General features: G+C 38.0%; 1 protein-coding gene across 1 annotated transcript; it reads right to left on the bottom strand.

The window, feature by feature from the left end:
* Positions 1 to 17,164: 17,164 nt before the first annotated feature.
* On the bottom strand, positions 17,165 to 83,986 carry LOC100666108 (putative serine protease K12H4.7). Its single transcript, XM_064287392.1, has 9 exons — positions 83,773 to 83,986; positions 78,538 to 78,722; positions 59,596 to 59,828; positions 50,653 to 50,788; positions 36,047 to 36,161; positions 28,388 to 28,586; positions 27,009 to 27,099; positions 25,295 to 25,503; positions 17,165 to 17,423 (listed from the first exon to the last, which is right to left on the bottom strand). The coding sequence occupies exons 1-9, from the start codon at positions 83,953 to 83,955 to the stop codon at positions 17,314 to 17,316; spliced, it is 1,461 nt and encodes a 486-aa protein (XP_064143462.1). The 5' UTR covers positions 83,956 to 83,986; the 3' UTR covers positions 17,165 to 17,313.
* Positions 83,987 to 144,179: the final 60,193 nt, after the last annotated feature.

A 144,179-nucleotide genomic window follows, 5' to 3' on the forward strand; every position in this document is an offset into this window, starting at 1 on the left:
AATTTATGGAAAAGGCACACAAACTCATGGAAAATACAACAAAGAAATGGAACAATTGAGAAAAATAATACAGAAAAAAATGCTAAAATAAATTCGCAACTAGAAGTATACAAAAACAATTAGAAATCCAAAAGATAAACAAATTTTCTGAAATGGACAGTGTCACAAAAGGGCTGAGGAGCAGGCTTGAAATGATAGAAGACAAGGTCAGAGAAATTGAAGACAATTGGATACAAAAAAAAAAAAAAAGAGGGAATAAATGGTGTAGGTATAGAATTTTCTAATGGAGAAAAAGGAAAGGTGATACCAAGTTTAAATCTATGAAGATGAGGCTAAATTTCAAAGTAACCACAAAGAAATTTAACGAATGTACCCTTCAAAATAAAGAAGAAAAACAAAAAGTCTCAGTAAAAAGAAAATCTCGAAAAACAAAAGAAATGAAAAAAAATCACAAACAAAAGGAATTCAGCTCAGGAGAGTAGGATGAACAAAAAAATGTCAGCACCACAAAAAAAAAAAAAAAAAAGCATTGCAAACAACAGCAGTAAACTGACTCCTATTAATAATTACATTGAATGTAAATAGCCTGTATGCACTCATAAAGAGACAGAGAATGATAAATGGATAAAAAAGAGAGGATCCCTCAATATGCTGTCTACAAGAGACACACCTCAGAAACAAACACAAAAATTTATAAAAATCAAAGATCAGAAAAAAACATATCAAGGAAAGTGCAATCAGGAAAGAGCAGGAGTGGCAATACCAATCTCAGATAGAATAGCCTTTAAAACAAAATCCACCATAAAAGACAGAGAGGCACTATATAATGATTAAAAGGATGATCTGCCATGATCACACTACCATAACAAACATCTATGTACGCAATGACAAGGCTCCAAAGTACATAAACTCTAACAGCACTGAAAAGAGAAACTGACAGTTCCACAATAATAGTAGGCGACTTCAACACGCCTCTCTTGGTTAAAGACAGAACATCTAGAAAGAAACTCAACAAAGATACAGAAGAACTAAAGGGCACAATCAGTCAACTTGACTCATAGACATATATAGAACATTGCACCTAACAGCTACAAACTACACATTCTTTTCCAATGCACACAGAGTGTTCTCCAGAATAGACTACATCTTAGGCCACAGAGCAACACTCAGCAAAATACAAAACATAGAGATAATACAAAGTATCTTCTCTGACCACAATACCATCAAGGTAGAAATTAACGACAAGAAGAGCAAGGAAAAAAAAAATATCAATTACAGGGAAACTGAATAACACCCTGCTTAAAAACCGCTGGCTAGTAGAAGAAATCACAGATGGAATCAAACAATTCCTTGAATGAAATGAGAATGAAAACTCATACCAAAACCTTTGGGACATAGCAAAGGCAGTCTTCAGCAGTTGATTTATAGCAATAGATGCATAAATCAAAAAAAGAAGAAAGAAACAAAATAAAACATTAGCTACACAACTCAAACTAATAGAGAACAACAACAACAAAAAAAGCCCACAGCCACCAGAAAATGGAAATAATAAAGATCAGAGCAGAAATAAATGAAATAGAGAATAGAAAAACAATAGAAAGAATTAAAAAGAAAAAAAAAGCTGGCTATTTGAAAGGGTCAACAAAATCAACAAACCACTGGCCAAACTGAAAAAAATAAAAACAGGACAGGACACAAAAACACCAAAAAAAGAAAGTGACAGACCAATATCGCTTATGAACATTAAAAAAAAAAAAATTTTTTTTTCATAGATGCAAAAAATTCTCAACAAAATTCTAGCCAATAGAATTCATCATCACATCAAAAAAATAATACACGACAACCAAGTAGGTCTCAGACCAGATATGCAAGCAATAAAATATGAATAGAAGGGAAATTCCTCAACATAGTAAATGGCGTCTATGCAAAACCATTGGGCAACATCATTGTTAATGGAGAGACACTGAAGACATTCCCCTTGAGAGCAGAAACAAGAAAAGTGTTTCTTTAATACTACTCACTGTATTTAACATTGTGCTGGAAGACCCAGCTTGAGCAATAAGGGAAAAAAAGAAAAGAAAAGAAATAAAGGGCATCCGAATTGGTAATGAAGAAGTTAAACTGTCCGTATTTGCAGATGAGATGATACCATACACAGACTGCCTAAAAAACTGTATGAGACAACTACTGGAACTAATCTAATAGAAAGATTCAGGAAAATAGCAAGATATAACACAAGTGTACAAAAATCAACTTTATTCCTATTCACGAATAAAGAGAACAATGAAAAAGGAAATTAGAAAAACAATACCACTTACAATAGACCTTAGAAAAAATTTTTTAGGAGTAAATCTAACCAGGGATGCAAAAGACTTACACAAAGAAAACTACTAACACTACTGCAAGAAACCGAAAAAGATCTACATAAATGGAAAAACATACCATACTCATGGATAGGTAGACTCAACATTGTGAAAATGACAATTCTACTTAAAGTACTTTGCAAATACAAGGCAGTCTCCATCCATATACCAACAACATTCTTTACAGAGATGGAAAAACTAATCATTAACTTTATATGGAAAGGAAGACACCCCATATAAGTAAAGTACTTTTGACGAAAAAGAAAGTAGGAGGATTCACACTATCTTACCTCACAACCTACTATATAGCTACAGTAGTCAAGGCAGCCTGGTACCGATAGAAGGCCAGCTACTTTGACAAATGGAACAGAATTGAGAATCCAGATGTAAATTCATCCACCTATGGTTACCTGATTTTTCACAAGGGGCCAAAGTCCATCGAATGGGGGGAAAAAAGGAGTAATTTTAACAAATGGTGCTGGCAAACCAGAATGTACATCTGCAAAAAAATGAAACAGGACTGATACCTAATACCTTACAAAAAAACTAATTCTAAATGGATCAAAGGGCTAAATATAAAGCCAAAAAGTATAAAGTTAATAGGAGAAAAAATAGAATCAATGCTAGAGGCCCTAATACATGGCATTAACAGGATACCAATCATAATCAACAACACACAAACTCCAGAAGATAAGCTAGATAATTGGGATCTTCTTAACATTAAACACTTATGCTTATCAAAAGACTTCACCAAAAGAGTAAAAAGAGAACCTACAAACTGAAAAAAAATCTGGGGCTATTACAAATCGGACAAAGGTCTAATTTCTAAAATTTGTAAGAAATCCCAGCACCTCTACAACAAAAAGACTAATAATCCTATTAAAAAATGGGCGAAGGAAATGATCAGACACTTCAACAAAGAAGACATTCTAGTGGCCAACAAGCACATGAAGAAATGCTGGTTATCACAAGCCATTAAATCCATTGCCATCCAGTCAATTCTAACTCACAGTGATCCTACAGGACAGAGTAGAACTGCCCCATAGGGTTTCCAACGAGCACCTGGTGAACTTGAATGGGTGACCTTTTAGTTAGCAGCTGTAGCTCTTAACCATAAGGAACAAGGGTTTCCCAGTAGCCATTAGTGAAATGCAAATCAAAACCACAAAGTGATAACATCTATCCCTGCATAACTGGCACAGATAAGAAAATTAAAAAAAAGAAAAACAACAAGAAATAACAAATATTGGAGAGTCTGTGGGGAGATTGGAACGCTTATGCACTTCTGGAGGGAATATGAAATGATACAACAATTTTGGGAAATAATATGGTGGTTCCTTAGAAAGCTAGAAATAGTAATACCATACGATCCAGCAACACCACTCCTAGGAATATATCCTAGAGAAAAGAGTCATCACAATAATAGAAATATGCACACCCACATTAATTGCAGAATTGTTGGCAATAGCAAAAAGATGGAAACAACCTAGATGCCCATCAACGGAGGAATGGATAAACAAAGTATGATACATACACACAGGGGGGTACTAGGCAAGGATAGAGAACAAAGATGAATCTGTGAAGCATTTCATGACATGGATGAATCTGGAGGACATTATGCTGAATGAAATAAGTCTATCAGCAAAGGACAAATATTGCATAAGTCCATTACCGTAAAAACACATGAAAATGTTTACACACAAAAAGAAACAATCTTTGATGGTTATGAGGGAAAGGAGGAGTGGGGATGGAAAAACACTAAATAGACAATATATAAGTGTTAACTTTGATGAAGGGTAACCCAGTACTCAGTTCTGGGGAAGCCGGAACAATTTGCATAAGGCAAGGTTTTAGCAACTCCATAAGACATCTAAACTCCCTGAGGGACCAAATTACTGGGCTGAGGGCTGTGGGGACCATGGTCTCAGGGAACACCTAGCTCAATCAGCATAACATAGTTTTTAAAGGAAATGTTCTACATTTTACTTTGGTGAGTAGCGTCTAGCGTCTTAAAAGTCTGTGAGTGGCCCTCTAAGATGCTCCACTGGTCTCACCCCTTCGGGAGCAAGGGAGAGTGAAGGAAGCTAAAGATACAAGGGTAAGATTAGTCCAAAAGACTAATGGACCACATCTACCACAGCCTATACCATACTGAATCTAGTGCAACTAGATGGTGCCAGGCAACCACCACTGACTTGTTCTGACAGGGATCACAACAGAGGTTCCCAGACAGACCTTGAGAAAAATGTAGAACAAAATTCTAACTGGCAAAAAAGACCAGACTTACTGGCCTGAATGAGACTTGTGAAACCCTGAGAGTATTGCCTCCTGACACCATGTTAGCTCAGTAATGAAGTCGCTCCTGAGGTTTACCCTTCAGCCAAAGATTAGACAGGCCCATAAAACAAAACAAGACTAAAGGGGAATAACACACTATGGGCAAGGACTGAAAGGCAGGAATGGACAGGAACGCTGTTAATAAGATACCCAAGGTTGAAAAGGGAGAGTTTTACCATGTTATGGGGTTTTTAACCAATGTCATAAGATGATATGTATACTAGTTGCTTAATAAGAAACTAGTTTGTTCTGTAAACCTTCATCTAAAGTACGATTTAAAAAAGAAAAGAAAAAGCTGGAGACACCCTAAGCCCCCATCAATGGATGAATGGATAAAACTTATGTGCTGTGTACTTACAGTTGAATATATACAGGAATAAAGAAAAATGAGTCCAAAACATCTTATAACATGGATGTATCAAAAGGACATTATGCTAAGTTAAATAAGTCAAGCACAAAAGGACAAATATTGTATGATGTTACTTGCATAAAATGATAAAAATAGATACACATAGAAATATGTATTCTTTGGTGGTTACTAGGGATGGGAGGATGAGGAAAGGGAATCACTCTCTAGATAGCACTTTTTTATAGTGATTTAGTTGAGATTATCCAAAGATGTTCAACTGTGTGGATCACAGCACATTATGGATAACATTGCAAAGAATAGGAATTCTTGAAGAATTGATTATGCTTATGAGTATCCTGTAAATAGATTAAGAAGCAGTGACTCCAACAGAACAAGAGGATACATTGCGGTTCAAAGTCAGGAAAGGTGTATATCAGAGTTGTATCCTTTCATCATACATATTTAATTTGTTTGCTGAACAAATAATCTAAGAAGCTGGAGTACATGGGGCATCAGGTTTGGAGGAAGACTCATTAATAACCTTCAATATGCACATGACACAAACTTGTTTGCTGAAATTGAAGAGGACTTGAAGGACTTACTGATGAAAATCAAAGAGCATGGCCTTCAGTATTGATTATTCCTCAACATAAAAAAAAAAAAATCTGCACAACTGGACTAATAAGTAAAAGCCTGATAAATGGGGAAAAGATTGAAGTTGTCAAGGATTTCATTTCACATGTATCCATAATTAGTAGTTCCCATGGAAGCAGCAGTCAAAAAACCAAAACAGGTTTAACATTCTGCAAATCTGCTGCAAAAGGCTTCTTTAATGGTTGAAATGCAATGATGACATCCTGAAGACTAAGGTACTCCTGACTCAGGTCATGGTATTTTCAATCTGCTCATGTGCATGGGAAGGCTGGATGATGGATAAGGAATACCGCAGAAAAACTGACACCTTTGAATTGTGTTTGTGAAGAATTTTGAATATACAATGGACTACCAAAAGAAGGGTCAAACCTGTCTTGGAGAAAGTACAACTAGAATGATCCTTAGAAACACAGGTGGCGAGACTAAGTCTAATGTACTTTGGGCATGTTATAGGAAGGATCAGTTCCTGGAGAAAGATATGTTGCTTGGTAAAGTAGAAGGCCAGCGAAAAAGAGGAAAACCCTCAACAAGATGAATTGACACAATGGGTGCAGCAAGGAGCTCAAGCATAAAAATGATTGTGAGGATGGTGCATGACTGGGCAGTGTTTCCTTCTGTTTTACAAAGGGTTGTTATTAGTCGGAACTGACTCAACAGCACCTAACAACAACAACATACAGAACAAATTAGTTTCTCATTAAACAATTAATACATAAATTGTTTTGTGACACTGGTTGCCAACTCTGCGATATGCCAACACTCTCCCCTTCTCCACCCTGGATTCCCAGTATTCATTCCTTCAGTTTTCCTGTCCTTTCATGCCTTCTTGTCTTTGGTTTTTGGCTGACCTGCCCATTAGTCTTATACATGTTTGAACTATGAAACATATCCCTCATATGTGTTACTGTTGGCCCTATAGTCATGTCTTATTTTTCTGTGAAAATGAACCACTAGAGTGACTTCAGTACTGAGTTAAAAGGGTGACCTGGGGCTAGATCAGTTGGCATAAAATAGTTTATAAGGAAAATGTTCTACATCTGACTGTGGTCAGTAGTGACTGATGTCTTAAAGCCTGTGAGCAGCATCTAATGGACATCTACTGGTCTCATCCCAGCTAGAGCAAGGGACTATGAAGAAGACCAAAGACACAAGGGAAAGGTTAGTCTAAAAGACAAACAGACCACAACTACCACAACCTCCACCAGAATGAGCCCAGAAAAACTAGACAGTGCTAGGCTATCACTACCAACTGCTCTGAAATGGATCACAATAGAGGATCCTGGATAGAGCTAGAGAAAAATGTTGAACAAAATTCAAAGACAGCTGTTATTTTTGGTGATGGGAAAGGCAATTCAGAATGTGTGTGATGTGTGCACAGCTTAATCAAGGTAACTGATGAGAATCGGAAATACACAAAATTAAGGAAACTTATTAATAAATGGTTTCACATATACGATTTGGCAACGACAGCTTTAACAACCAAATATATATATATATATATATATATACATATGTAAGTGGTTACATCAAACCAAAAACAAAAAAACAAAAACAAAAATTAAACCCATTGTTGTCAAGTCGATTCTGAATCACAGCAACCCTGTAGGACAGAGTAGAGCTGCCCCACAGGGTTTCCAAGGAGTGGCTGGGGGACCTTTTGGTTAGCAGCCATAGCACTGGGCCACAACTGGTTACATAGGTAGATATATATCCATGTTTTTTTATGCATATAGCAAGATATATGTCTGTATATACATGTACATATTTAGCTGTATCTGTAGGCATCCAGGGAACTCTGGTGGCACATTGGTTAAGCATTTGGCTGCTAACGAAAAATCTGCAGTTTGAATGCACCAGTTGCTCCTTGAAACCCTTTGGGGCAGTTCTACTCCATCCTATATGGTTGTTGTGAATTAGAATTCACTCAATGATGACGGGTTTGGTTTTCTTGGTAATGGTAGACATAGATATAAATATGTTTGTGTGTGCTGCACATACATTAACATATATAATAGAGCACATAGGGGGCACAGCCGCAGATACCTCCCATACATAACCAAAGACCTCGCAGGATTGATTTACTGGGGTTTGAAATTTTAGGGCTATACTCTCCTGGGACAACTTGATCCATGAGCGCAACATGGTTCATGAAGTTTATGGCCTACATACCAGTATGGTAAATAGTGTCTGGCATCTTAAAAGCTTGTGAGTGTCCATCTAAGATACAACTATTGGTCTGTATTTATCTGGAGTAAAAGGGAAAGATGGCAACTAAAGACTTAAAGAAGAAACTAGTCTACAGCATTAATTGCCTACACAGGCCAGGGCCTCATCTCTCAGAGAACAGAAGACCTAAATGGTTCCCAGCTACCACCACTGGCCATTCTGACCAAGGATACAACAGATGTTTCCAAATAAAAAAAAAATAAATAAATAAATAACTATTTTTTTTCCAAATAGAAGGTGAGAAAGTTGTGGAAGACATTTCTAATTCCTAAAAAAAAAATTAAAAAAAGGCCAGATTTACCGAACTAGTAGAAATTAGACGAACCTCTGAGATATTCACCCGGAGATAATATTTAAATGATGAAATGAAACAACTCAGTCACCTTTCAGCAAAACAGATCAGGTCATAAAATAATCAATGTCACTGGTGATAACTGTTCTTCTTTAAAAATAAAATAAAAACTCGATGAGACCAAACTGTCAACTGTCACCCTACAGCAAAGATGAGAAAGTCAGAGGGAGAGGAAAGCTGGAATAATGGAAGTGTAATAACCTGAACAAAAATATTGAAAAAGTTGATACAATGTGAAAAATGTTACCAATGTCACTGAACAAAGTGTATACAAATTGTTAAATGGGAATCTAATATGACATGAAAACGTTCACCCAAAAATATATATATGCATATATATATACACACACATGGTTTTCCTCTTAATTTCAATTCAGAGTTATGCTCTTCGATTGTCTCAATGTGAGTTTTCTGCCTCCTAAGCTAGTAAAGAATGAATATTCTTAGACTGGCATTGTCCAGTACAGTAGCCACTATCTATGAAACTTGAGACCTGGTTAATTTGAATTGAGATGTACTTTAAGTGTAAAACCCATATGGTATCAAAGTCTTACTATTAAAAAAAAAAAGTAAAATATCTCAATAATTTTGTATTAATTATATGTTGAAATGGAAGTTTTACATCTGTTTGTTGTTGTTATTAGGTTCCATGGAAACAGTTCTGACTCATATAAAAAAAAGTAATAATAATCAATATAGACCCTATAAATAAGAGAACGAAAACACTGCCTGGTCCTCAGCCATTCCCAAAATCTCTGCTATGTTTGAGCCCCACTGTTGCAGCCACTGTGTCAATGCACCTCCTTGAGTTTTTTCATTTTTTTCACTAACCTTTTACTTTACCAAACATGGTGTCTTTCTGCAGGGACTGGTCACTCCTGGTAACAAGCGCAAGGTACATTAGATGAAGTCTCACCATCCTCCCTTTTAAGAAGCATTCTTGCTGCACTTCTTCCAAGGTGGATTTGTTTGTTCTTCTGCCAGTCCACAGTACATACAATCTTCTTCATCAACACCATAATTCAAAGACATTAATTCTTCTTCTGTCTTCCTTATTCATTGTCCAGCTCTTGCATGCACATGAGATGATTTCAGATACCATGGCTTGGTCAGGCACACCTTAGTTCTCAAAGTGACATCTTCGCTTTTCAATATTTTAATGTTGTCTTTTGTAGCAGATTTCCCCAGAGCAATATATCATTTGGTTTCTTGACTGCTGCTTCCATGGGTGTTGATTGTGGATCTAAGTAAACCTTGACAACTTCTGTCTTCAGCTGGGTTCTCTAGAGACGCAAAACCAGTAAAGTGTATAACTATATACAGAGATTTATATTAAGGAAACAGCTCACGTGATTGTAGAGGCTTGAACACTCCATGTATCAGGATGGAGGCCTCTACCAATTCACAAAGTTGCGGAAGCTGGCTGACCCAGGATCAAAAGGTAGGAGACCAGGGCTCTTGCTCACAGGCTGTGAAGGTCGTCAAATCCCAAGGTGGGCAGGAAAGACCACAAGGTTTCTCCTGATTTGCTAAGCTGGAGGGGCTGGCAAATCCAAGATCAGCAGATAGGGGAGCTGGACTCTTGCTCACAGGCTGCGAAGATCCACGAGTCCCAAGATTGACAGGTGAGCTGCTAGCTCAAGTCCCAAGGACTAGAGATCAGAGGACAAAAGGCAGCTGCTGAATCCAGAATAAGCCAAAATCCTTGGCAAGGAAAGCAGGAAGTAATTAGGTGATGGAGGATGGAGAGATGAAGGCTGAGGGGGCAGTGAACCACCGCAGGCCCTGCCCCTGCTGGTACCACTCAGCAGGTTCTATCACTGGGTGATCACATATCAGATTTCAACAAGGAAGTGAGTACAATGTTATACAACTGCCAAAACACTGAAAACCAAGGTCACACAATCTCAACTGTCACAACTTCATTATTTTTTCCATTTAACATGATGTTATCAGTCCAGTTTCAGATATATTAGGCTAAATAAAATAAATAACATAAAATAAAGCCTTTGGTAAATTAATATGCATACATATATATGTATATGTATGTTTATTTGCCATCAGTTCAATTCAGATTCATAGCAAACCTAGCTACAACAGAAATAAACTGCTTGGTCCTCTGCTATCTTTGGAATCGTTGCTATGGTTGAGCTCATTGTTGCAGCCTGTGCATCGGTCCACCTAATTGAGGGTCTTACTCTTTTTTACTGACCCTTTATTGTACCAAGCATAATGCCCTTCTGCAGGGACAGTTCCCTCCTGATAAAACATCCAAAATATCTGAGACAAAGCCTCGCCGTACTTGCTTCTAAGGAGCATTTTGGCTATACTTCTTTCAAGGCAGATTTTTTGGTTTTTCCGCCAATGTTGTATTCAATATTCTTTGCCAACACCACAATTTAAAGTCATCAATTCTTCAGTCTTCCTTATTAATTGTCCAACTTTCACCTGACTATGAGCCAACTGAAAATACCATGGCTTGTGCCAGGTACACCATAGTCCTTAAAGTGACATCTATGTTTTTATCACTTTAAAGAGAACTTTTGCAGCAGATTTGCCCAATGCAATGTGTCCTCTGATGCTTTGATTGCTGCTTCCTTTGGCGTTGACTGTGTAAATAGTCAAATGAAAAATTCAGTCTTTTCTGTTTATCAGGTATTGGTTAGTGGACCAGTTGTGAGAATTATTATTTTCTTTATTTGAGGTGTAATCCATACCAAAGTATGAGGTTCAAGCCTTGTTAACTTTCAGAAAGCAAGGTTTTGTCATCCTCATATCACAGGTTTTTAATGAGTCTTCCTTCAATCTTGAAGCCTAATTCTTCTTAATATCATCCAGCTTTTGGAATTATTTGTTCAGCATACAAAGTATGGTGAAATGATACAACCCTGACCCAAAACCTTCCTGATATCAAACCATACGGTATTTCCATGTTCTGTTCAAATGATTGCGTCTTGCTCTGAGTAGAGGTTCCTCATGAGCACAAGTAAGTGTTCTGGAATTCCCATTCTTGGAAGGATTATCCCTGAGTTGTTATGATCTACACAGTCAAATGCATTTGCACAGTCAATAAAACAAAGATAAACATCTTTGTGGTACTCTCTGCTTTTAGCCAAGATCGATCTGACATCAACAATGATATTGGTCATTCCACTTCATCTTCCGAAGCCAGCTTGAATTTCTGGCAGTTCTGGGCTGAGGTACTGTTGTTTTTGTTTTTAGGTGCCATCAAGTCAGTTCTAACTCATAGCGATCCCATGCACAACAGAATGAAACACTGCCCGGTCCTGCGCCATTCTTACAATGGTTGTTATGCTTGAGCTCATTGTTGCAGCCACTGGGTCAATCCACCTCATTGAGGGTCTACCTCTTTTCCACTGACCCTTTACTCTGCCAAGCACTGATGTCCTTCTACGGACCGATCCCTCCTAACAACATGTCCAAAGTATGTAAGATGCAGTCTGGCCATCCTTGCTTCTAAGGAGCATTCTGGTTGTACATCTTCCAAGACAGATTTGTCCTTTCTTTTTGCAGTCCATGGTATATTCAATGTTCTTCACTCACACCACAATTCAAAGGTGTCAACTCTTCTTCAGTCCTCCTTATTCATTCTCCAGCTTTCACATATATATGATGTGATTGAAAACATCATGTCTTGGTCAGGCGCACTTTAGTCTTCAAGGTGACATCTTTGCTCTTCAAAACTTTAAAGAGGTCCTTTGCAGAAGATTTACCCAATGCAATGGGACTTTTGATTTCTTGACTGCTGCTTCCATTGCTGTTGATTGTGGATCCTAGTAAAATGAAATCCTTGACAACTTCAATCTTTTATCCGTTTATCATGATGTTGCTCGTTGGTCCAGTGGTGAAGATTTTTGTTTTCTTTAAGTTGGGGTGCAATCCATACTGAAGGCTGTGGACTTTGATCTTAATTAGTAAGTGCTTCAAGTCCTCTTCACTTTCAGCAAGCAAGTTTGTGTAGTCTGCATAACACAGATTGTTAATGAGTCTTCCTCCAATCCTGATGCCCAGTTCCTCATAAAGTCCAGCTTCTTGGATTACTTGCCCAGCATACAGATTGAATAGGCATGGTGAAAGAATACAACCCTGGCACACAACTTTCCTGACTTTAAACCAATCAGTATCCCCTTGTTCTGTCTGAACAACTGCCTCTTGATCTATGTAAAGCTTCCTCATGAGCACAATTAAGTGTTTCAGAGTTCCCATTCTTCGCAATGTTATCCATAATTTGTTATGATCCACACAGTCGAATGCCTTTGCATAGTCAATAAAACACAGGTAAACACCCTTCTGATATTCTCTGCCTTCAGCCAGGATCCTTTTGACATCAGCAGTGATATCCCTGGTTTCTCGTTCTCTGCTAAAACTGGCCTGAATTTCTGGCAGTTCTCGGTCAATATACTATTGCAGTCGGTTTTGAATGATCTTCAGCAAAGTTTTGCTTGCATGTGATATTAATGATATTGTTCTATAATTCCCACACTCAGTTGGATCACCTTTCTTGGCAATAGGGATAAATATGGATCTCTCCCACTCAGTTGAACAGAAAGCTGTCTTCCATATTTCTTGGCATAGACAAGTGAGGACCTCCAGTGCTGTATTTGTTTGTTGAAACATCTCAATTGATATTCCATCAGTTCCTGGAGCCTTGTTTTTCGCCAGTGCCTTCAGAGCAGCTTACACTTCTTCCTTCAGTATCATCGGTTCCTGATCATATGCCACCTCTTGAAATGTTTGAGCATCGACTGATACTTTTTGGTATAATGACTCTGTGTACTCCTTCCATCTTCTTTGGATGCTTCCTGTGTCGTTTAATATTTTCCCCATAGAATCCTTCACTATTGCAACTTGACGCTTGAATTTTTTTTTTCGGTTCTTTCAGCTTGCAAACACCAAGCGTGTTCTTCCCTTTTGGTTTTCTATCTCCAGTTCTTTTCACATGTCATTGTAATACTTTGCTTTCTCTTCTCGAGATGCCCTTTGAAATATTCTGTTCAGTACTTTTACTTCATCATTTTGTCCTTTTGCTTTAGCTGCTGGATGTTCAAGAGAAAGTTTCAGAGTCTCCTCTGACATCCATCTTGGTGTTTTATTACTTTTCTACCTTTTTAATGACCTCTTGCTTTCTTCATGTATGATGTCCTTGATGTCATTCCACGACTCATCTGGTCTTCAGTCACCAGTGTTCAATGCATTAAATCTATTCTTCAGATGGTCTCTAAATTCAGGTACTACCATAAGTGATTTCCTGTGACTGTCAGCAAAATTTTACTTGTGTGTGACATTATTAATATCTTTCAGTAACTTCCACATTCTGTTGGATCCACTTTCTTTGGAATGGGTACAAATATGCATATTTTCAAGTTAGTCGGCAAGGTAGCAGTATTTCAGATTTCTTGGCATAGAAAAGTGAGCACATCCAGTGTTGTATTGTTTTGTTGAAATATCTCAGTTGTTATTCTCTCAATTCCTGGAACCTTATTTTTCACCAATGCTTTCACTACAGCTTGGATATCTTCCTTTATTAGTTCTTGATCACATACTATCCCCTGAAATGGATGAAGTTAGACCAGTTATTTTTGGTACAGTGACCCTGTGTATTCTTTCCGTCTTCTTTTGACACTTTCTGCATTATTTAACATTTCCCCGTAGAATCCTTCAGTATTGCAACTCAAGGCTAGAATTTTTCTTCAGTTTTCTCAGCTGAGAAATGCTGAATGTATTTTTCCCTTTGCTTTTCTAGCTCCAGGTCTTTTTACATTTTGTTATAATACTTTTTTTTCTTGAGATGCCCTTTGAAATCTTCTGTTCAGCTTTTACTGCATTGTTAGTTCCTTTAGCTTTAGCTACTTGAAGTTCAAAAGAATCTTTCAGGGTCTTTTCTGACATCCGTTTTGGTCTTTTCTTTCTTTATTGTGTTTTTAATGACCTCTTGCTTTTTTAGTATATGATATCCTTCATATCATTTCACAACTCATGTGGTCATTGGTCATCAGTGCTCAGTGTATCAAATCTGCTTTTGAAAGAGTCTCTAAATTCAAGTGAGATACACTCAAGGTCATACTTTGACTCCTGTGGACTTGTGCTAATTTTATTCATGTACAACTTGTCCTTTTGTGTGACCAATTGGTAATTTGTTCCACAGGTGGTCCCTGGCCTTGATCTGACTGATGAAATTGAGCTTTTCCATCATATCTTTCCCCTGATGTGGTCAATTTGATTCCTGTGTATTCTACCTGGGAAGGTCCATATGTGTAGTCACTGCTTTTGTTGTTAAAAAAAAAAGGTATTTGCAATGAAAATGTCATTAGTCCTGCAAAATTAAATCATGCAATCTCCAGCATAATTTCCTTCACCATGGCCGTGTTTTTGAACAACCCATACTTTTTCTGCATTCTGATCCTCCTTCTTTGTGTCCAACTTTTGCATTCCAATCATGAGTAATTATCAAGGCATTCTGATTGCATGTTCCATCAATTTCAGACTGTAGAAGTTTGGGCGAAATCTTTAGTTTCTTCTTATTTGGTCTTAGTGTTTGGTGTGTAAATTTGAATTATAGTTGCATTAAATGGACTTCCTGGTAGGCATATGGATATTATCCTATCACTGACATCATTTTCCTTCAGGATAGATTTTGAAATTTTCTTTCTAATGATGGATGCAATACCGTTCTTCAAGTTGTCATTCCCAGCACAGTAAACTCTATGATAGTCCAATTCGAAATGGCCAATACCAGTCCATTTCAGTTCACTAATGCCTAGAATATTGATGTTTATGCTTTCCATTTCATTTCAACAATTTCAAATTTTCCTAAATTCATACTTTGTACATTCCATGTTCTGATTTTTGATGGATATTTGCAGCTGTTTCTTCTCATTTCAGTCATGCTACATTAGCAAAGGAAGGTCTCTAAAACTTTACTCCATCCACATCACTAAGGTTGACTCTATTTTGAGGAGGCAGCTCTTCCCCACTCGTCTTTTGAGTGCCTTCCAACCTGGGGTGTCATCTTTCGTTACTACATCAGACAATGTTTAACTGATATTCATAAGGATTTCCCTAGCTAATTCTTTTCAGAAGTAAACTGCCAGGTCCTTCTTCCTAGTCTGTCTCAGCTGAAATCTGTCCTCTATGGGTGAACATCCTGGTATCCGAATACTAGTGGCATAGCTTCCAACATCACAGCAACACACAAACCTCCACAGGAGGAGAAACTGACAACCATGCTGGAGACTAGGTCCCCCTAATATTAATAACTGATGACACATTCACCAAACCAAGAAACCAATATTAGCACATTAATATTACTAATAACTAAACTTCAACTGTATGGAGTAACTAAAGAGCTACTCAAATAATGAGATCAAAAACATCTCACTAAATAGACAATGGATAAGTGGTAACCTTGATGAAGTGTAAGACAATACACAATACTGGGGAAGACAGAACAACTTGACCAACACAAGGTCATGGAAGGTCCATAGACACATCCAAACTCCCTGAGTGACTGAATTACTGGGCTGAGGGCTGGGGATCATGGTCTCAGGGAACATCTACCTCAATTGGCATAAAATAGTGTATAAAGACGTTTTCTACATTCTACTTTGGTGAGTAGTATTTGAGATCTTAAAAATTGTGAGCGGCCATCTAGGATACTCCACTGGTCTCACCCCTTCTGGAGCAAAGGAGAATGAAAAAAATCAATGGCACCAGGGAAAGATTAGTCCAAATGACTAGTGGACCTCAAGGAACACAACCTCCACCAGACTGAGTCCAGCAGAACTAGGTGGTGCCCTGCTACCACCAGGATCACGATAGAGGATCCTGAACAGAGCTGTAGAAAAATGTAGAAGAAAGTTCTAACTCACAAACAGACTTATTAGTATGACTGAGACAGGAGAAACCTCAAGAGTATGGCCCCTGCGCACCCTTTTACCTCAGTACTGAAGCCATTGCTGAGGTTCATCATTCAGTCAAAGATTAGACAGACCCAGAAAACAAAATGAGACTACATGGGCACAGCACCCCAGTGGCAAAGACGTGAAGTCTGGAGAGGACAGGAAAGCTGGTATTGGAGAACCCAAGGTTGAGAAGGGGACAGTGTTGACAGCTCGAGGCGTTCACAACCAATGTTACAAAACAATATGTATATTATTTGATTAACGGGAAACTGATTTTCTCTGTAAACCTCCATCTAAAGCACATTAACAAATAATATTAAAAAAAAAGAACATCTCATGTCCTTTTTTAAGATAAAGAAAAGATACCATCTTTACTAAATAATCATACCTCTGAAATAAGTTTTAGACGTGTATTGCTATTTTGAGTTCTCTTCAGATGAATTAAAAATAAGCTAATTTGTACAAAAGTTATAATGAAATCTCAGATGAGAGCTATAGTAATTTCCATGTTGAGATTAACTTTAGTCTATTAGGCACAGCAGTACCATTTTTTTAAGAGCTATGGGACTCCAGGAAAGATTGGTTGGTGGAGCCAGTTTCTCCAAAGAGATTTTCATCTGCCTCAAGATTTTTTTTTTTTTTTTAATTTCCAAATTCACTCAAGTTGTGTCTATCCCTAAATTTTCTTAACAAAGATAAGAATTTGTTATTTGGCAAAGTATTTTGTCTTGTTTATGTATTAATGGGTATCTAAAATTAATCAAAACATTTATATTTGCGTGTTATGAATAGCCTTTATTGAAAAGAATAAGAGTTGATGAAATAGAGATTGTTCTGGAAAACATAGATTGTACAGCTTCCATCCCCATGGCAATCAACTGAGATTTTGACCCTGGTACTCCAGGGTAATCATTTCTTGTGTGCTGGATGATCTGCTCCTTCTCAAGGCCACCAAGAAAGGAGGAACAAGATGACTCCATGAAATCAAAACCGACTGTAAACATACAGAGAGGGGCTGGTCTAATTTCACCCTTGTAGGACATTTTACATTTGAACAATAAAATGGGAGTCCAGATTTCAGGTTCTGTTGTATTTGTTTTTCAGAGAGATCTATTCCTTTAGCCATTGTTGTAGAATCTGGAAGATTTTTTCTCGTGCTTGAATTAGTTCAGCTGAATCAGTATCTTTTTGTTGGTACATATCTGCACAATGTACTGCACCTAAAAAAAGAAGGATAAATGTCAGAATACTTACATCCCAAGTGTCCAAAGATCAAATGTCCTTAACCCCCAGCTACACGTTAGAACCACATTGAAACCTGTTCAAACAAACCAATACCCGACCCCCATCCTTCAGAGGTTCTAATTTAATTAGTCTGGGGTGGGTATCAGTAACTTTCAAAAGCTGGTTAAAAGGTGTTTAAAATGTGCAGCCATAATTAAGAAAGAAAATTAGTTTACTAATGTAATGGGCTTTGAATCAAAGAAGTAAGATTCTTTGTAGATTAAGGAATGGTAAATATATGATATATACTAAAGTGAGTTACTACTGAAATCTATGCAATCCTCTTGTGCCACAAATTAATGAACATTAGCTTGAATTTGGTCTTGAAGGGAGTATTTACACCATGAAAATCAGCAGATGCTAAAAAATCAGTTTTTTTTTTTCTTAAGAAGAATGGATTGATAAACTCATAACCTGTAAGAATGAGGTCAAAGAGACAAAATTCGACGGGAACTTAAATGTTTGTCACATCCTTCCTTTTGCATATGTGGAACCTACGCCTCAGAGAGTTTAAGTTACTTGCCAAAAAAATTGCAAAATTGCTAAGGATTGAACCCAGATCACCAGAAGGTCTTCACATGTTGTATTATGTAGTAAATGCTGTCAAATGTGAGCCCAGGGTTTTACAAAGAAGCATCCAACCAAAGCAAAAACATAACAAAATATTTGCCTTAGAGTCCCACTCATGGTGACCCCGTATGTTTCAGAGCAGGCCTGTACTCCATAAGGTTTTCAATGGCATGATCTTTGGAAAGCAGATGACCAGTTCTTTCTTCTGTGGCACCACCAACCTTTCAGTTAGTAGCCAAACACCTGTGCCACTCAGGGATTGGAAACATCCATCCATTAGGCATTATTTATTTTAGGGGCAAGATATATTTGCTACTATCCCAAAATTTCCTTGCTGTCAAGTCTATTCAGATTAATTGTAATCTTTCTGGAAAGAGTAGAACTGCCCCATAGGGTTTCCAAGACTGAAATCTTTAAGGAAACAGAAAACCACATCTTTCCCTGCAGAGCGACTGGTGGGTTTGAATGTCGGCCTTTTGGTTAGCAGCTGAGTGTTTAACCACTGCACAACCAGAGCTCCTTATTTTCTTTTAAGTAGCTAAAATTATGTAATAAATATGGCAAATCCAGACAGTGGAGTACTATTCACCATTGAAAAGACAATAAGAAAGACTTCTATGTACTTAGATGGAAAAACCTCCCGTGTATATTGGTAAGAGAAACAAGGAAGGTGTCGGACAATGTATATATTTTGCTACCTTTTTTTCACAAAGGGATAAGAATATATATTATTGTATTTGCCAAAAGCAGAAGCTCTGGTGGCACCTTGGTTAAAGCACTTGGCTGCTAACCAAATGTGGGAAGTTCGAAAACACCAGCCATTCTGCTGGAAAATGATGTGGCAGTCTGGTTGCATAAAGATTTACAGCCTTGAAAACATTTAGAGGAAGTCCTACTCTGTCCTAAAGGTCATTATGAGTTAGAATCAAATTGCTGGCAGTGAGCTTTTTTTTTTTAATTTGCAAAAACAGAAATACCAGAATGATGAACAAGAAACTATTATAGATGTCTCCCTAACAGGTTAGGAGGGCAACTGGGTAGGAAAGGTAAGAGTTCTGTCTGTAGAGAAATAAGCAAAGCCCCTCACAACTGACAGATGGTTACAAACTACTGAGTTTCCTATAAACATAAACAATTTCACAGAGTTTCAAGTTCAGATGAGGTGACACCATGACTGTGATGAGATCAGGCAGAAATAAGACATAGTGTAATCATGTGTGAGCATAGACAAAAACAGTGACACCCTGCAACCATAGGAGTCCCTGGTTGATGCAAACCGTTAAGTACTGGGCTACTAACTGAGACTGGCCGTTCAAATCCACCCAGAAATGCCTCAGAAGTAAGAAATGGCGATCTACTTCCAGAAGATCACAGCCTTTGAAAACCCTATGGAGCATAGCAGTACTCTGAAACACACGGGGCCAACACGATTGGAAGCCAGGACTGGTCATTATTATACAACAACAAAAGTAACAACCTATCCTTTTCTCCAGGTGGACATGCATAGCTACTACTGTTCTACCATGACAGCTGTAGCCCCACTTTGTTCCTCCTGCCTCTGGAATAAAAATTATAATGATTCTCGATCATTGAATTGCCTCAACTGACTTACAGCATTTAATTTTGACCAATGGCCAAATTTGAACATCCCAAAATATGAAATGGTAGTTCTGATGTATACTGAAATTATGCATATCCACGACTAGATAATGAAGTTCATAAAAAGGTAGGTTATCATACCAACTTGATTTTATTATCTAATAGGAGTCATAAAACTGTATTTTCAAGGAGCACAAAATGCTAAGTGAATACAAGACCAACTAGAAATGTGATAAGAGATGCGGAAATGAAAGTGGAAAAGGCATATTTATCTACAAAATTTGACTCAGTTTTTCAAATTCTTCTCCAGTTATAAATAAGAGCCCTATTTTTTTTTTTTTTTTTTCTGGTTAATGGGAAGAAGCAGAAGATGAGACTTTGACCTTCTTGCTGGGTTCTCTTAACTTCATTTTTATAATTTTTTAATTTTCAACCAGCACATAGTCTCTGAACGTCAGCCATATAGTAGACGCCATGGATTCAAAAATGAATAAGACACAGTCAGAGGGATGAGGGAGATTGCTTCCTAGAGGCTGAATCCTAAACTTCCCCTTCGCTTTCTCAATTCTGTCTGGACATCTGTGACACAGGAAAGCTTTCTGTGTAGTTATTTGATCAATATCTGTCTCACATGTATGATGAGTAGCTCCTAGGAGCAGTGACTGTGTGCACCCTTATCCCCCTAGTGTCCAGCACAGCATCTGACACAAGTAGACCCTCCATAAATACTTTTAAATGAATGCATTTGAGCACTCTATCTTACTAAGTTCCATTAAAAATAAGAATTTGCAATAGCTCTCTCAGGTTTTCGAGGTCTTTTTGAAATGATAAGAACTTGTAACTCCAAAAAACTTGGAAGGCGAGTTGCAAAATGGTTAAAGAACAAGACTGCTAGTGAGACTCCTTGGCTTTGAATACTGGTCCTAGTACTTATTACACTGGGAGTCTTAGTCCGGTTGTCTTAACCTCTGTAGGAGTCCTTCGGTGGTAACATCAGAAAGGTTGGAGGTTCAAATTCAGCCAGAGGTGCCTCAGAAGAAAGGCCTGACGCTGTTCAAAATAAATCAGTGATTTAAAAGTCTATGGAGCATAGTTCTACCCTGACACACAGGGGGTGATACAGAGTCGGGGCCAACTAGATGGCAACAGGTTTATTAGTTTTATGGTCTGTTTTCTCATCTGTAAAATGCGAAATGTGTTAACAATTACCCTTGATTTTTAGGAGTATATAATGAGATTACACAAGTGTAAAGTGTGACCTGCAGTGTTCAATATGGTAGCCACCATGAGCTACATGTGGCTATCTTGTTGTTACATGGCACTGACAAAGTTTTTACTCATAGTGACCCTATGTACAACAGAAGGAAACACTGCCCTGTCCTGCGCCATCTTCACAATTGTTGTAATGTTTTAGCCCACTGTTGCAGCCACTGTGTCAGTTCATCTTTTTGAGGGTCATCCTCTTTTTTGCTGACCCTCTACCAAGCATGATGTCCTTCTCTAGAAAATGGTCCCTCCTGGTAACGTGTCTAAATTATGTAAGACAAAGTCTCACCATATTCACTTCTAGTAAGAATTCTCCTTTACTTCTCAAGACAGATTTGCTTATTCTTCTGGCAGTTCAAGGTATATTCAATAGTATTGTACAACAACATAATTCAAAGGCATGGGTTCTTCTTAGGTCTTTCTTATTCATTGTCCAGCTTTCCCATGCATATGAGGCAATTAAAAACCCCATAGCTTGGGTCAGACATACCTTAGTCCTTAAGAGAAAGCTATACTTTTTAACACTTTAGAGAGAGATTTTGCAACAGACTTGCCCAATGCAATGCATCATTTGATTTCTTGACATCTACTACCATGGGTGGTGATAGTGTATACAAGTAAAATGAAATCCTTCACAACTTCAATCTTTACTCCACTTGTCAGGACATTGTTTATTGATCCAATTGTGAGTTTTCTTTTTTTTTTATATTGAGGTATAATTCATGCTGAAGGCTGTGGTCTTTGATTTTCTTCAGTAAATGTTTCAAGTTCCCTTCACTTTCAGCAAGCAAGGTTGTATCATTTGCATATCACAGCTTGTTAAGGAGTCTTTCTCCAATCCTTATGCCCTCTTCTTCATACAGTCCATGTGTTGGTATAGATCACTTGAAATATGGCTCTTCCAAATTGACATGCGCCTTTAGAAAAATATACACTAGATTTTGAGCGCTTAGTATAAAAAAAAAATCATGTTAACTATCCTCTTATATTAATTATATGTTGAAATGAAAATATTTTGAATATATCGTGTTAAATAAAATATGTTGTCAATGTTAATTTCATTTGTATGTGTGTATTTACTTGAAAATTTTATATGTTTTTCAAATGTATAGCTCAAATTATACTTTTATTAGATAGCACTGGAAAAAATGGTGGCTAGTCCTGGTGGTGCAGTGATTAAAGTCCTTGGCTGTTAACGAAATGGTTGGAGGTTTGAACTACCGGTGGCACCATGGATGAAAGATGTGGCAGTCTGGTTCCATAAAGATTTACAGCCTTGAAAACTCTCTAGAGAAGTTTTACTCTGTCCTGTTTGGTTACTATGAGTCAGAATCGATGTGATAGCAATGGGTTTGTTTTGGTTTTTGGTAGATATAAATAAAATTAGATTCATTTAAAAATGACTAGAATCATTGTAAAATTTAGCGTTAGGCATTAATTCAGAAGTAGAATACAAAAGATTTGTGTTCGTTTGGTAAAATACTTCTGCTCATAAGAAGGTTGCCTAGTGCCCTTGGTGCACTATGGTTGCCTATTCCAAGTTATTTAGGTATTCTTCTTCAGGGTTACCAATCAGTGAGCATGCTGTATACTAAATATTTTATACATACCATCTTATTGAATAATATAGCCCTATAATTTGTGAATCCACCGCCTGTCAGTCAGTTTTTCATAACATGGCTTGCATGTTATTAAGTTTCCGGAAGTTATGCCACAGATATTTAAAATACCAGCAGGGTCCCCCATGCAGGACAGGTTTCAATGGAGCTTCCAGAGTATGACAAGAAAGAAAGGCCAGATGATCTATTTCTAAAAAGTAGCCAATGAAATCTCTATGGATCACAATAGAGTTATTGTTTGATGTAGTACTGGAAGATGAGCCCCCTAGTTTGGAAGGCAACACGAGACTCAGGTGTGCTAGTAATCATAATGGTTCTTTTGTACATGGCATTGCTATGAGCTTTAGCCTACTCAATGGCAACTAGCCATAAAGTTTGTGATTAACATATATAATGTGTAATACATAATATATTTTATTTCAAGAACAACTCCATGGTTTCTATTATGGCATTATACATCACCTACTCTTGAATATGAGAGAAATGGCAGTCAAAACAAGTAGGCACATATTGTATGTTCCCATGTCACAGCTATAGTGAGCACCTCCTGCCTGGGTATATCCATGGGATTGTGACTCAGATCTGAACATTATCTGATACGTCTTGGTTGGAAAAGGGCAAGGATACCATCAGAGAGAGATTAGAAAACTAGAAAATCTAAAGTCTGGTGTTTCTGGAAGCGACACTGGCCCTTTAAACTTTAAAACTCCCTGGCCCACTCTAATGGAATAGGAACTTGCTTTAATCATGTTTGTTCTCAGTTGTCTTTGAGGTATTGAAAATATCTTCCCACCTATCTCCTTGACATATTAATTAATCCCTAAAAGAATTGTAATTTTCCATTAAGATGTAATCTGATCCTTGATATCTATGCAGAAGCAAGTAAAGGGCAGGACCAAAGTATCACTCTTGTTCCTGTTGGGATCTCATTTATGCTGTGTCCTCTTTACAATAACAAGAAGGGGCATGAGACTGTCTAGGTACTGAATTTGTAGTCACCAAGCCAAAAGGAGCAAAACCATTAGGAGCTTTGGATAAGGCATTACCCTCCCCACCAGGAATTAATGTTGGGATCTCATCTCTGGGAAATACCATAGCAATAGTGCCTTCGGTTTTCACTAGAAAACCAAAATGACCTCATCCACTTTCTTACAAGATAGGCTTTGGGACAAAAATTGATTACTAGCTTCATATACACTATCACATACACTCATACCTACACACACAATGTGAGTGAGAGAACTTTGGGTCAGCTGGAGAGAGAATAGATGAAGGATACTGCTTAGATGTCTTTTGAACTATTTTTTAGGAGAAGATACAGAGAAGTTTAAGATCCAGGTAGCAGGAATTTGACAGTGATCTTAATTTAGGTTGGATAATTGTAAGGATGGTTACTCCAACCCAGGAACTTTCTCAAATTCCTGCCACTAAGACTATAAACCTACTGTGTTTTCCCTCATACTTAAGTAATTTGCTCCATTTACAGCAGAGCCACCTGTGAAGGCAAGTCCTCCATGTGTTGCCCGGCCCTTTCAGTTCCTGACTTCCGTTTAGTGTGACATCTTTCTCCTTAAACATACTCCATTCAACAGCAGCAATTTTTTTTTTCCTCTTCCACTCCTCACAGTCAAGGTGTTTAAGCTTGCTGTTTCTGTTTTTACACCTCCTCTATTTACATGTGCTTTATCCTGACTTCTACTGACTCATCCAGAAGAACACTCAATGAGAGAGGTCAAGGTCACTAAATCCAATGATATTTTTGACGGTTTCATATTAAATTTTGAGGGCTTTTAAGCTGAAAATCATTGTGAAGGCTTCTGTAAATGTCACATTGGCATAATAAACAGTGGATTTTATTTTGCAGTGAAAATACACTATTTTCTGGGTTATTTTTTATGTACAGATTATTGACATTATTTCAAAAGTAATTTCAGCAACCTCAGCAGGTAAAATGGATCACATGGAAAGGTGGTGTGATCCAAGTAAGGTTACTACTCTAAGAACCAAGCTGTCGTGCTGGTGGACACTGATTTATCTAGTGTTCAGAGCCCTTAGACAAAACAACTTCTTTTAAAGAGCAATTACATTCGCAAAAGAAAATGACCTCATATCACTTGATTATATGAAACCACATACACTTCGTATTTAAAAAAGAAGAAAAAAACACACACAAGGAAAATAGTACTCAAATTGTTAATTTTATAGGCACATTAGACGTCTATGCTGATTAGTACTTTTTAATGTGTTCTATTTTAGATGCTAGCCAGAAGTTGAAATACTAGTGAAGACTAAATGATCTACTAATTACCTGCTTAGGAGTATTTTCTGTTTCTTGTCAATAACAACATCAAAACCAAATCATTAATGTTATTGATAGCTGTAGTCAAGTTTGCCCCAAACTCATGGAGACCCCATACACAACAGAACTAAATGCTTCCTGGTCCTGTGCCATTTCTGTGATTGGTTGCAGATCAAACCATTGTGATCCCTAGGGCATTCATAGGCTGATTTTTATAAAGAGAACATTTTAATCTGGAAGCTCCATCGAAACCTGTACATTATAATACACACAAGCCTCTAATGACAGACTGGAAGTGGCTGTTCATAAAGTGTATTGTCAGGGAATTCAAACCTGTTTTCCCACAACGAAGGCAGAATTCAACCACTGAACCACTTTAGCCTCCTTCATTTATTATGACATACTGACAGATTTCATCCTATTTATAGGTATTTGACTATTCACATTGTGTTACCTTTAATGAAGACAGCAGGCAAATCTTTACTGATATCCTTTGTAATTCCCAGAGGGTGCCAAGGATCAAAGGAACCATTGGAAAAGATGATTTTGCTTCCTGTCACTTTGAAGCCACCATAGTACGCATTGGTGGACATAACACCCATATTCAATGAATCATAATTGAACTCAGGGCCAAAGAAATCAGAACATTGCTGAACAAAATAACTGCAAAGAAAATGAGACAAAATTTTAGGTGCTGGAGATCAGGGTTGAGGAATGTAGGAAAAATATCTTTGGAAAGAGTGTGGTGTTATTTATTTAGTTGTTCTGTTTTCCCCTGAGAATCTGAGTTACTTAAAATACCTGAAGAAGGGTTTCTTCAGCTTAAGAAGGAAATGTACCTATTTTTCTAGCTAGCTATCTAGCTATCTGTGTGAGTCCAGCCTTTCCTCCTAGGAGGTCCTTGATTCAGTAAACACAGAGGAATGTGGCCAACAAAGCACTTGTCTATCAGACCCTTGGTAAACTCAGTGTACCACCTTAGTGAGGAGGCTATAGACAGCACAGGCTGCTGTTTTCTGGACTCCACCCAGGGCTTCAAAACAAAAAAGAGGAAAACCATGTTCTTTCCTTGCTGATCTATACTTGGACTATTAACCACTGTGGAAGAAAGAAAACTGAATGCATAGCCTACCAGCCTGATAAAGAAGAAGAGACTACAGAGGCAGTGAAAGTGAGAAACTACCTCCAGTGCAGAGAGGTATGCCCAGAGCTCCTGGAACCCACCCAGTTCTAGTTGTTCTAGCCTGAGGGTTAGAACATCAAACAGAAACTAAAAAAGGGAACCAATCAGAAGGAAGATATCTCCTCCTGTGTCCTAGGAGCAAAACTGATAAGCAAAGGAACAAAGGGCGGAAAATGTAGATGGTCTTCTCTCCGCACTGGTGGAATAGATGTCAAAAGAAGCGAGGCTACAGTAGGTGTTTGCCCCAATACAGGTACCTTCACCATAGACATCACTTTTAAAAATTGTGGTTCAATTAATACACTTGACATAGACTAAGTCCTAGCTCGTTTCCTTATTAGGAAATTTGACCTTTGGACTTAGATAGGAGAAAATACGGAATCCATGTCAGGAATCATATCTTGCTCTACAAACCCAGTAAATATGAACAAAGGATCACAAAACAATGAGAGTACAGTCTACTAACTGTAATCTGTCTTACTTCATACAACTAGCAAGCCTTCACTTACCAAAATTCAAAAGAGATAGAGAACTTGCTTTCTTTAGTTGCAACTTTGCTGTCACCCATGATCCTTCACTGGATTTTTCAATGAACATACAAAGTACATTATTGGTTAAAGAGTATTAGATAAAATGACCTTCTAATGCCAGCAAGTAAGACTGGGGCTACTAGTTTATTTATTCTTTTTCATCCTATGAAACCTAGAGTGTTTCCTGGCAGCTACTAGTTAAGTCTGATTGGGAAATCTGAGATTTGGTTCTACATATGAGTTGGAATTGACTCGAGGGCACTGGGGGGTGGGTATCTTATTGGAATTATTTTTGATTTCTCAAACTTCCATCTAAAATATTTCTACCTTAAGTTTTACCTATCTGAAATTAGCCAATTTGATCAATTTAAGTGTGGAAAAAAAAAAAAAAAAGGAAGAAAAAACCTGCAATAGTGGTTTCCAGTGACAAACAGAAGTCAACATAGAATGTTTACCTGAGAGGCAATCCAGTGAAGAGCTGGTTCTTTGAATCCGTGGTGTGAAAGAACCCAAATTCAGTGCAACACTGATAGAAGTATTGCCTGGCTAGAAAACAAAACATCAATTGATTTAACCAGAAATGATATTTTGGTCAATTACCAAAAAAAAAAAAAGCTTAAAAGATTTCAGTACACAATTTTACATGATGCTTGTGACATTCTAAAACACATTTGATCTCATCATTACCAATATTTTTAGCCAAATCCAACATTACCAGAGCAAGACTTGAAGCTATGTCCAATGAGAAGGAGATTGTGGCAAGGTCCTCACATGCTCCTGAAGTAATCCTATCTTTTTCTTCAGGATCATCTCTTTGAGCACCTCAGTTTTGTCCTTCTTTCTGCCCTCTATTTCCAGCTTCTACTGGAACGTGTTCCAATCTATCTGTATCTTCCTCTGGTTAACTTCCCTTCAGTATGTCACAGGCTCTTCTGCATGAAGTTTCTTGAAGGAAGGATGTACGCTCAATGCTCCTGTGCCTCACCATATCTACATCTTCAGTCACTCTATGACTACATGTTCTCCCCAGAGGTCACCAATATTGGTAGGATGATATAGATCAAATCATCAATTTGTGGATAATAACTGAGAAGTTCAGTTCATTTAAAGTCTAGCAGCTATGTCAAGGAGTCATACATCTTTGATCAATTTAGTTAAACATATTAAGAACTATTCATACTACAAATAGCTTGAAGTTGTAGTTATACTGGATGTCAAACAGGCTAATGGTAGAGAGAGGGTCCCTGGGTGGTGCAAATGATTTTTACTCGACTACTATTTTTTTTACTAACTTAAAGGTTGGCAATTTGAACCCACCCAGCAGTGCCATGCAAGAATGGCCTGGTGATCTGTTCCTGTAAAGATTACAGCCAAGAAAACCTATGGTATATTCCTGTTCTGTAACACATGGGGTTGCCATGAATGGAAATTGACTAGACGGCAACAGATTAGGTCATTTCAGAGTGCAACCACATTTGGCGAAGTACTCTATATAGAATTTGAAGTGGAGTGAACTATTTCATAAGCACCAATGATTTATTTATTCTTTTTCATCCTATAAAACCTACAGAGTGTTTCCTGGCAGCTACCAGTTAAGTTAGATTTGGAAATCTGAGATTTGGTTCTACACAGTATTGAAAAGTACTACCGGTCACCTTTTTTAGTTCTGCTTGTTACAATCCTAAGCTTTTGGCATTTCTGAATCTTTTACTAAAGTGGTTTAATCTGTGTGTGTCCAGCTCCTCAACTCATTCACTCTCTGTACCCATCCTTGAGGAAACACTTTAGCTCTGGTTATGTTGTCACTTCTCATTTTCATCAGAAAAAGCTTTACCTTTTGTGGGATTGTGGTGGTTGATGGAAGAGTCCAAGTAGACTTCCAGTTTCTTTTCGTATTGTGCAGGAAAGCAACGCAAATATTCATCCTTGAATAGTACGTGTAGAAGTCTAACAAATCTATAGTACGGTGAACCCAGTGAAGTGTTAGTCATCATGTCACAAAGTTCATCCATGCCGAATGAAACCTGTATTCCCTGCAAAAATCAGGATTCTAATTATCCTTAAGACAATATACATGGGAAGGCTTTTGGCTCCAAATGGAATTGAGCTCCAAAATTATTTTCAATGCTTTAAGTGACTGCTTTCAATTCAAATAAATTACAAATAGTTTTTGGTGACTTGGCCTGAAGATCAACTCCTGAAAACTATCAGCTCACTTGTATGGATTGCAGAGTCTACTAGAAGTGAATGAACCCACCTTGTGCAAGACACATAGCTCATAAAAGCACTTGCTGTAACAAAGACTTCTGGTATTCAGGTCGGTATTTGGTTGGAATTGTTAACAAATAAGCAAGTTTTGATTAGCATGCAGTATCTTGCCAGATCAAAGCTAGAACCTGTGGGAGGTGTAAAGAGTGAGTGTCAAGGCTCTAGTCTAAGAAGACAAGATACATAAAATATGAAAACAGTAATGAGCGAGTCAGGAATTCTGTGAGAGTTTTGTGAGGACTAGAATCCTGAGAAAAGCTTCTTGAGGAGGTAGAAATTGATGTGGACCTGGAAGATGGTATAAGGTTTAAATAAACAGAAGTAGAATGCATTTGTATTTTTTTTTTATTAACATGAAGCATCTAGAATACACAAAGGGGTAGAGATTAGTGTTTAATAGTGTTTATAGGCAAATAAGGAAAGAAAAAGGATAGAATCATTATTTAGGTAACGTAGGGTTCTCGTTTATGGGAATGGAAAATTTGGGGACGGATATTGGTGATGGTTGCACAACATGGTTACTATTACTGCTTTTTATTGAATTGTACATGTGAGAAATGTTGAGAGGCAAATGTTAGGTTTTTATATTTTTACAACAATAAAAATTTAAAAAATAACGAGTGCATTTTAGGCAAGGGGAACATTGTGTCTGAAGAAGTGACAGCAAGGATGTGCAATGTCCATAGGGATGATCAATAAGCCTAGATGTGTGACATTGAATTAGCTACTTAACTGTCTGAGCCTTAGTTTGCTCTTGTGTTCCATGTAGATAATAAGAATAAGCTACTCAGAGTAACTGATAAGGTTGCTGTGAGGATTAAATGAAAGCAGTCCTTAGGATAACGCCTGGAACAAAAGTCTTTCAATAAGAAGTAGCATTGTTTTTGTTATAATTATTATATTTCTTCTTCCATTTTTCTTTTTTTAATTGTGGTAAGGGTATATGAACTAGAACATTTGCCATTTCTATCATCTACATATAATTAATATTTGTTTTTAATTACAATTATTATGTTGTTCAATACATGCCTTTTTTTTAGTAGAGAAAACTAAAAAAGCAAAACTTGCAATATTTATTAATTGTAGAAAGTGGTCAGATATAGAACTCTTACATTTTTATTGATTATGATTTTCAGAGGGTTAAAGGTCTCTGTAGAAAAGTTTTTAAAGGAACATTTTTTATTTCAAGTATGCCATCTATTAAGAACCACAGAAGTTTTAATGTGGATAAAGGTTAAATCTGTTGGCAAAATTATACTTCCTGATTTATACTTAGTGAATTGTCTGTGGATTTAGGAATCTATTGGAATTCGTGGGTAGTGCAAATGGTTAACCAACTCAACTGCTAATTAAAAGGCTAGAGATTCAAGTCCACCCAGTGGTATCTCAAAAGAAGGGTTTAGCAGTGTACTTCCAAACAATCATCTAATAATGGAAACTCTGTGGGCACAATCCTATTGCGACACACATGGAGACACTATGAGTTAGTTCGGCATGACAGCAACTAGTTGATTAAACCCTACAGTTGCACAGGAAATCTGAAGCTGGATACCAACAAAGAAAGGGTTGCAGGAGAAAATGAGTGTGAGAAAGGAAACATATTTGCAATTTAATAACTCATTCTTCTCACATTTCATAGGACTTTCCTATTGTGGGATTTTGGGAGGTGTTAGGAGAGCCCTGGTGGTGCAGTGGTTAAGAGCTCTGCTGCCAACCAAAAGGTCTGTATTTAGAATTCACCAGCCATTCTTTAGAAACCCTGTTGAGCGTTCTACTCTGTCCTACAGGGTCATTATGGGTTGGAACTGATTCAGTGTCAATAGGTTTGACTTTTTGTCTGTTTTTTTAAGGATGGACATAAGCAGTTAGTATAGAAGACAGAGTCTTAAATTCCACTTGAATTGCGTAAGAATCACCTGAGGACCTGATCTGATGCCTGGTTCCCACTCTAGAGGTTTGACAGTGAGGCCAAAGAACCTGAATTGTTAACATGACTTCCAGGTAATGTGCTGCAAATTGGTCCTCATGACAATTTTAGAAAATCTAGTAGAGCTGAATCCTCTAAGATGCTGATATTGAAAGAAAAAACTACCCTCACCACGTGGTATATATAGCGGCATTTTAGGGGATTTGGTTTGATTTGGCATAGCTAAAGCCCTGTTAAAAGAAGGAATAGATTTGCAGTGTTTGCTTGAGTGAGAGAAAAAGCCTTGAAAAATCCATAATTTGCTGAGCATCACCTGTGTGCACGGCCTCACGTTAGGGATAAATACGTATTCCTCTTTTCTATTAGGCTCTCCAAAGGGCAAATCTAAATATCCATTTTCTTACTAGAGTTGTATATTAGTTCAGCAGAAAAAAAAACACGTGAATTTCAATCCACTCACCTTCCCTTACAGCACATAAAATTTTTCCAAATCTAAGTGTAGTGAATTATCAGAAAAAAAAGCCAGATTTTTACATAAGAAAATTCTATGCTGTAAAGGTTTTCAGTGTGTAGTTGCCAATCCTGATATTCCTAAGAATGTTCAGATATTTCAGTCATGAAGCAAAAGATAGAATAAAGTCTCTAATAAACAACAATAATCTTGGAAATGTAAAAAAAAAAAAAAAAAAAATCGAGTAAAATCTATCCTGGACCGAGCCCTTTCCAGTCACTTCCTAATGCCAAAGCACACCTTCAAAAAATAGTGGGTGTTATTCATTAAAATCACGAAGCCAACAGTTACTGCGGGAAAGAACCTGCCTTGTGAAGATTAAAGTTTGAGTTTTAATGAGCATGTGAGCTTCCTTTAGAGGTGCTTTCAGGAAGACACTGTGCTGCCATCACCTGCAGAACAGTCTTGCATCTTGGCTCTGCCTTATTTTGGCTGTGTGACTGTAGGGTAGTCACTTGGCCTCTCTGAGGACCAGGGTCCATATCTTTAAATGTGGATATAACAATGCCCACCTACAAGAGTACATTAGAGTAAATGGGATAAGGTGCATAAATCTGTCCTATAGAGTGCTGTCTAGTTGTGATCATTAAATCTGATATTATCCATGAGAGAATGAACATTTCATTTCGGAAAAAAAAAAAAAAAAAGGAGAAAGGGAAAAGTGAGGGAAGGAGGAAGGAAAAAGAAAGAAAGAAAAGCCATGAGGATAAATATGTTAACTTAATTTGTAATCTTTTTGAAAAAGAAGTTAAGAAGATATATATATGTAATTTATATATCATTACAGTAGAAAACATACAGATTTTATTCAGACAAACTCTCACTGAAATTCTGATACACTTGCATCTTTGGACAAGTGATTTTAAGCCTGGGCTCCTTATTTGTAATATAGTACTGACATAGAGATACTGTAAGAATTTCTAGCAGAAAAACTATACACTACTTTGTATAAGGTCTGGGGCAGGATAAGCCTTTGGCCTGTGGAAGTTTTTATTAATGTCATTATCTCATTATTATTGTTATTATTCATTAACAATATGGAATAGGTCATGGGCCTTGGATACTCATTTCTAGGCAAACTTATTTTGGTACAAGTCCCTTACATTTGCAAAAGATTTAATTGCATGATCTTGGCCTGACAAGACAGCTATCAGCCTTAAAATTAACCTCTAAACTGTTTTCCAGACCACTGGAGGATAGCCATGTAATATTTGGCTTCTAAGTCCTGGAATATTTGTTATCTTTGCTGAGAGTTTCTGACAACCAAATTGGAGACCAAGCACACCAGCTAAAAAGTCAGAAAATTTTCCATTGTGTTAAGTAGAAAGGTGGGCAGGAAATTAACACTTACACATTAAATCACAGAGAATTATCTGTATCTGACATATTATTTTAATTCTGGTGAAAAGTGGGCATAACATACCCTTATAAAGATTTAAAAAAGTATATAGAGTCAATTATTAAATAAATGTTAATTATTAAGTAATAAAAAAACTCATGCATGATATCCAATTTAGAAAACAGATATACGAATCACAAGCCAAGTCTTCCCTTGAATGACCCTTTAGAAATAATCAAGAATTTTCTCCACAAACTACTTACAAATAGAAAAGGGACAAAAGCCTGACCCTCATCTCTTCTGTGTAACTAACACATCCAGGTGTGGAGGACAATGGGTACAAGAAAGTAGATGTGGATGGTTCTGTTATTTTAGACCCCTAGTGATTGTTTTTAGGGAGAGAAGCCAGTGGAAGATTCTGCTCCCCAGCATGACCTTGTTATTCCCAACATGTTTTGCCAAGAGTTAGGGGCAACTCCTTTCCAACAGTGACTTCAGTTTTCAGTTAATTCTGAACCCAAATGGTCTTAGATTTCTTAAAGTAATTACTAAACCGAAAAAAAAAAAAAACCCTCTAATTCAGTCAAAGTCAGCCGTAATTACAATTTCTATTTTTCCCTTTGTAGAATGATGATTTTCTACCAAGACTTTAAGGTTTAATTTTACAAATATTTCTTTTATTAGACATTCCACGTATACTATTATCAAATGCCTATTATGGGTTGATTTTTGTCCCTCCAAATGTCAGGTTGCAGTCCTAACTCGTGATTTCTGTGAATGTGAGCTCATTTGGAAAAAGGGTCTTAGAAGATGTTATCAGATAAGTTAACATGATGTCCTACCTAAGTAGGTGAGTCCTAATCCAATATGAGTGGTGTCTTATAAAAGAGGGGAATAGGCACAGATAGACATGTAATAATGAAGGGAAAAGAGGCAGGTAATGATGGCCTTATGATAAGGCTGCAATCCAAGGAATGGCTAAGGTTCCAGAAGCTCAGAGAGACTAGAAAGGATCTCCTCTAGCGCCTTCAGAGAGCACATGGCCCAGGTGACACCTTGAATTAGGGCTACTAACCTACAGAACAGGGAGACACTAAGTTTATGTGGTTTATAGCCACCCACTTTGTAATATTTTGTTAAGGCAGTACAGGAAAATTACTACACTACTCCATGATGTAAATGCATTAGGCCCAAGAGATTTGGAGCTAGTAATATTCACTTCATGTGATATCCTGCTACAAGACACATAGATAACAAGAAAAAGAGACTGTGGAGGAGGGGCATGTAGATCACTCTTGACCCAAAACAGTGTTCCTTCTCTGGATGAAAAAGAAAAGCCGAATGGGAGCCAGCCAGAGTCTCTGTCCTAAAGAACGGTGTGTTCTAGTAGAAGGAATGTACCCATAGAGCATAAAATGTGGTGGAAAAAACATACATATACAACAAGATCACACATAAAATGCTGCGAGTGCAGAGCAGTGGTTAAAAAAAAAAAAGTTTGCATTAGCCTGAAGTAAGCAGGAGAGACTTCATGGGGTGGAATTTGAAATGCACTTGATGTATTTTGAGGGGATCAAGGATGGGGTGCATTCCAGAAGCCTAGAGTAACATGAGGGGAAATGTTCATGTGAATACAAGAAGAGCAAATTGTAGAATTTGGCTAGAACATGGAAATCCTGGTGGCATAGTGGTTAAGTGCTGCAGCTGCTAACCAAAAGCTCGGCTTTTCAAATCCTCCAGGAGCTCCTTGGAAACTCTGTGAGGCAGTTCTACTCTGTCCTATAGGGTCCCTATGAGTCGATATCGAATGGAAGGCAGTGGGTTTGGTTTTTTTTTGATTGGCTAGAACATAAGTCATGAACTTTGGAAGAATGGGACTTGGTATAATAGACTAAACATTTTTGTAGGAGTTCATTCTGTTGATGAAAAAGAGTTTCGTAAGGGTTCTTTAGAAAGAGAGGCAGTGAGATAAGAGGTGTGTTTTAGGAAGGTTAACCTAGTGATTGGTAAACAAAGAACTGGACTGGGGGCAGACAGAATGTGGGAAGACAGATCAGAAAGCATTAAGAATCTGACTGAGAGTAGGGGAGGAATAACAGCGAAGGAGGCATGGCCACAGGTGTCTACATTTACCAATCTTCCCAGCCACATAGCACAGTGCTAGCACTAAATTGGTAGTCAGTGTGGGAGGATGGAAGCAAGGGAGGAAGAAAGAGAGTGTTAGAAGGAGTTAGGGAGACCTTGCGGGAAGGAGTAAAAATATGAGAGACATTTCTATTTTGACTTTGGAAACTCGTGTGCAATATTCCCAACTCATAATTATCAACCCCTGCCCCCTAAAGAGCAAAAAATAGTGTATGCAAATCTGGTGAGATCCGTGTAAGATCTGTAGTCTAGTTAACTGTATTGCACCAATATCAATTGATTTTTATTATGGACTGTATTTACATAAGATGATAAACCTGTTGCCGTACAGTCTATTCCAACTCATAGTGATGCTATGTAAGAGGCTAATATTGGATAAAGGTGGATGAAAGGAACATGAGACTTCTCAATATACTTTTTGTAATTCCTTGTGAGCCCATAGTTAGTTCAAAATAAAAGTGTATGAAAAAATCAATGCAAGTCATGAACCAATTTATCCCCTTGTTCTATCAAATGTCTGTCCTTACTTACTCTTTTTTGCAGTTAATCTGGCTGGGTTAGAACAGCTTGACCTTAGGGGTGAGGCTGCCTTGGTTAGGTACCTCAGTCTCCGGACTTGTTCCTTAATCTCTGGCATCCCTCAAAAAAAAACTTTCCCTAATCTCCCCAAAAAGTTGTGGTTTTTTCTAGATATATCAAAATTCACAATTTTTCCATTTCAAAATCTGTCTTACTCCATGACTCAGTGGATCAAAAGAGTTAGAAATGTTATAATCTTCATATTCTAATTTACTTTTAAATTTGCTGTTCCTGAATGAAATTCGTCATGCCTTTTTCTTCAGTCTACACAAGACATAATTTCATTTTTTTCTATTTGATTATAATTGTTAAAATCAAATAGGTCAGACTCAGAGCACTCCTACTTAATGGGACAGCTTTCTAAAATTTTGGAAATGAAACAGTTTATTAAAATAGTTGTATTCTGTTCTACAGTGTATCCATTATTCCATTTTTTTAAAGAATTTCTGAGTGTATTTAGAATAAAAGATGAGTAAGGCGAGAAAGTTGCAGCATATTAATAATTTGGTAGGTGACATTTTTCATCATTTAGTTTAATTCTCAGAATGGAAGCTTATATGCATTGTGTGAATTTTTAAAAATACACCCAAACTTTGGGTATCTTTCTCTACAACTAATTTATGACACCTAGACAACTAGTGAATATGTACTTGAGCTTTTCTTTCTTTCTCCATATATTCTCCCCTTCCCCCTTTCTTTCTTCATTTTTTTTTTTTTTTTTTACCTCATAATCACTTTCATTGTCATTATCCTGAACAGCGGACTTAAAAGGAAAAACCAAATGTTCTATAAAAAAGGCTTTGTCCATTTCGGAGAAACGTTTCATAGGTTTACATAACCTAGGGGAAAGAAAACAGAAAAACAGAAGTGAAGTTCGATTTCACTTCAAAATCAAAACCCAAATGTAGAAAATAATCCAAACTGAATTAATACTAGATTTCTTCAGAATATTTACACTGTGGAAGGAGAAATAAATTATGGTCTCTACTTTAAGTTTTCAAAATGTATCTACGAAAATAATTCCATCCAACATTTATGTTAACACTACTGTTATCAAGATGCTTTCATTCAGATCAATGCATTGGATCACAAAAATCCTGAGAGCATTCTGAGACAGTGGTTATCTTTGAAAATCTAACATGGTGGAAGACTCATTTTTTAAAGAATATGACTCTGTAATATATAATAATTTGAGATTAAAATGATATTTGATGCTCTTTCCAATCACACTAACAATATACATATATTGATCCCATTTCTACACTGCTACACACACACAGTATATATTAGCAGGTAACTAACTTTGAAATGCAGATGCAGACGAATTCTAAGATTACAGGGAAAAATCACAAGGATTATCGATTAAGCCTCTGACATTTTATTCTGTCTAACCCAGTCAGACATCTCAAGCCTGCTCCCCATTACATCCTGGTCCCAGTCCTTTGAAAATTTTTTTGTCTCTCTGAGAACCTTTGGCTTCATAGCACTGACATCCTTCACACCTCTAATCCAAAGACATGCTGTTTACAAGTAGTCTGTTGTGTGTAAACCTTGGCCTTTCAATGTGGTTATTACCATGGCACAGAGTTCTGAAGGAATTGCTCCCTCGACTCCAGCCTTTGGAAAAGAGCCATATGCCTAAGCCCATCTCTTCTGTTAGAGATAGCTGGAGACATATTGCTTAGTGGTGTGGGTTAAATTGTGAAGGAAGAAGAACGGTCTAAGTGTCAGAAACCTAGTAAACACACAGTGAGAACTGGAAACTCTTCCTTGTGGACAGGGGATGAACCAAAGCTCAGGGACACTATTTATGTCAAAGAAATTTATGCCAAAGAAGAATGAACAGGAGGATGTGGCTTCCTGATGATGGTTTTGTACATCCATATTCAACACAAATGAATTTCAACCTAAGAATTAAAGGGAGATTTATAGTTCTCCATGAGCAAAGGGAAATGGGAAGACAACATTCATAAAGTGTTACTCATCTCACAAAAGCAGGCCTGTGGAACAATGTTTAAGCTCAGGGCTGCTAATTGAAAAATTCAAGGGTTCAAACTCACCAGCTGCCCTCTGGGAAAAAAGCTCTGGCAATTGGCTCTCTTAAAGATTGCATCCTAGCAAAGGAGAATGAAGAACAAAAAAGACTCAAGGAAAATATTAGCCCGAGAGACAGAAAGGGCCACATAAACTGGAGACTCCATCAGCCTAAGACCAGAAGAGCTAGATGGTGCCTGGCTACCACCAATGACTGACTTGACAGAGAACACAACAGGCAGTCCCTGATGGAGCAAGAGAAAACGGGTGCAGAACTCAAATTCTATTAAAAAGACCAGACTTAATGGTCTGACTGTGACTGAAGAACCCCAGAAGATATGGCCCCCAGACTCTCTGTTAGCCCAGAACTAAAATCATTCCCTAAGCCAACTCTTCAGACTGTAACACACAAAATGATACTCGTGAAGAGTGTGCTTCTTAGCTCAAGCACATGCGTAAGACTAAATGGGCAGCTCCTGTCCAGAGGTGAGATGAGAAGGCAAAACATTATAGGAGCTGGTTGAAGGAACATGCAAAATCTGGGGTGGAAAGGAGGAGTGTGGTCATGTAACAATGTGTATATAAATTTTTGTATAAGAAACTCCCTTGAGCTGTAAACTTTCACTTCAAGGGCAATATTAATTAAAAAAAAAAATTGTGTCCCAGGAAACCCTATAGGACAGTACTTTCTGTCCTACAGGATTACCATGATTAGGAATTGATTTGATAGCACATGACAAAAATAAGAATCTCCCAAATAGGGGAAATCTAGAAAAGGAGTGGGTGTTGCCTTTGTAAATACAGCATTGGGAGGGAGGGATGAGAGGCCACGCATCCGAAGATGATAAACTTCCCAAGTAGCAGAAATCCTCAGAGACTATGTGTCTCGTGATGAGAATTCTATCATTTTGGGACGACTGACTGACCCAGGACAGATGATTCATTTGTACACAGTCTGGTCCCACATCTTCTGAAACCCTCCCCAGTGTACATACAGAATTGAGCCAAAAATCAGAACACATTAATGGGGGCGGGGGAAACAACTTCCCTCTCAAGTTCTGTTGGACAAGTGAAACACCAGTTTGCAAATTATCAGCAAGTACTGTAGTAAGGAGATCACAACTGTGAAATATTCATGGGTTATAAACCTGAACTCTGATGAGAACTGTCACATTTTCCCTGGAAAATGAGTCAGTTCACACACACATAGAAGTTTATATAGCTTCAGGATTTGGGGAAAGTAGTTTCAGAATTTTCGTATCACTAAATTGCCTTGAAAAAGGTTAAAATTCAGTAGGAAAACCAGAAATCCTTAGGATAAAATTTAGAATACTTAAAAAAATGAGTTAATTGAAAGTGAAAACAGGAAAAATTAATAAGATAATGAAAGCCAAGGATAATACTTTTAGTAAAACAGTAAAATCACATTGGACCCCACTTTAAATGGAAAAGTAATCTTGGAAAGTTAAACAGTACTCAAAGAATCAATAGAAAGGCTCCAAAGGATGGGGTAGGGGCGGTGATGGAAAACTACCCTTTATGAAATAAATACAGAACGAATATGAAGAAGCTTCATTGACTGTGCAAACAACTAAAATACAAATTAAAAGCCCAAGAAGAAACTTGGTCACTTTACCCAAAGGAGCACATGGAGATAGCAGGTAATTGTGATAAAATCAGAAAAACAAAACCAGAAATAAGATGCAAATTGCAGGACAAACAGAGCCATGTATTGAGTTATTTAAATACACAAGGAATGAGAGACAAACTATTGGGGTGATGGACTTCTATATTTCCTCTTAATAAATGGAAAAAAAAATCCCGTAAAAGTTTGCAACTGAATGAGCATAGAGATTTAAAATTTCTTAGCAGTAAATTTTAACAATAATGATAATAATAGTCATAATATTACTAATACGTCATTAAAACAGACATTGTTCAATGGTCTGATCTTGAAATTTTCTGTTCATTCCTTCATTCATTGCTTTAACAGTAATTGTCTAGTATTTTAGTGGTCATTTTAACTTGTCGATCCACATAAACTACTCCATAAATAGTGTCTGTTAATGTTTTGATTGTTATCAGAGATTTCTGTTTATACAGCATCCATTCCCCCAATTCTGGTAAAAGAACCCCTTTTTTATCTTTGGAAATCATTCTCATTATACTTTTAAACCCTGTGGGTCAGGAGGGGCTTACATCTACTCTTAGTTTCTGGAACGCCTCCTGACCCTGACTACGGCAGTCAGGACATCACACTCTTAAGCTAAGGTGGTGGATTCATGGGTTAGCCCATGTCTCACAATGACCAATGAAAGGTCTGACTGGGATAATTGGTAAAATAGGCTCTTTCTAAAACTAGAGGTACCAAGCATCAGATAAGTCTGGACCAATCAGTACCATCACGGCCCCCACATGAGCAGAATATATCTAAAAGCAAAAGCAACAAAAGGTGAAATCCTCCTAAGGACATAAATGGAGTCCAGGAGCCCAACCATGATGAAAATAACCACTCATCTCTATATCTGGACCTTTTGGTTAGCTGAGCCACTGATCCCTTTTTCATAAATAAGGTGGGGTGAGTTGTATTTCTGTTGCTTGCAATCCAGTGTCCTGCCATGTTTATAGTATGTACTATAGAGATACTGGTGTCTAATACATAAGAAGTCCATGCCCTCACGGAGCTGACAGTCTATGGAAGAAAACTGGACTTAACAATCCATTACAAGTGTGTTGGATATACTATAAGTATATCCCACCTGGTGTGAGATGTACCTGTTGGTACCAACAGGTACATCTCACCTAGTCTGAGAGATCTGGGGAGACTTTCCCAAGGAAGTGACACTCTGAGACATGAAGGATGAAAAAGAGTTAATCTAGGTTAAACAGATGACTTTGAAAAAACAAAATCTTTGCACACATACAAAATTCTGTACGAAATCCTTACTCCATATAGTGCATAAACGGCAGCTTTGACTTGTGGTTTAGGACAGGTAATACCAGAAATGGGAAGTGAAGGATACACACAACAAAGAAATGAACAATAGACCTGTGAGGTATGTTAATTTCTGTAAACATGTATGAGGAGAGGGCTAAAATAACTGTAGAAATGTTCCTGAACTCACAACAGCAAACATTTTCCAGTGATGGGTGTTCTGGGGGAACTGATAGTATTGGGGTGATTTAGATGGGAGGCTCTTCTGCTGCAGGTTTGAGGTGTGAGCAATTCCAATGACTGCAAAATACATTTTGATCTTAGAAGAGTCAGGTAAGCTTCTAGATATCAACTTTTTCAATCTATAAAATGACAGAGTTATAACTAGGTAGTCTCTAAGAGCCCTTCCACAAATTAAATTCTAGAGAAGTGCCTTTACTCTAGTTTGTCAAAGTTTAATGTTGACATGTGAAAGTATCATTCGGATACTTATCAAGTACTACCATAAAAAAAAAAAAAAACGTACCAAGTTCATATTTCACTGGGGTCTTGGTGCTGATTATTCCCCATTTGTAAGATTATGAACCATTCTAGAGAACCTGATATTTAAAGAAAAATAGAACTAAAGTCCGTGTTTAAAAACAAAGAACATAGAGTACTGGCAGAGTGTTGTGCTTTTAAAAATGAGGCATCACTTCCAAGCTATTCACCGAAATGTTTCTAGATTGGGAAATGATGTGAAATTAAATTAAATGCATGAGGTATGACTCTTAAATAACGTGTCTGCTTTCAAAATAGACACAGAAAATGGGCATGATGTCCTAAAAGAAGTACCCTTGGTGAATGACCTTCTTATCCCAGACATGCTTCCTCAGCCATACGCAAAGAATCATCAGAAACTGTTTTTATAAAATTGTGTTTAGAATGATTGGTTCCTTCTTTCGACTTTCCTTAACAGTGATAAAATTGGCCCTTTGGATGAGTTTGGAAACAATGAAAAGTCACTTATTGAATTGGGAAATGTTGTGCTATTTGTACTTTTACAACAATTAACAGATATTACTTGGCTCTAAGGCTTCTACTCATCTGCTAGGTGGACTGCAAAAATACACACACTCAGTTCTGACTGATACATAGATAATTTTTAGTTATCTAATATATTGAATTGAATATAATGAAGGATTAAAATTTACAACCTTCTAGTAATTCTCTGTGAATTCATCCTTCCAAAATATTTTGAAGCCTCTCTCAACAGCCCCTGAACTTTGCTCTATACATAACGGGAACTCAGAGACAAAGTGCAATTGCTAATAATAAAGCAAGGCAGAAGCAAATAAGGAATAAAGCCAATACTTGAGGTCGCTCTTTTATTATGGAGCCCTATATAGAGACCTTGTTTCATCCTAAACTTGCAAATGAGCAACTGATGGTCTGTTCTGCAGTTAGCCCCTGGCCTTGTTCTGACCAATGATATTGAGCTTTTCTGTTCTCTTTGTCAACAGATGTAGTCGATTTGATTCTTGTGTATTCCATCTGGTGAGGTACACGCATAGACTCGCTGTTTATGTTGGTAAAAAAGATCTTTGCAATGAAGAAGTCCTTGGTCTTGCAAAATTCTATCATGTAATCTCCAGCATCAATTCTATCACCAAGGCTCTATTTTCAAACTACTGTGTATTCTTTGTTTCCAACTTCTGCATTTCAATCACCAGTAATTATCAATGCATTCTGATTGCATGTTTGATCAATTTTCAGACTGCAGAAGTTGGTAAAAATCTTCATTTTCTTCATCTTTGGCCTTAGTGGCTGGTGCATAAATTTGAAGAATAGTCGTATTAACTGGTCTTCCTTGTAGGAATATGGATATTATGCTATAACTGATAAGGTAGTACTTAAGGACAGATCTTGAAATGTTCTTTTTTATGATGAATGCAATGCCATTCCTCTTCAAGTTGTCATTCCTGGCATAGTAGACCATATGATTGGATGATTCAGTAGCAGTCCATTTTAGCTCACTAATGCACAGGATAAAACCCAAACCAAATCCACTGCCTTTGAGCCGATTTCTACTCATAGCGGCCCAATAAGACAGAGTAGAACTGCTCCGTAGAGTTTCCAAGGAGTGCCTGGCAGATTCGAACTACCGACCTTTTGGTTAGCAGCTGTAGCACTTAATCATTACACCACCAGGGTTTACAATGCATAGCATATTGATGTTTATATGTTCCATTTCATTTTTGACAATTCCCAGTTTTCATACTTCATATATTACATATTCTGATTATTAATGCACGCTTGCAGCTGTTTATGTTCATTTTGCTCGTTTGCAAGTTCAAGTTGAAGCCAAAGAAAATTTGAACAAATCGTTAAAAGCCAAAGTATGACCTTGAGTATATCCCACCTGAATTTATAGATCCTCTCAAGAATAGATTTGACACGTTGAACACTAATGACCGAAGACCAGAAGAGTTATGGAATGACATCGAGGATACCATACATGAAGAAAGTAAGAGGTCATTAAAAAGGCAGGAAAGAAAGACCAAAATGGATGTCAGAAGAGACTCAGGAACTTCCTCTTGAATGTAGAGTAGCTAAAGCAAAAGGAAGAAATGATGACGCAAATAATTGAACAGAAGATTTCAAAGAGCAGCTTAAGAAGACAAAGTAAAGCAAAGTATTATGACAAGTGCAAAGAGCTGGAGATAGAAAACGAAAAGGGAAGAACATGCTCAGTATTTCCCAAGCTGAAAAAGAACTGAAGAAAAAATTCAAGCCTCCAATTGCAATAGTGAAGGATTCTATGGGTAAAATATTAAATGACTCAGGAAGCATCAAAAGAAGATGGGAGGAATACACAAAGTCATTATACCAAAAATAATTGGTCAACATTCAATCATTTCAAGACTTAGCATATGATCAGGTAGTGATGGTACTGAAGGAAGAAGTCCAAGCTGCTGTGAAGGCATTGTAGAAATAAAATCTTCAGGAATTGACGGAATATCCTGAGATGTTTCAAAAAATGGATGCAGCACTGGAAGAGCTCACTCATCTATGCCAAAAAATTTGGAAGACAGCTACCTGGCCAATTAACTGGATGAGATTCATATTTATTCTCATCCCCAAGAAAGGTAATCCAACAGATTGTGTAAATTATCAAACAATATCATTAATATCACACACAAGTAAAATTTTGCTGAAAATCATTCAAAAGCGGCTGCAGAGAACTCCCAGAAATACAGGCCTGATCCACAATAGGACAAAGAACCAAGGATATCATTGCTGATGTCAGATGGATCTTAACTGAAAGAAGAGAATAATGGAGAAATGTTTACGTGTGTTTTATTGACTACACAAAAGTATGAGACTGTGTGGGTCAAAACAAATTGCGGATAACATTGGGAAGAATGGGGATTCCAGAACACTTAATTGTGTTCAGGAGGAACCTCTACATAGATCAAGAGACAGTTGTTTGGACACAACAAGGGGATACTGCATGGTTTAAATCAGAAAAATTTGTGTCAAGGTTCTACCATTTCACCATACCTATTCAATCTGTATGCTCAGCAAATAATCTGAGAAGCCGGACTCTATGAAGAAGAATGGGGCATCAGGATTGGTGGACGACTTATTAACAACCTGCATTAAGCAAATGACACAATAATGCTGCTGGAAGTGAAGAGGACATGAAGCACTTACTAATGAAGATCAAAGACCACAGCCTTCAGTAAGGATTACGCTTCAATAAAAAAAAAAAAAAAAAAACCTCACAATTGGACCAATAAGCTACATCATGGTAAATGGAGAAAAGGTTGAATATGTCAAGGATTTCATTTTACTTGTACCCACAATCAACACCCATGGAAACAGCAGTCAAGACGCATTGCATTGGGCAAATCCACTGCAAAAGACTGCTTTAGAGTATTGAAAAGCAAAGATGTCACCTTGAAGGCTAAGGTGTATCTAATCCAACGCATGGTATTTTCAATCAGATCATAGGCATGCGAAAGCTAGATGAAGAATAAGGAAGACAGAAGAAGAATTGATGTCTTTGAATTGTGGCACTGATGAAAAATATTGAATATGAAATGGACTGCCAAAAAAGGAACAACTCTGTTTTGGAAGAAGTACAACCAGAATGCTCCCTAGAAGCAGGGATACCGCAACTAAGTCTTACATACTTCGGACATATTGTCAGGAGACATCTGTCCCTGGAGAAGGGCATCATGCTTGGTAAAGTACAGGGTCAACGAAAAAGAGGAGGGCCCTCGATGAGATGCATTGACATGGTGGTTGCAGCAATGGGCTCGAGCACAACAATGATTTTAGGCATGAGCGTTTCTTCTTTTGTGCATAGGTTTGCTATGAGTCAGAACCAACTCGATGGCACCTAACAACAACAAAACAAGAACATATAGAGACCGTCTGGTAATATATATATTGACAACAGTTTGCAAAGACAAGACTAGAGTGATTCGTCTTTCTGGAAATAAAACTTAATTCATGAAGAGATTTTGTAAAAAGTAACAGGATCAAACTAAATATATTCCATGCATAAAAAGCCAAAACCAAACCCGTTGCCATTGGGTAGATTCCAACTCCTAATGACCCTACCGGAAAGAGGAGAACTTACCCAAAAGATTTCCATGGAGCACCTGGTGGATTCGAACTGCTGACTTTTTCATTAGCAGCCAAAATCTTAACCGCTACCAGGGTTTCCATTCCACGTATAAGAGATCAGAAAAGTTTCCTAAGTTGTTATATAGTCACCACTTTCAATAATCCACAAAATCTTATTAATTCTCAACCCCAAACAAAAGATCTATAAGAATTTTATGTGTTTTTCTGCATGTTTGCTGCCATCAGTCTACAATTTAGTTAATATGCAATCCCCACTTTAGCTAACAATATATTTATGCACTTGGGAGAAAAAAGACTTAGTTAATTTAACTAATGGTAATAAAAATTCCATGAAACTCACTAGTTTTCAGTTTTTAAAAATATAATAAAAATGAGATATTTAAGTATCCTACATTTCCCAACTTATTTAGGAAATACTCAAAGGCCAATGTGAAACAAAAAGTTTCTGAATGATTTTAAACACACAATATGTTTGGAGCATAAAACTGGTAAAATACATTAACCCCCCCCAAAAAAAAAAACAGTTAACTTTTTTCTGAATATTTGTGTGGGCTGCAGTAAATTAGAACCCATATAAAAATCAATTAAATGGAAGGAGAGAAAAGAGAACAGTTCAAATAAAGGCAACTTGTCATTAGCAGAAATATCTCAAGAATACTTTAAATTCACTAATTTCTTCTGGCCAAGGTATTTAATTCCCACTGCAGCAGTAGCTCTTAACCACTGCACAGTCAGGGCTCCAACTTGCACTTAGGAGAATTTAAATGCCCTCAAATAAAATTCACATCAGATCAGAAGCCATCTACAAATATTTCTCTAAATTTAACTGTTTCAATCAGACAATCATATGGTCTACTATGCCAGATATGACAACTTGAAGAGGAATGGCATTGCATTCATCGTCAAAAAGAATATTTCAATATCTATTCTGAAATACAACACTGTCAGTGACAGGATAATATCCAAATGTCTATAAGAAAGAAGAGTTAATACCAGTTACACACCAACAAATAAGGACAATTAAATTGAAGATTTTTCACAATTTATGCAGCCTGAAATTTATGGAACATGCAATCAAGATGCACTGATAATTACTGGGGATTGTAATCCAAGAGCTGGAAACAAAAAAGAAGGATCTGTAGCTAGAAAACATGGCCTTCGTGATAGAAATGATGCCAGAGATCACATGATAGAACTTTGCAAGACCAACAATTTCTTCATTGCATATATATTTTTTTCAACAACATAAACGGCAGCTATACATGTGAACCTCAACAGGTGGAATACACAGGAAACAAATCAACTACACCTGTGGAAAGAGACAATGGAAAAACTCAATATCATCGGTCAGAACAAGGTGGGGGCTAACTGCAGAACATACCACCCATTGCTCATTTGCAAGTTCAAATTAAAGCTGATAAAAATTAGAACATGTCGAAAGCCAAAGTATGGCCTTGAGTATATCCCACCTGAATACAGTGCCCATCTGAAGAACAGATTTGACAAATTTAATACTAATGACTGAAAACCAGACAAGTTGTGGAATGAGTAAGGACATCATCCATGACAAAAGCAGGAAGTCATTAAAAGATAGAAAAGAAAGAAAAGACTAAAGTGGATGGCAAAAGAGACTGAAACTTGCTTTTGAAAGTTAAGTAGCTAAAGCAAATGGGAGAAATGATAAAGTAAAAGAGGTGAACAGAAAATTTCAAAGTGCAGATCTAGAAGACAAAACCAAAAAAAAAAAAAAAACCAAACCCAGTGCCATGGAGTCAATTCTAACTCATAGTGACCCGATAGGATGGAGTGGAACTGCCCTATAGAGTTTCCAAGGAGCGCCTGTGGATTCGAACTGCCAACCCTTTGGTTAGCAGCCATAGCACTTAATCACTACGCCACCAGGGTTTCCGTAGAAGACAAAGTAAGGTATTAAAATGACATGTGGAGTTAGAAACCAAATGGTAAGAAGATGGTAGGCATTTCTGAAGCTGAAAGAACTGAAGAAAAAAATTCAAGTCTTGAGTTGAAATATTGAAAGACTCTATAATGAAAATATTAAACGATGCAGGAGGCATCAAAAGAAAATGGAAGGAATACACAGAGTCACTATACCAAAAACAGTTGGTGGATACTCAACCATTTCAGGAGGTAGCATATGATCAGAAACTGATGGTACTTAAGGAACAAATGAATGCAGTGTTGGAAGTGACCACCCACTCATCTATGCCAAGAAATTTGGAAGACAGGTATTTGGCCAATCAATTGAAAGAGATCCATATTTATGTCTATTCCCAAGGAAGGGGCCCCAACAAAATGCAGGAATTATTGAACAGTATCATTAACATCACACATAAGTAAAATTTTACTGAAGATCATTCAACAGCAGCTGCAGCAGTGCAATGACAGGGAACTGTCTGAAATTCAAGGTGGATTCAGAAGAGGATGTGGAGTCAGGGATATCATTGCTGATGTCAGCTGGATCCTGGCTGAAAGCACACCATACCATAAAGATGTTTACCTGTGTTTTATATGTTATGCAAAGGATTTCCACCCTGTGGATCATAACAAATTACGGATAACGTTGCAAAGAATGGGAATTCCAGAGCATGCAATTGAGCTCATGTGGAACTTGTACATTGACCAAGAGGCAGTCCTCTGAACAGAACATTGGATACTTCACATTGTTGAAAATCAGGAAATGTTTTCCTTAAAGTTGTATTCTTTCACTATACTTATTCATTCTGTATGTTAAACAAATAATCTGAGAAACTGAACTGTATGGAGAAGAACATGGCATCAGGATTGGAGGAAGACTCATTAACAACCTGACTTATGCAGATGACACAACCTTGCTTGCTGAAAGTGAAAAGGACTTGAAGCACTTAGTGACGAATATCAAAGACTGCAGCCTCAGTATGGATTACGTCTTAACATAAAGAAAACAAAAATTCTCACAACTGGAACAATAAAGAACAACTTGATAAATGGGGAAAGGATTGGAGTTGTCAACAATTTCATTATAATTGGATCCAAAATCAACACCCATAGAAGCAATAGTCAAGAAATCAAAGGACACATTGAATTGGGCAAATCTGATGCAAAAGACCTCTTTAAAGTTTTGAAAAGCAAAGGTGCTACCTTGAAAACTGAGGTCCATCTGACACAAGCCATGGTGTTTTCAATTGCCTCATATGCATGTGGAAGCTGGGCAAAGAATAAGGAAGCCCAAAGAAGATTTGACACTTTTGAATTATGGTGTTGACAAAGAATATCGAATATACCATGAAATGCCAAAAAAAAATGAAGATATTTGTCTTGAAAAACATATAGATGAATTGCTCCTTAGAATCAAGAATTGTGCGACTCTGTCTCACATATTTTGGACCTGTTCTCAGAAGGAATCAATCCCTGGAGAAGTGCATCATGCTAGTAAAAGTAGGGTGTTAGTGAAAAAGAGGAAAACCCTCGAGGAGAACGATTGTTTCAGTACTGCAACAACAGGGCTCACACTTAACAAGGGGATGGCTGAGGAGCAGGAAACTGCATTCCTTTCTGCACAGGATTGTGAGGAATTAGGGGCAAAATAATAACAGCTAAATAGAAAAACAACAACCTTACTTCTCCAAGCCTCCCTGGCCTTTATAACAGGGAGGAGAATAGGTGCTCACTCACAGGATTATTATGGGGATGGATTATTGGAACAATGCTAGGCACATAGAAGTCTGCTATTACTTTAGTCAGGAGGTAGAATTTAATCAAGGGTTTATGATAGATAGAATCTGTGTAGGGTGAAAAGAAAGTTCCAGAAAGGTGAGCAACCTGTGAACAAAACCAGAGGCAGAAATGAGATTCCGTGTAGAGAATATCTCTACCAAAATTTTCAATCTTTTTACCGATCGTACAAAGAAGATACAAAACTTATATAATGAATATTTTGTATATTTAACCAGGGGAAGAATACAGTTCCCCAATCCTGTTCCCTTCCAGATTCTTAGTCAGCAGGTCTAGAGAGAGACTTACAGGGTGGATATGTGCCTGAATTGACTTCATGGCAATGGGTTTAGGGAAATATTGCCAGAGTATTCCTTTTTATTCCTTAGATTCAAGAGTGATGAGGCTTCATCTTGCTTAGTGTAGACATGTCATCTGGAGGAACCAATCTCTAGCGAAGAACATTATGTTTGGTAAAGAAGAGGATCAATGATAAAAAGGAAGACTGTCAAGAAGATGGATTTTTACAGTGACTGCAACGATGATTGTGAAGATGGCACAATACCGGGCAATGTCTCTTTCTGTTATACACAGGGTCACTATGGGTCAGAAATTATTCTAGGCACCTAAGAATAACAACAAGGAGAGACTCAGAACCTGTATATGAAAAAAACACTACACATTTGTGGGTCATGTAGGTTACACTAAGCCTACTATTCATAACACTCTAGCTATTCTATGCGTCTATGAAAACATATTTTAACATATGTTTGACCCTAACTTTTTTAAGTATAAGTAACTGAGAGAGTACTTCCACCGCTACCATGGAAATCTCTAATCCAGATCTTAAACAACAACGGTTTCCTTATTTCTCATTTTTGTTGTTGTTGACGTTAGGTCCAGTTGGTTCCGAACAATTTTTACCCTTACAGCAGAATGAAACACTGCCCAATCCTGAGCCACCCACACCATTGTTGTTATGCTTGAGCCCATTGTTGAAGTCCTGCGTCATCCTTTCTTAGTGAGGGTCTTCCTCTTTTTCACTGACCCTCTACTTACCCAAGCATGATGTCCTTCTCCAGGGACTGGTCCCTCCTGATGACATGTACAAAGTGTGTGAGAGGAGCATTCTGGCTACACTTCTTTGGAGAGAGATTGGTTCATTCTTCTGGCAGTCCATGGTATAATCAATATTCTTCACCAGCTCTAACATTCAAAGATATCAATTCATTTTCAGTCCTCCGTCCTCATTGTCCAACTCTGGCGTGCATATGAGGCTTTTGAAAACACCATGGCTTGGGTCAGGAGCACCTTAATCTTTAATGTGACATCCTTGCTTTTTAACATTCTAAAGCAATCATTTGCAGGTAATTTGCCCAGTGAAATGCAATGCAATGCATGTGTCTTAGGTTTGAGTGCTCCCATAACAGAATACCACAAGTGGATCTCTTTAACAAAGAGAAATTTATTTCCTCGTAGTAAAGTAAGCTAAAAAGTCCAAATTCAAGCTGTCAGCTCAAAGGGAATTGTTTTTCCCTCTTTTGGTTCTGGAAGAACATCCTTGTCCTCACTCTACCCATGATCCAGTAGCTTCTCAGGCTCAGGGACTCCAGGTCAAGATGACACGCTCTGTTCTTTGTGTTGATTTCTTGGTGGTATGAGGTCCCCAACTCTCTGCTTGCTTCCCTTTCCTTTTATCTCTTGAGATATAAAAAGGTAGTCCAGGACACAACCCAGGGAAACTCCCTTTACCTTGGATCAGGGAGTTGACCTGGTAAGGGTGGTGTTACAATCCTACCCTAATCCTTTAACATAAAATTACTATCACAAAGTGGAGGAAAAGCACAGATTAATGGGAATCATGGCCTAAACAAGTTGATAGACACATTTTTTGGGTGACATAATTCAGTCCGTTATAGCATGTAAGAAAATGACATAAATGATGTAACTTCAAGTAAATACCAGACTATATTTAGACACAGACTCCCTCACAGGCAAATCAATCCACTTACGTGAAATCCTTTCTAAGCTGTCTGTGGTATTTTCGAAGACTCAGCATCTTCACAACTTGACCAAAAGCCTCTCTCACTGCTTGAAAACATTTGCTGTTATGAGTGGCCAAAGATCTTTGAACAACTTCAAGGTATTCTAAGAATAAGGGGGGGGGGGGGGGGAGAGAAGATGTATTCAGTAATATTTAACTGTAACTATTTATAAAATAGAGTTCTTTCAAGTTTGCAACTTCTTCCATTTTACGACAAAGTTAAGAAACTGCAAAATTAACAGATTTTCTCAGAATGCCAAGAAAAGTCACTAGTAAACAGAGACTTAAAACCGTGCTCTGTACATCCGGATCTTTTAATGAACTGGGGCATGGTTTTAATCTTTAGATAGGTAGAAAGATGCTTCAAATTTACACATTTCAGAATTATTGGACCAGATGATGCTCTATCAAGGATACAGAAATCTGATCTGTTTATATTTGAAAAGTTCAAATATTTAAGGAAAATTATCTGGAATGTATCTCTTCTTTTGGTGAAGTGGGTTGTTTTCTTTTTGAAAGTGAAGCTTAATTAAGTAGCAATTTTACACTTTATTCATTTTAGTGGGAACTTGTATGTGGAAGCACAAATCGCCACTGCAGAGTTTTTATCCACTTGGAAAAATCTTAATACCATTAACTATAAATGGTTTATCATAAAGCCAGGTAAAACAAAAACCAAACCTGTTGTTGTCGAGTCTGTTCCAACTTATAACGACCCTATCAGACAATAGAACTGTCCCATAGAGTTTCCAAGGAACACCTGGTGGATTCAAACTGCCGACTTTTGGTTGGCAGCCATAGCTCTTAACCACTACGCCACCAGGGTCAGGGAGCAGGAAAAAAATTGAAAGACAACTTCAAAATAGGTAAGTTTTGGAAGGAGCCAACATACTGGTATAGATGGAAGCATCACACTGTCCCTCTACAGTAAAGACCTGAAATACTAAGTAAAACTACGCAAATGTCAATCCTGTAACCCTAAGCATCAAATGAAGAGATAAAGAACTCAGCTAAGCACCAAACGGAATAAGAAACTGACAGAGAATATAGAGCTAGGAATGATATGTGCAGAGGTCGACTATTAGCTAACTCAGCATGGATCCTCTATCTTGGACTCCTGTCAGGAATTGGCAGACAGAATACAAGAAAGTAGCTTCACTTTGCTCCCACCAGGAGACAGAACACCTGTTGACCAGGGATATACTCTTTCCCACCCCCCATTGGTCTGTCCCCTGCTTGACCTCCCCGGCTTCATAGCTTGCTGCACTAGCTCAATCAGCCAGGAAGTTCAGGCTCTGTACCACTTGGATTCATCCCACCCACATCAGAAAGCAGCTTCACAGAGCTCCGAGCAGGAGACAATATACACTTACCGACCCCCACCCTTCTTTCCCTTGCTCAACCTCCTCTGTTTCCCACTGGCTGCAGACTCTTGGCTGGGAGCCACTGCCTTAGACCCCTTGCCACTTGGATTCACCCCACCCACACTGGCCAGCTCTCTGAGTACCATTTGTTTGTTGCTGTTGTAGCTTTTATTTGCTTTTTCTGGTTTCTTCCATGCCTTTCACCACATTCCCCTCCTTTCCCTTGACCACCTATCTCCATGTGTAATCTTTGCTTCTTTTTGAAACCTGTGAAGGGCTGCTTCACCAGGGAACTTCTTCCCCAGGGCACACTGCCATGCTGGTTGGATCCCTGGTTTTTGTTGTTTGTTTTGTTTTGTTTGTTTGCTTTGTTTTTCTTTTTGTGGCTTGGGAGCCCCTTCTAGCCAGGCTGTACTGTGCAACTTGGGAGCCACTTCCCTTTTCAGCTAAGCCATGACAGTGGAGTCCCTGGGGGAATTTCATTTATCTTTTTTCCTTTTTATCTTTCTTCATTTCTCAGTTCTTCATCTCTCTATACTTATATTCTTTTCCTGTCTTCTGAATACCTGGTGGTATGTGACACCTCTACCCCTTCTAGTGATTCTACACTGCATTTCCTGGGAGTCACTTCCCTGGTCTCCCATACACACCAGTGAAGACCCTGGGAGCTTTGCCTTTTTATTTCTAATTATTAATTAATTTATTATTATGTTTTTCTTTATCCCTTTTCATTTTGTTTTTCTCCATTCATCAGTTTCTCATCTCTCCACTCCAATGGCAAACTCCCTTAGCACTTTTTTTGCTCCTGTTTCTCCCTTCTCTCTCTCCTTTTTACCATACCCATCTTAGCTCCAGACATCTCAACAACTGCCCTGCTTCCTTCCTACCTGAAACCACCCACTGAAGAGCAAACACTTGAGAAGCACAGGCATTGCCCCCTGGGAACTGCCCTGGACTGGTCCCCAGCCTGCCCTGTTGGCCCTAGTACATTCCACAAAAAAACCATTCCAGCCCTTCCCCTTCAGGTAGACCTTGCAGCATTATAGCTGAGCTAATAGCCATGCCCACTGGACAAGGAGGTGGAAAGTATCATGCCCTCAGAGGAGCAAGCAAAAAAAAAAAAAAAAAATGCACAGCCTGCCTGCTCAGGCAAAACAAAATAAAACAAAAATGCAAGATGAAACCAACAAATTACAATCAATAAATGGAAAAAAATAAGTACTGATGGACTGGAAGACAGCAGATAATACAAAAAACATATTAAAAAAAGAACAGGATTGTTCCAGTAGATGTCCAAAGTAAAACACCAGATGACTTTCCAGTAGAAGAAAAGACACTAGAACTACCTGACAGGGAATTCAAATCTTTAATGTTAGAGCTTTCCAAGAGCTCAAGTAAAAAGAAGACAAAAATGAGTAAAAACAATCAACATATTTAAGGGAAAGGCAGACAAATTCATGGAGAATACAGACCAAAAAATAGAATTCAGTAAAATAATAAAGGAACAAAATGACAAAATAAATTCACAGCCAGAAATCATACAAAAACAACAATGAAAAATCCAAAACATAAACTACAAGGTTTCAGAAATGGACTGTGTCACAGAAAGACTGAGGAGCAGGTCTGAAATAATGGAAGACAGGATCAGTGAAATTGAAGACAAACACTTGGCTACAACTCTGAGTAAAAATCGGAAAAAAGAATGAGTGAAAATGAAGAAACTCTGAAAATTATGTGGGATACAATCAAAAGCAAAAATTTCCAAGTGATTAAAGTTCCAGAACAGGGAGAGAAAATGGAAGAAACAGAGAGAATCCTTGAATAATTGCTGACAGAAAACTTCTCTAATATCATAAAGGATGAAAAGCAGACTCTCCAAGAAGCTCAATGAAACCCATATAGGATAGACCTCAAAAAGGAATCAACAAGTCAGATCGTAATCACACTAACTAAAACCAAAGACAAAGACTGTGCCAGCCAAATACCAACCTAGGAAATATACTCTTGAAGACTACCCAAAACCAAAAAAATTACAACAGGGAACCAGAGAGGTTAAACTGTAATGACCACAATGTCAGAACAATAAAGAGGGAATAACCAGTGTAAGTATAGAACCTTGTAATGGAGAGGAAGGCAAGGTATAGACTGGTTGAAACCTGAGAGTGTGAGGGTAAATCTCAAGATAACCACAAAGAAAGTTAACAAACCTGGTCACCAATATAAAGAAGAAAAACATAAACTCTCAGTAAAACCAAATCTACGAAAACATAGAAATGGAAAAAAAAAATCCACAAACAAAAGGACTTAAGCACAGAAGAGAAAGAGCAATAAAGAAAACATCAACACCACAAAAAACACACAAAAAATGACAGCAATAAACTCACACCTATCAGTATGTATACTGAATGTAAATGGCCTAAACACAACAATAAAAAGGCAGAGAGTGACAGAATAGATTTTAAAAAAAAAAAAAAGGACCCATCAATAAGCTGTCTATGACAGGCACACTTTAGGAAGAAAGATGTAGATTTATTAAAAACCAAAGGATGGAAAAAATATATACCAAGCAAACAATTACCCAAAAAAGAGCAGGAGTGGCAATACGAATCTCGCATAAATAACATTAAAAAAAAAAATCCACCATGAAAGACAAAGAAGAGCATAATATAAATGATTAAAGGGACAATTTATCACGACCATAATGCCATCAAGGTAGAAATTAACAAAGAGAAAAGCAAGGAAAGAAGCTCAATTACTTGGAAACTGAATAACACTCTGCTTAAAAACCGCTCAGGAATAGAAGAAATCAGAGATGGATCAAAAAATTCAATCAAGAATGAAAACACATCATACTATATTCTTTAAGAAACAGCAAAGGATGTCATCTGAGGTCAATTTATAACAATATACACACACATCAAAAAAGAAGAAAGGGACAAAATCAAAACATTAGCTACGCAACTCAAACATAAAAAGAACAGTAAAAGAAGTCCACAGTCACCAGAAGAAAGAAAATAATAAAGATCAGAGCAGAAATAAATAAAATAGAGGATAAAAACTAATATGAAAAGTTGGGTCTTTGAACGGAACAATAAAATTGGCAAACCGCTTGCCAAACGAAAAAAGAAAAACAAGAAAGAAAGCAAATAACCCAAATAAGAAATGAAATGGGGGATATTACAACAGCCCCAAAGGAAATAAAAAAGGATCATGATAGATTATTATGAAAAAGTATACTCCAACAAATTTGAAAAACTAGAGTAAATAGGCAAATTCGGAGAAAATCACTACCTACCCAAAATAACACAAAATGATGCTGAAAATCAGAACAGATGCATAACAGAGATTGAAAAAGTAACAAAAATAATCCAACAAATAAAAAGCCCTGGCCCAGATGGTTTCACTGGAGAATTCTAGCAAACATTCAGAGAAGAGCTTACACCAGTGCTACTCAAATTATTTCAGATCATAGAAAAGGAAGTGACACTTCCAAATTTATTCTATGAAGCCAGGTAACCCTGATAACAAAATAGGCCAAAGACACCACGCACACACACAAAAGGAATATTATAGACCAAGATCTCTAACAAATATAGATGCGAAAATTCTCAACACAAGTCTAGCCAATAGAATTCAGCATCATATAAATAAAATAAAATAATAGATCACAACCAAGTAGGATTCAAGCCAGTTATACAAGGATGATTCAACATTAGAAAGTCAATCAATGCTATCCACCACATACACAAAAGGAAAGAAAAGAATCACATGATCATCCCAATTGACACACAAAAGGCATTTGACCAAGTACAACACCCATTCCTGATAAACACACTCAATAAAACACGTAAAGTTAAGCAATGTCATACAACAATGTGTGTACTGTTTGATAAGAAACTAGTTTCTTGTTTAAACCTTCATCTAAAGTACAATAAAAAAAGAAAACAAATGGGTATAGAATAGAAATTTCTCAACATAATAAAGAGCATCTATACAAAACAAACAGTCAACATCATTCCTAATGGAGATAGGGTGAAAACATTCACCCTGAGAACAGGAACAAGATAAGGATGGCCTTTATCACTACTCCAATTTAGCATTGGAGCATTGGAAGTCCTAGCTAGAGCAATAAAACAAGAAAAAGAAATCAAGTGCATCCAAATTGGTAACAAAGAAGTTAAACAGTCCCTCTTTGTGGATGATATGATTCTATATGTAGAAAACCCAAAAGACTCCACGAGACAACTACTGGATCTAATAGAAAGATCAAGCAGAGTAATAGGATACAAGATAAACACATAAAAGTCAGATGGATTCCTATACACCAATAAAAAGAACGATGCAAAGGAAATCAGGAAAACAATACTATTTAAAATAGCCTTAAAAATATAATATTTACATTTAAATTAAACCAGAAATGGAAAAGACCTATACAAAGAAAATTACAAAACACTATAGCAAGAAACTAAAAAAGATATACATAAATGGAAAAACATACCATGCTTATGGATAGGTAGAATTAACATGGTGAAAATGACAATTTTACACAGTATGATTTACAAATGCAAGGCAATCCTAGCAGAAATAACAGCGACATTATTTAAAGAGACAAAAAACAAATCATTAACTTTATATGGAAAGAGAAAAAGCCCTGGATAATTAAAGCACTATCAAAGATGAAGAATGAAGTAGGAGGACTTGCACTACCTGACCTCAGAACCTACTATACAGCTACAGTAGTCAAAACAGTTTGGTACTGGTAGGAAAACAGATATATTAGCCATTTGGAACAGAATTGAGAATCCAGACAAAAATCCATCCACCTATAGTCAACTGATCTTCGACAAGGGCCCAAAGTCCACCAAAGGGGGAAAAGACAGTCGTTTTAACAAATGGTGCTGTCAAAACTGGATGTCCATCTGCAAAAAAAATGAAACAGGATCCACACCTTACACAATACACACACACAAAAAAAAAAATTCAAATGGATCAAGGACCTAAATATAAAGCCAAAAACTATAAAGTTCATAGAAGAAAAAATAGAATCAATGCTAGAGTCTGTAACACATGGCATTAACAGGATACAAATTATAACCAACAACACAGAAACTCCAGAATGTAAGCTGGATTACTGGGGTCTTCTAAAAATTAAAAACTTATTGGTTATCAAAACACTTCACCAAAAGAGTAAAACAAGAACCTACAGACTGGGAAACAGTTTTGGGCTGTTACAAATAGAAGGTCTAATCTCTAAAATATACAAGAAAATCCAGCACTGTCTCGGTGGTTACAAAAAAAAAAAAAAAGATAATCCAAACAAAAATAGGCAAAGGAAATGAACAGACATTTCACACACAAAAAAAAGACATTTGAGGGGCCAACAGATATATGAGGAAATGCTCGTTATCACTAGCCAGTAGAGAAATGCTCGTTATCATTAGCCAGTAGAGAAATGCAAATCGAAACACACTGAGATACCATCTCACCCCGACATTACTGGCACAAACCAAAAAAAACAGGAAATAACAGATATTGGAAAGCCTGCTGAGAGATCGAAATTCTTATGTACTGATGGTGGGAATCCAAAATTATACAACCATTTTGCAAAATGGTACAGCCGTTTTGCAAAATGATATGGCGCTTCCTTAGAGAGGTAGAAACAGAAATACCATATGATCCAGCAATCCCACTCCTAGAATACATCCTAGAGAAATAAGAGTTACCATACGAAGAGGTATATACACTCTCATGTTCATTGCGGCATTGATCAAAATAGTAAAAAGATGGAAACAACTTAAATGTCCATCAACAGAGGAATGGATAAATGAACTATGGTACATACACACAATGCATTATTATGCAATGATAAAGATCAGTGATGAACCTGTGAATCATCTCATAACATGGATGAATCTGTAGGGATCTATGCTGAGTGAAATAGGTCAATCACAAAAGGATAATATTATAGGAGACCACTACTGTAAAAACTCACGAAAACTTTACACACAAAAAGAAATAATCTTTTATGGTTAGGAGGGAGTGAAGGGGTGGGGATGGGAAAAAAAAAATTAAATAAACAATAGATAAGTAGCAACTATGGTGAAGGGTAAGGCAGTACACAATAATGGGGAAACCAGAACTACTTACACAAGACAAAGTCATGGAAGCTTCATAGACACATCAAAACTCCCTGAGAGATCTAATTGCCAAACTGAGGGTTGTGGTCACCAGGAACTCAGGGAACACCCAGCTTAATTGGCATAACACAGTTTATAAAGAAAATGTTCTACATTCTACTTTGTGAGTAGCATCTGGGGCCTTAAATCCTGTAAGCAGCCATCCAAGATACTCCACTCATATCACCCCTTCATGAGCAAGGAAGAATGAAGAAAACTAAAGATATAAGGGAAATATTAGTCCAAAGGACTAACGGACCACATCTGCCATGACCTCCACCAGACTGAGTCCAGTACATATATCTGGTGCCCGGCTACCACCACTGACTGCTCTCACTGGGGTCTCAATAAAGGTTCTGGGACAGAGCTGTCAATAATATGTAAAACAAAATTCTAATTCAAAAAAAGACCAGACTTACTGGCCTGTAGAGACCTGAGAAACTTTGAGAGTATGCTCCCTGGACACCCTTTTAGCTCAGTAATGAAATTACTTCTGAAGTTCACCCTTCAGCCAAAGATCAGACAGGTTCATAAAACAAAATGAGACTAAAGGTCACTACAGACCAGGGGTAAGGATGAGAAGGCAGGAATGGATAGGAAAGCTGGTAATAGGGAACCCAAGGTGGAAGAGGGAGCATGTTGACATGTCATTGGGTTGGTAACCAAAGTCATAAAACAATATGTGTACTAATTGTTTAATGAGAAACTAGTTTGTTCTATAAACCTTCATCTAAAGTACAAAAAAAAGTGAAAATATTAAAAAAGAATAGGTAAGTTTTGTCATTTAAAAAAAGATCTTTTTCTTAACTTTTTTTGGAAAAAGGTAAATCATGAATTCTTTCACTATTAAAAGCTATGACTTATCACATCATTTCCACCAATTAAGAAGCTGTCACCAATCATATAGCTGCAAATATGGATACCAACTACCAATGGTAGGTAGCACAGGAATCTCTCATGGACCCTATCATATGGAGAGGAAGATAGGCTCAAGACTAGTTGTGTGATGCTATCTTATTGGATGGACCATACTTGATTAGTAATCCCTAACTTACAGATTTTTTTCTATTTTCTATATATATATATACTTATATAAATATAATATACATAATACATATAGACATATATATGCATATATATGCCATAAAAACCAAACCTGTTACCGCCATGTTGATTCCAACGCATGGTGACCTCACCTGTGTCAAAGTACAACTGTGCTCCATAGAGTTCTTAATGACTGATTTTTCAGAAGTACATTGCCAGACTTTGCTTCCAAGGTGCCTCTGCACGAACATCCAAACTTTTGATTGTCAGCCCAGATTTGTTAACCATTTGTGCCACCCAGGGACTCCCATATATAGATGGACTTACCATAAAAATTAGCTTTTGCTTTGATCGGTGCACTGCTGCCCACTGCTGCAGCAAACAGGTCAGGGTGTTTTATTCTTGACCACACTGCAAGGGATCCGCCATAAGAGCAGCCAAATGCAACCCATTTATTTTTGGTGAGTCCCACTTTTTCTGCTACTTTAATTCGGAAGTTCACAATGTCAGCCAAGGCTTGCCTGCTGCTGAGGTAGTGGAGGCTGGCAGTACTCAGATCTCTACAATGAAAGCGTAAAAACACTCTGTGACAACAAAGAAGAGAATGTGTGGCTTAACATCAGCTTTACTATAAAGTAAACATGAATAGTATGAAAAGATATTGAATATTTATATCAGGTCCAACTTGAAATTTCAGTTAGCATAATCTGGTTGACAGTGACAAAGAAATGCAGGAACTGACAATAATTGCTATCATTTGTCTCATTTTAGTTATTTCATTTCTTCTTGTGGCCACTTTGAAGGAGCTTCATACGTCTGCCACTACCCATATCATTCCTAACTTTTCGTTTCAATCACCAGTAATTATCAATGCTGCCTTATTGCACGTTTGATCACTTTTGGAATGTGAAAGTTGGAAACAAAGCTGAAGGAAAATATGACCTTGGTAATAGAAACAAAGCTGGAGATTGCATAATAGAATTTTGTAAGACAAATGACTTCTTCATTGCAAATACCTCTTTCCACCAACATAAATGATGACTATACACATGGACTATGCCAAACGAAATACACAGAAATCAAATCAACTACATCTATGGAAAGAGACAATGGAAAAACTCAATATCATCAGTCGGAGCAAGGCCAGGAGCTGACTGTGAATCAGACCATGAAGTGCTCATATGCCAGTTCAATTTGAAACTGAGGGGAATGAGAACAAATCCACGAAAGCCAAAGTATAACCTTGAGTATATCCCACCTGAATTTAGAGACCGTCTCAAGGACAGACTTCACATGTTGAACTCTAATGACCAAAGACCACATGAGTTATGGAATGACATCCAGGACATCAAACATGAAGAAAGCAAGAGGTAATTAAAAAGAAAACAAAGAAAAGACCAAAACTGATGTCAGAAGAGATTCTGAAATCTGTTCTTGAATGTTGAGTAGCTAAAGCAAAGGGAAGAAACAATGAAATAAAAGAGCTGAATAAAAGATTTCAAAATGCTTGAGAAGACAAAGTATTATAATTACATGTGCAAAGACCTGGAGTTAGAAAGCAAAAAGAAAGAACATGCTTAGAATTTCTCAAGCTGAAAGAAGTGAAGAAAAATTTAAGCCTCGAGTTACAATACTTAAGAATTCTACAGGGATAATATTGAATGATGCAGGAAACATCAAAAGAAGATGGAAGGAGTACACAGAGTCAATATACCAGAAATAATTGGTTGATGTTCAACCATAGACACATACAAACTCCCTGAGGAACCGAATCGCTGGGCTGAACACTATGGAGACCACGGTCTCTAGGAATATCTATCTTATCTGACATAACATAGTTTATAAAGAAAATGTACTACAGTCTGTTTTGGTGTACAGCCTCAGAGGTCTTAAAAGCCTATGAGTGGCCATCTAGGATGCTCCACTGGTCTCACTCCTTCAGGAGCAAGAAAGAATGAAGAAAACTAAAGACACAGGTAAAATATTAATCCAAAGGACTAATGGACCTCATCTATCTCGACCACCACCAAAATGAGTCCAATACAACTAGATGGTAACCGGCTACCTCCACTGACTGCTCTGACAGGGATCACAATACAGTGTCCCGGACAGAGCTGGAAAAAAAATGTGTAACAAAATTCTAATTCAAAAACAAAGACCTGACTTGCTGGCCTGACAGAGAATGGAGAAACCCTGAGAGTATGGCCCCCAGACACCTTTTCAACTGAGTAATGCAGTCACTCCTTAGGTTCACCATTCAACCAAAGATTGGACAAGCCCATAAAACAAAACAAGAGGCAGAGCCAAGATGGCGGAATAGACACATGCTTCTGGTGATCCCTCTTTACAACAAAGACCCCCAAAAATAAGTAAAATGTATAGATTTATGATAAGCTAGGAGCCAGCCCTGAGCATCAAAGGGAGGCTTAGAGGGCGGAGCCAAGATGGCGGAATAGACAGACGCTTCCGTTGAGCCCTCTTTACAACAAAAAACCAAAAAAAAACTTTTTTTTATTTATTTTATTTTTTTAAAGACCCGAAAAAACAAGTGAAACAAGTATATTTGTGACAAGCTGGGAGCCCTGAGCATCAAAGGCAAGCTTAGACAACGAACTGAAGGGCAGGGGAAGGAAGAGACTGTTCAGAAGCGGAGAGGAATTACCAGACCTGAATCACAGGGAGACCTCAGGCACCATTCCCGGAGCAGGGGTGGCGGCGGTGGCGGCGGGCTGGTACTAGCATTCAGCTGCAGTTTCCTCAGGGAGAAACAGCCAGCCACACAGCCCACTCACACCTCCAGAGCCTGAGGAGAAAGGTGCTCTTGGCAAAAGCTAAGTACTTGTGTATATTTTACCACACCCTCCCCACCCCCAAGCCAGCTTCAGCGGCTGAATCCCTAGGCCTGAGATAGGCCTTGGCGAGCACGTAGAGTCATCCTCCTGGCTTTGGGGAAGGAAAAAATTTGCAACTGAGGGGAAAAGATAATTTGTTAGTTCCATTAACTGGGGGAGCTCAGGACAGAAGTGGCTCCTGTCCAGGCATAAACCGCCCATGGACCTTGAGCACGTTTCCCTTCTGCATGGACCTGTGTGGGCCTATTTCTGGAGAATAGGCCCTTGTTGGCAAACTCCAACCATTTCAGCGGTGCGGTGGAGAGGTGGGTGTTTGATGTTTGACATTGTTGTGCCTATTAAACAAGGTCCTCACCTACCCACAACAGGGACCTAAGGACTGGTGGCTCCACTTGGGTCTCGCAGTCACCTGCGGCGGGGGTCCAAGGATAACTGGTACCTTCCAGTCCTTACGACAAAAACTTTGGGTGCCCATGGTCCCTCTTCAGAGCCCACCCACCAGCACCCTGTAGGGAACAGAGACGTGTTTTCCTCAGAGACACTTGGGGGTTGGTTCTCAGCCCCCTGCCTTGTTCAGAGCATGATCCCCTGCTGCAATCAGATACGGATATATACGCAATCACTCCTGCCCCTCTAAAGCTGTAGGACAGAGCCTGTACCACACACTTGATATCAGCTACCTGGAAACCTGAGCTGAATTCATACAAGAAAACTGAATGGACTCCTAGACTGATATGCCTGATAACAGCTCTAGCCACCTGGGAACAGGACACCGGAGCTCCAAAGGTGAAAATAAGCTAGCTCACTCAAGCAACCCATAGGGATATACCAAATCAAAACAAAGCAAGCAGCTATGACACAGTAAGTAAGCATAAACTAATACAATAACTTATAGATGGCTCGGAGACAACAGTCCATATGAAGTCACATAAAGAAACAGGCCATGATCACCTCAACAGGCTCTCAAAACAAAGAGAAGCTTAGAAAACGAACTGACAGGCAGGGGGAAGAAGAGACGGTTCAGAAGCAGAGAGGAGTTACTGGACCTGAATCGCAGAGAGCCCTCAGGTACCATTCCCAGAGTGGAGGCATAGTGCGGGAACTAGTGTTTCGCTGCAGTTTCCCCAGGGAGAAGCAGCCAGCCACAGAGCCTATTCACACCTTCGGAACCAGAGAAGAACGCAGCTCACAGCAAAAGCTAAGTACTTGCTTATATTTTACCACACCCCCCAACCCCCAAGCTGGCTTCAGTGGCTGGATTCCCAGGGTCTGAGATAGGCCCTGTTAAGTGTCTGGGGCCATCCTCCTGGCCATGGAGAAGGCAAAAAATTGCAATTGGGAGAATAGATAATTTGCCAGCTCCACCAACGGGGGGAGCTCAGGACAGAAGTGGCTCCTGTACAGGCACAATTGGTCCACGGACTTTGAGTAACTTTTCCCTCTTCATGAACTTGTGTGGGCTTGCTTCTGGAGAATAGGCCCTTTTTAGCAGACTCCAACCATTTCAGCTATGTGGAGGAGAGGTGGGTGTTTGATGTTGGACATTTCTTTGCCTATTAAACAGGATCCTCACCTACCCACATCAGGGGCTTAAGAACTGGTAGCTCCACCCAGGTCACCCAGCCACCTTCGATAGCTGTCCAAGGATAGCTGGTATCTCCCAGTCCTTACAACCAAAAATATTGGGTGTCCATGGTCCTTCTGCAGAACCCACCCACCTGTACAATATAGGAAACAGGGACACCCTATCCCCAGAGACACGTGGGGTACAATTCTCAGCTCCCTGCCTTGTTCAGAGTGTGACCCCATGCTGCAACCAGATACCGGTACCTACACCAATCACCCCTGCCCCTCTAAGACTGTAGGACAGGGCCTGTAGCACACACTTGATGATCATTACCTGGACACCTGAGCTGAATTCATACAAGTAAAGTGAATAGACTCCTAGACTGATATACCTGATTACAGCTCTAGCCATCTGGGGACAGAACGTCAGAGCTCCAAAGGCAAAAATAATCAAGGTAGCTCACACAAGCAACCCATCCAGGCATACCAAAACAAAACAAAGCAACAAGCTATGACACAGTAAGCAAACATAATGTAATACAATAACTTATAAAAGGCTCGGAGACAAAAGTCAATATCAAGTCATATAAAGAAACAGACCATGATCGCCTCAAAGCTCTCAAAACAAAGAATCCAGGGATCTTCTAGATGAAAGTATATTCCTGGAATTACCAGAGGTAGAATACAAAAGATTAATATACAGAACCCTTTAAGACATCAAGAAGGAAATGAGGTAATATGCAGAACAAGCCAAGGAACACACAGATAAAGCAACTGAAGAAATTAAAAAGATTTTTCAGGAACATAATGAAAAATTTAATAAGCTGGAAAAACCCATACACAGACAGCAATCAGAAATTCAGAAGATTAACAATAAAATTCAGAAGTAGACAACTCAGTAGAAAGTCGGAGGAGCAGAACTGAGAAAGTGGAAGGCAGAATTTGTGAACTTGAAGATAAATCACTTGGCACTAATATATTTGAAGAAAAATCAGAAAAAAAAGAATTAAAAAAATAAATAAAACTTAAGAATCACATAGGAATTTATCAAGAGAAATAACCTACGAGTGATTGGAGTAACAGAACAGGGAGGGATAACAGAAAATACAGAGAGAATTGTTGAAGATTTGTTGGCCGTAAACTTCCCTGATATCATGAAAGATGTGAAGATATCTATCCAAGATGCTCATCGAACTCCACATGAGGTAGATGTTAAAAGAAAGAGACCAAGACATATTATAATCAAACTTGCCAAAACCAAAGATAAAGAGAGGATTTGAAGAGCAACAAGGGATAAATGAAAAGTCACCTACATAGGAGAATCAATAAGAATAAGCTCAGACTACTCAGCAGAAACCATTCAGGCAAGAAGACAATGGGATGACTTATTTAAAAAAAACTGAAGGAAAAAAATTGCCAGCCAAGAATCATATATCCAGCAAAACTTTCTCTTAAATATGAAGATGAAATTAGGACATTTCCAGATAAACAGAAGTTCAGGGAAATCATAAAAACCAAACAAAAACTACAAGAAATACTAAAGAGAGTTCTTTGGTTAGAAAATCAAAAATATCAGGTATCAACCCAAAACTAGAACACTGGGCAGAACAATCAGAAGTCAACCAAGATGGGGAAATCAAAAAAAAAAAAAAAAAAAAGCAAGACAAAAAAAATGCCCAAAATGGAGTAACAGTAATGCTATTATGTTAAAGAAGACATGTATTCATAGATCTTCCATATGGAAGATAAGGCGATACAAAGAAATATAAGTTAGTTTTAAATTTAGAAAAATAGAGGTAAATAATAAGGTAAGCACAAAGGAGACAAACTGTCCTATACATCAAAAAAAAAAAAAAAAAATACAGACTCAGCAGAAACAAAATCAACAAGGAATAAGGAATATGAGGAAAGGACAATATATGAAGATAATCTACTCAGCATGTAAAATTAAGTGGGCAAAAGAAACTGTCAATAACACACAAAAAAAAGACATCAAAATGATAGCACTAAATTCATACCTATTCATAAAAATGCTAAATATAAATGGACTAAAAACACCAACAAAGAGACAGAGAGAGGCAGAATGGGTTAAAAAATACTATCCGTCTATATGCTGCCTACAAGAGAAACACCTTAGACTTAGAGACACAAACTAAAACTCAAAGGATGGAAAAAAATATATATAGCAAGCAAACAACAATCAAAAAAGAGCAGGAGTGGCAATATTAATTTCTGACAAATACACTTTAAAGTTAAATCCATCATAAAGGATAAGGAAGGACACTACATAAAGATTGAAGGGAAAATATACCAAGAAGATATAACCATATTAAATATTTATGTACCCAATGGCAGGGCAGTAAGATACATAAAACGAACTCTATTAGCATTGAAATGTGAGATAGATGGCTCCACAATAATAGTAGGAGACTTCAACACACCACTCTTGATAAAGGACAGGACAACCAGAAAGAAGTTCAATAAAGAGATGGAAGATCTAAATGCCACAATCAACCACATTGACATCATAGACATATACAGAACACTCCATCCACATGGAACATTCTCTAGAATAGACCACATATTAGGTCATAAAGCAAGCCTTAGCAGAATCCAAAACATTGAAATATTACAAAGCATCTTCTCTGACCATAAGGCCATGAAAGTAGAAATCAATAACAGAAAAAGCAGGGAAAAGAAATAAAAAACTTGGAAACAGAACAATGCCCTGCTCAAAAAACACTGGATTATAGAAACCATTAAGGATGGAATAAACACATTCATAGACTCCAAAGAGAATGAAAACACTTCCTATCGGAAACTTTGGGAAACAGCGAAAGCAGTGCTCAGAGGTCAATTTATTTAAATAAGTGCACACATACAAAAAGAAAAGGCCAAAATCAAAGAATTTTCCCTTCAACTTGAAAAAATTTAAAGAAAGCAACAAAAGAAACTCTCAGGCACCAGGAGAAAAGATATAATAAAAATTAGTGTAGAACTAAATGAAACAGAAAACAGAAAAACAATTGAAAGAATTAACAAGAACAAAAGCTGGCTCTTTGAAAAGATCCACAAAATTGATAAACCGTTGGCCAAACTGACAAAATAAAAACAAGAGAGGAAGCAAACAACCAGAATAAGAAATGAGATGGGCCATATCACAACGGACCCAACTGAAATTAAAAGAATCATATGAGATTACTATGAAATATTGTACTCTAACAAATTTGAAAACCTAGAAGAAATGGATGAATTCCTAGAAAAACACTACCTACCTAAACTAACACAAACAGAGATAGAACAACTAAATAGACCCATAAAAAAAGAAGAGATTGAAAGGGTAATCAAAAAACTCCCAACAAAAAAAAAGCCCTGGCATGGACGGCTTCAGTGCAGAGTTCTACCAAACTTTCAGAGAAGATTTAACACCACTACTACTGAAGGTATTTCAGACCATAGAAAAGGACTGAATACTCCCAAACTCATTCTATGAAGCCCACCATGACCCTGATACCAAAACCAGGTAAAAACACCACTAAAAAGAAAATTACAGACCTATATTCCTCATGAACTTATAAGCACAAAACCTCAAAAAAACTCTAGCGAATAAAATTCAAAAACATCTTGAAAAAAAAATCACCATGACCAAGTGGGATTCATACCAGATATGCAGGGGTGGTTCAACATTAGAAAAAAAAACTTAATGTTATCCATCATATACATAAAACAAAAGAAAAGAATCACATGATTTATCAATTGATGTAAAAAAGGCATTTTACAAAGTTCAACACCCATTCATGATAAAAACTCTCAGCAAAGTAGGAATAGACGGAAAATTCCTCAACATAATGAAGGGCATTTATACAAAGCCAATAGCCAACATCATCCTAAATGGAGAGAGCCTGAAAGCATTCCCCTTGAGATGGGAAACCAGACAAGGATGACCTTTATCACTGCTCATGTTCAATATTTTGCTAGAGGTCCTATCCAGAGAAACAAGGCTAGATAAAGAAATAAAGGACATCCAGATTGGCAAAGAAGAAGTAAAATTATCTCAATTTGCAGATGACATGATCTTAAACACAGAAAACCCTAAGGAATCCTCCAGAAAACTACTGAAACTAATAGAAGAGTTCAGCAGAGTATCAGAATACAAGATAAACATACAAAAATGAGTTGGATTCCTCTACACCAACAAAAAGAACATCAAAGAAGAAATCACCAAATCAATACCATTTACGGTACCTCCCAAGAAGTTAAATTACTTAGGAATAAATCTTACCAGAGATATAAAAACTTATATAAGGAAAACTACAAAACACATCCACAAGAAACCAAAAGAGACCTACATAAGTGGAAAAACATACCTTGCTCATGGATAGGAAGACTTAACATTATAAAAATGTCTATTCTACGGAAAGGGATCTATACATTTAATGCAATTCCAATCCAAACCTCAAGGACATTCTTTAATGAGATGGAGAAAAAAATCGCAGAGTTCATATGGAAGGGGAAGAGGCCCCAGATAAGTAAAGCATTACTGAAAAAGAAGAACAAAATGGGGGCCTCACTCCACCTGATTTTAGAACCTATCATACCAACACAGTAGTCAAAACAGCCTAGTACTTGTACAATAATAGATACATAGACCAATGGAACAGAAATGAGAATCCAGACATAAATCCATCCACATATGAGCAGTTGATATTTGACAAAGGCCCCAAAACGGTTAAATGGGGAAAAGATAGACTTATTAACAAATGGCATAACTGGATATCCATCTGCAAAAAAAAAAAATGAAACAAGACCATACCTCACTCCATGCACAAAAATGAGCTCAAAATGGATCAAAGACCTAAACATAAAATCTAAAACGATAAGAATCATGGAAGAAAAAATAGGGACAACGTTAGGAGCCCTAATACATGGCATAAACAGTATACAAAACATTACTAACAATGCAGAAGAAAAACTGGGTAACCGGGAGCTCCTAAAAATCAAACACCTATGCTATGAGTTGACTCGACGGCACTGGGGTTGGATGCTCACCCAAAGACTTCATCAAAAGAGTAAAAAGGTTACCTACAGACAGGGAAAAAGTTTTTAGCTATAATATTTTTGATCAGCACCTGATCTCTAAAATCTACATGATACTGCAAAAACTCATCGATAAAAGGACAAATATACCAATTAAAAAACGGGCAAAAGATATGAACAGATACTTCATTGAAGAAGACATTCAGGTAGCTGACAGATACATCAGGAAATGCTCATGATCATTAGCCATTAGAAAAATGCAAATCAAAGCAACAATGAGATTCCATCTCTCCAAAAAGGCTGGCATTGATCAAAAAAACACAAAATAATAAATGTTGGAGAGGTTGTGCAGAGACTGGAACACTTATACACTGCTGGTGGGAATGTAAAATTGTACAACAACTTTGGAAATCAATTTGGAGCTTCCATAAAAAGCTACAAATAGAGCTACCATAGGATCCAGCAATCCCACTGCTTGGAATATATCCTAGAGAAAGAAGAGCCTTTACACAAACAGATATATGCACACCCATGTCCGTTGCAGCACTGTTTACAATAGCAAAAAAATGGAAGAAACCAAGGTGCCCGTCAACGGATGAATGGCTAAATAAAGTACGCTAAATTTACACAATGGAATACTGACCCAGCGACCAGACCCAGCGCAGTCGAGTCGATTCAGACTCATAGCGACCCTATAGGATGGAGTAGAACTGCCCCATAGAGTTTTCAAGGAGTGCCTGGTGGATTCAAACTGCCAATCCATTTGGTTAGCAGCCGTGGCAGTTGACCACTATGCTACCAGGGATTCCAGTGAAATACTATGCATGGATAAAGAATAGTGATGAATCTGTGAAACGTTTCATAACATGGAGGAATCTGGAAGGCATTATGCTGAGTGAAATTAGTCAGTTGCAAAATAACAAATATTTTATAAGTCCACTATTATAAGAACTCGAGGAACAGTTTAAACAGAGAAAAAAAAAATTCTTTGATGGCTACGAGAGCAGGGAGGGAGAAAGGGTCGGAGAGGGGTATTCACTAATTAGATAGTAGGTAAGAACAACTTTAGGTGATGGGAAAGATGGCACATAATCCAGGCGAGGTCAGCACAACTGGACTAAACCAAAAGCAAAGATGTTTCCTGAATAAACTGAATGCTTCGAAGGCCAGCGTAGCAGGGGCAGGGGTTTGGGGGCCATGGTTTGAGGAGACATCTAAGTCAGTTGGCATAATAAAATCTATTAAGAAATCATTCCACATCCCACTTTGGAGAATGGTGTCTGGGATCTTAAACACTAGCAAGCGGCCATCTAAGATGCATCAATTGGTTTCAACCCACCTGTATCAAAGGAGAATGAAGGACACCAAGGACACAAGGTAATTACGAGCCGGAGAGAAAGAAAGGGCCACATAAACCGGAGACTACACCAGCCTGACACCAGAAAAGCTACATGGTGCCCGGCTACAACCCATGACTGTCCTGATAGGGAACACAACCGAGAACCCCTGAGGCAGCAGGAGAGTAGTGTGGTGCAGGCCCCAAGTTTTTGTAAAATTAACAGACTTAATGGTCTGACTGAAACCAGAAGGGCCCTGGTGGTCATGGCCCCCAGACCTACTGTTGGCCCAGGACAGGAATGATTTGCAAAGCTGACTCTTCAGACAGGGATTGGACTGGACAGGGGGTTGGAGAGGGATGCTGGTGAGGAGGGATCTTCTCATAAGGGGGGACACTTGAGACTGTGTTGGCATCTCCTCCCTGGAGGGAAGATGAGACGGTAGAGGGGATTAGAAGCTGGCGAAATGCACATGAACAGAGAGAGTGGAGGGAGTGAGTGGGCTGTTTCATTAGAGGGTGAGCAATTGGGATTATGTAGCAAGGTATATATAAGATTTGTGTGAGAGACTGACTTGATTTGTAAACTTTCACTTAAAGCACAATAAAATAAATAAATAAATAAAAAGAGACTAAAGGGGCACAGGAGGCCAGGACATAAGGGAACAAGAAAAATGGCAATGGTGGCGGGGGGGGGGGGTGGGGGGAGGAAAGAAAAAGATTTCTAAGGACTCAAGGGAACAAAGTAAAATATTATAATGAAGTAAGCAAAGCCCTGGACAGAGCTGAAGAAAAAATTCAAGCTTTGAGTTGAAGTTTTGAAAGTTTCTACAAGGAAAATATCAAAAAACACAGAAACCATCAAAAGAGGATGGAAGGAATACACGGAATCAGTAAACCAAAAAAGAACTGGCTGATGTCCAACCATTTAAGAAGGTAGCGTATGATCAGGAACTGATGGTACTGAGAAAGAGGTTCATGCTGCACTAAAGGCATTTGTGAAAAATAAGTCTCCAGGAATTGAAAGAACACCAAATGAGGTATTTCAACAAACGGGTGCAGCTCTGGGAGAGCTAACTTGTCTATACTGAGAAATTTACTTACTTACTTACTTAACTTACTTACTTACTTACTCTCCCCCCAATGAGTCAGCCCACTCCCTCCTTCCAGCCTCTCCTTTTGTGACAGTTTAGCCAGTTTCTAACCCTCTCTACCCTCCCAACTCCTCTCCAGACAGGAGATGCCAACACAGTCTCAAGTGTCCACTGATACAAGTAGCTCACTCTTTATCAGCATCTCTCTCCAACCCATTGTCCAGTCCCTTCCTTGTCTGATAAGTTGTCTTTGGGAATGGTTCCTGTCCTGGGCCAACAAAAGGTTTGGGGACCATGACCGCCGGGATTTTTCTAGTCTCAGTCAGACCATTAAGTCTGGTCTTTTTATGAGAATTTGGGGTCTGCATCCCACTGATCTCCTGCTCCCTCAGGGGTTCTCTGTTGTGCTCCCTGTCAGGGCAGTCATCAGTTGTGGCTGGGCACCATCTAGTTCTTCTGGTCTCAGGATGATGTAAGTCTCTGGTTCATGTGCCCCTTTCTGTCTCTTGGGCTCGTAATTATCTTGTGACCTTGGTGTTCTTCATTCTCCTTTGATTCAGGTGGGCTGAGACCAATTGAAGCATCTTAGATGGCTGCGTGTTAGCATTTAAGACCCCAGACACCACACTTCAAAGTGGGACGCAGAATGTTTTCATAATAGAATTATTTTGCCAATTGACTTAGAAGTCCCCTAAAGCCATAGTCCCCAAACCCCCGCCCTTGCTCCGCTGACCTTGGAAGCATTCAGTTTATCCTGGAAACTTCTTTGCTTTTGGTCCTGTCCAGTTGAGCTGACCTTCCATGTATTGAGTATTGTCCTTCCCTTCGCCTACAGTAGTTCTTATCCACTAACTAATCAGTAAATAATCCTCTCCCACCCTCCCTCCGTCCCCCCCTTGTAACCACAAAAGCACGCATTCCCAGTTTATACTATTTCTCAAGATCTTACAATAGTGGTCTTATACAATATTTGTCCTTTTGCCTCTGACTAATTTCACTCAGTAAAATGCCTTCCAAGATCCTCCACGTTATGAAATGTTTCACAGAGTCATCACTGTTCTTTACCAGTGCTTAAATTCCATTGTGCGAATATACCATAGTTTATTTAACCATTCATCCATTGATGGACACCTTGGTTGCTTCCAGCTTTTTGCTATTGTAAACAGAGCTGCAATAAACATGGGTGTGCATATATCTGTTTGTGTGAAGGCTCTTATTTCTCTAGGGTATATTCCGAGGAGTGGGATTTCTGGGTTGTATGGTAGTTCTATTTCTAACTGTTTAAGATAACGCCAGATAGATTTCCAAAGTGGTTGTACCATTTTATACTCCCACCAGCAGTGTATAAGAGTTCCAATCTCTCCGCAGCCTCTCCAACATTTAATATTTTGTCTTTTTTGGATTAATGCCAGCCTTGTTGGAGTGACATGGAATCTCATCGTAGTTTTAATATGCATTTCTCTAATGGCTAATGATCAAGAGCATTTTCTCATGTATCTGTTAGCTGCCTGAATATCTTCTGTAGTGAAGTGCGTGTTCCTATCCTTTGCCCACTTTTTGATTGGGTTCTTTGCCTTTTTGTGGTTGAGTTTTAACAAAATCATATAGATTTTAGAGATCAGGCGCTGGTCGGAGATGTCATAGCTGAAAAATTTTTCCCAATCTGTAGGTGGTCTTTTTACTCTTTTGGTGAAGTCTTTAGATGAGCATAGGTGTTTGATTTTTAGGAGCTCCCAGTTATCTGGTTTCTTTTCATCATTTTTGGTAATATTTGGTATTCTGTTTATGCCTTGTATTAGGGCTCCTAAGGTTGTCCCTATTTCTTCTTCCATGATCTTTATCATTTTAGTCTTCATGTTTAGGTCTTTGATCCACTTGGAGTTAGTTTTTGTGCTTGGTGTGAGGTATGGGTCCTGTTTCATATTTTTGCAAATGAATATCCAGTTATGCCAGCACCATTTGTTAAAAAGATTATCTTTTCCCCAATTAACTGACACTGGGCCTTTGTCAAATATCAGCTGCTCATATGTGGATGGATTTATATCTGGGTTCTCAATTCTGTTCCATTGGTCAATGTGCCTGTTGTTGTACCAGTACCAGGCTGTTTTGACTACTGTGGCTGTATAATATGTTCTAAAATCAGGTAGAGTGAGGCCTCCAACTTTCTTCTTCTTTTTCAGTAATGCTTTACTTATCGGGGCTTCTTTCCCTTCCATGTGAAGTTGGTAATTTGTTTCTCCAACACATGAAAAAATGACATTGGAATTTGGATTGGAAGTGCATTGTATGTATAGATGGCTTTTGGTAGAATAGACATTTTTAATATGTTAAGTCTTCCTATCCATGACCAAGGTATGTTTTTCCACTTATGTAGGTCCTTTTTACTTTCTTGCACTCTAGTACTTTGCGGTTTTCTTTGTATAGGTCTTTTACATCTTTGGTAAGATTTATTCCTAAGTATTTCATCTTCTTGGGGGCCACTGTGAATGGTATTGATTTGGTGATTTCCTCTTCGATGTTCTTTTTGTTGATGTAGAGGAATCCACGTGATTTTTGTATGTTTATCTTGTAACCTGAGACTCTGCCGAACTCTTCTATTAGTTTCAGCAGTTTTCTGGAGGATTCCTTGGGGTTTTCTGTGTATAAGATCATGTCTTCTGCAAATAGAGATAATTTTACTTCCTCCTTGCCAATCCGGATGCCCTTTACTTCTTTGTCTAGCCTAATTGCTCTGGCTAGGACCTCTAGCACAATGTTGAATAAGAGAGGTGATAAAGGGCATCCTTGTCTGGTTCCTGTTCTCAAGGGAAATGCTTTCGGGCTCTCTCCATTTAGAGTGATGTTGGCTCTTGACTTTGTATAGATGCCCTTTATTATGTTGACAAATTTTCCTTCAATTCCTATTTTGCTAAGAGTTTTTATCATGAATGGGTGTTGGAGTTTGTCAAATGTCTTTCCTGCATCAATTGATAAGATCATGTGGTTTTTGTCTTTTGTTTTATTTATATGGTGGACTACATTAATGGTTTTTCTAATATTAAACCAGCCTTGCACACCTGGTAAAAAAAATCCCACTTGGTTGTGGTGGATTATTTTTCTGATATGTTGTTGAATTCTATTGGCTAGAATTTGTTCAGGATTTTTGCATCTATGTTCATGAGGGATACAGGTCTGTAATTTTCTTTTTTGTGGTGTCTTTACCTGGTTTTAGTATCAGGTATATGGTGGCTTCATAGACTGAGTTACGTAGTATTCCATCATTTTCTATGCTTTGAAATACCTTTAGTAGTAGTGGTGTTAACTCTTCTCTGAAAGTTTGGTAGAACTCTGCAGAGAAGCCATCCAGGTTAGGGCTTTTTTTGGTTGGGAGCTTTTTGATTACCTTTCTAATCTCTTTTTTTGTTATGGGTCTATTTAGTTGTTCTACTTTTGATTGTGCTAGTTTAGGTAGGTAGTGTTTTTCTAGGTTTTCATCCATTTCTTCTAGGTTTGAAAATTTGTTGGAGTACAATTTTTCATAACACTGATATGATTCTTTTAATTTCAGTTGGGTCTGTTGTTATATGGCCCATCTCATTTCTTATTTGGGTTATTTGTTTCCTTTCATGTATTTCTTTAGTCAGACTGGCCAATGGTTAATCAATTTTGTTAATTTTTTCGAAGAACCAGCTTTTGGCTTTGTTAATTCCTTCAATTGTTTTTCTGTTCTCTAATTCATTGAGTTCAGCTCTAATTTTTATTATTTGTTTTCTTCTGGTGCCTGATGGATTCTTTTGTTGCTCACTTTCTATTTGTTTAAGTTGTAGGGATAGTCCTCTAATTTTGGCTCTTTCTTCTTTATGTATGTGTGCATTTATCGATATAAATTGACCTCTGAGCACTGCTTTTGCTGTGCCCCAGAGGTTTTGATAGGAAGTGTTTTCATTCTCGTTGCATTCTATGAATTTCTTTATTCCCTTCTTAATGTCTTCTATAACTCAGTCTTTTTTGAGCAGGGCATTGTTCATTTTCCAAGTATTTGAATTCTTTTCCCTGATTTTTCTGTTATTGATTTCCACTTTTATGGCTTTGTGGTCTGAGAAGATTCTTTGTAATATTTCGATGTTTTGGATTCTGCAAAGGTTTGTTTTATGACCTAATATGTGATGTATTCTAGAGAATGTTCCATGTGCACTAGAAAAAAAAGTATATTTTGCAGCTGTTGGGTGGAGTGTTCTGTATAAGTCTATGAGGTCAGGATGGTTGATTGTAGCAATTTGCTCTTCCATGTCTCTGTTGAGCTTCTTACTGCAAGTCCTGTCCTTCTCTGAAAGTGGTATGTTGAAGTCTCCTACTATAATTATGGAAGTGTCTATCTCACTTTTCAGTTCTGTTAAAGTTTGTTTTATATATCTTGCAGAACTGTCATTGGGTGCATAAATATTTTATATGGTTATATCTTCCTGGTCAATTGTCCCTTTAATCATTATGTAGTGTCCTTCTTTATCCTTTGTGGTAGATTTAACTTTAAAGTCTGTTTTGTCAGAAATTAATGTTGCTACTCCTGCTCTTTTTTGCTTGTTTGATATATTTTTTTCCATCCTTTGAGTTTTAGTTTGTTTGTGTCTCTAAGTCTAAGGTGTGTCTCTTGTAGGCAGCATATAGACGGGTCGTGTTTCTTTATCCGGTCTGAGAATCTCTTTCTCTTTATTGGTGCATTTAGTCCATTTATATTCAGCGTAATTATAGATAAGAATGTGTTTAGTGCTGTCATTTTGATGTCTTTTTGTGTGTGTTGTTGACAATTTCATTTTTCCACTTACTTTTTTGTGCTAAGATGTTTTTTCTTTATAAATTGTGTGTTCCTCGTTTTCATAGTAGTTGAATTTATGTTTGCTGAGTCGTTACGTTTTTCTTGGTTTTTATTTTGAAGTATGGAATTGTTAGACCTCTTTGTGGTTACCTTAATATTTACCCCTATTTTTCTAAGTAAAAACCTAACTTGTATTGCCCTATATCGCCTTGTTTTCCTCTCCATATGGCAGTTCTATGCCACCTGTATTTAGTCCCTTTTTTTGATTATTGTGATCTTTTACATATTGACTTCAATGATTCCATGTTTTGAGCATTTTTTTCTTTTTAAAATTAATCTTAATTTGTTTTTGTGATTTCCCTATTTGAGAAGATATCAGAATGTTCTGTTCTGTGACCTTGTGTTGTGTTTGTATCTGATATTATTGGTTTTCTGACCAAACAATTTCCTTTAGTATTTCTTGTAGCTTTGGTTTGGTTTTTGCAAATTCTCTAAGCTTGTGTTTATCTGTAAATGTTTTAATTTCACCTTCATATTTGAGGTAGAGTTTTGCTGGATATATGATCCTTGACTGGCAGTTTTTCTCCTTCAGTGCTCTATATATGTCATCCCATTGCCTTCTTGCCTGCATGGTTTCTGCTGAGTAGTCTGAACTTATTCTTATTGATTGTCCATTGTAGGAGACCTTTCTTTTATCCCTGGCTGCTTTTAAAATTTTCTGTTTATCTTTGGTTTTGGCAAGTTTGATGATAATATTTCTTGGTGATTTTCTTTTTGGATCAATCTTAAATGGGGTTCGATGAGCATCTTGGATAGATATCCTTTCATCTTTCATGATGTCAGGGAAGTTTTCTGCCAAGAGATCTTCAACTATTTTCTCTGTATTTCTGTTATCCCTCCCTGTTCTGGGACTCCAATCACACGCAAGTTATTCTTCTTGATAGAGTCCCACATGATTCTTAGGGTTTCTTCATTTTTTTTTAAATTCTTTTATCTGATTTTTTTTCAGCTATATTGGTGTCAATTGCCTTATCCTCCATCTCCCCCACTCTGCATTCCAATTGCTCGATTCTGCTCCTCTGACTTCCTATTGAATTGTCTAATTCTGTAATTTTATTGTTAATCTTTTGCATTTGTGAATGCTGTCTCTCTATGGATTCTTGCAACTTATTAATTTTTCCACTATGTCCTTTAATAATTTTTTTTTTATTTCTTCAACTGCTTTATCAGTGTGTTCTTTGGCTTTTTCTGTAGATTGCCTTATTTGATCTCTGAGGTCATCCCTGATGTCTTGAAGCATTCTGTAAATTAGTTTTTTATATTCTGCATCTGGCAATTCCAGGATTGTATCTTCATTTGGGAAAGATTTTGATTCTTTAGTTTGGGGAGTTGTAGAAGCAATTATCGTCTGCTTCTTTATGTGACTTATTCCATTCTTGAACAGCAATTTACTGCCTTTGACGAATTAGTAAAGAAATCTCAGGCTTAAAGCTATTTGTAGACTATCACACTGTCATTAACACACACGTACAAATCAAAGTTTCTGGTATAGAAATGTAGAACTGATGGAATTATTGGAGTGTTACCTCACTACCAAAAGTTAAGTTGACATGTAATTCAAAAATCACCTTTGTGGAGTTACTGTTTGACAGAAGCCTATGAAACCTTCAGTAATTATTAGTCTGTCATGATAAAAGTTACCCCTTTGACTCATAAAAAAAGGTATCACTTTATTGGTAGCAACCTCATTCTTAGGCTTATAGGAGGCAATCCTTATTTTAATAATAATAAATGATTCTGACATTAAATTAGATTTTTTCAGAACCTTTCAAGAACTATTTAAACTTTGTTCTATTTGCTTGACTTCATATAATGAATAATTTATAATTTTAAGCAAGTAAGTTAAAAATATATCTTTCTACTGGATAAAAAAATAGTAGGTGGCAAGAATAAGCTATTGAGGAAAAAGAGTTCTCATTTTTGTTTCTTGCTCTGCCACTGCAGGCTGAAATTAATTATAATATGCACTTACATTTGATGAGTGGTTTTTACAAAGTGGTCACCACTTTTCCATGAGGGGGATAACTTTCATGGTATAAAATTCTATTGGAGTAGAAAAAAAAAGGGAGTATGCAATTTTGTTTAAACATGTTCAGGAAAATAACAATTTTAATATGAAATCATAGGACATGAGGAATACATTTTTTAAAGGAAATTTCACATGAATGTTTTTATCAAGATCGTTGTTCCTAACCCCAGCCTCTGTGTACAGTTTTTATTTCTTATCATTTGAATTTTCAAGTATTCAGCTTCTTCAAAGAGCAGCATATTTAGAGTTACCACACCAAACCCAGTGCTATCGAGTCAATTCTGACTCATAGCAACCCTACAGGACAGAGTAGAGCTGCCCCATAAAGTTTCCAAGGAGCACCTGGTGGATTCGAACTGCCAACCCTTTAGTTAGCAGCTGTAGCACTTAACTACTACACCACCAGGGTTTCCATATTTAGAGTTAACATTGCCTAAATGAAAAAGAGAGAGAGAAAAGCAACTACAATGAGAACAAGCAAAAAAAGGCAAGATTAGACTTACCCTTTTGGTTGGCTGTGTCCGTAAAACCTGTGTTCCAGAAGTAAGAAGAGGGCGCCCAATCTTTCAGCATATGAAACCCAGGTATTGTTTGTTGATATCCAGGATTCACAGACAGTCTCAAATCCTCCAATGAGTAGAAATACTGGCCCTCCAGGTTTATAGAAGGCATCATTAAAGAAATATCTCTGTGAAAGTAAAAATATTCTTGTAAGTCATTAACTCACCAGGCCTTGCAGTTTTGTTTGTGGTTTCTGATAACTGGGAGGCAGCATGATTTGATTTGTCAGATTTGAATTACGATTCTGAGAACAACAAAGCCAACCCATTCCCGTCAAATCAATTCATAGTCACCCTACAGGGCAGAGAAGAACTGACCTATAGGATTTCCAAGGAGTCCCTGGTAGATTCAAACTGCTGACCTTTTGGATAGGTGCCATAGCTCTTAACCACTGCACCACCACGGTTTCCATGATTCTGAGATCCCGTTTAAATCAGTGTCATTGCTCAAGCCACTGTGCCTACGTGCTGGACTTTGCTTTTGGTGGTAAAACAGACCCAACACCAAATCAGCCATTTCAACCATTTTCAAGTGTACAATCCAGTGATGTAAATTGCACCCACAAAATGGAACTATCACTACTATTAGTTTACATTTAAAATTTAGAATGTATGATTCCTGCTTGATTTTACACTTGTAGCTATTTTCTTTTACTCTGAAAGTTTAGGTTCTAATGTTAATATAATTATTTATTTGCTTTATGCAAATAATAAATAGTTATGCACATTAGCATAACAAGAGTGATATTAAAAAGAACTCTGGTGTTGCAGTGGTTAAGTAAAAGACTACTAACTGAATGCCTGGTATTTCAAACCCACCAAATGCCCCTGGGGATAAATGGAAGCCAACTGGCACATCTTTCTCCCAAAGAGTGCTTGCTGGATTTGAACCACAGACCTTTCAGTTAGCAGCATCACCCTTAACCACTGCATCAACAGGGTTCCTTCCCATAAATATTACAATCCAGGAAACACTTCAGATAATTCAGTCTAGTTGAGCCACAGTATAATAGACAATTAGCTCTTTTCTTTTTTAAATTTTATGTTGAATTTTTAACTGTTTTATTGGAAATATTAACATGGTTCCAAAGCTAAAATTGCAAACCAAAGAATATTCAGAAAAACTGGGGTCATTTTATTTCCAAAAGCTTTTATCTCCATTTCATGTATGTAAGTGTATTTACTTTTTATTTATTCTTCCATTACTTTGTAAAACATATATATATATATATATATATATATACACATATATATATATAATTTTTCTACCATTTCTTAGGGTGCCATTCTGCCATTTTCACTTGATATCATATTATGGAGATCAATCCATAGCAATAAACTAAGATTTTGAAATATTCCTTATTCTCTTTTACAACTACTTTTTATTTCCAAGTGTAGACCTATTTAACAAAACTAGTATTCTACTGATGAGCATTTGATTTATTTCCCATCTGCTCTTACTCTAAATGTTGCTGAAATACGTAGTTTGCACATATACCTTTTCATAGTTTTGCTAGTGCAACCTTGAGGCAGTTTTCCTACTCATAGCAACTGTATAGGACAGAGTAGAACTGCCCCATAGTTCCCAAAGAGGGCCTGGTGGATTTGAACTGCTGACATCTTGGTTAGCAGCTGTCGCTCTTAACCACTACATCACCAGGGTTTCCAAAAGAGAGTGTAATTTTACTAAATATTGCTAAATTCTCTCTATAATGGTTGCACCATTTAACCATTCCTAACTTCTATGTATGAGAGTGTCTGTTAACCAATAGCCTAGCCAAGAGAGTAGGTTCTTAGGCTAGAAAAATGGTATTGGCAAGCAGTTCATAACTATGACCAAAGTTTTTCCTAAGAATTCAAGAACTTAAAACAAAATCAACTCTCTATAAAAAAGATCAGAACACTTAATGAAAAAAAAAAGCATAAAGAGATGAAAACTATAGTGGTCATGTGCAAAATATAAGCAGAAAGAAAAATAAACTTACTATAGAAATAACAATTATTCACAGAAATGAAGAATCTAGAGGTCAAGCTAGAGAAGAATTAGTAGAAATAAAAGGGAACGTAATTGAATTAGAGAGAAAATTAGAACTAGCTGAGTGTAATTGGCTATGGACACTCAACACATGTGCAGTTGGTGACTTTAAAGAAGAAAAATGAATATATAGACAAGGAAAAATATATTAATAAATAATTTTTACAGAATAAATAGACTGTCTCAGGAAAAACTGGCATCAATTTGTCAGTACCAACATATGTCCCAAAACCCAAAAAACCAAACCCATTCCTGGCAAGTTGATTCCAACCCACAGTGACCCTAAAGGACAGAGTAGAACAGCCCCATAGGGTTTCCAAAGAGTAGATGGTGGATTCAAGCTGCAAGCTCTTAAGCATGTGCCACCAGAGCTCCAGATGAGTCCCAGGAAAATTTATTTACTGCAAAGAAAAAGAAAGGATCCTTCAGGCATTGAGGCAAAAAGTCCCAAAAAAGACATTATATATTTTGCTGGAGTCCACATGCTACATAGCAACATGCAATGCTAGATGAAGAGTTTAACTCAGGGAAGAAAACTGACAAGCAAGAGTTGTATATTTAAACATTCAGATATCACACAAGTAGTAAAATTCCCAGAGTATAATTATTGTAAGTCCTTCTTTAATAATCGATTACGACAAAGGAATTGGGAGTGAAAAAATTTTCTATTTACATACAACACTAAGCCTAAAACAACCAAGAGGTTATGGTCATTGAATAGAATGAAATGCTGCAAAACATGAAAATTTAAAACATGCTGATCAAAAGCAGAAAAATGCAGAACAGAATTTCAAATTCTCTTGAAATGTAGAATTACTGGATTCATGGAGGCTGGATGAGCTCTTGAAAAATTCGCCCTGATATAATCCTTAAACCTCAAACCAAAATTATCCCCTGAAGTCTTCTTAAAACCAAATAATAATCTGGCTTTACTACTAAAATATGTGTGCCTTGAACATTATGCTGTTTAAGGTCTATGTACATGGAATAAACTTTACAAAAGAACCCTAAAGATTGGGTAGGAATCTTAGAGGGCAGAGAATTTATGTTAATGGAGGAGGAACAAACCAGAAAAGGAGGGTGGGAGTGGTTGCACAACTCAAAGAATAGAATCAATGTCACTAAATTATACCTGTAGAAACTGTTGAACTGTAGCATGTTTTACTGTTTATACTCTGAACTACAACAAAACAAGTAAAATAAATTACAAACAAAACAAGAAACATATGACTATAATAGCACTAACAAAATAGAAAAGTAAAGGAGCAAAGATGGGAAGTTACATGCAAAAGGAAGGACTTCACCTTTTATAAAATTATAAAGAGAAGCAATAAGAATAATACTGTTTTGTTGTCCTAGGTGCTGTGGAGTTAGTTCTGACTCCTAGTGACCCCTTGTACTAGAGAACAAAACGCAGCCCTTTCCTGTGTCATCCTCACCATCATTGCTATGTTTGAACCCATTTTTTGCAGTCTCTGTATCAATCCATTGTGTTGAGGATCTTTCATTCTTTCCCTGACCCTCTACCAAGCATGACGTCCTTCTCCAGGGACTCGTCCCTGCCAATAACATATCCAAAGCACCTGTGCCAAAGTCTCCCCATCCTTGCTTCTAAGGAGTGTTCTGGCTCTACTTTTGCCAAGACACATTTGTTTCCTCTTCTTTGTTTTTAACATTTTAAAGAGGTCTTTGGCAGCTTATTTGCCCCATGAAATACATACTTTGATGTCTTGACTGCTGCTTCCATGGCTGTTGACTGTGGATCCTAGTAAAATGAAATCCTTGACAACGTCAATCTTTTCTCCATTTATCATGATGCTCCTTATTGCTCCATTTGTGGGATTTTTGTTTTCTTTATGTTGAGGTGTAATCCCTACTGAAGGCTGTGGTCTTTGCTCTGACCAGTATTTGTTTCAAGTCCCCTTTGTTTTTTGTAAGCAAGCTTGGGTCATCTGCAGGTTGTTAACGAGTTTTCCTCCAGACAACCAGTCAAAATCGAGTTTATTGAAATATCTCTTTTTGTCAACTTGACTTTGGACCATATTAATACATAGTTATGAAACAATATCAAATTTAAAACACATTTAAAAAAATGAAATGAAATAAATGGGCATAAATACTATCTGATTAGCACATATCCACACAGAAAGGACCAATTCTGAGCGACTGAGAAGTCAGTAATTTAACTGTATATCTTAGATAGAATCAAATTCATGGACAAATAGACTGCAAAGTAAATTTAAAATTTTTTTTTTAGTAATTATATTGTTGGTGGCAGTTTAGGTATTATTCTGAGACTGCTGTGTAATATAAGGTAAAGAAAATAAGTGATTGTGTAAATTTCTAAATCCATCATTCTTAATGTCCTTTTAAAATCTGGTAAATAAAGAGAATGAGTCAAGCATTTATACTGTCTTTCCAATACAAATTTTGTCCCCATGTAGCTAAATATTACATAATGGAAATTACTTTTATATTCATATTCCAGCTAAGAAATGAAGAATGAAGAAAATTAATACTATTATTTTGAAACACCACCCCCCATATGAATAATTAGATCTAAGCATTGGGCATCAACAATTTCTACCATAACAAGAATTAAAAAAAAAACAAATTCAGGCATTTCTTATCACTACACGAAAGAACTTGCCACTGTAAGGTAAACTAGCTCCTATAGATTTTGATCAATTCTATAGATCCAGCAACAAATTTGTAGAAAATCTATGCGACCTCGAAAGCAGACAAACAAAAATAACAGAAAATTTTCCTTCATAACTTCAATTGACGGTATGTTACCTCAGTGAAATGTCCTGAAACCAAAAAAACAAACTTCTTGTCATTAAATCAATTCTGATTCATGGTGAGTCCATGAGTGTCAGAGAAGTACTACGCTCCACAGTGTTTTCAAGGCTGTGACCTTTCAAAAACAAATCACCAGGTCTTTCTTCCAAGGTGCCTCTAACTGGGTTTGAACCACCAACTTTCATATTTGTAGTTCAGTATTTAACCATTTGCACCACCCGGGGACTGAAAACCTTCCTCACCTCTCCTATACCTCCCAGACTTCTGCAGCACCCATCTCAAAACTTCAAGCTCACACCATTCTCTACGTCTCATCACGTGTCCTAGTCATTCTTTTTTACCTGTGGCCATAACTCTGTAGAATTTTTGCTAAAATGGTCCAACTTTTGCTGGAAGGAACCATCACCAGTAGGGCTCATCCCTTTGCTCTCATAGGCACCACGAGTCCGTCTCCAGAGAAAACTGTGAGCAGACGAACAGAAGAGCAGCAGCAGCAGCCACCCAAGAGCTTGGGCCATGGTCATGCTGTGGGAAGCAGTTTCCACAGTTTGGACTATTTCTACTGCAGTTGCTCCCCACCCTAGTGCAAGAATGACAGGCATCAGTCGTTGATCTAGGTCCCTGGGGCTCCATGATGATCTCTCTCTCTAGAAATGTGAAACTATAGGGACATTCAAGTAGAAAAGGCCAAATGGGGGAGGGGAAATCTTGTCTACTAGTGACTTTTCACCCCACATACTTGGGTGAAGACCCTAGGCAAGTGGTGTCCAGGGCTGCAGGATTCACCAAAAGTGAGAGCCAAGGGTAATTGTGAGAGATGTTGAGAACTCATCCTGTACTGAATGATTTCCATGTTTTTGCTTCCTTTTTGCTTTTGGCATCTTCTGGCAGGACTCCAAGACCACACACATAGAATGACCAGAGGAAAGTCCAAATTCCAAATGCTGGGAAATTGTTGTGTAGAAACCTAAGTATTTGAAGCTCTGGTTACATTTTTACTCCCCTGTTCCCCCGACTTCTTTGTAGAACTGGTGCTGCTATTGCTGTCTCATCCTAATCTTCATCAACACCACCGTCATCACCCCTTTTTCAATGTCACCACTGCCATGAACATGTTCTGAGATGCCCAAACCCTGCTGACCTCCTGGAGAGATAAGGTGTTACCATGGCTTTTCTGCCTTGTAATGTCTTGTAGTAAAGTTAAGAATGGAACATCAGTGCAAGAAAGTGAGAGAAGAGAGAAAGGCATAGGAGTAATGGTCTGGGAGGGCTTTAAGTAAACATATGTCTATGCCAATATAGAACTGGGGTGTTTGAAATGGTGCAAGGATTTGCATAAAGGTGGAATATTACAATGGTGTCTTTAGTTCTTGAAGGCGTTCTTATGTGCCTAGAGCCCAAAGAATAATTAACACCACTGGCTTGGATGAGTTTGAAGCTTTAACTCAAGGTGACCTTAGGTACAACAGAACAAAACATCTCCTGGTCCTGCACCATGCATATAATTGTTGAGTTCATTGCTTCTGTCGCATGTCACTCTAACACATGGAGGGTTTTAATTTAATTTTGCTGACCCTCAGCTTCACCAAACATCATGTCCTTTTCTAGAAATTGGTCTTACCTGATTACATGTCCACTGTAAGCATGACAAAATCTCATCATCCCCCATGGCTTCTGAGGTACATGCTACCTGTGCCTTATGTTTTTTGAGCTTGCTGTTAATTTAATTATATGGAAGAATAGTGTTTACGTTATAAGCTTCAGTCCTGTTCATTTGCCACTTAATCAAGACCTCCTAGGAATATAACTGGACATAAAGACCTCCCTGCAGTTATTGTTGTTTTTAGGTGCCATCAGATCAGTTCTGACTCATAACCAAAAAAAAACCTAAGCATAATAGAAGGAAACACTGCCCTCTTCTGAGCCATCCTCACAGTCTTTGCTATGTTTGAGCCCATTGTTGGAACCACTGTATCAATCCATCTCGTTCAAGAGTCTTCCTCATTTTCACTGACCCCTGTTCATTACCAATCACGATGTCCCTCTCCAGGAACTGGTCCCTCCTGATAAAATGTTCAAAGTACCTGAGATGAAGTTTCACCATTGTTATTTCCAAGGAGCCCTATGGATGTGTTTATTGCAAGACAGGCTTGTTAGTTCTTCTGGAAGTCCATAGTATATTCAGTGTTCTCAACCAACAAAACAATTCAAAGGAATCAAATCTTCGTCAGTCTTCCTTATTCCTTGTCCAGTTTTTGCACAATATGAGGTGACTGAAAATACCAAGGGTTAGGTCGGGCACACCTTAACCCTCAAAAGGACAGCTATGATTTTCAGCACGTTAAAGAGTGCTTTTACAACATAATTGTCCAATGCAAAATACATTGTTGGATTTCTTGATTGCTGCTTCCATGTTTGTTTATTGTGGATTCCCGCAGAGAAACATGTAATTTAAGAGCATCAATAAATTCTTTCTCCTTAAGGAACCCTGAGCCCTCTAGTATTTGATTGTATCCTGGGGCAGTAAATACTTTGCATCTTTTTGGTCCTGTTCCCATACAAGCTCATAGGCACAGAAGCATTTGAGAACTGGTAATCAGAAACTTTCTTGTCCAAGTCTTTTGGTTCTTTCCACCCCAAATCTCAAGTTTGTATATCTTTTTCTTATTGTGCTTTAAGTGAAAGTTTAAAATAAGAGTCAATTTCTCATACAAAAACTTATACACATATTGTTATGTGACTCTAGTTGCTCTCCCTACTACGTGACAGCACACTTCACCTCTCCACTCTGTATTTTCCTTGTCCATTCAAACCAGCTCCTGTCCCTTTCTGCCTTTTCATCTCACCTCCAGACAGCACCTGCTCTTTCAGTTTCATGCATCTACTTGAGCCCAGGGGCACAATCTTCAACAGTATCATTTAATATCTTATAGTCCAGTCTAATCTTTTTCTGAATAATTGGACTCAGGATTGGTTTTAGTTTTGGGATAACAGAAAGTCCAGGCCTGATGATCTTTGGGGTCCCTCCAGTCTCAGTGAGACCATCAAGCCTGATCTTTTTAGTAGAAATTGAGTTCTGAACCCCACTTATAGACTACTCCATCTGGGACTCTCTGTTGTGTTCCCTATCAGGGTGATCATTGGTGGTACCTGGGCACCACCTAGTTCTTCCTGTCTCAGGCTGATAGAATCTCTGGTTTATTTGGCATTCTCTGTCTTTTAGGCTCATGTTTTCCTTATGTCTTTGGCATTCACCATTCTACTTTGCTCCAAGTGGGTTGGGACCAATTGATACATCTTAGATCCCTACTTGGTAGCTTTTTAAGACCCCAGATGCCACTCACCATTGTGGGATGCTGGACATTTTCTTAATAACCTTTGTTATGCCAATTTGACCTAGATATCCCCTGGAACTATGGTCCCCAGACTACTGCCCCTGCTACTTTGTCCTTAAAAGTGTTTAGTTGTAGTCAGGAAATGTCTTAGCTTTTGTTTAGTCCAGTTGTGCTTACTTCACCTGAATTGTGTTGTTCTTCCCTTTACCTAAAACAATTCTTGTCTACTATCTAGTTAGTGAATACCCCTCACCCTCCCTCCCCACAGTAGTAACCATTAAAGAATGTTTTCCTCTAGATTTAAACCTTTTCTTGAGTTCTTTTAGAAGTGGTCTCATAGAATATTCATCCTTTTGCAACTGACTAATTTCACTCAGCATAATGCATTCCAGATTCCTCCATGTTATGAAAGGTTTCACAGATTATATATGTTGTCTCATTGCATTCTTGTCTGCATGGTTTCTGCTGAGTAGTCCCAGCTTAGTCTCATTGAGCCTCCTTTGTAAGTGACTTTTTGTTTATCCCTAGTTGCACTTAAAAATTTTTTGTTGTTGTTGCATAGCGTTCCCTTATGTGAATATACCATAATTTGTTTATCTGTTCATCCGTTAATGGAAACCTAGGTCATTACCATCTGCAATGGATTTGCATTATCTATTCCTGTGACAGCTCTTATTTCTCTAGGATATATTCCAAGAATGGGATTGCTGCATCATATGGTACTTCTATTTCTAGCTTTTTAAGGAAGCTCAAAATCAATTTCCTATGTGGTTGTACCATTTCACGTTCAGTATATAAGTGTTCCAGTCTCTCTATAGCCTCTCCAAAATCTATTATTTTGTGTTTTTTTGGATTAATGCCAGCCTTGTTGGGGTGAGATGGTATCACAGTGTAGTCTTGGTTTTCGTTTTCTCTAATAGCTCATGATCATAATCATTTCCTCATGTATCTGTTATCCACCTTAATGCCTTCTTTGGTGAAGTGCCTGTTCATATCTTTTGCCTATTTTTTAAAATTTTGTTGTCTTTTCGTTGTTGAGGTTTTGCAGTATCTTGTAGATTTTAGAGATTAGACACTGAACGGATTTGTTATAGCCACAATTTTTTTCCCCGTTTATAGGTTTTGTTTTTACTCTTTTGGCGAAGTCTTTGAATGGGTGTTACATGTTTGATTTTCAGAAGCTTCCAGTTATCTAGTTTCTCTTTTGGCGTTTGTGCATTATTAGTAATGTTTTCTTTTTTGTATTTCTGTTAGGAATCCTAGCCTGGTCCCTACTTTTTCTACCATGATCTTTATCATTTTAGATTTTATATTTAGGTCTTTAACCCATTTTCAGTTAGTTTTTGTGTATGGTGTGAGGTATGGGTCTTGTTTCATTTTTATGAAGATGAACATCCAGTTATTCCATCACTATTTGTTAAAGACTGCCTTTTCTACAGTTAAGGACTTTGGGCCTTTGTCAAACATCAGTTGCCCATAGGTGGATAAATATTTGTCTGGATTCTCAATTCTGTTCCACTGATCTACATATCTGTTGTTGTACCAGTACCAGGCTGTTTTGACTACCATGGTGGTATAAAAGTTTCTAAAACCAGGTAGTGTGAGGCTTCCCACTTTGTTATTTTTCTTCAGTAATGCATTACTTATCCAGGGCCTCTTCCTTTTCTATATAAAGTTGGTAATTTGCTTCTCGATCTCATTAAAAAATGCCATTGGAATTTGGATTGGGATTGCTTTGTATCTATAGACTGGTATAGAAGCTTCTGTTTGCCCAGAAATGTCATAATTTTGTCATCATATTTGACAGACAGTTTTCATAGATATATAATTCTTGCCTGGAATTTTTTTTTTCTTCAAGTCTTTATATATGTTGTCTCATTGCCTTCTTGCCTGCATGGTTCCTGCTGAGTTGTCCCAGCTTAGTCTTATTGACTCACCTTTGTAGGTGACTTTTTGTTTATCCCCAGTTGCTCTTAAAATTCTCTCTTTATCTTTGGTTTTGGCAAGTCGAATTATATTATGTCTTAGTGACTTTCTTTTGGGATTTACTTTGTGTGGAGTTCATTGAGCCTCTTGAATAGATACCGTCTTATCTTTCAGAACATCAGAGAAGTTTTCGGCCAAGAATTCTTTAACATTTCTCTCTGTATTTTCTGTTATCCCCCTCCCATTCTGGTACTCCAATCACTCATATGTTATTCCCCTTGTTAGAGTCCAACGTAATTCTTAGAGTCTCCTTATTGTTTAAAATTCTTTTATCTGATCTTTCCTCAAATATGTTGATGTCAATTGCTTTATCTTCAGTCTCAATAATTCCGATTTCAATTACCTCAGTCCTGCTCTTATGACTTTCTACTGAATTGTCTAATTCTGAAATTTTTTTTTTCAGTATTCAGCATGTCTGTTGGTATCTCTCTATTGATTCTTGCAGCCTATGAAATTTTTCATTTTGCTCTCGTCTAATCTGTTAATTTCCTCTAATGTTTTGTCTATGCTTCCTTGGCCTTCACGATTTGCCTGAACTCCTTTCTGATCTCTTGAAAAATTCTGTATATTAATCTGTTGTATTCTACCTCCGGTAATTCCAGGAAGTATCTTCATCCAGAAGATTTCTTGCTTTTTGTTTTGGGAGCTTTCTGAAGTCATTGTGGCCTGCCTGTTTATGTGATTTCATATTTGCTATTTTCTCTGAGCCATCAATAAGTTATTGTTGCTCTGTGCTAATGAGGGCCTATGTTTTTGTAATAGGTGTATGCAAGTCTATGCAGGGGTGAACACTTTCAAAGTCCATGGACTTCTTATTCCTATGCATAGGCAAAGACGCTGTTTCTGCCCTCAGTTCCTGGTTTATTAGAGCCAAGAGGTTTTGTTTTTCCCTGTTTGTCAATTTGTTCCCCTCCCAAGGCTGGGAGAATGTCTCAGGGTGAGTGCAGGGTTCTTTTCCCAGCCCAAATGATGCAGCCTGGTAGGACCCAGTGCAGAAGAGGAAGGCAGCAGGTAAGTGGACGAGAGGATTTTCCTGAAGGTGTATTTTTTGATTGTGGTAGGAAAAGCCAGGAACTTATTTGCTAATTGTGGGCTGCTTCTGCCTTGTTCTGTAGGGTTGAGCAGACCCTCCACCATTCCACATCCACCAATGTGGAAAAAAGTCCTGAATGTTTCTTCTTGCCTCACCACACTTGCAGCCACAGTGGGATTTCCCTATGGGGTGCTGGTTCTCACTGAGTCAGGTCTGGTAACTCCTCACTACTTCTGAACCATTTCTCCCTCCCCCTGACACTCAGTCCAATTTCTCAAATTTGCCTTTGATGTTCAGGGCACTTAGCTTGTCCTGTACAGTTGATTAACTGGTTTTGCTCGGGTCTTTGTTTTAAAAGAGACCACAGGAAGCTTCTGACTACTCCACCATCTTGGCTCTACCTTCACAAATGTCTTTGTTAAACAACATAAATAGTGAATACAGACGTCAACCTCACCAGATAGAATACATATAAGAGAAATCTCCTATGTCCCTGAACAGAGACAATGGAAAAGCTCAAAATCTTCAGTCAAAACAAGGCCAGGGGAGGACTTCAGAGAAGACCATCAAGTTCCAGCACATGCAAGTTCAAGTTGAAGCTGAAGAAAATTAGAACAAACTTGAGTATATCCCACCTGAATTTAGAGACAATCTCAAAAAGAGATTTCACGTGTTGAACACTAATGACCTAAGACCAGACAAGTCGTGGACTGACGTCAAGTATGCCATACATGATGAAAGCTAGAAGTTATTGACAAGACAGGAAAGAAAGAAAAGACCAATATGGATGTCAGAGGAGACTCTGAAACTTGCTCTTGAACGTCAAGTAGTTAAAGCAAATGGAAGAAATGAGGAAGAAAAAGAGCAGAACAGATTTCAAAGGGAGGCTTTGAAAGAAAAAAATATATATTATGATATGTGCAGAGCTGGAGTTAGAAAACCAAAAGGGAGGAATACCCTCAGCATTTCTGCAGCTTAAAGAATTGAATAAAAAATTCAATCCCGAGTTGCAATATTGAAGAATTCCACGGAGAAAATATTAAATGACACAGGAGCCATCAGAAGATGGAAGGCGTACACAGACTGACTATGTCAAAAAGCATTAGTATATCCATGCTCAACCATTTTAGAAGATGGCATATTCAGTAAACAATGGCACCAATGGAGAAGCCCAACCTGCACTGAAGACACTGCTGAAAAACAAGGCTTCAGAAATTGATGGAAAACTAATTGAGATGTTTCAACAAACAGAGGCAGTGCTGGAAGTGCTCTTTTGTATACCAGGAGTTTTGGAAGACAGTTACCTGACCAACCAACTGGAAAAGATCGATACTTTTGTGCATTCCCAAGAAAGGTGATCCAACTAAATGTCACATTATCAAACAATATCATTAATACCACACGCAGTAAAATTTTGCTGAAGATCTTTCAAAAGCAGTTGCAGCATGACATTGACATTTAACTGCCAGAAATTCAAGGTGGATTCAGAAGAGGACTTGGATCCAGACTATCATTGCTGATGTCAAATGGATCCAGGGTGAAAACAGAGAATAATAGAAAGATGTTTATCTGTGTTTTACCGAGTATGCAAAGGCATTAGACTATATGGATCGCAATATACTATGGATAATATTGCTGAGAAAGGGTATTACAGAACACTTAATTGTGCCCATCAGGAACCTATACATAGAACAAGAGGCAGTCATTTGAATAGAAAAAGTGGACACTGCATAGTTCAGTGTCAGGAAAGGTGTGTGTCAGGGCTATATCTTTCACCATACTTCTTCAATCTGCATGCTGAGCAAAAATCCAAGAAGCTAGACTATGTGAAGAAGAAGGGGCCTAAGAATTGGAGGATGTCTCAATAGCAATCTGCATTATGTAAAAGATATAATCTTGCTTGCTGAATGTCAAGAGCTCTGGAAACTCTTACCAATGAAGATCAAAGACTAAAGCCTTCAGTATGGATTATACCTCAACATATGATAAACAAAAATCCTACTAACTGGACCAGTAACATCATGATTAAGAGCGAAAACAGTGAAGTTGTAAAGTATTTCATTTTACTGGGATCCACTATCAACAATATTCCTGGAAGCAGCAGTCAAGAAATCAAATAATAAATAAATAAAATGTTCTGCATTTTACTTTGATGAGTAGCGTCTGGGAGGTTGAAAGCCTATGAGTGCCCATCTAAGATACTCCACTGGTCCACCCCTTCAGGAGCAAGGGAAAATGAAGCAAACTAAAGATACAAAGGATTATATAAGATTACTCTAACCGACTGATAGGCCACATCTACCACGGAATTCACCAGACTGAGTCCAGTAGAATGAGATGGCACCTGGCTACCACCACTGACTGCTCTGACGGGGATCACAATAGAGGGTCACGAACTGGAGAAAAATTTAGAACAAAATTCTAACTCAAAAAAAAAAAAAAAAAAAGATCAGACTTACTGACCTGACAGAAACTGGAGAAGCCCTGAGAGTGTGGTGCGCAGACACCCTTTTAGTTCAGTAATGAAGTCACTCTGGAGGTTCATATTTTAGCCAAAGATTAGACAGACCCATAGGACAAAATGAGACTAAAGGGGTATACCAGCCCAGGGGCAAGGACTAGAAGGTAGGAGGGGTTGGGAAAGCTGGTAATAGGGAACCCAATTTTGAGAAGGAGATGACTTCAGCCATGGTGTATTCAATAGCCTCATATGCATGTAAAAGGTAGACAATGAATAAGCAAGACCAAAGAAGAATTGATGTCTTTGAATTATGATGTTGGTGAAGAATATTGAATATACCATGGACTGACAAGTGAACAACCAAATCTGTCTTGGAAGAAGTACTGCCAGAATGTTCCTTCAAAGTAAGAATGTTGAGGCTGGGTCTCACATGCTTTGGATATGTTATCAGGGTGGATTGGACCCCGAAACAAACATCATGCTTTGTAAAGTAGAGGATCAGCGAAAAAAAAGACCCTCAAGGAGATGAATTGACACAGTGGCTGCAACAATGGGCTCAAGCATAACTAGGATTGTGAGGATGGCTCAGGACCAGGCAGTGTTTCGTTCAGTTATACATGGGGTTGCTATGATCTGGAACCTACTCAATGGCACCTAACAACAACACCGCTTTTACATTAGTTCTCAGTATTGTAGATTGATGAGCCATCTGCATCGGTGGCATATTCCTAGCTGTGTGTTAATTGTTCCTTTTTTTAAAAAATGTTTTTTCTTTGAATTATTTGGTTTAGGGCAAATTTTCAAAAACAAGAATTAGCCTCCTACTTTCCTGTTTAATTAGAATTGGTTCCGTGCTTATCTAGAACTTCCTTTAAAAAAAAAATATTGTGTTTTAAGTGAAAGTTTGCAGATCAAGTCAGTCTCTCATTCAAAAATTTTTATACAACTTGCTATATACTCCTAATTTCTCTCACCCTAATGAGACAGCCTACTTCTTCCCTCCACTCTCTCTTTTTGTGTCCATTCTGCCAGTTTCTGACTCCCTCTGCCCTCTCATCTCCTCTCCAGATAGGACACACTAACATAGTCTCAGGTGTCCACTTGATCCAAGAAGCTCATTCTTCACCAGCATCTTTTTCTATCCCATTGTCCAGTCCAATCCCTCTCTGAAGAGTTGACTTTGGGAATGGTTCCTATCTTGGGCTAACAGGTCTGGGGGTCATGACTACTGGGGTCCTTCTAGTCTCACTCTCACCATTAAGTCTGGTCTTAATGAATTTGGGGTCTGCATCTCACTGATCTCCTGCTCCCTCAGGGGTTCTCTGTTGTGTTCCCTGTCAGGGCAGTCATCGGTTGTAGCTGGGCACCATCTAGTTCTTCTGGTCTCAGGCTGATGTAGTCCCTGGCTTATGTGAACCTTTTCTGTCTCTTGGGCTCATAATTGCCTTGAATCATCGGTGTTTTTCATTCTCTTTTGCTCTAGGTGGGTTGAGACCAATTAATGCGTCTTAGATGGCCGCTTGCTACTATTTAAGACCCCAGACACCACTTCCAAAGCAGGATGCAGAATGTTTTCTTAATAGATTTTATTATGCCAATTGACTTAGATATCCCCTGAAACCGTGGTACCCAACCCCCCACCCCTCCTGCACTGGCCTAGGAAACTTCCAGTTTATTCAGGTAACACCTTTCCATTTGGTTTAGTCCAGTTGTGCTGACCTCTCCTGTACTGTGTGTTGTCTTTCCCTTCACCTAAAGTAAATATCTACTAACTAGTGAATACCTCTCCCCCTCCCCATCCCTCCACCTCAAGTAACCATAAAGGAATATTTTCTTCTCTATTTAAACTATTTCTCAAGATGTTATAATATTGATCTTATACAATATTTGTCCCTTCGCAACTAATTTCACTCAGCATAAAGCCTTCCAGATTCCTCCATGTTATGAAATGTTTTACAATTCATCACTGTTTGGTTGTTTACCTATCATCTATCTATCTATCTATCTATCTATCTATCTATCTATCTATCTATCTATCTATCTATCTATCTATCTATCTATCTATCTATCATCTATCTATCTATCTATCTATCTAATCTATCTATTTATCTATCTAATCTATCTATCTATCTATCTATCTATCTATCTATCTATCTATCTATCTATCTATCTATCTATCTATCTATCTATATTTATCTATCTATATCTATCTATCATCTATCTATCATCTATCATTATCTATCTATCTATATCATCTATCTATCTATCTATCATCTATCATCATCTATCTATCTATATCATCTATCATCCATCTATCATCTATCTATCGATTGATCAATCGATCAACGATCCATCCATCCATACATAATCTGTCATCTATCATCTATCTATCTATCTATCTATCTATCTATCGATTGATCAATCGATCAACGATCCATCCATCCATACATAATCTGTCATCTATCATCTATCTATCTATCTATCTATCTATCTATCTATCTATCTATCTATCTATCTATCTATCTATCTATCTATCTATCTATCATCTATCATTATCTATCTATCTATATCTATCTATCTATCTATCATCTATCATCATCTATCTCTCTATATCATCTATCTATCATCTATCATCTATCTATCTACCTATCAATCTACCTACCTACTTGTCTATCTGACTACCTACCTGTCTACCTACCTATCATCTCTCTATCTATCCATCTATCTATCCATCTATCTATCTATCCATCTATCTATCCATCTATCTATCCATCTATCTATCCATCTATCTATCCATCTATCTATCCATCTATCTATCCATCTATCTATCCATCTATCTATCCATCTATCTATCTATCTGTCTGTCTGTCTGTCTGTCTAATCTATCTATCTATCTATCTATCTATCTATCTATCTATCTATCTATCTATCTATCTATCTATCTATCTATCTATCTATCTATCTATCTATCTATCTATCTATCTATCTATCTATCTATCTAACCTATCATCTATCTATCTATTTATGTATTTATTTATCCATTCATCCATTAATGGGCATATAGGTTGTTTCTATCTTTTTGCTATAGGAAACAGTGCTACAATAGACATGGGTGTGCATATACCTGTTTGTGTAAAAGCTCTTATTTCTCTAGGATATATTCCAAGGAGTGGGACTGCTGGATCATATGGTAGTTCTATTTCTAGCTTTTTAAGGAAGCGTCAAATCCATTTCCAAAGTGGTTGTACCATTTTACATTCCCACCAACAGTGTATAAGTGTTCCAAATGCTCCACAACTTCTCCAGCATTTATTATTTTGTGTTTTTTTGATTAATGCCAGCCTTCTTGGAGAGATGGAATGTCATTGCAGTTTTGATTTGCATTTCTCTAATGGCTGATGATCATGAGGATATCCTCATGTATCTGTTAGCTACCTGAATGTCTTCTTTAGTGAAGTGTCTATTCATATCTTTTACCCACTTTTTAATTGGTTTATTTGTCTTTCTTAGTCGAGTTTTTGCAGTACCATGTAGATTTTAGAGATTAGGCGCTGATCAGAAATGTCATAGCTAAAAACTTTTTCCCAGTCTGTAGGTAGTTTTTTTATTCTTTGGTGAAGTCTTTGTGTGAGCATAGGCATTTAATTGAGGAGCTCCCAGTTATCTAATTTTTCTTCTGCATTGTTAGTGATGTTTTGTGTACTGTTTATGCCATGTATTAGGTCTCCTAAGGTTGTCCCTATTTTTTCATCCATGATCCATATCATTTTAGATTTTATATTAGATTTTTAATCCATTTTGAGTTAGTTTTTGTGCATGGTGTGAGATATGGGTCTTGTTTCATTTTTTTGCAGATGGATATCCAGTTATGCCACCACCATTTGTTAAAAAGATTGTCTTTTCTCCATTTAACTGTTTTGGGCCTTTGTCAAATATCAACTGCTCATATGTGGATGGATTTAAGTCTGGATTCTAAATTCTTTTCCATTGGTCTATGAATCTGTTGTCGTACCAGTGACAGGCTGTTTTGACTTCTGTGGAGGTATAATACTTTTTTTAAATCAGGTAGAGTTAGGATCCCACTTTGTTCTTCTTTTTCAGTAATGCTTTATTTATCCGGGGCCTCTTTCCCTTCCATATGAATTTGGTGATTTGTTTCTCCAACTCATCAAGAAATATCCTTGTAATTTGGATCAAAATTGCATTAAATGTATAGGTAGCTTTTGTTAGAATAGATGTTTTTATACTGTTAAGTCTTCCTATCCGTGAGCAAGGTATATTTTTCCACTTACGTAGGTCTCTTTTGGTTTCTTGTGGACATGTTTTGTAGTTTTCTTTGTATAAGTCTGTTGTATCTCTGGTAAGATTTGTTCCTAAGTATTTTAACTTCTTGGGGGTTACTATAAATGCTATTGATTTGGTGATTTCCTCTTCGATGTTCTTTTTGTTGATGTAGAGGAATCCAAATGATTTTTGTGTGTTTGTTTTGTATCTGATACTCTGTTGAACTATTAGTTTCACTAGTTTTCTTGAGGATTCCTTAGTGTTTTCTGTGTATAAGATCATGTCATCTGCAAATAGAGATACTTTTACTTCTTCTTTGCCAATCTGGATGCCCTTTATTTCTTTATCTAGCCTTGTTTCTCTGGATAGGGCCTCTAGCAAAATATTGAACATGAGCAGTGATAAAGGTCATCCTTTTCTGGTTCCTGATCTCAAGGGGAATGCTTTCAGGCTCTCTCCATTTAGGATGATGTTGGCTATTGGCTTTGTATAAATGCCCTTTATTATGTTGAGGAATTTTCCTTCTATTCCTATTTTGCTGAGAGTTTTTATCATGAATGCATGTTGAACTTTGTCAAATACCTTTTCTGCATCAATTGATAAAATCAGGTAATTCTAGTCTTTTGTTTTATTTATATGATGAATGACATTATTTGTTTTTCTAATGTTGAACCATCCCTGCATACCTGCTATGAATCGCACTTGGTCATGCTGAATTCTATTTTGTTATGTTGTTGATTTTAGTGGCTAGAATTTCATTGAGCACTTTTGCGTCTAAGTTCATGAGGGATAGAGGTCTGTAATTTTCTTTTTTTGTGGTGTCTTTAGCTGCTTTTGGGATCAGGGTTATGCTGGGGTCAAAGAATGAGTTTGGGAGTGTCCTGTCCTCTTCTATGTTCTGAAATTCCTTAAATAGTAGTGGTGTTAACTCTTCTCTGAAAGTTTGGTAGAAATGTGCAGTGAAGGTTTTTTTGTTGAGAGTTTTTTGATTACCTTTTCAATCTCTTCTTTTGTTATGGGCCTATTTAGTTATTCTACCTCTGTTTGTGTTAGTGTAAGTAGGTAGTGTGTTTCTAGGAATTCATGTATTTCTTCTAGTTTGTCAAATTTGTTAAAGTACAATTTTTTTGTAGTAATCTGTATGATTCTTTTAATTTCAGTTGGGTCTGTTGTAGTATCACCCACCTCCTTTCTTATTTGGGTTATTTGCTTCCTCTCCTGTTTTTCTTTTGTCAGTTTGACTAATGGTTTATCAATTTTGTTAATTTTTCAAAGAACCAGCTTTTCATCTTGTTAATTCTTTCAATTCTTTTTCTGATTGATTTAATTCTGATTTAATTTTTATCACCAGCTCTGTTTTGGTGCCTGAGGGCTTCTTTTATTGCTGTCTTTCTCTTTGTTCAAGTTGTAGGGATAATTCTTTGGTTTTGGCCCTTTCTTCTTTTTGTATGTGTGCATTTATTTAAATAAATTGACCTCTGAGCACTGCTTTCTCTGTGTCCCAAAGTTTCTATAAGAAGTGTTTTCATTCTCAGTGGATTCTATGGATTTTGTTATTCCATCCTTAATGCTTTCTATAATCCAGTCTTTTTTGAGCAGGGTATTGTTCAATTTCCAAGGGTTTGATCTCGTTTCCCTGCTTTTTCTGTTATTGATTTCAGAAATCAATGGCCTTATGGTCAGAGAAGTTACTTTGCAATATTTCAATGTTTTGGATTCTGCTAAGGCTAGCTTTATGACCTAACATGGGTCTATTCTAGAAAATGAACAGAAAGTATATTGGCTGCTGTTGGGTGGAGTGTTCTGTATACATCTATGAGGTCAAGTTCATTGATTATGGCATTTAAATCTTCCGTGTCTTTATTGAGCTTCTTTCTGGATGTCCTGTCCTTCACCAAAAGTGGTGTGTTGAAGTCTCCTACTTTTATTGTGGAGTTGTTTATATCACTTTTCAGTGCCAATAGAGTTTGTTTTAGGTATATTGCAGCCCTATCGTTGGGTGCATAAATATTTAATATTGTTATATTTTCCTGGTACGTTGTCTCTTTAATCATTATATAGTGTCCTTCCTTATCCTTTATGATCGATTTAACCTTATCATCTATTTTGTCAGAAATTAATATTATCACTCTTACTTTTTTTTATTGTTGTTTGCTTGATATATTTTTTTCCATCCTTTGAGTTTAGTTTGTGTCTCTAATTCTTAGGTGTGTCTCTTGTGAGTTGCATATAGACAGATCTTGTTTTTTAATCCATTCTGCAACTCTCTGTCTCTTTATTGGTGCATTTAGCCCATTTACAACTAGTGTAATTATGGATAGGTATGAATTTAGTGCTATCATTTTGATGTCTTTGTGTGTTGCTGACAGGTTTTTTTTCCCACATTATTTTTTATGTTGAGTAGTTTATCTGTATTTATTGTCTTTTCCTCATACTTGTTGTTGATTTTGTTTCTGATGAGTCTCTATTTTTTTCTTGTATTTTATTTTGATGTATAAGATAGTTTGTCTCCTTTGTGGTTATTTTAATATTTGCTCCTATTTTTCTAAATTTAAACCTAGCTTTACTTCTTTGTATCACCTTGTCTTCCTCTCCATATGAAAGATTTGTGGCTACATATCTTAGTTCCTCTTTACTGTTCTAATGTTGTCTTCTTTTACATAATAACATTGCTGTTGCCCTGTTTTGAGCTTTTTTTTTTTTATCTGGATTTATTTTTGTGATTTTCCTGTCTGGTTCACATCTGATTGTTCTATCCAGTGTTCTAGTCTAGGGTTGATACCTGATTTTATTGATTTTCTAACCAAAGAACTCCCTTTAGTATTTCTTATAGTTTTGGATTGGTTTTTACGAATTCCCTAAACTTCTGTTTATCTAGAAATGCCCTAATTTCACCTTCATATTTGAGAGACAGTTTTGTTTGATATATGATCCTTGGCTGGTGATTTTATCCAACAATGCATTCTATAAGTCATCCCATTGACTTCTTGCCTCCATGGTTTCTGCTGAGTAGTCTGAGCTTATTCTTATTGACTCTCCTTTGTAGGTGACTTTTCAGTTATCCCTAGCTGCTCCTAAAATTCACTCCTTATCTTTTGGGAAGTTTGATTGTGATATGTCTTGGTGACTCTCTTTTAAAATCTACCTTAGGGCGGAGCCAAGATGGCAGAATAGACAGACAGTTCCAGCGAGCCCTCTTTACAACAAAGACCCCCCAAAAAGTGAAAGGAGTATATATGTGACAAACTGGGAGCCCTAAGCATCAAAGGCAAGCTAGACAATGAACTGAGGGGCAGGGAGAGGAAGACTTCGTTCAGAAGTGGAGAGGAATTACCAGACCTGAATCGTGGGGAGCCCTCAGGCACCATTCACAGAGCCGCAGCTGAGGTGGTGGCGGTGGACTGGTACTAGCATTCAGCCACAGTTTCCTCAGGGAGAAGCAATCAGCCACACAGCCCACACACCTCCAGAACCTGAGGAGAACAGTGCTCTCGGCAAGCTAAGTACTTGCATATATTTTACCGCGTGCTCCCACCTCCAAGCCAGCTTCAGCGGCTGAATCTCTGGGCCTGAGATAGGCCCTGTTGAGCACCTAGAGCCATCCTCCCAGCCTTGGGGAGGGAAAAAAAATTGCAGTTGGCGTGAAAAGACAATTTGCTAGCTCCATTAATCTGGGGGAGCGCAGGACAGAAGCAGTTCCTGTCCAGGCATAATCTGTCTGTGGACCTTGAGCACCTTTCCCTTCTGCATGGACCTGTGTGGGATTATTTCAGGAGAATATGCCCTTGCTGACAAACTCCAACCATTTCAGCTGTGGGGTGGAGAGGTGGATGTTTGACATTTGACATTGTTTTGCCTATTAAACAAGGTCCTCACCTACCCACATTAGGGACCTAAGGACTGGTAGCTCCACTCAGGCTACCCAGCCACCGCGACAGGGGTCCAAAGATAACTGGTACCTCCCAGTCCTTACAACCAAAAACTTTGGGTGTCCATGATCCATCTGCAGAACCCACCCACCTGCACACTCTAGGGAACAGGCACATGCTTTCCTCAGAGACACTCAGGGGTTGGTTCTCAGCCCCCTGCCTTGTTCAGAGTAGGACCCCTGCTAAAATCAGATACTGGTATATACGCCAATCACCCATGGCCCTCTAAGACTGTAGGACAGAGCCTGTACCACATACTTGATGATTAGCTACCTAGAAACCTGAGCTGAATTCACACAAGAAAACTGAATGGCCTCCTAGACTGATATACCTGATAACAGCTCTAGCCAGCTGGGGACAGGACACCAGAGCTCCAAAGGTGAAAATAATCAAGCTAGCTAACTCAAGCAACCCATAGGGATATACCAAAACAAAACAAAGCAAGCAGCTATGACACAGTAAACAAGCATAAACTAATACAATAACTTATAGATGGCTTGGAGACAACAGTCAATATCAAGTCACATAAAGAAACAGACAATGGAGAGGGGGGCCAAGATGGCTGACTAGGTAGATGCTACCTCGGATCCCTCTTGCAACAAAGACTCAGAAAAACAAGTGAATCAGTCACATACATGACAATCTATGAACACTGAACAACAAACACAGATTTAAAGAGTTGACCTGAGTGACAGAGATGGAGAACGAACAACTACGAGGAAGCAGCGACTGTTTTCAGAGCCTGGAGCCAGCGTCCTAGTCAGGTAACCTTGGCGCTGGGCTTTGGACTGGGCACAGGGGAGCTGGACACGGCATCCGGTCATGGCACAAACATGGGGCACACCCCTACTCCCCTAACTAACCCCGGGAGGGGGCCCAGCTGGTCCACGGAGGTGGCTTGGTGACGCAGCTAGCAGACGAGAAGTCCCTGGGAGGCAGCAACTGATTTTGGAGCCGGGAGTGCAGAGTCCCAGCAGAGGAACCTTGATGCTGGGCTTTGGACTGGCAGCGGAGGATCTGACTGCAGCTTCAGTGGGCCAGAACCTTGGGGACAATCTCCACACAACCAGCACACATAGGCGACACGCCCCTCGGGAATCTCAGATAAAATAGTCATCCCAAGCAAGATAAGCAACTTTGGCTATATTCTGGGGTGCTACTCTCCCCTATTTTTCTGAACCCTCCCCTCCCCTTCCCAGGAGGCTTCATTAACATTGGAATTTCCTGAGCCAGAGGGAGAACGGCTCCGGCTCTGCGGCTTTGCTTCCCTCCCTCTTTGTTTTTTTTTTTTTTGGCCTTTTCCTAACCCATTCTTCCGGCCTGAGAGAAGCAACCACAAAAAACCCACGGACCAAAAATCCTTCCCTACTTGGACTAAAAACACAGAACCAGCTACAGCCAAGCATATATGATCCAAATCTCCGGCTTTCATCCTTACAGGGAACAAGATGGCTGTTACAGTGCAAAGGCAATTCTGATGGGGATCTGACTGCATTCTTTTTAGTGGATTTACTGGAAAAACAAGTTTCCCAGGTCTGATAACTCTGCTTATTCAACAGAGCCCTAACTGACCCACAACAGGGAATTGAGGGCTGAAGCTCCCCCCAGACCACCTAGCCTCTTGCCTTAGGGGTCTAAGGAGGGTGACACCTACCAATCAGTAGAGGTACTTGCACTGGGGGCCTAAGGTACAGCTGCAGAGCCCTCCCACCAAGGTGCTATAGGAATAGAGACACACCTACCTCACTGACACTTGGGGGAAGCCTGTCAGCATCCTGCCCCACAGAGTGTGAACCCCAGCTGCAAATAGAATCTGGTGCACACAACTATCACCACTACTTCTCGAGGTGGATAGGTGTTAGGGTGCAGCACACACTTGATGACCCAAAATCAGATTCTACTCAAGAATAGTGAATGGACTCAGGCATATATATCTGGCAACAGCCCAAACCAGCTGGTAATAGGTCATAAGTAAGTCAAGGGCTACAACAAACAAGACAGCACAATCTAGTAGCCCATCCACGTATATTGAAAGAAAACAAAACAAGATAAGACTCAGTGAGCAAATATAGAATAAATCACTACTATATCTTATGATGGCTCAGAGACAGCAGTCAATATCAAACCACATAAAGAAGCAGACCATGAAAGCTTCTACAACCCCCCAAACAAAAGAATCAAAATCTTCCCCAAATGAAGATACAATCCTGGAACTATCAGATACAGGATATAAAAAACTAATTTACAGAATGCTTCAAGACATCAGGGATGACCTCAGAAATGATATAAGGCAAACTGCAGAAAAAGCCAAGGAACACACTGATAAAACTGTTGAAGAATTCAAAAAAATTATTCAAGAAAATAGTGGAAAAATTAATAAGTTGAAAGAATCCATAGAGAGACAGCATTCAGAAATCCAAAAGATTAACAATAAAATTACAGAATTAGACAACGCAATAGGAAGTCAGAGGAGCAGACTCGAGCAATTAGAATGTAGACTGGGACATCTGGAGGACCAGGGAATCAACACCAACATAGCTGAAAAAAAATCAGATAAAAGAATTAAAAAAAATGAAGAAACCCTAAGAATCATGTGGGACTCTATCAAGAAGGATAATTGCAGGTGATTGGAGTCCCAGAACAGGGAGGGATATCAGAAAACACAGAGAGAATTGTTGAAGATCTGTTGGCAGAAAACTTCCCTGACATCATGAAAGACGAAAGGGTATCTATCCAAGATGCTCATTGAACCCCATTTAAGATTGATCCAAAAAGAAAATCACCAAGACATATTATCATCAAACTTGCCAAAAGCAAAGATAAAGAGAAAATTTTAAAAGCAGCCAGGGAAAAAAGAAAGGTCTCCTACAATGGAGAATCAATAAGAATAAGTTCAGACTACTCAGCAGAAACCATGCAGGCAAGAAGGCAATGGGATGACATATACAGAGCACTGAAGGAGAAAAACTGCCAGCCAAGGATCATATATCCAGCAAAACTCTCTCTGAAATATGAAGGTGAAATTAAGATATTTACAGATAAACACAAGCTTAGAGAATTTGCAAAAACCAAACCAAAGCTACAAGAAATACTAAAGGAAATTGTTTGGTCAGAAAACCAATAATATCAGATACCAGCACAACACAAGGTCACAAAACAGAACGTCCTGATATCAACTCAAATAGGGAAATCAGAAAAAATAAATTAAGATTAATTTAAAAAAAATGCTCAAAACAGGGAATCATGGAAGTCAATATGTAAAAGATCACAATAATCAAAAAGAGGGACTAAATACAGGAGGCATTGAACTGCCAGATGGAGAGTGATACAAGGCGATAGAGAACAATAGAAGTTAGGTTTTTACTTAGAAAAATAGGGGTAGATATTAAGGTAACCACAAAGAGGTATAACAACTCCATAACTCAAAATAAAAGCCAAGAAAAACGTAACGACTCAACAAACATAAAGTGAAATACTATGAAAATGGGGATCTCACAATTTACAAAGAAAAAAGTCTCATCACAAAAAAAGTAAGTGGAAAAATGAAATTGTCAACAACACACATAAAAAGTCATCAAAATGACAACACTAAACACTTACTTATCTATAATTACGCTGAATGTAAATGGACTAAAGGCACCAATAAAGAGACAGAGCGTCTCGGACTGGATAAAGAAACACGATCCCTCTATATGCTGCCTACAAGAGACACACCTTAGACTTAGAGACACAAACAAACTAAAATTCAAAGGATGGAAAAAAAATATATCAAGCAAACAATAAGCAAAAAAGAAGAGGAGTAGCAATATTAATTTCTGACAAAATAGACTTTAAACTTAAATCCACCACAAAAGATAAAGAAGGACACTACATAATGAAAAAGGGGAAAATTGATCAGGAAGACATAACCATATTAAATATTTATGCACCCAATGACAGGGCTGCAAGATACATAAATCAAATTTTAACAGAATTGAAAAGTGAGAGAGACACCTCCACAATTATAGTAGGAGACTTCAACACACCACTTTCGAAGAAGGACAGGACATCCAGTAAGAAGCTCAACAGAGACACGGAAGACCTAATTACAACAATCAACCAACTTGACCTCATTGACTTATACAGAACTCTCCACCCAACTGCTGCAAAGTATACTTTTTTTTCTAGCACACATGGAACATTCTCCAGAATAGACCACATATTAGGTCATAAAACAAACCTTGGCAGAATCCAAAACATCGAAATATTACAAACCATCTTCTCAGACCACAAGGCCATAAAAGTGGAAATCAATAACAGAAAAATTAGGGAAAAGAAATCAAATACTTGGAAACTGAACAATACCCTCCTGAAAAAAGACTGGGTCATAGAAGACATTTAGGAGGGAGTAACGAAATTCATAGAATGCAAGGAGAATGAAAATACTTCCTATCAAAGCCTCTGGGACACAGCAAAAGCAGTGCTCAGAGGCCAATTTATATCGATAAATGCACACATACAAAAAGAATAAAGAGCCAAAATCAGAGAACTGTCCCTACAACTTGAACAAATAGAAAGTGAGCAACAAAAGAATCCATCAGGCACCAGAAGAAAACGAATAATAAAAATTAGAGCTGAACTAAATGAATTAACTAAAAAACTAGAGAACAGAAAAACAGTTGAAAGAATTAACAAAGCCAAAAACTGGTTCTTTGAAAAAATTAACAAAATTGATAAACCATTGGCTAGAATGACTAAAGAAATACAGGAAAGGAAACAAATAACCCAAATAAGAAACGAAAAGGACCACATCACAACAGAACCAAATGAAATTAAAAGAATAATATCAGATTATTATGAAAAATTGTACTCTAACAAATTCGAAAACCTAGAAGAAATGGATGAATTCCTGGAAAAACACTACCTACCTAAACTAACACAATCAGAATTAAAACAACCAAATAGACCCATAACAAAAAAAGAGATTGAAACGGTAATCAAAAAACTCCCAACAAAAAAAAAGCCCTGGCCCGGATGGCTATACTGCAGATTTCTACCAAACTTTCAGAGAAGAGATAACACCACTACTACTAAAGGTATTTTAAAGCATAGAAAATGACGGAATACTACCCAACTCATTCTATGAAGCCACCATCTCCCTGATACCAAAACCAGGTAAAGACATTACAAAAAAAGAAAATTACAGACCTATATCCCTCATGAACATAGATGCAAAAATCCTCAACAAAATTCTAGCCAATAGAATTCAACAACATATCAAAAAAACAATTCACCACGACCAAGTGGGATTTATACCAGGTATGCAAGGCTGGTTTAATATTAGAAAAAGCATTAATGTAATCCACCATATAAATAAAACAAAAGACAAAAACCACATGATCTTATCAATTGATGCAGGAAAGGCATTTGACAAAGTCCAACACCCATTTATGATAAAAACTCTCACCAAAATAGGAATTGAAGGAAAATTCCTCAACATAATAAAGGGCATCTATGCAAAGCCAACAGCCAACATCACTCTAAATGGAGAGAACCTGAAAGCATTTCCCTTGAGAACGGGAGCCAGACAAGGATGCCCTTTATCACCGCTCTTATTCAACATTGTGCTAGAAGTTCTAGCCAGAGCAATTAGCCTAGGCAAAGAAATAAAGGGCATCTGGACTGGCAAAGAGGAAGTAAATTATCTCTATTTGCAGATGACATGATCTTATACACAGAAAACCCTAAGGAATCCTCCAGAAAACTACTGAAACTTATAGAAGAGTTTGGCAGAGTCTCAGGTAATAAGATAAACATACAAAAATCACTTGGATTCCTCTACATCAAAAAAACAACATCGAAGAGGAAATAACCAAATAAATACCATTCACAGTAGCCCCCAAGAAGATAAAATACTTAGGAATAAATCTTACCAAGGATGTAAAAGACCTATACAAAGAAAACTACAAAGCTCTACTACAAGAAATTCAAAAGGACATACTTAAGTGGAAAAACATACCTTGCTCATGGATAGGAAGACTTAACATAGTAAAAATGTCTATTCTACCAAAAGCCATCTATATATACAATGAACTTCTGATCCAAATTCCAATGTCATTTTTTAAGGTGATAGAGAAAAAAATCACCGATTTCATATGGAAGGGAAAGAAGCCTCGGATAAGCAAAGCATTACTGAAAAAGAAGAAGAAAGTGGGAGGCCTCACTCTACCTGATTTTAGAACATATTATACAGCCACAGTAGTCAAAACAGCCTGGTACTGGTACAACAACAGGCACACAGACGAGTGGAACAGAATGGAGAACCCAGATATAAATCCATCCACATACGAGCAGCTGATATTTGACAAAGGCCCAGTGTCAGTTAATTGGGGAAAAGATAATCTTTTTAACAAATGGTGCTGGCATAGCTGGATATCCATTTGCAGAAAAATGAAACAAGACCCCTACCTCACACCATGAACAAAAACTAACTCCAAGTGGATCAAAGACCTAAACATAAAGACTAAAACGATAAAGATCATGGAAGAAAAAATAGGATCAACCCTAGGAGCCCTAATACAAGGCATAAACAGAACACAAAACATTACCAAAAATGGTGAAGAGAAACCAGATAACTGGGAGCTCCTAAAAATCAAACACCTATGCTCATCTAAAGACTTCACCGAAAGAGTAAAAAGACCACCTACAGACTAGGAAAGAATATTCACCTCTGACATCTCAGACCAGCACCTGATCTCTAAAATCTACATGATTCTGTCAAAACTCAACCACAAAAAGACAAACAACCCAATCAAGAAGTGGGCAAAGGATATGAACACACATTTCACTAAAGAAGATATTCAGGCAGCCAACAGATACATGAGAAAATGCTCCCGATCATTAGCCATTAGAGAAATGCAAATTAAAACTACAATGAGATTCCATCTCACACCAACTAGACTGGCATTAATCCAAAAAACACAAAATAATAAATGTTGGAGAGGCTGCGGAGAGATTGGAACTCTCATACACTGCTGGTGGGAATGTAAAATGGTCCAATCACTTTGGAAATCCATCTGGCGTTATCTTAAACAGTTAGAAATGGAACTACCATACAACCCAGAAATCCCACTCCTCGGAATATACCCTAGAGAAATAAGAGCCTTCACACAAACAGATATGTGCACACCCATGTTTATTGCAGCTCTGTTTACAATAGCAAAAAGCTGGAAGCAACCAAAGTGTCCGTCGATGGATGAATGGGTAAATAAATTGTGGTATATTCACACAATGGAATACTACGCATCGATAAAGAACAGTGACGAATCTGGGAAACATTTCATAACATGGAGGAACCCGGAAGGCATTATGCTGAGTGAAATCAGTGAGAGGCAAAATGACAAATATTGTATAAGACCACTATTATAAGATCTTGAGAAATAGTATAAACTGAGAAGAACACATACTTTTGTGGTTATGAGGCGGGGAGGGAGGGAGGGTTGGAGAGGGTTTTTACTGATTAATTAGTAGATAAGAACTGCTTTAGGTGAAGGGAAGGACAATACTCAATACATGGAAGGTCAGCTCAACTGAACTGGACCAAAAGCAAAGAAGTTTCCAGGATAACCTGAATGCTTCAAAGGTCAGCAGAGCGATGGCGGGGGTTTGGGGACCATGGTTTAAGGGGAGTTCTAAGCCAATTGGCAAATAATTCTATTATGAAAACATTCTGCATCTCACTTTGAAATGTGGAGTCTGGGGTCTTAAATGCTAACAAGAGGCAATCTAAGATGCATCAATTGGTCTCAACCCACCTGGAGCAAGGGGGAATGAAGAACACCAAGATCACACGATAACTAAGAGCCCAAAAGACAGAAAGGGCCACATGAACCAGAGACTTACATCATCCTGAGACCAGAAGAACTAGTTGGTGCCCGGCCACAATCGATGACTGCCCTGACAGGGAGCACAGCAGAGAACCCCTGAGGGAGCAGGAGATCAGTGGGATGCAGCCCCCAAATTCTCATAAAAAGACTGTATGTACTTAATGATCTGACTGAGACTAGAGGGATCCCAGTGGTCATGGTCCCCAAACCTTCTGTTGGCACAGGACAGGAACCATTCCCGAAGACAACTCATCAGACATGAAAGGGGCTGGACAGTGGGTAGGAGAGAGATGCTGATGAAGAGTGAGCAAATTATATCAGGTGGACACTTGAGACTGTGTTGGCATCTCCTCTCTGGAGGGGGGATGGGAAGATAGAGTGAGTTAGAAGCTGGCAAAATTGTCACGAAAGGAGAGACTGGAAGAGCTGACTCATTAGAGGGAAAGCGGAGTGGGAGTACGGAGTAAGGTGTGTATAAACTTATATATGACAGTCTGACTTGATTTGTAAACATTCACTTGAAGCTCAATAAAAGTTAATTAAAAAAAAAAAAAAGAAACAGACCATGATCACCCCAAAAAGGCTCTCAAAACAAAGAATCCAGGGATCTTCTAGATGGAAGTGTATTCCTGGAATTACCAGGTGCAGAATACAAAAGTTTAATATACACAACACTTCAAGACATCAGGAAGGAAAGGAGGCAATATGCAGAACAAGCCAAGGAACACACAGATAAAGCAATTGAAGAAATTAGAAAGATTATTCAGAAACATAATGAAAAGTTTAATAAGCTGGAAAAATCCATAGACAGACAGCAATCAGAAATTCAGAAGTTTAACAATAAAATTACAGAATTTATTGTAATTTATTAAAGTCAGAGGAGCAGAATCGAGCAAGTAGAAGCCAGAATTTCTGAATTTGAAGATAAATCACTTAGCACTAATATATTTGAAGAAAAATCAGATAAAAGAATTTCAGAAAATGAAGAAAACTTAAGAATTATGTGGGACTCTATCAAGAGAAATAACCTACAAGTAACTGGAGAACCAGAACAGGGAGGGATAACAGAAAATACAGAAAAAATTGTTGAAGATTTGTTGGCAGAAAACTTCCCTGATATTGTGAAAGATGAGAAGATATTTATCCAATATCCTCATTGAACTCTGCATAAGGTGGACGTAAAAATAAAATCACCAAGACATATTGTAATCAAACTTGCCAAAACTGGAGATAAAGAGAGAATTATAAGAGCAGTGAGGGATAAATGAAAAGTTACCTACAAAGGAGAGCCAATAAGAATAAGCTTGGACTACTCAGCAGAAACCATGCAGGCAAGAAGGCAATGGGATGACATATTTAAAAAATTGAAGGAAAAAAAAAATGCCAACCAAGAATCATATATTCTGCAAAACTGTCTCATAAATATGAAGGTGAAATTAAGACATTTCCAGATAAACACAATATTAGGGAATTTGTAAAAACCAAACCAAAACTACAAGAAATACTAAAGGGAGTTCTTGGGTTAGAAAATCAATAATATCAGGTATCAACCCAAGACTAAAACACTGGGCAGAGCAAACAGAAGTCAACCCAGATAGGGAAATAAAAAAAAAAAAAGCAAGGTTAGAAAAAAAAGCTCAAAACATGGTAACAGTGTTGTTATTATATAAAGAAGACAACATTAAAATAATAAAGAGGGACTACAAAATGTAATCATACACCTTCCATATGGAGAGGAAGATACAGCAATACAAAGTAATAAAAGTTAGTTTTAAATTTAGAAAAATGGGGTAAATAATAAGGTAACCACAAATGACACGAACTATCCTACTCATCAAAATAAAATACAATGGAAAAATACAGTCAGTAGAAACAAAATCAACAACAACAAATATGAGGAAAGAACAATATATAAAGAAAATCTGCTCAGTACATGAAATTAAGTGGGAAAAAGAAACTGTCAACAGCACACAAAAAAAGACATCAAAATGATAGCACTAAATTCATACCTATCCATAATTACCCTGATGTAAATGGACTAAATGTACCAATAAAGAGACAGAGAGTGGCAGAATGATCAAAAAACAAGATCTGTCTATTTGCTGCCTACAAGAGACACACCTTAAACTTAGAGACACAAACTAAAACTCAGAGGATGGAAAAAATATATATCAAGCAAACAATAATCAAAAAAGAGCAGGAGTGGCAATATTAATTTCTGACAAAATAGACTTAAAGGTTAAATCCATCAGAAAGGATAAGGAAGGACACTACATAATGATTAAAGAGACAATACAGCAAGAAGATACAAGCATATTAAATATTTATGCACCCAATGATAGGGCTGCAAGATACATAAAACAAACTCTATCAGCATTGAAAAGTGAGACAGACAGCTCCACAATAACAGTAGGAGGCTTCAACACACCACTTTTGGTGAAGGACAGGACATCCAGAAAGAAGCTCAATAAAGACACGGAAGATCTAAATGCAACAATCAACCAAATTGACTTCATAGACGTATAAGGAACACTCCACCCAACAGCAACCAAGTATACTTTCTTTTCTAGTGCGCATGGAATGTTCTTTAGAATAGACCACATATTAAGTCATAAAGCAAGCCTTAGCAGAATCCAAAACATTGAAATATTACAAAGCATCTTCTCTGACCATAAGGCCATAAAAGTGGAAATCAATAACAGGAAAAGGAGGGAAAATAACTCAAACACATAGAAACTGAAAAATACCATGCTCAAAAAAGACTGGATTAGAGAAGACATTAAGGATGGAATAAAGAAATTCATAGGATCTAATGAGAATGATAACATTTCCTATCAGAACCTTTGAGACACAGCAGAAGTGGTGCTCAGAAGCTAATTTATATCAATAAATGCACACATGCAAAAAGAAGAAAGGGCCAAAATCAAAGAATTATCCCTACAACTTGAACAAATATAAAGAGGGAAACAAAAGAAACCCACAGGCACCAGAAGAAAACAAACAATAAAAATTAGAGGTGAACTAAATGAAATAGAAAACAGAAAAAAAATCGAAAGAATTAACAAGACCAAAAGCCGGTTTTTTGAAAAAAATCAACAAAATTGATAAACTACTGGCCAAAGTGACAAAAGAAAAACAGGAGAGGAAGCAAATAACCTCAATAAGAAATGAGAGAGGAGATAGTACAACAGACCCTACTGAAATTAAAAGAATCATGAGAGATTACTATGAAAAACTGTACTCTAATTTGAGAAACTGGAAGAAATGAATGAATTTCTAGAAGCACACTACCTACCTAAACTAACACAAACAGAGGTAGAACAACTGAACAGACCCAAAACAAAAGAAGAGATTGAAAAAGTAATCAACCCCCCCCCCCAAAAAAAAGCCCTGGTCCGGATGGCGTCACTGCAGAGTTCTATCAAACTTTCAGAGAAGTGTTAACACTACTAGCACTAAAGGTATTTCAGAGCATAGAAAAGGATGGAATACTATGAAACTCATTCTATGGAGCCACCATCTCCCTGATACCAAAACCAGGTAAAGACACCACAAGAAAAGAAAGTTATAGACCTATATCCCTCATGAACATAGGTACAAAAATCCTCAACAAAATTCTAGACAATAGAGTTAAACAACATATGAACAAAATAATTCACCATGACCAAGTTAGATTCATACCAGCTATGCAGGGGCAGTTCAACATTAGAGAAACAATTAATGTAATCCACCATATAAATAAAACAAAAGAATCACATGATTTTATCAATTGATGCAGAAAAGGCATTTGACAAAGTCCAAGACCCATTCATGACAAAAACTCTCAGCAAAATAGGAATAGAAGGAAAATTCCTCAACATAATAAAGGGCATTTATACAAAGCCAACAGCCAACATCACCCTAAATGGAGAGAGCCTGAAAGCATTCCCCTTGAGACCTGGAACCAGACAAAACAAGGCTGCCCTTTATCACCGTTCTTATTCGATATTGTGTTGGAAGTCCTAGCCAGAGCAGTTAGGCTAGATAAAGAGATAAAGGGCATTAAGACTGGCAAGGAAGAAGTAAAACTATCTCTATTTGCAGATGACATGATCTTATACACAGAAAACCCTAAGGAATCCTCAAGAAAACTACTGAAACTAATAGAACAGTTCAGCAGAGTATCGGGATACAAGATAAATATACAAAAATCGGTTGGATTCCTCTACACCAACAAAAAGAACATTGAAGAGGAAATCACGAAATCGATGCCATTTACAGTAGCCCCCAAGAATATAAAATACTTAGGAATAAATCTTACCAGAGATGTAAAAGACGTATACAAAGAAAACTACAGTATACTTCCACAAGAAACCAAAAGAGAATTACATAAGTGGAAAAACATACCTTGCTCGTGGATAGGAAGACTTAATATTATAAAAACATCTATTCTACCAAAAGTGATCTATACATTTAATGCAATTCCAATCCAAATTCCAAAGACATTCTTTAATGAGATGGAGAAACAAATCACTTACTTCATATGGAAGGGAAAGAGGCCCTGGATAAATAAGGCATTACTGAACAAGAAGAACAAAGTGGGAGGCCTTACCTTACCTGATTTTAGAACAGATTATACCACCACAGTAGTCAAAACAGCCTGGTACTGGTACAACAACAAATACATGAACAGAATTGAGAATCCAGACATAAATCCATCCACATATGAGCAGTTGATATTCGACAAAGGCCCCAAAACAGTTAAATGGGGAAAAGACAGTCTTTTTAATAAATGGTGCTGGCATAACTGCATATCCATTAGCAAAAAAATGAAACAAGGCCCATACCTCACTCCATGCACAAAAACTAACTCAAAATGGATCAAAGACCTAAATATAAAATCTAAAACGATAAAGATCATGGAAGAAAAAATAGGAACAATGTTAGGAGCCCTAATACATGGCATAAACAGTATAAAAAACATTATAAGGAATGCAGAAGAAAAACTAGATAACTGGGAGCTCCTAAAAATGAAACACCTATGCTCATCCAAAGACTTCACCAAAAGAGTAAAAAGACTACCTACAGACTGGGAAAAAGTTTTTAGCTATGACATTTCTGATCAGTGCCTGATCTCTAAAATCTACATGATACCACAAAAACTCAACTACAAAATGACAAATAACCCAATTAAAAAATGGGCAAGAGATATGATTAGACACTTCACTTAAGAAGACATTCCTGTAGGTAACAGATATATGAGGACCATGGTTTCAGGGGACATTTAATTCAATTTGCATAATAAAATCTATTAAGAAAACATTCTGCACCCCACTTTGAAGAGTGGCATCTGGGGTCTTAAATGCTAGCAAGCAGCCATCTAAGATGCATCAATTAGTCTCAACCCCCCTTGATCAAAGGTGAATGAAAGACACCAAGGACACAAGGTGATTAGGAGCCCAAGAGACTGAAAGGGCCACATGAACCAGAGACTACATCATCCTGAGAGAAGAAGAACTAGATGGTGCCCAGCTACAATGGATGACTGCCTGACAGGGAACACAACAGAGAAACCTTGAGGGAGCAGGAGAGTAGTGGTATGCAGACCCCAAATTCTCATAAGACCAGACTTAATGGTCTGACTGAGACCAGAGGGACCTCAGTGGTCATGGCCCCCAGGCCTTCTGTTAGTCCAGGATAGGAACCATTCCCGAAGCTAACTCTTCAGACATGGATTGGACTGGACAATGGGTTGGAGAGGGATGCTGGTGAGGAGTGAGCTTCTTGTATCTGGTGGACACTTGAGACTGTGTTGGCAAATGAGAGGAGATGAGAGGGTAGGGGGGGGCTAGAAGCTAGCGAAATGGACATGAAAAGAAAGAGTGGAGGGAGAGAGCGGGCTGTCTCATTAGGGGGAGTGTAATTGGGAGTGTGTTGTATAAGGGTTTTTGTGTGAGAGACTGACTTGATTTGTAAACTTTCACTTAAAGCACAATGAAAATCATTTTAAAAAAGAAAAAGTGGTTGCAGAAGTACATCGAAAGAGAACTGCCAGAAATTCAAGACAGATTCAGAAGAGGACATGGAACATAGGATACCATTGCTGATGTCAGATGAATCCTGGCTGAAAGCTGAGAGTACCAGAAAGATATTTACCTGTGTTTTATTGACTATGCTAAGGCATTCAATTGCGTGGATCATAATAAATTATAGATAACATTTTGAAGAATTGGAATTCTAGAACACTTAATTGTGCTCATGAGGAAACTGTACATAAATCAAGAGGAGGTGGTTCAAACAGAACAATGGGATGCTGTATAGTTACAGCCAGGAAATGTGTTTCTCAGGGTGGTATCCTTACACCATGCCTATTGAATCTGTGTGCTAAAAAAATAATCCAAAAAGCTGGATTGGGGGAAGACTCATTAACAACCCACGTTATGCAGATGACACAGCCTTGCTTGCTGCAAATGAGGAGGTCTTGAAGCACTTATTGATAAAGATCAAAGTCCACAGTCTTCAGTGTGGATTATACCTCAACATAAAGAAAAAAATCCTCAAAACTGGACCAATAACATCACAATAAATGGAGAAAACATTGAAACTGGCAAAGATTTCATGTTAATTGAATCTACAATCAACAGTGAAGAAATTAGGTGACACATAGCACTGGGCAAGTCTGCCGCAAAAGTCCTTTTTAAAGTGTTAAAAAGAACAATTTCGCTTTAAGGACTAAGGTGCACCTGACCCAAACCTGGATGTTTTCAATGGCTTCATAGGCATATGAAGTCTGGACATGAGTGAGGAAGACCAAATAAGAATTGATGCCTTTGAATTATGGTGTTGACAAAGAATATTGAATATGCCACGGACTGCCAGAAAAACTAACAAATATGTCTTGGCAGAAGTACATCCAAAATGCTCATTAGAAGCAAAAATGGTGAGACTTCATCTCACCTATCTTGGACATGTTATCAAGAGGGAACAATCCCTGGAGAAGGACATCATGCTTGGTAAAGTGGAAGGCCAGTGAAAAAGCGGAAGACCCTCAAAGAGAAGGACTGGCAGGGTGGCTGCAACAGTGGGTTCAAACTACCTTAGCCAGAGTGTGTAGCGCCTCCTGATAGCAAATTTTTATATTTTTTAATTCATTTCTGTTGACTGCTTATGACCGTACCTCAGTCTCCAGCTAGGAATGAGTGTGAAGTTTACACTCCTTCAAGTGTGCACAAAAACTCAGCTTAAGTGAACGAAGTCTTCTGAGTTAGGGTGAAAACTGTTGGCAGTCTGAGACTGAAAACTGTAGCTGGTTCATTTTTATAAAATTGGTGCTTGAGATAATAATGGTTGGCCTGGATAAGTAGTCACTGATGTTTGGGGAGTTACTGAAAGACTGATGACCTTGAGACAAGCATTTCCCGTATTGAAAAGAAGGTTCATTACCTGATTACCAAGTCTTTGATTTGTCCAGTTAGGCTTAGCACTAGCTTCTAATAACCAGGTGTAATTGAATTGATTTTGCCTCATGGTGACCCCATGAGTGCCAGAGTAGAATTGTGCTCCATAGGGTTTTCAGTGACTGAGTTTTCAGAAGTAGATCATCAGGCCTTCCTTCTGAGGCACTATGGGTGAACTCAAACTTCCCACCTTTTGGTTAGCGACCCAGCATGTTAACTCTTTGCAGAACACAGGGACTCCTGAGATTCTCATAACGGTAACAACAAATGCTGTTTCACTGGTTCCAACTCATGGTGGCTACAGGTATTGCAGATTAGAACTGCTTTCCAGAGGGTTTTCAAGTCTGTGATCTTAGGAAGCCTATCACTAGGCCTTTGTACAACGTGCTTCCTGGTAGGTTTGAAGGGCCAACTTTTTGGTTAGTAGCCCAGCACTTAACTGTTAGCACCACCAATGTAGTTTATTTTCTCATTAAAAAAAAAGAAAACATTGCAGTCGAGTCAATCCTGAATCATAGTGACCTTATACAACAGAGTAGAACTGCTCCTTAGGATTTTCACAGAGGGCCTGGTGGATTCAAACTGTTGACCTTTTGGTTAATAGCTGTAGCTCTTAACCACTGCACCACCAGGGCTCCTAGTTTCTCATATACAAAAAAACAAACCCAGTGCCATCGAGTCGATTCCGACTCATCGCGACCCTATAGGACAGAGTAGAAGCGCCCCCTAGAGTTTCCAGGGAGCGCCCTGGTGGATTTGAACCGTAGACCCTTTGCTTAGCAGCCGTAGCACTTAACCACTATGCCACCAGGGTTTCCAAGTTTCTCATAGTGAGTGACAATTTAATAATTCACAGAATAGACACTGTTAGTACACTAATCACTTTGATACACTTGCAGGTATACAGTTGTGTGCAGAAAATGCATGCTGTGTGTGTGTGTATATGTATATATATGTACTACAAACTGTTGGATGAATAATAATTTTAATGTGCATTACTACACAGCAATTTGTACATCCTTATCATGTACAAATGTAAATATAAAAAACATAATTACAGAGAAAGCAGTTATGAAGTTGATAGGAGAACGAGAAGTTTTTAGTCTCAATATACTCAGCACACATCAAAGATTCTAAATATTTTGTCTAGATAATAGGTAGAAATTTTCTTAAGACCTTGTCTGAAAGATGTCTTTACTTGGAAAACTTCAAATCTACTTCCAAGACTATTGTCCTAGTTACCAACAGCTGATATAACACAAATACCACAAGTAAGGGGCTTTAAAAAAGAGAAATTTATTTCCTGAATTTTGGAGGCTGAAAGTCCACATCAGGGTCTCAGCCATGTCAATTCCTTTACGGGTAGCCCTGAGCATTCTTTCGTTCCTTGGCATTCATTGTTTGGTAGATGATCCTGGCTTAACATCTCTCTTGTCCCTCTGTGACTCTACCCTACACTGGTTTGGCCTCATTAGCTTGACCAAAGAAAAACTCCATTTCCATACAAAATCACTCCCATTTGCTCTCCCCCTAATGAGTCAGCCTGCTCACTCCTTCCAGCCTCTCCTTTTGTGACCATTTTGCCAGTTTCTAACCCCTCTACCCTCCCATCTCTCCTCCAGACAGGAGATGCCAACATAGTCTCAAATGCCCACCTGGTGCAAGTAGCTCACTCCTCATCAGCATCTCTCTCCAATCCATTGTCCAGTCCAAACCATGTCTGATGAGTTGGTTTTGGGAATGGTTCCTATCCTCGGCCTACAGAAGGTTTGGGGACCTTGACCGCCGGGGTCCTTCTATTCTTAGTCAGATCATTAAGTCTGGTCTTTTTATGAGAATTTGGGGTCTGCATCCCACTGTTCTCCTGCTCCCTCAGGGGTTCTCTGCTGTGTTCCCTGTCAGGGCAGTCATCAGTTGTGGCCGGGCACCATCTAGTTCTTCTGGTCTCAGGATGACGTAGTCTCTAGTTCATGTAGCCCTTTCTGTCTCTTGGGCTCATAATTACCTTGTGACGTTGGTGTTCTTCATTCTTCTTTGATACAGGAGAGTTGAGACTCATTGATGCATCTTAGATGGCTGCTTGCTAGCATTTAAGACCTAAGACTCTACACTTAAAAGTGGGATGCAGAATGTTTTCTTAATAGATTTTATTTTGCCGATTGACTTAGATGTCCCGTGAAGCCATAGTCCCCAAACCCCTGCCCCTGCTTTGCTGACCTTCGAAGCATTCAGTTTATTCAGGAATCTTCTTTGCTTTTGGTTTAGTCCAGTTGTTCTGACCTCCCCTGTATTGAGTGTTGTCCTTCCCTTCACCTAAAGTAGTTCTTATCTACTATCTAATCAGTAAATACCCCTCTCCTACCCTCCCTCCCTCCCTCCCCTCTCTCGTAACCACAAAAGAATGTTTTCTTCTCAGTTTAAACTATTTCTCAAGATCTTATAACAGTGGTCTTACACAATATTTGTCCTTTTGCATCTGACTAATTTCACTCAGCATAATGCCCTCCAGGTTCCTCCATGTTGTGAAATGTTTCACAGATCCCTCATGTTCTTTATGTATGTGCAGTATTCCATTGTGTGAATATACCATAATTTATTTATCCATTCATTCATTGATGGACACCTTGGTTGCTTCCAGCTTTTTCCTATTGTAAACAGTGCTGCAATAAACATAGGTGTGCATATATCTGTTCAGGTAGAGGCTCTTATTTCTCTAGGATGTATTCCGAAGAGTGGGATTGCTGGGTGGTATGGTTGTTCTATTTGTAGCTTTATAAAGAAGCGCCAAATCAATTTCCAAAGTGGTTGTACCATTTTACATTCCCACCAGCAGTGTGTAAGTGTTCCAATCTCTCCACAGCCTCTCCAACATTTATTATTTTGTGTTTTTTGAATTAACACCAGCCTTGTTGGAGTGAGATGGAATCTCATCGTAGTTTTAATTTGCGTTTCTCTAATGGCTAATGATCGAGAGCATTTCCTCATGTATCTGTTACCTGCCTGAATATCTTTAGTGAAGTGCCTGTTCATATCCTTTGTCATTTTGTGGTTGAGTTTTAGCAGCATCTTGTAGATTTTAGACATCAGGCGCTGGTCGGAGCTGTCATAGCTGAAAATTTTTCCCCAGTCTATAGGTGGTCTTTTCACCCTTTTGGTGAAGTCTTTAGATGCGCATAGGTGTTTGATTTTTAGGAGCTCCCAGTTATCTGGTTTCTCTTCATCATTTTTAGTAATGTTTTGTATTCCTTTTATGCCTTGTATTAGGGCTCCTAATGTTGTCCCTATTTTTTCTTCCGTGATCTTTATCATTTTAGACTTTATGTTTAGATCTTTGATCCATCTGGAGTTAGTTTTTGTGCACGGTGTGAGGTATAGGTCCTGTTTCATTTTTTTGCAGATGCATATCTAGTTATGCCAGCACGATTTGTTAAAAAGACTGTCTTTTCCCCATTGAACTGTTTCGGGGCCTTTGTCAAGTATCAAGTGCTCATACTTGAATGAATTTATGTCTGGACCCTCAGTTCTGTTCCGTTGGTCTGTGTATCTGTTGTTGTACAAGTACCAGAATGTTTTCACTACTGTGGCAGTATAATAGTTTCTAAAATCAGGTAGAGTAAGGCCTCCCACTTTGTTCTTTTTCAGTAATGCTTTACTTATCCTGGGCCTCTTTTCCATATGAAATTGGTGATTTGTTTCTCCATCTCATTAAAAAATGTCGTTGGAATTTGGATTGGAATTGCATTAAATCTATAGACCACTTTTGGTAGAATAGCAATTTTTATAATGTTAAGTCTTCCTATCCATGAACAAGGTATGTTTTCCCACTTATGTAGGTGTCTTCTGGTTTCTCGCAGAAGTAGTTTGTAGTTTTTTTGTACAAGTCTTTTACATCTCTGGTCAGATTTATTCCTATGTGTTTTATCTTCTTGGGAGCTACTGTAAATGGCACTGATTTTGTGATTTCTTCTTCGATGTTCTTTTTGTTGGTGTGGAGGAATCCAACTGATTTTTGTATGTTTATCTTATATCCCCATACTCTGCTAAACTCTTCTATTAGTTTCAGTAGATTTCTGGAGGGTTCCTTAGGTTTTTCTGTGTATAAGATCATGTCATCTGCAAATAGAGATACTTTTACTTCTTCCTTGCCACTCTGGGTACCCTTTATTTCTTTATCTAGCCTAGTTCCCTGGCTAGGACTGTCAGCACAATGTTGAATAAGAGTGATGTTAAAGGGCATCCTTGTGTAGTTGCCCATCTCAATGGGAATGTTTTCAGGCTCTCTCCATTTAGGGTGATGTTGGCTGTTGGCTATGTATAAATGTCCTTTATTATGCTGAGTAATTTTCCTTCTGTTCCTTTTTTGCTGAGAGATTTTATCATGAATGGGTGTTGAACTTTGTCAAATGCCTTTTCTGCAACAGTTAATAAAATCATATGATTCTTTTGTTTTATTATTTTTTTGGATTACATTAATAGTTTTTCTAATGTTGAACCATCCTTGCATACTTGGTATGAATCCCACTTGGTCATGGTGAACTATTTTTTTGATATGTTGTTAAATTCTATTGGCTAGAAATTTGTGGAGGATTTTTGCATCTAAATTCATGAGGGATATAGGTCTGTAATATTCTCTTTTTGTTGTGTCTTTACCTGGTTTTGGTATCAGGGATATGGTGGCTTCATAGAATTCGCTTGGTAGTATTTCGTCCTTTTCTATGCTCTGAAATACCTTTGGTAGTAGTGGTGTTAACTCTTCTCTGAAAGTTTTGTAGTACTCTGCAGTGACGCTGTCCAGGCCAGGGCTTTTTTTTGTTGTTGTTGGGAGTTTTTTGATTACCTTTTCAATCTCTTCTTTTTTTATGGGCCTATTTATTTGTTCTGCCTCTGTTTTTGTTAGTTTAGGTAGGTAGTGTGTTTCTAGGAATTCATCCATTTCTTCTAGTTTCTCAAATTTGTTAGAGTACAATTTTTCATAATAATCTGATATGATTCTTTTAATTTCAGTTGGGTCTGTTGTAATGTCACCCATCTCATTTCTTATTCATGTTATTTTCTTCCTCTCCTGTTTTTCTTTTGTCAGTTTGGCCAATGGTTTATCAATTTTGTTAATTTTTTCAAAGAACCAGCTTTTGGTCTTGTCAATTCTTTCAATTCGTTTTCTGTTTTCTATTTCATTTAGTTCTGGTCTAATTTTTATTGTTTGTTTTCTTCTGGTGCTTGAGGGTATCTTTTGTTGCTCTCTTTGTATTTGTTCAAATTGTAGGGATAATTTTTTTGATTTTGGCCTCTTTTTCTTTTTGTATGTGTGCATTTATTTAAGAAATTGACCTTTGAGCACTGCTTTCGGTGTGTCCTAAAGGTTCTGATAGGAAGTGTTTTCACTCTTACTGGATTCTATGAATTTCTTTATTCCATCCTTAATGACTTCTATAATCCAGTCTTTTTTGTGCAGGGTATTGTTCAGTTTGCAAGTGTTTGATTCCTTTTCCTTGCCTTTTCTGGTATTGATTTCCACTTTTATGGCCTTATGGTCAGAGAAGATGTTTTATAATATTTCAATGTTTTGGATTCTGCTAAGGCTTGCTTTATGACCTAATTATGTGGCCTGTTCTAGAGAATGTTCCATGTGCATTCAAAAAGAAAGTATATTTGATTGCTGTTGGGTGGAGTGTTCTGTATATGTCTATGAGGTCAAGTTGCTTGATTGTGGCATTTAGATCTTCTGTGTCTTTAATAAGCTTCTTTCTGGATGTCCTGCCCTTCACCGAAGGTGGTGTGTCGAAGTCTCCTACTATTATTGTGGTGCTGTCTATCTCACTTTTCAATGCTGATAGAGTTTGTTTAATGGATGTTGCAGCCCTGTAATTGGGTGCATAAATATTTAATAAGGTTATATCTTCTTGGTATATTGTCCCTTTAATCATTATATAGTGTCCTTCCTTATCCTTTATGATGGATTTAACTTTAAAGTCTATTTTGTCAGAAATTAATATTGCCACTCCTGCTCTTTTTTGATTGTTGTTGGCTTGATATATATATATATATATGTATATATGTATACATATGTATTTTTTTCATCCTTTGAGTTTTAGTTTGTTTGTGCCTCTAAGGCTAAGGTGTGTCTCTTGTAGGCAGCATGTAGATGGATCTTGTTTTCTGCCACTCTCTGTCTCTTTACTGGTGCATTGAGTCCATCTACATTCAGCATAATTATGGAAAGGTATGAGTTTAGTGCTGTCATTTTGATGTTTTTTTTGTGTGTGCTGTTGACAGTTTCTTTTTCCTACTTAATTGTATGTGCTGAAAAATTACTTGTATATATTGTCCTTTCCTCATGTTCCTTGTTGTTGATTTTGTTTCTGCTGGGTCTCCATTTTTTTCTTGTATTTTATTTTGATGAGTAGGGTAGTTTGTATCCTTTGTGGTTACCTTATTATTTACCCTTATTTTTCTAAATTTAAATTTAATATTATTTGTTTATATTGCCGTATCTTCCCCTCCATATGGAAGACCTATGACTATATTTCTTGGTCCCTGTTTTTTGTTTTAATGTTGTCTTCTTTTGTATAATAACGTCCCTGTTACCCTGTTTTGAGCTTTTTTTATTATTTTTTTTAACCTTGCTTTATTTTTTTGATATCGCTCTCTAGGTTGATTTCTGATTGCTCTCTCCAGTGTTCTAGCCTTGGGTTGATACCTGCTATTATTGATTTTCTAACCAAAGAACTCCCTTTAGTATTTCTTAAAGTTTTGACTTGGTTTTTACAAATTCCCTAAACTTCTGTTTATCTGGAAATGTCCTAATTTCACCTTCATATTTAAGAGACAATTTTGCTGGATATATGATTCTTGGCTGGCAATTTTTTTCCTTCAATTTTTTAAATATGTCATCCCATTGCCTTCTTGCCTGCCTGGTTTCTGCCAAGTAGTCCGTGCTTATTCTTACTGGCTCTCCTTTGTAGGTGTCTTTTCATTTATCCCTATCTCCTCTTAAAATTCTCTATTTTTGGTTTTGGCAAAGTTTGATTATAATATGCCTTGGTGACTTTCTTTTAACATCTACCTTCTATGGAATTCAATGAGCAGCTTGAATAGATACCTTCTCATCTTTCACGTTATCAGGGAACTTTTCTGCCAAAAAACCTTCAACAAATCCTCTCTGTATTTTCTGTTATCCCTTCCTCTCTGGTATTCCAATCACTCATAAGTTATTTCTCGTGATAGAGTCCCACATGATTCTTAAGATTTCTTCATTTTTTAGAATTCTTTTATCTGATTTTTCTTCAAATATATTGGTGTCAACTGATTTATCTTCAAGTTCAGAAATTCTGTCTTCTACTTGCTCAATTCTGCTCCTCTGACTTTCTATTGAGTTATCTACTTCTGTAATTTTATTTTAATGTCCTGAATTTCTGATTGCTGTCTCTCTATGTATTTTTCTTGCTTATTAAATTTTTGCTATGTTCCTGAATAATCTTTCTAATTTATTCAATTGCTTTATCTGTGCATTCCTTGGCTTGTTCTACATATTGCCTCATTTCCTTCCTGATGTCTTGAAGGGTTCTGTATATTAAACTTTTGTATTCTGGCTCTGGTAATTCCAGGAATGCACTTTCATCTAGAAGATCCCTGGATTCTTTGTTTTGAGAGGTTGTTGTGGTGATCGTGGTCTACTTCATTATATAACTTGACATTGACTGTTGTCTCTGAGCCATCTATAAGTTATTGTATTAGTTTATGTTTGCTTACTGTGTCGTAGCTTCTTGCTTTGTTTTGTTTTGATACTTCCAGATGGGTTGCTTGACTGAACTAGCTTGATTATTTTCACCTTTGGAGCTCTGATGTCCTGTCCCCAGATGGCTAGAGCTGTTATCAGGTATATCAGTCTAGGAGTCCATTCACTTTTCTTGTATGAGTTCAGCTCAGGTGTTCAGGTAGCTGATCATCAAGTGTGTGCTACAGGCTCTGTCCTACTGCCTTAGAGGGGCATGGGTGACTGGTGTATGTACCAGTAGCTGATTGCAGCAGGGTGTCAAGCTCTGCACAAGGCATGGGGCTGAGAAATGGCCCCCACGTGTCTCTGAGGAAAGTGCATCCCTGTTCCCTAGAGTGTGCAGGTGGGCGAGTTTTGCAGATGGATCATGGGCACCCAATGTTTTTGTTTGTAAGGTCTGGGAGATACCAGTTATTCCTGGACACTTGTTGCGGGTGGATGGATGACCTGAGTGGAGCTACCAGTCCTTAGGCCCCTGATGTGGGTAGGTGAAGACCCTGTTTAGTAGGCAAAACAATATCAAACATCAAACACCCACCTCTCCACCATTCAGCTTAAATGGTTGGAGTCTGCCAACAAGGGCCTATTCTTCTGAAATAGGGCCTCACAGGTCCATGCAGATGGGAAAGGTGCTCAAAGTCCATGGACTGTTTATGCCTGCACGGGAGCTGCTTCTGTCCTGCACACTCCCAGTTAGTTGAGTTGGCAAATTATCTTTTCTCCCAATTGCAATTTTGTTCCTTCTCCCAGGCCAGGTGGATGGCTGTAGGTGCTTAACAGTGCCTGTCTCATGCCCAGGGAATTCAGCTGCTGAAGCTGGCTTGAGAGTAGGGGTGCACAGTAAAATATATGCAAGTATTTTGCTTTTGCCGAGAGCACCGTTCTTCTCTGGTTCAAAATGTCTGAGTAGGCTATGTGGCTGGCTGCTTCTCCCTTAAGAAACTGCAGCCAAATGCTAGTACCAGCCCAACATCGCTGCTCCATGAATGGTGCCTGAGGGCTTCCTGTGATTCGGATCCAGTAACTCCTCTCTGCTTCTTAACCGTCTCTTCCTCACCTGCACTAGTTTGCTTTCTAAGCTTTCCTCTGATGCTCAGGGCTCCTAACTTGTCATAAATATAGTCATTTTCCTTGTTTTTTTTCAGGTTTTTGTTGTAAACAGTGCTTGCTGGAAGTGTCTGTCTATTCCGCCATCTTGCAAGAATTACCTGATTTAATCAATTGATGCAGAAAAGGCATCTGACAAAGTTCAACACCATTCATGATAAAACTCTCAGCAAAATAGGAACAGAAGGAAAATTTCTCAACATAATGAAGGCATTTATACAAAGTCAATAGCCAACATAATCCTAAAAGAAGAGAGCCTGAAAGCATTCCCCTTGAGATCAGGAACCAGAAAAGGATGCCCTTTATCACCACCCTTATTCAACATTGTACTGTAGGTCCTGGTCAGAGCAAATAGGCTAGGTAAATAATAAAAGGCATCCAGACTGGCAAGGAAAAAGTAAAAGTATCTCTATTTGCAGATGACATGATCTTCTACACAGAAAACCCTAAGGAATCCTCAAGAGAACTACTGAAACTAATAGAAGAGTTTAACAGAGATCAGGATACAAAGCAAACATACAAAAATCAATTGGTTTCCCCTTCAAAAAAAAAAAAAAGAACATCGAAGAGGAAATCACCAAATGAATACCATTTACAGTAGCCTCCAAGAAGACAAAATACTTAGGAATAAATCTTACCAGAAATGTAAAAGACTTATAGGAAGAAAACTGCAAAACACTTCTGCAAGAAACCAAAAGAGAACTACATAAGTGGAAAAACATACCTTGAACATGGATAGGAAGAATTAATGTACAAATATCTATTGTACCAAAAGCGATCTATAGATTTAATACAATTCCAATCCAAATTCCAACAGGATTTTGCACTGAGATGGAGAAACAAATCACCAACTTCATATGGAAGAGAAAGAGGCCCTGGATAAGTAGAGCATTACTGAAAAAGAAGAACAAAGCGGGAGGCCTTACTCTACCTGATTTTAGAAGCTATTATACCGTGACAGTAGTCAAAACAGCCTTGTACTGGTACAAGGACAAATTCATAGACCAATGGAACAGAACGGAGAATGCAGACATAAACCTATCCACACATGAGCAGTTGATATTTGCCAAGGGCTCCAAATCAGTTAAATGGGGAAAAAAAAACCTTTTTAACAAATGGTGCTCACATAACCGGATATCCATCTGCAAAAAAAAAAAAAAAAAAAAATGAAACAAGCCCCATACCTCACACCATGCACAAAAACTAACTCAAAATGGATCAAAGACATAAATATAATATCTAAAATAATAAAGATCATGGAAGAAAAATAGGGGCAACGTTAGGAGCCCTAATACATGGCATAAACAGTATGTAAAACATTACTAACAATGCAGAAGAGAAACTAGATAACTGAGAGCTCCTAAAAATCAAACACCTATGCTCACCCAAAGACTTCACCAAAAGAGTAAAAAGATTATCCATAGACTGAGAAAAAGGTTTTAGCTATGACAATTCCAATCAGCACCTTATCTCTAAAAATCTACATGATACTACAAAAACTCAACTGGAAAAAGACAAATAACCCAGTTTAAAAATGGGCAAAAGATATGAACAGACACTTCACTGAATAAAATATTCAGGCACCTAACAGATACATGAGGAAATGTTCATGATTCTTAGCCATTAGAGAAATGCAAATCAAAACTACAATGAGATTCCATCTCACCCCAACAGGGCTGGCATTAATACAAAAAACAAAATTATAAATGTTGGAGAGGTTGTGGAGAGACTGGAACACTTATAAACTGTTGGTGGGAATGTAAATAGTACAACCACTTTGGAAATCAATTTGGTGCTTCCTTAAAAAGTTAGAAATAGAACTACCATAAAAAAAAAATTGGTATACTATCCAGCAATTCCACTCCTTGAAATATATTCTGGAGAAATAAGAGTCTAAAAATGAACAGATATATGTACACCCATGTTCATTGCAGCACTGCTTACATAGCAAAAAGATGGAAGCAACTAAGATGCCTATCAAGAGATGAATGGATAAATAAATTATGGTATATTCAAACAATGGAATACTATGTATCGATAAAGAACAGTGATGAATCTGTGAAACATTTCATAATATGGAGGAATCTGGAAGGCATTATTCTGAGTAAAATTAGTTGCACAAGAACAAATATTTTATAAGGCCACTATTATAAGAACTTGAGACATAGTTAAAATGGAGAAAAAAATATTCTTTTATGGTTACTAAAGAAGGGAGGAAGGGGGGAGGGAAAGGGGTATTCAACATTTAGATAGTAGGTAAGATTTACTTTACTTGAAGAGAAAGACAACACACAGTGCAGGAGAGGTCAGCACAACTGGACTAAGCCAAAAACAAAGAAATTTACTGAATAAACTGAATGTTTCAAAGGCCAAAGTAACAGGGGCAGGGTCTGGGTGCCATGGTTTAGTAGACATCTAAGTCAATTGGCCCCCATGTGTCTGTCAGTTTGTTGTCTTGTGGGGGCTTCCATGTTGCTGTGATGCTGGAAGCTATGCCACTGGTATTCAGATACCAGAAGGGTCACCCATGGAAGACAGGTTACAGGTGAGCTTCTAGATTAAGACAGACTAGGAAGAAGGACCGGGCAGTCTACTTCGGAAATGCATTAGCCAGTGAAAACCTTATGAATAGCAGTGGAACACTGTCTGATATAGTGCTAGAAAATGAGCCCCCAGGTTGGAAGACATTCAAAAATGACTGAGGGAGAGCTGCCTCCTCAAAGTAGAGTCGACCTTAATGAGAAGGATGCAATAAAGCTTTGGGGCCTTCATTTGCTGATGTGGCATGACTCAAAATGAGAAGAAACAGTTGCAAACCATTAATAATTGGAACCTGGAATGTACAAAGTATGAATCTAGGAAAACTGGAAATCATCAAAAAATGTAATGGAATGCATAAACATTGATATCCTAGGCATTAATGAGCTGAAATAGACTGGCACTGGCCATTTTCCTTCAGACAATCAAATAGTCTACTATGCTGGGAATGACAGCTTGAAGAGGAAAGGTATTGCATTCATCATCAAAAAGAATGTTTCGAGGTGGGGCCAAGATGGCCGACTAGGTAGAAGCTACCTTGGATCCTGCTTGCAACAAAGACTCAGAAAAACAAGTGAATTGATCACATACATGACAATCTACGAACCCTGACCATCAAACATAGAACTAAAGAGTTGACCTGAGTGACAGGTGAGTGAAAAGCTGCATCCTGAAGCAGCAACAACCTCTGGAACCAGCGTCCGGCGCCATAGCCTTGAGCCCTCACGGTTCCCTGGTGCCGAGTGGCAGGGCTGATTGCAGCTTGCTGAGGCTGGGCAGGCATGGGACACAACCCTAACCCCTAGCCCCCTGGGGTAACCTCGGTAGAGACTCAGCCTGCACAAGCAGGCTGCGCACTGACGGGCTAAAGAGAGAAAGAGCAACCACGGGAAAGGAGCAATTGTTTTCGGAGCCTGGAGCCTGCGTCCCAGTCAGAAAACCTTGGTGCTGAGCTTTGGACTGGGAGCAAGGGAGCTGAGCACAGCTTCCCGAGACAGAGCAAACACTGGATACAGCTCTAGCCCACTGAAGTGACCTCGGGGGAAGCCCAGCCAGCGCATGTAGGCAGCGCAGTGACGTGGCTGACAGAAGTCCCTGGGAGGGAGCGACTGGTTTTGGAGCCTGGAGTGTGGCGTCCCAGCTGGGGAACCTAGGTGCTGGGCTTTGGACTGGGAGCGGAGGAGGTGACCATGGATTCTGAGACAGCACAAGCACAGGACGCGGGCCTGACCCTTGGGGGCAATCTTGACCCAGCCAACACACACAGGCTACACACCCCTTGGGAATCTCAGGTAAAACAGTCATCACCAAGCAAGATTAAGTAACTTTGTCTACATTCCTGGGTGCTACTCTCTCTTATCTGTCTGATCCTTCCCCTCCCTTCCCAGGCAGCTTCATTAACATTGGAATTTCCTGGGCCAGAGAGTAAAGTGCTCTGCGTTTTTTTGTTATTGTTTTTGTTTTGTCTTTTCCTAACCCATTCTCCTGGCCTGAAAGAAGCAGCTACAAAAAACCCAAGGACCAAAAATCCTTCCCTGACTTCCCAAAATTGGAATAAAAATACAGAACCAGCAACTCCAGCCAAGCATATGTGATCCACAGTCTTGGGCTTTCATCCCTACAGGGAACAGGGTGGCGATTATAATGCGAAGGCAATTCTGATAGTGATCTGATTGTAATTGTTTTAGCTGATTACTGGAAGGACAAGTTTTCCAGGTCTGGTATCTCTAGGTATTAAACGGAGCCCTCACTGACCCACAATGGGGAACTAAGGGCTGAAGTTCCACCCAAACCACCTAGCCTCCTGCCAAAGGGGCCTGAGGATAGTGACACCTACCAATCTGTAGAGATACGTGCATTGAGTGCCTAAGGTAGAGCTGCAGAGCCCAACAACCAAAGTGCTTTAGGAATAGAGACATGCCTACCTCACAGGCATTTGGGGGAAGCCTGTCAGCATCCTGACCCCCCTGGAGTGTGACCCCCTGCTGCAACTAAAATCTGGTGCACACAACTATCACCACTACTTCTCTATGTTAATAGGTGACAGTCTACACCACACACATGGTGACACAAAATCAGATTCTATTCCAGAATAGTAAATGGGCTCTTAGGCTTATATATCTGGTAACAGTCCAAACCAGCTGGTAATAGGACATAAGTGATTCAAAGGCCACAACAATCAAGACAATGCAATCTAGTAGCCCATCTATGTATATTGAAAGAAAACAAAACAAGATAAGACTCAGTGAGCAAATATAAAATAAAACATTACAATATCTTATAGATGGCTCGGAGACAGCAGTCGATATCAAACCACATAAAGAAGCAGACCATGATTGCTTCTACAACTCCCCAAATTAAAGAATCAAAATTTTTCCCAAATGAAGATACAATCCTAGAATTGCCAGATGCAGAATATAAAAAACTAATTTACAGACTGTTTCAAGACATCAGGGATGACCTCAGAAATGAAATAAGGCAATCTACAGAAAAAGCCAAGGAACACACTGAAAAAGCAGTTGAAGAAATAAAAAAGATTATTCAAGAACATAGTGGAAACATTAATAAGCTGCAAGAATTCATAGAGAGACAACATTCAGAAATCCAAAAGATTAATAGTAAAATTACAGAATTAAACAACTCAATAGGAAGTCAGAGGAACAGAATTGAGCAATTGGAAAGCAGAGTGGGGGAGATGGAGGATAAGGAAATTGACACCAATATAGTTGAAGAACAATCAGATAAAAGAATAAAAAAAAAAGAAGAAACCCTAAGAATCATGTGGGACTCTATCAAGAAGAACAACTTTCGTGTGATTGGAGTTCCAGAACAGGGAGGGATAATAGGAAATAGAGAGAGAATAGCTGAAGATCTGTTGGCAGAAAGCTTCACTGACATAATGAAAGACGAAAGGATATCTATCCAAGATCCTCATCGAACCCCATATAAGATTGATCCAAAAAGAAAATAACCAAGACATATTATCAACAAACTTGCCAAAACCAAAGATAAAGAGAAAATTTTAAAAGCAGCCAGGGATAAAAGAAAGATCTCCTACAAAGAAGAATCAATAAGTTCAGACTACTCAGCAGAAACCATGCAGTCATGAAGGAAATAGTATGATATATATATAGAGCACTGAAGGAGAAAAACTGCCAGCCAAGGATCATATATCCAGCAAAACTCTCTCTCAAATATGAAGGTGAAATTAAAACATTTACAGATAAACACAAGCTTAGAGAATTTGCAAAAACCAAACCAAAGCTACAAGAATTACTAAAGGAAATTCTTTGGTCAGAAAATCAATAATATCAGATACCAACACAACACAAGGTCACAGAACACAACATCCAGATATCAACTCAAATAAGGAAATCACAAAAACAAATTAAGATTCATTTTAAAAAGAAAAAAAATGCTCAAAACAGGGAATCATTGAAGTCATTACGTAAAAGATCACAATAATCAAAAAGAGAGACTGAATACAGGAGGCATAGTACTTCTATATGGAGAGGAAAACAAGGCGATATAGGAGAATACAAATTAGGCTTTTACTTAGAAAAAATAGGAGTAAATATTAAGGTAACCACAAAGAGGTCTAACAATTCCATGCTTCAAAATAAAAACCAAGAAAAACATAACAACTCGGCAAACATAAATTCAACTACTATGAAAATGAGGAACACAAAATTTATAAAAAAAAGTCTCAGCACAAAAAAGTAAGTGGAAAAATGAAATTGTCAACAACACACACAAAAAAACACATAAAGAGACAGGGAGTTTCAGACTGGGTAAAGAAACACGATCCGTCTATATGCTGCCTACAAGAGACACACCTTAGACTTAGAGATACAAACAAACTAAAAATAAAAGAATGGAAAAATATATATATCAAGCAAACAACAAGCAAAAAAAGAGCAGGAGTAACAATATTAATTTCTGACAAAGTAGACTTCAAAGTTAAATCCACCACAATGGATAAAGAAGGACACTACATAATGATTAAAGGGACAATTGACCAGGAAGATATAACCATATTAAATATTTATGCACCCAATCACAGGGCTGCAAGATACATAAAACCAACTTTAACAGAAGTGAAAAGTGAGATAGACACCTCCACAATTATAGTAGGAGACTTCAACATACCACTTTCGGAGAAGGATAGGACTATCACTAAGAAGCTCAATAGAGACATGGAAGTCCTATTTGCTACAATCAACCAACTTGACCTCATACACTTTTATAGAACACTCCACCCAACTGCTGCAAAGTATACTTTTTTTCTAGTGCACATGGAACATTCTCTAGAATAGACCACATATTAGGTCATAAAACAAACCTTGGCAGAATCCAAAACATCGAAATATTACAAAGCATCTTCTCAGACCACAAGGCCATAAAAGTGGAAATCAATAACAGAAAAATCAGGGAAAAGAAATCAAATACTTGGAAACTGAACAATATCTTCCTGAAAAAAGACTGGGTTATAGAAGACATTAAGGAGGGAATAAAGAAATTCATAGAATGCAACGAGAATGAAAACACTTCCTATCAAAACCTCTGGGACACAGCAAAAACAGTGCTCAGAGGTCAATTTATATCGATAAATGCACACATATATAAAGAAGAAAAAGCCCAAATCAGAGAACTGTCCCTACAACTTGAACAAATAGAAAGTGAGCAACCAAAGAATCCATCAGGCACCAGAAGAAAACAAATAATAAAAATTAGAGCTGAACTCAATGAATTAGAGAACAGAAAAACAATTGACAGAATTAACAAAGCCAAAAGCTGGTTCTTTGAAAAAATTAACAGAATTGATAAATCATTGGCCAGTCTGACTAAAGAAATACAGGAAAGGAAACAAATAACTCAAATAAGAAACAAGATGGGCCATACCACAACAGACCCAAATGAAATTAAAAGAATCATATCAGATTATTATGAAAAACTGTACTCCAACAAATTTGCAAACCTAGAAGAAATGAATGAATTCCTGGAAAAACACCACCTACCTAAACTAACACAATCAGAAGTAGAACAACTAAATAGACCCATAACAAAAAAAGAGATTGAAAAGGTAATCAAAAAACTCCCAACAAAAAAAAAGCCCTGGCCTGGACGGCTTCACTTCAGAGTTGTACCAAACTTTCAGAGCAGAGTTAACACCACCACTACTAAAGGTATTTCAAAGCATAGAAAATGATGGAATACTGCCTAACTCATTCTATGAAGCCACCATATCCCTGATACCAAAACCAGGTAAAGACAGCACAAAAAAAGAAAATTACAGACCTATATCCCTCATGAACATAGATGCAAAAATTCTCAACAAAATTCTAGCCAATAGAGTTCAACAACATATCAAAAAAATAATCCACCATGACCAAGTGGGATTTTTACCAGATATGTGAGGTTGGTTTAATATTAGAAAAACCATTAATGTAATCCACCATATCAATAAAACAAAAGAAAAAAACCACATGATCTTATCAATTGATGCAGAAAAGGCATTTGACAAAGTCCAACACCCATTCATGATAAAAGCTCTCTCCAAAATAGAAATAGAAGGAAAATTCCTCAACATAATAAAGGGCGTCTCTCTCTCTCTCTCTCTCTATATATATATATTTTAATACAAAGCCAACAGCCAACATCATTCTAAATGGAGAGAGCCTGAAAGCATTTCCCTTGAGAATGGGAACCACACAAGGATGCCCTGTGTCACTGCTCTTATTCAATATTGTGCTAGAGGTCCTAGCCAGAGCAATTAGGCTAGACAAAGAAATAAAGGACATCTGGATTGGCAAGGAAGAAGTAAAATTATCTCTATTTGCAGTTGACATGATCTTATACACAGAAAACCCCAAGGAATCCTCCAGAAAACTACTGAAAGTAATAGAAGAGTTGGGCAGAATCTCAGGTTATAAGATAAACATACAAAAATCACTTGGATTCCTCTACATCAACAAAAAGAACATCGAAGAGGAAATCACCAAATCAATACCATTCACAGTGGCCCCCAAGAAGATGAAATACTTAGGAATAAATCTTACCAAAGATGTAAAAGACCTATACAAAGAAAACTACAAAGTACTAGTGCAAGAAACTAAAAGGGACCTACATAAGTGGAAAAACATACCTTGCTCATGGATAGGAAGACTTAACGTAGTAAAAATGTCTATTCTACCAAAAGCCATCTACACATACAATACACTTCCGATCCAAATTCCAATGACATTTTTTAAAGTGATGGAGAAACAAATCACCAACTTCATATGGAAGGGAAAGAAGCCTGGGATAAGTAAAGCATTACTGAAAAAGAAGAAGAAAGTGGGAGGCCTTACTTTACCTGATTTTAGAACCTATTATACCGCCACAGTAGTCAAAACAGCCTGGTACTTGTACAACAACGGGCACATAGACCAATGGAACAGCATTGAGAACCCAGATATAAATCCATCCACATATGAGCAGCTGATATTTGACAAAGGCCCAGTGTCAGTTAATTGGGGAAACGATAGTCTTTTTAACAAATGGTGCTGGCATAACTGGATATCCATTTGCAAAAAAAATGAAACAGGACCCATACCTCACACCATGCACAAAAACTAACTCCAAGTGGATCAAAGACCTAAACATAAAGACTAAAACGATAAAGATCATGGAAGAAAAAATAGGGACAACCTTAGGAGCCCTAATACAAGGCATAAACATAATATAAAACATTACCAAAAATGACAAAGACAAGCCAGATAACTGGGAGTTCCTAAAAATCAAACACCTATGCTCATCTAAAGGCTTCACCAAAAGAGTAAAAAAAAGCATTCTACAGATTGGGAAAAAAAATCAGCTATGACATCTCCAACCAGCACCTGATCTCTAAAATCTATACAATTCTGTTAAAATTCAACCACAAAAAATCAAACAACCCAATCAAAAAGTGGGCAAAGGATATGAACACGCACTTCACTAAAGAAGATATTCAGGTAGCTAACAGATACATGAGAAAATGCTCTCAGGCATTAGCCATTAAAAAAAAAAAAAAATTTTTTTTTAGAGAAATGCAAATTAAAACTACAATGAGATTCCCACTCATTCCAACAACGCTGGCATTAATCCAAAAAACACAAAAAAAATAAATGTTGGAGAAGCTGTGGAGAGATTGGAACTCTTATACACTGCTGGTGGGAATGTAAAATGGTACAACCACTTTGGAAATCTATCTGGCTTTTTCTTAAAAAGTTAGAAATAGAACTGCCATACAACCCAGAAATCCCACTCCTCGGAATATATCCAAGATAAATATGAGCCTTTACATGAACAGATATATGCACACCCATGTTTATTGCAGCACTGTTTACAAGAGCGAAAAGATGGAAGCAACCAAGGTGTCCATCAATGGATGAAAGGTCAAATAAATTATGGTATATTCACACAATGGAATGCTGCGCATCGATAAAGAACAGTGAGGAATCTGTGAAACATTTCATAACATGGATGAACCTGGAAGGCATTATGCTGAGTGAAATTAGTCAGAGGCAAAAGGACAAATATTGTATAAGACCACTATTATAGGATCTTGAGAGATAATACAAACTGAGAAGAACACATTCTTTCGTGGTAACGAGGGGGGGTGGGAGAGGGTTATTTACTGATTAGATAGTAGATAAGAACTATTTTGAGTGAAGGGAAGGACTATACTCAATACAGGAAAGGTCAGCTCAACTGGACTGGACCAAAAGCAAAGAAGTTTCCTGGATAAACTGAATGCTTCGAAGTTCAGTGTAGCAAGGGCGGGGGTTTGGGGACTATGGCTTAAGGGAACTTCTAAGTCAATTGGCAAAATAAAATCTATTAAGAAAACATTCTTCATCCCACTTTGAATTGTGGCGTCTGGGGTCTTAAATGCTAACAAGCGGGCATCCAAGGTGCATCAATTAGTTTCAACCCACCTGGATCAAAGAAGAATGAAGAACACGAAGGTCACACGATAACTATGACCCCAAGAGACAGAAAGGCCCACATGAACAAGAGATTTACATCATCCTGAGACCAGAAGAACTAGATGGTGCCCGGCCACAACTGATGACTGCCCTGACAGGGAGCACAACAGAGAACACCTGAGGGAGCAGGAGAACAGCAGGGTGCAGACCCCAAATTCTCATAAAAAGACCAAAATTAATGGTCTGACTGAGACTAGAGGAATCCCGGCGGTCATGGTCCCCAAACCTTCTGTTGGTCCAGGACAGGAACCATTCCTAAAGACAACTCATCAGACATGGAAGGGACTGGACAATGGATTGAAGAGAGATGCTGATGAAGAGTGAGCTACTTGTGTCAGGTGAACACTTGTGACTGTGTTGGCATCTCCTGTCTGGAGGGGAGATGGGAGGGTAGAGAGGGTTAGAAACTGGCAAAACGGTCAAGAAAGGAGAGACTGGAAGGAGGGAGTGGGCTGACTCATTAGGGGGAGAGTAAATGGGAGCATGTAGTAAGGTGTATATAAGTTTATATGTGAGAGACTGACTTGATTTATAAACTTTCACTTAAAGCCCAATAAAAATTATTTTTTTTTTAAAAAAAGAATATTTCAAGATCTATCCTGAAGTACAATGCTGTCAGTGATAGGATAACATCCATATGCCTACAAGGAAGACCAGTTAATATCACTATTATTCAAATTTATGCACCAACCACTAGGGCCACAGTTGTAGAAATAGAAGATTTGTATCAGCTGCTGCAGTCTGAAATTCATCGAACATGCAATCAAGAGGCATTGATAATTACTGGCAATTGGAATGCAAAAGTTGGAAACAGAGAAGAAGGATCAGTAGTTGGAAAATATGGCCTTGGTGATAGAAACAATGCCGGAGATCAAATGGTAGAATTTTGCAAGACCAACAACTTCTTCATTACAAATACCTTCTTTCACCAACATAAACGGCAACTATGCACATGGACCTCACCAGATAGAACACAGAGAAATCAAATTGGCTACATATGTGGAAAGAGATGATGGAAAAGCTCAATATGGTCAGTCAGAACAAGGCCAGGGGCCGACTGTGGAACAGACCATCAATTGCTCGTATGCAAGTTCAAGCCGAAAATGAAGAAAATCAGAGCAAGTCCAACAGAGCCAAAATATGATCTTGAGTATATCTCACCTGAATTTAGAGACCATCTAAAGAATAGAATTCCATGCATTGAACGCTAATGACCGAAGACCAGACGAATTGTGGAATGACATCAAGGACATCGTCCATGAAGAAAGCAAGAGGTCATTGAAAAGACAGGAAAGAAAGAGAAGACCATGATGGATGTCAGAGGAGACTCTGAAACTTGCTTTTGAGCATCGAGCACCTAAAGCAAAAGGAATAATTGATGAAGTAAAAGAACTGAACAGAAGATTTCAAATGGTGGCTCGAGGAGACAAAGTAAAGAATTATAATGACGTGGGCAAAGAGCTGGAGATGGGAAACCAAAAGGAAAGAACATGTTCGGTGTTTATCAAGCTGAATGAACTGAAGAAAAAATTTAAGCCTCAAGATGCAATAGTGAAGGATTCCATGGGGAAAATATTAAATGACGCAAGAAGCATCAAAAGAAGATGGGAAGAATACACAGAGTCATTATATCAAAAAGAATTAGTCAATGTTCAAACATTTCAAGAGGTGGCATATGATCAGGAACCGATGGTACTGAAAGAAGAAGTCGAAACTGCTCTGAAGGCATTGGGAAAAAACAAGGCTCCAGGGATTGATGGAATATTAATTGAGATGTTTCAAAGAACAGGTGCATCACTGGAGGTGCTTACTCAATTATGCCAAGAAATTCAGAAGACAGCTTCCTGGCCGACTGACTGGAAGAGATCCATATTTATGCCTATTCCCAAGAAAGGTGATCCCACCGAATGTGGAAATTATAGAATAATATCATTAATATCACATGTAAACAAAATTTTGGTGAAGATCATTCAAAAACGGCTTCAGCAGTATATTGACAGGGAACTGCCAGAAATTCAGGCCGTTTTCAGAAGAGAATGTGGAACCAGGGTTATTATTGCTGATGTCAGATGGATCCTGGCTGAAAGCAAAGAGTACCAAAAGGATGTTTACCTGTGTTTTATTGACTACGCAGAGGCATTCGACTGCGTTCATCATAACAAATTATGGATAACATTGCGAAGAATGGGAATTCCAGAACACTTAATTGTGCTCATGAGGAACCTTTGCATAGATCAAGAGGTGGTTGCTCAGGCAGAACAAGGGGTTACTGATTGGTTTAAAGTCAGGAAAGGTGTGCGTCATTGTTCTGTTCTTTTACCATACCTACTTAATCCGTATGCTGAGCAAATAATATAAGAAACTGGACTATATGAAGAAGAATGGGGCATCAGGATTGGAGGAAGACTCATTAACCACTTGCATTATGCAGATGACACAACCTTGCTTGCTGAAAGTGAAGAGGACCTGAAGCACTTACTAATGAAGATCAAAGACCACAGCCTTCAGTATGGATTACACCTCAACATAAAGAAAACAAAAATCCTCACAACCGGACCAATGAGCAACATCATGATAAGTGGAGAAAAGATTGAAGTTGTCAAGGATTTCATTTTACTTGGATCCTCAATCAACAGCCATGGCAGCAGCAGTCAAGAAATCAAAAGTCACATTGCATTGGGTAAATCTGCTGCAAAGGACCTCTTCAAAGTGTTGAAGAGCAAAGATGTCACCGTGAAGACTAAGGTGCGCCTGACTCAAGCCATGGTATTTTCAACTGCATCATATGCATGCGAAAGCTGGACAATGAATAAGGAAGACCGAAGAAGAACTGACACATTTGAATTGTGGTGTTGGCGAAGAATATTGAATATACCATGAGTTTCCAAAAGAATGAACAGATTTCTCCTGGAAGAACTGTAGCCAGAATGCTCCTTAGAGGCAAGTATGGTGAGACTGCATCTTACATACTTTGGACATGTTGTCCAGGAGGGATCAGTCCCTGGAGAAGGACATCATGCTTGGCAGAGTATAGGGTCAGTGGAAAAGAGAAAGATTCTCAACGAGGTAGATTGACACAGTGGCTGCAACAATGAGCTCAAGCATAACAACGGTTGCAAGGATGGCACAGGACCAGGCAGTTTTGTTCCATTGTGCATGGGGTCTCTATGAGTCAGAACCGACTCCACAGCACCTAACAACAACAACAAGTCAACTGACATAGTAAAATCTATTAAGAAAACCTTCTGCATCCCACTTTGGAGAGTGGCATCTGGGCTCTTAAAGGCTAGTAAGCAGCCATCTAAGATGCATCAATTTGTCTCAACCCAATTAGAGAAAGGAGAATGAAGACTTCCAAGGACTCAAGTAATTATGAGCCCAAGAGACAGAAAACCAGTGCCAGAAAGGCCCAGATAAACCAGGGACTACATCAGCCTGAGATCAGAAGAACTAGATGGTCCCCATCTACAACCCATGCCTGCCCTTACAAGGAACGCAACAGAGAACCCCTGAGGGAGCAGGAGATCAGTGGGATCCAGACCCCAAATTCTCATAAAAAGTCCAGACTTAATGGTCTGACTGAGACTAGAAGGACCTTGGTAGTTATGGTTCCCAGGTCTCCTATTAGCCCAAGAGAGGAACCATTCCCAAAGCCAACTCTTCAGACAGGGATTGGACTGGACAATGGGATAGAAAAAGATTTTGGTGAAGAATGAGTTCTTGGATCAAGTAGACACTTGAGACTATGTTGGCATGCCCTATCTGGAGGAGAGAAGAGATGGCAGAGGGGGCCAGAACCTGGTGGAATGGACATGAAAAGAGAGAATGGAGGAAAGGAGGAGGCTGTCTCCTTAAGGTGAGAGCAATTAGGAGTATATAGCAAGGTGTATACAAATTTTTGTTTGAGAGACTGATTTGATTTGTAAACTTTGACTTAAAGTACAATAAAAATTTAAAAAAGTAAGTTCTAGATAAACAATAAACCAATTCAAATAAAACAGGAAAATAGGATGCTAATTATTGTTTTTGAAAACTTGCCTTAAAAACAACAATTAAAAGAAAAAAAATTTGAAAAGAACAATTAAGACACAGCTAGGAATCTGCCATCGGTGCAGATGCCTCTTCAACCTAGAACACTAACTGGGAATTAATATTAATGTGTTGTTGTTGTTAGTTGCCATCTAGTAGGTTCTGACTCATAGCAACCCCATGTAAAACTGAATGAAACACTGCCTGGTCCTGAGCCATCCTCACAATCCTAGTTATGCTTGAGCCCATTGTTGCAGCCACTGTGTCAATTCATCTCCTTGAGGGTCATCCTCTTTTCTGCTGATCCTTTACTTTACTTTACCAAGCATGATGTTTGTTTCAGGGTCTAATCCCTCCCGATAACATGTCCAAAGTATGTGAGACATAGCCTTACCCTTTTTGCTTTTAAGGAACATTCTGGCAGTACTTCTTCCAAGACAGATTTGGTCGTTCATTTGTCAGTCCGTGGTATATTCAATATTCTTCACCAACACCATAATTCAAAGACATCAATTCTTCTTTGGTTTTGCTTATTCATTGTCCACCTTTTGCATGCATATGAGGCTATTGAATACACCATGTTTGCAGTCATCTCCCTTCTCAAAATTGGGTTCCCTATTACCAGGTTTCCAGACCCCTCCTACATTCCAGTCCTTGCCCCTGGGCTGGTATACCCCGTTAGCCTCATTTTTTTCTATGGGTCTGTCTGATCTTTGGCTAAAAGGTGAATCTCCAGAGTGGCTTTGCTACTGAGCTAAAAGGGTGTCTGGGGTCCATACTCTCAGGGCTTCTCCAGTTTCTGTCAGGCCAGTAAGTCTCATCATTTTTTTAATTTTTGTGTTAGAATTTTGTTCTACATTTTTCTATAGCTTGAGACCCTCTAACGTGATCCCTGTCAGAGCAGTCAGTGGTTGTAGCCAAGCACCATCTCGTGGTATTGGACTCAGTCTGGGGAGTGCCGTGGTAGTTAGCCCTTTTGACTAATCTATCTTTTGTGTCTTTAGTTTGCTTCATTTTCACTTGCTCCTGAAGGGGTGGACCAGTGGAATATCTTAGATGGGTACTCACAGGCTTTCAACACCCCAGATGCTACTTGTCAAAGTAAAATGCAGAACAATTTATTATTATATATTTATTTATTCCTTTTTTATTTCTTTATTCATCCATTCTTTCTTTCTTTATTTAATTTCTTGACTGCTGCTTCCAGAAGTATAGTTGATAGTGGATCCCAGTAAAATGAAATACTTTACAACTTCACTATTTTCTCTGTTTATCATGATCTTGATAATTGGTCCAGTTAGTAGGATTTTTTATTTATTTTATTTTCAGGTATAATCCATATTGAAGGCTTTAGTCTTGGATCTTCATCAGTATTTCAAGTGCTCTTCACATACAGCAAGCAAGATTATATCTTTTATATAAGGAAGGTTTTTATTTAGACATCCTCCAATTCTTTTGCCCCTTCTTCTTCATGTAGTCTAGCTTCTTGGGTTTTTGCTCAGCATGCAGATTGAATAAGTATGGGGAAACATAAAACGCTGACACACACCTTTCCCGACATTGACCTATGCAGTGTCAGCTTGTTCTCTTCAAATGACTGCCTCTTGATCTATGTATAGGTTCCTCATGGGCACAATTAAGTGTTCTATAATTCCCATTCTCAGCAATGTTATCCATAATATATTACAATCCACATAGTCTAATGCCTTTGCATACTCAATAAAACACAGGTAAACATCTTCCTAGTATTCTCTGTTTTCAGCCCAGGATCCATTTGACATCAGCAATGATGACACTGGATCCACGTCCCCTTCTGAATTCAGCTTCAATTCCTGGCAGTTAAATGTCAATGTACTGTTGCAATCGATTTTGAATGATCTTCAGCAAAATTTTACTGTGTGCGATATTAATGATATTGTTCAATAATTTCCACATTTAGTTGGATCACCTTTCTTGGGAATAAACATAAGTATGCATCTTTTCCAGTTGATTGGCCAGGTAGCTGTCTTCCAAATTTCTTGGCACACAAAAGGGCACTTCCAGTGCTGCATCTATTTGTCGAAACATCTCAATTAGTTTTCCATCAATTTTTGAAGCCTTGTTTTTCACCAATGTCTTCAGTGCAGGTTGAAGTTCTTCCATCAGTACCATTGTTTCCTGATAACATGCCATCTTCTGAAATGGTTAAGCATAAATATACTAATTCTTTTTGGCATAGTGAGTCTGTGTACTCCTTCCATCTTCTTCTGTTGGCTCCTGGGTCATTTAGCATATTCTCCACAGAATTCTTCAGTACTGCAACTCGGGTTTGAATTTTTACTTCAGTTCTTTCAGCTAGAGAAATGGCAAGAGTATTCCTCCCTTTTGGTTTTATAACTCCAGGTCTTTGCACATATCATAATACTTTTTCTTGTCAAGCCTCCCTTTGAAATCTGTTCAGCTCTTTTACTTCATCATTTCTCCCATTTGATTTAACTACTTGACGTTCAAAAGCAAGTTTCAGAGTCTCCTCTGGCATCTATCTTCCTCTTTTCTTTCTTTTACTGTCTTTTCAATGACCTCTAGCTTTCATCATGTATGACGTACTTGATGTCAGTCCACAACTCTTCTGGTCTTAGATCATTAGTGTTCAACACGTGAAATCTCTTTTTGAGTTGGTCTCTAAATTCAGGCGGGATATACTGAAGTTTGAACTTTGGTTCTCGTGGACTTCTAATTTTCTTCAGCTTCAACTTGAACTTGCATATGAGCAATTGATGGTCTTTTCTGAAGTCCTCCCCAGCCTTGTTTTGACTGATGATAATGAGCTTATCAATTGCTTTTTTTCACAGATGTAGTAGATTTGATTCCTATGTACTCCATCTGGTGAGGTTGAAGTCTGTATTCACTAACTATGTTGTTTAACAAAGATATTTGTGGAGGTGGAGCCAAGATAGTGGAGTAGTCAGAAGCTTCTTGTGGTCCCTTTTTAAAAAAAGGCCCAAAAAAACAAGTTAATCGATTGCGTATGACAAGGTAGGATCCATGAACCTCAAAGGCAAAGTTGAGGAATTGCACTGAGTGGCAGGGGAAGGTAGAACTGGTTCAGAACTACTGAGGAGTTACCAGACCTGACTCAGTGGGAACCAGCACCCCGTTGGTCAATCCCACTGTGGCTGGAAGTGCAGAGAGGCAAGCAGAGGCATTCAGGACTTTTTTCCACATGAGTGGAGGCCAAATATTGGAAGGCCTGCTCAACCATCCAGAACTAGCCAGAAGCAGCCCACAATTGGCAAATAAGTATCTGGCTTTCCCTACCTGGTTCCAAAAATACCCCTTCAGGAAACTCCTCTCACCCACTTGTCTGCTCCCTTCCTGCTCTGCACTGGGTCCCAGTAGGTTGCATCATCTGGGCCAGGAAAAGAACCCTATACTCACCCTGAGAGATTCGCCCACCCTTGGAGGGGAAACACATTGACAAACAGGAAAAAAAATAATCTGCTGGCAACCCTAATTTGGGAACTGAGCGGGGAAACAGCACCTTTGTCCAGGGGCAGGAATAAGGGGTCCATGGACTTTGAATGTGTTCACCCCTGCATAGACTTGTGTGGGCCCATTACAACAGCATAGGCCCTCGTTAGCACAGAAGAACTGGGAGTATAACTGAAGTCTAACTTCATCTGTTTTAGCTACATGGTGGAGAGGCAAATTCATGTCATTTGACACCACTCTGCCAATTAAGCAGGGTGCACACCCACCCACATCAGGGGCCTGAGGACTGGTGGCTCTACCAAAGACACCTAGTTCCCAGTGACAGAGGTCCAAGAGTAAGTGGCGTCTCCAGGTCCTTACATCCAACAGCATTGGGAGTTCATGATGTGGTTGCAAAACATACCCACCTACACACTCTAGAGAACATGGGCATACTTTCCTCACAGACACTCAGGGGTGGTTATCAACACTAGCTTTGATCAGTATGTGACCCCCCCAACTAAACCCAAGTACCTGTGCCTATACCAAATACTCCTATTTGTCTCGGGCTGTGGTGAGAGCTTGAACATCACACTTGGTGGTTGACTGTCTGGACACCTGAGCTAAATCCATACAAGAAAAATAAATGCACTTCTGGGCTCACATACCAAGTAATAGCAGTAACAACCTGATGACAGAAAGTTAGAGCTTCAAAGGCACGATTATTCAAACTAGTTCACTCGAGTAGCCTATTTAGATATATAAAAACAGAACAAAAGTTAAGACACAGTAAGCAAACATAAAATAAATAAATACAATAACTTACTGATGGCTCAGAGAAAATAGTCAATATGAAATCACATAAACAGCAGGCCACAATGGCTTCAGAAATCTCCCAAAATAAAGAATCAAGAAATCTTCTGGATAAAGGGACTTCCTGGAATTACCGGAGGTAGAATACAACAGATTAATACACAGAACTCTTCAAGAGATCAGGCAAATCACAGACCAAGCCAAGGAAGCATAGACAAACCATTAGAGGAACTTAACAGATAAGACAAGAGCAAAATCAAAAATATCATGGGCTACAAGAATCAATACAGAGGCATCAAATAAACATGCTGAAGGATTAAAAATAAAATTTCAAAATTAGGCAATTCAGTAGAAAGTCATAAGAGCAGAATTGAGGCAATGTAAGTCAGAATTAGTGAGACTGAAGATAAAGCGCTTGCCATCAACATGTTTGGGGAAAGATCATATAAAAGAATTCAGAAAATGAAGAGACTCTAAGAATTGTATGGGACTCTATCAAGAGGAATAACGTATGAGTGATTGGAGTACCAGAACGGGGTGGGGGAGATAACAGAAAATACAGAGAAAAATGTTGACGATTTCTTGGTAGAAAACTTCCCTGAGGTCCTGAAAGATGAGAAGATATCTACTCAAGATGCTCATTGAACTCCACACAACGTAGATCTCAAAAGAAAGTCACCAAGAGATATTATAATCCAA

The sequence above is a fragment of the Loxodonta africana genome, chromosome 6, assembly GCF_030014295.1.
Source record: "Loxodonta africana isolate mLoxAfr1 chromosome 6, mLoxAfr1.hap2, whole genome shotgun sequence".
NCBI classification, from domain to species: domain Eukaryota; kingdom Metazoa; phylum Chordata; class Mammalia; order Proboscidea; family Elephantidae; genus Loxodonta; species Loxodonta africana.

Excerpts from the sequence above, each read along its gene's own strand:
- LOC100666108 (XM_064287392.1), bottom strand. The coding sequence starts at position 83,955 with ATGACCATGGCCCAAGCTCTTGGGTGGCTGCTGCTGCTGCTCTTCTGT. Across the intron at positions 36,162-50,652 it reads CAGCTTAGAAAGGATTTCAC|GTTATGTAAACCTATGAAAC; the intron begins GTAAGTGGATTG and ends TCTTTCCCCTAG. Across the intron at positions 17,424-25,294 it reads GCCTGCTGTCTTCATTAAAG|GTGCAGTACATTGTGCAGAT; the intron begins GTAACACAATGT and ends TTCTTTTTTTAG.